This window comes from Rhinichthys klamathensis, unplaced genomic scaffold (genome assembly GCF_029890125.1).
Source record: "Rhinichthys klamathensis goyatoka isolate OS25496 unplaced genomic scaffold, OSU_Roscu_1.1 h1tg000635l_1, whole genome shotgun sequence".
NCBI lineage: Eukaryota > Metazoa > Chordata > Actinopteri > Cypriniformes > Leuciscidae > Rhinichthys > Rhinichthys klamathensis.
In genome coordinates, this window is record NW_026607081.1 from 695855 (window position 1) to 840033 (window position 144179).

General features: G+C 37.5%; 8 protein-coding genes across 18 annotated transcripts in view; 6 read left to right on the forward strand and 2 right to left on the reverse strand.

The window, feature by feature from the left end:
• Window positions 1-826: 826 nt before the first annotated feature.
• On the reverse strand, window positions 827-45153 carry map7b (microtubule-associated protein 7b). Of its 9 annotated transcripts, none has more exons than XM_056241224.1 (20): window positions 45087-45153; window positions 18444-18569; window positions 18267-18341; window positions 15311-15474; window positions 13219-13333; window positions 12643-12741; window positions 11762-11872; window positions 11518-11619; window positions 9924-10040; window positions 8202-8383; window positions 7888-8030; window positions 6990-7234; window positions 6749-6899; window positions 3700-3871; window positions 2662-2766; window positions 2537-2578; window positions 2373-2427; window positions 2135-2255; window positions 1025-1254; window positions 827-935 (listed from the first exon to the last, which is right to left on the reverse strand). In XM_056241224.1, exons 1-19 carry the CDS (start codon window positions 45130-45132, stop codon window positions 1038-1040), a joined length of 2388 nt encoding a protein of 795 aa, XP_056097199.1. In that variant the 5' UTR covers window positions 45133-45153; the 3' UTR covers window positions 827-935; window positions 1025-1037. The 9 variants fall into 9 exon arrangements, with proteins under 9 accessions (XP_056097199.1, XP_056097197.1, XP_056097198.1 ...); XM_056241222.1 differs by lacking the exon at window positions 45087-45153 and adding an exon at window positions 36044-36189; XM_056241223.1 differs by lacking the exon at window positions 45087-45153 and adding an exon at window positions 36044-36187 and having other exon boundaries at window positions 8202-8359.
• A 5954-nt stretch (window positions 45154-51107) lies between these two features.
• ppp1r14c (protein phosphatase 1, regulatory (inhibitor) subunit 14C) lies at window positions 51108-74666 on the forward strand. The gene is made up of 4 exons (XM_056241275.1): window positions 51108-51406; window positions 71936-72019; window positions 73345-73377; window positions 74399-74666. The coding sequence occupies exons 1-4, from the start codon at window positions 51170-51172 to the stop codon at window positions 74471-74473; spliced, it is 429 nt and encodes a 142-aa protein (XP_056097250.1). The 5' UTR covers window positions 51108-51169; the 3' UTR covers window positions 74474-74666.
• An 18582-nt stretch (window positions 74667-93248) lies between these two features.
• iyd (iodotyrosine deiodinase) lies at window positions 93249-96826 on the forward strand. The gene is made up of 5 exons (XM_056241232.1): window positions 93249-93488; window positions 94588-94791; window positions 95015-95174; window positions 96207-96363; window positions 96450-96826. The coding sequence occupies exons 1-5, from the start codon at window positions 93305-93307 to the stop codon at window positions 96630-96632; spliced, it is 888 nt and encodes a 295-aa protein (XP_056097207.1). The 5' UTR covers window positions 93249-93304; the 3' UTR covers window positions 96633-96826.
• A 2986-nt stretch (window positions 96827-99812) lies between these two features.
• Window positions 99813-104318, forward strand: sike1 (suppressor of IKBKE 1). 2 transcript variants are annotated; one of them, XM_056241220.1, is made up of 5 exons: window positions 99813-100088; window positions 101200-101305; window positions 101385-101527; window positions 102328-102441; window positions 103847-104318. In XM_056241220.1, exons 1-5 carry the CDS (start codon window positions 99930-99932, stop codon window positions 103955-103957), a joined length of 633 nt encoding a protein of 210 aa, XP_056097195.1. In that variant the 5' UTR covers window positions 99813-99929; the 3' UTR covers window positions 103958-104318. The 2 variants fall into 2 exon arrangements, with proteins under 2 accessions (XP_056097195.1, XP_056097196.1); XM_056241221.1 differs by having other exon boundaries at window positions 99813-100064.
• A 1501-nt stretch (window positions 104319-105819) lies between these two features.
• On the forward strand, window positions 105820-108428 carry micos10 (mitochondrial contact site and cristae organizing system subunit 10). Its single transcript, XM_056241234.1, has 4 exons — window positions 105820-105970; window positions 106480-106527; window positions 106606-106715; window positions 108386-108428. Exons 1-4 carry the CDS (start codon window positions 105907-105909, stop codon window positions 108392-108394), a joined length of 231 nt encoding a protein of 76 aa, XP_056097209.1. The 5' UTR covers window positions 105820-105906; the 3' UTR covers window positions 108395-108428.
• A 981-nt stretch (window positions 108429-109409) lies between these two features.
• On the forward strand, window positions 109410-112752 carry htr6 (5-hydroxytryptamine (serotonin) receptor 6). The gene is made up of 3 exons (XM_056241219.1): window positions 109410-111166; window positions 111750-111884; window positions 112339-112752. Exons 1-3 carry the CDS (start codon window positions 110156-110158, stop codon window positions 112696-112698), a joined length of 1506 nt encoding a protein of 501 aa, XP_056097194.1. The 5' UTR covers window positions 109410-110155; the 3' UTR covers window positions 112699-112752.
• Window positions 112753-112999: 247 nt separating this feature from the next.
• Window positions 113000-133559, reverse strand: tmco4 (transmembrane and coiled-coil domains 4). Of its 2 annotated transcripts, none has more exons than XM_056241218.1 (14): window positions 133451-133559; window positions 130493-130628; window positions 130048-130222; window positions 129919-129946; window positions 128740-128869; window positions 128143-128240; window positions 126623-126766; window positions 125050-125169; window positions 123740-123904; window positions 119958-120094; window positions 118177-118261; window positions 117808-117925; window positions 115533-115650; window positions 113000-113998 (listed from the first exon to the last, which is right to left on the reverse strand). In XM_056241218.1, the coding sequence occupies exons 3-14, from the start codon at window positions 130159-130161 to the stop codon at window positions 113438-113440; spliced, it is 1818 nt and encodes a 605-aa protein (XP_056097193.1). In that variant the 5' UTR covers window positions 130162-130222; window positions 130493-130628; window positions 133451-133559; the 3' UTR covers window positions 113000-113437. The 2 variants fall into 2 exon arrangements, with proteins under 2 accessions (XP_056097193.1, XP_056097192.1); XM_056241217.1 differs by lacking the exon at window positions 133451-133559 and adding an exon at window positions 131567-131722.
• A 9809-nt stretch (window positions 133560-143368) lies between these two features.
• The window catches only part of vwa1 (von Willebrand factor A domain containing 1), a 14005-nt gene continuing 13194 nt past the window's right edge, over window positions 143369-144179 (forward strand). Inside the window, exon 1 of the mRNA XM_056241237.1 lies at window positions 143369-143709. Within this exon, the coding sequence (XP_056097212.1) occupies window positions 143625-143709 (85 nt within the window). The 5' untranslated portion in view covers window positions 143369-143624. The remainder of the gene's footprint in view (window positions 143710-144179) is intronic.

Genomic DNA, 144179 nt, shown 5'->3' on the forward strand with positions numbered 1-144179 from the left:
CAGCTGGGTGAATCTCACAAAAACACATCCAGGTCACATTTCAACCTAAAATCTAATGGGGGGGGGGGGGGGGGGGGGGGGGAAGTAATACAATTTGTTTTATTTAAATCAGTATTGATTAAAGGCAGTAGAACAGTTACAATGGTATATAAATACTTCACAATTTACAAATGTTTTGCATTATTACTATAATGAACAAATGTGAGGACTTGCTTAACTTTAACGAAATATGAAAAAATGATTTTTTTTCCATTTAATTTTAAGTTAAATATATCGTGGATATGTTCCTGATAAGTTGGATGAGATTCAAATCACCCAACACAATTAGGAAGAATGAAAATAAAAATCAAGGATGAAAGCTTTGCTTCGCTCGGACTGCGCAGAGGGCCGTACGTTGGAGTGGAATGAGACGTAATTCAAGAGGCAAAAATCTGTTCAAGTTTTACAAAGAGGGCAGAAAATAAGTTCTCTTCATTTGAACATTAATTATAAAACTAAGCAGAGAGTTCAGCCGCTCAATTGCTGGCATAACGAGAGCAAAACTACGAGGTTTCGCCATAAATCTAGGCAAACACAAACATCATTCTCTTGTCACACATTCCTTATGGTTAGCACTTCACAGGAGCTTCCACGACAGCGGCGACACTTTTCTTCAAGTACTAAACGTGCCTTCACAGTCACCACGACTCCCCAAATGACGGAAGATGTGGTTTCTGGAGCGTACCACTTCAGTTTGGGGAGACAGGAACTGATTACAGGAAGGAGAAGCCAAGAGACCGGTCTCCGCTGCGAGGACACGTTTCGTTTTCGGAAATTCTCTTTGCCATTTTAGGTATCTAAGTGTCAGATGAAGGGAAGTACAGTGAGGGGTCTCCCTCTGACTCTATTTCCTGTGTTGCAGGTTGCACTTCCACAATCATAAAATGTTCATATATCTATAATGGGGGAAAAAAATCAAAATAAGGTAAAGGGGACATGGTATGTCACCCAAAAAAAAAAAAATCAGTGTTGTGTCCAGACTGACCTGAGAGAAGAGTTTACTGTGCCGGGTTCTCCTCCAGTCCACTCACGTTATGCATGCTGCCATTCTCTCTAAAAGCCAATATGGGAACCTTCCTCTTCTCCTCCTCTTCCTCATTTTCCACTTCCTCTCCATCTCCATCTTGACGGGACAGTTTGTTCGCCATGGGAAGCTCTATGACCTCCTCGAAGGCTTCTGTGACAGCGCCGTTTTCTCTGAGTTCGGCAGTCACACTTGCAGTGAAGAAAAGAGTCACAGATTACAAACTGTTTTTTTTTTTTATAGATCAAGTTCAAGTTTCTCTGATTAAGCATATTGTTGAATTAACCGCTTCTGCTTGTATTCTCATTTGTAAGTAGCTTTGGATAAAAGTGTTTACTTAATGAATAAATGCAAACAGTTCCCATACTGTCTGTTAATAAATTATCAAAAGCTTATAAAAAAAATAAAGTTGGACTTCCTCCTATCACCAGTAGAGGATAGGAGAGCTGCAGATCAACACTAGGGTTGCAGAGAAACATTAGTGTCAGACCATTTTTTACATTAAACATTCATTTAGAAGAAAATTGTCCAAAGTGACTTTGAAATTAGGAAAATTCAAAGCAATTTCAATAGTAAACTAGAATAGCACATACCTAATGTACAGTAAGCATCGCAAAGTGGGATTTTTCTACTGATTTCTTAATATAAAGGCAGATAGATAGATGATAGATAGATGATAGATAGATGATAGATAGATGATAGATAGATGATAGATAGATGATAGATAGATGATAGATAGATGATAGATAGATAGATGATAGATAGATAGATAGATAGATAGATAGATAGATAGATAGATAGATAGATAGATAGATAGATAGATAGATAGATAGATAGATAGATAGATAGATAGATAGATAGATAGATAGATAGATAGATAGATAGATGGATGGATGGATAGATGGATAGATGGATGATAGATGGATAGAGGGATAGATGGATACATGCATAATTTGCCATTCTGGGAAATGTATCTAAGTTGGAAACTGAATATGCGTTTCAAATCACGTTAACTACCAGGCCTCTGCTTTTCATGTTTGTTAATATGAATAATTATGAAAAAAATCTCACCTGTGACCTGATGTGGGCAGTATGGGTGTGATGAAGCTGGGGTCCGAGTGTCCGTTACTGTCACTGCGTCCGGTCTCAGGAGTCGACACACTCACTGAGGGACTGCTGGATATTGAAATCACTAACAGACAAGAGAGAGGGACATTAATAATGTCAGATTAATGACAAACTCATGAATCAGAGGAAAAGGTAAGAAAAACACTATGGTGCACATGTAAATGTAAAAATCACTATTCACCTGAATCCTGTACGCTCTGCTGGCTGACATCGCCATTTCTCTGTGGGGTGGCTTTCTTCAAAACACAATATGTGTAAAACAGAAAGTGTGTTAGAGAAAAAGCCAGCACTTCGAAAGAAAGACAACAATGCCGAAAAAACAGCAGCAGTTGCTTTACATCTTACCTGATCAGATCGGCGTGTGCGTTTCATAATTTCCTCAAGGCGCTGTGACAGACAAGAACACAATCAGCTAACTGTAAAATCCTGGAATTACCTTAAAAGTCACTCAATAAAATGAACTTGTTTACCTTCTTCCTCTCCATTCTCTCAGCCTCCTCTTTCTGGAAGTGTTTCTCTCTCTCCAGACGTAAACGCTCTGCCTCTTCTCTCTGGCGAGCCTCTTCTTCTTCTTTCTGAACATACAGAGCCACCAAAAACACACTGGCATTTGAAATTTTACGTATATGCATTATTCAGCATGCATTCACTTCAGGGCTGTCAAACTTAACATGTTTTTGAGATTAATTAAGTAAAAAATGTTGGTTAGTTCGCATATTACAAAAAAGTGGCTTTAGGAAGTGCCAATATATTGTTTGTACACATTTAATTTTACTATATTCATATGCATTCAAATAATACATATTATGCATTATATATGTATTTTATATAAAAAAATATTAAAGGCAAATTATATACACATATACACTACTTTTCAAATGTTTGTGGTCGGTAAGTTTCTTTAATGTTTTTGAAAGTCTCTTATGCTCAGAACAGCTGTATTTGTTTGATCAAAAACAACAGTAATATTATGAAATATTACATATTAAAATAACTCTTTTCTATGTGAATATATTGTAAAATGTAATTTAATCCTGTGATTAAAGTGATTCAGCATCATTACTCCAGTCTTCAGTGTCACACGATCCTTCAGAAATCATTATATGCTGATTTGCTGCTCAAGAAATCTTTCTGGCCATTATCAATATTGAAAACAGCTGTGCTGCTTAATATTTTTTTGTTGTACATTTTTATTCAAGATTCTTTGATTAACAGAAAGTTCAAAAGAAAATTTAGAGCATTAATGGGGTTTTTACATTTAAACAAAAAGAGCATTAATTTGAATGCATTTACGTACTTTTGGTCAATTTAATGCATCTTTAAAAACTTTTGAACAGTAGTGTATATAAATAAATAAATTCCGCCAAAATCAATCAATGTTGAATCATCTATTTACAGCCCTAATGTTGATATGTTATCTTAATAAAGCACATATTGAGTGTTGTGCATTTATTTATCGGTTTGGTGTGATTAATGAATGAGATTGTTGTGTGTATATGTTTGTGTACCTGTCTCTGCAGGCGTTCAGCTTCCTCTCTCTCCCTCTGTGTCCTCTCCTCCTCTAATCGCTTCTCCTCCTCCTCCTCTCGTCTCTTCTTCTCTTCTGCCTGCCGCTGCGCCTCCTCCTCTCTCTTGGCCCGCTCCTCTGCCTTCCTCCGGGCCATCTCCTCCCTGCTGCGCCTGCACAGGTACATGATCATTCAAAAGATTCTTTCAAAATAAACAAATCCATAGTACTTTGTTGTACATTTAGACAACACTGTCGATTACACAACCCTGCAACATATTTGCTTAATGAATTATTACTAAAGTTTTGCTCTAGCACATCACAGCCTCCCACAAAATATGATGTGCATTTCATAGCATTTTTGATTTCAACATCCATTTGTTAGGTGAAGTCTTGTATTATCCTTTGATCACCAGAAAAACTGCCACAGATACATGATTCCTCTCTTCCCCTGAGCCAGGTTACAACTATCTAATTTTCTCATGTATGACATTATTTTATGCCTAATCCTGACCCAGATGTTTTCTGCTACATCTGTGGGTGAATTAAAACTGATACATATGTATCATTGTGTGTGTGTGTGTGTGTGTGTGTGTGTGTGTGTGTGTGTGTGTGTGTGTGTGTGTGTGTACATGATGGTAAGTTTTTATTTTTGAACACAGCATCATAAAATTAGGTAATACTAGGGATGCACAATGATATCGGGACAACATCAGTATCGGCCGATAAAAGCTTAAAATGACCATCATCGGCAGATATGAATATAACTGCCGATGAGCCTTGCCGATAGGCTGGCGTGTTTCCTATGCGCACGTGACGACCGTGAACGAAGCATGAGCGCCAGCAACTTAAACTTCCAACTAGGGGTGTGCGATAATCACGGTTTTTGATTGTGGACGATTAAAATGTCTGCACGATCTGCTTTTGAAGAAAAATCATAGTATTGTGCATTCTATCAGTTCAATTCTGGCGCCTTCATCTCAACATACTGTACAACGCGACGTATATTCACATCACATCACATCACATGTAAACGCAGAGGTAGAGTTACGCTCACGGGACACTGCAATTCACAAAAGTTCATTATTTGCATGTGCGTCAAAGTCTTGCTAGTTAAACATGTCATTCACGTGCTGATGCGCTGTTCTAACAGCCAACGCTCACAGGAACTAAAAGCCTTTCTAATTCTGCAAACAGAGAAAATCTGCTTGTCAAATGCGTGTATATTAGACGCGTCGCATGCAGCTCTTAAAGAGACAGTATCTATAATATGCTGGCGCTTGTCCTTAAAGAGATAGTTTACCCAGAAAAAAAAAAAATTCTGTCATTATTTACTCACTCTAATGTTGTTCCAAACCTGTATTAATTTCTTTCTTGTGCTTAAATATACTATGGAAGTCACTGGAGTACAGCAACTGTTTGGTTAGCCAGATTCTTCCAAATAACTTTTATTTTCAACTAGTGCTGGGCAAGTTAACGCGTTATTATCGCGTTAACGCATTTATTAATTAATGCCGACAATTTTTTCATCGCGCGTTAACGCAGAGTTTTTTTATTTTTTATTTTGAAAGTCCGTTGCTCACTGCCTCTGAATACACATAGGCCTACAGTCAAACCATGATCACAGGAGGGGTGGGATGTTGGTCAGTCAGCAAATAACCCACCCAAACAAGCAGTGGAGAGGCTTTGGCAGGTTCTCTCAGGTGAACAGAAAGGGAGACAGCGCCCCGCGAGTGAATGACAGGCGCTCTATGGATAGTAACCATGGCACCGGCTTCTGTGCGCTACGCAGCTGTAGCCTTTTTAACTTAAATTAAAATTATACATAACTTTACCTGATAGGCCTGCGTTTAGTTTAGCGGGGATGCTCTGCCATGTGAATTCCCTCCTGTTGATGTCCTGATAACTATTTAGATTCTGGAAACTCACAAACAGCGAGCCGAGGATCAGTCTCTCTTCCAATGATTTGTGCTGCGCGTCGTGTACAAAAAAGTTAGACAATTCAACTTCGGCAACGCGCGGGCGCGTGCGTGAGGCGAGCATGACTGCAACAGTTTCACAGGAACGCACCCGCTTGTCGCTGCACCTGTGCTCGACCACTTCACCTCACTTACCTCTGTTTAATGTAATCTTACGTGGGAAACCATGGCATGCCATGACCAAACCTAAGCTGCTATCAGAGAAGTAACGTTGGTCGACTTATATCTGTAGTAGTGATCATGACCCTTTGACTACATAGACTGTTTCTGCTGCTAAAAAAAAAAAAAAAAAAAAACTGGACTCGTTTTAACAAGCTAGATAAAAGGTAATGCCCTGGCAGTGGCAAATAGCTTTGTTTAAATATTTGATTTGATTACATTAATGTTTAAGTTGAGATTTACAAGAAATATTTTATTGATACTGTGTAAAGGGAATACTGCTGGTATAAAAGCACCTTATTTGTTTAAAGTTTTTGCAAACCACATGTTATTGCACTTTTGTAGCAGTACATTTAAATCAAAACTGCGCAATACACTACTAAAATTCATTATTCAATTTTGCGCGTAACAATGCGATTAATCGCGATTAATCGCAAGAAAATCATGCGATTAATCGCGATTAAATTTTTTAATCGTTGCCCAGCACTATTTTCAACAGAAGAAAGAAATTTAGGGTTTAAAACAACTTGAGAGAGTAAATGATGACAATTTAAATTTTGGGGAGAACTATCCCTTTAATGTTAATAAAACAACAAAACACAAAGAGGAAATCAATCACTGATCTTGACTGAGAACTTTAATAGAAGCTTTTATAAGCTTTTTTTGCACTTAAAGAAAAAATAGAAATACATCGGTATCGGCATCAGGCAAAATTAGTTTGAAAATATCAGCATATCGAATATCGGCCAAAATCCAATATCGTGCATCCCTAGGTAATACGATCAGGCTTTTTTTTGTGCAAATCAGCAGAAATATTTTTCAAAATGCAGGGCTATTATTGCAACTAGTTTTAGAGTAGCTTCCCCAACAGAGGATATAATAACAGTGCTCATGAAAATCTCTCACATGCACCTTTCAGCCTCTTCCTGCTGTCTCTTCTCCTCCTCTTCTCTTTCTCTCTGTTCTCTGGCCTGCCGTCGTTTCTCAGCCAGCAGACGAGATGCCTCCTCGGGATCTGTTGTGCCTGCAGAGGGCCGTGCTGTTGGAGAACTTCCAGAACCTTCTACAAAGAGAAAGAGCCACAGGAATATAATATATGATGCTAGTTCAATCGAACTTGATGGTTCATGTATGGTTGCGCAGTATTACAGACCAGCAGAAGGCTCTGGTTTAGTTGCAGGAGCCTCTGGTTCAATTTTAGGAGGTTCGACGTCCTCCTTTTTGCCCCCCTCTCGTTCTGGGGTAACTCTCGGGCTCTCAGATGTCACTCTGTTGGGCCTGAGATTGCCAGGCAATAAGGAGGGGTTACTAGGAGACAGTGGAATTGATGCTGGGGGAGGAGGAGACCTGGACTTTTTGGGGTTAAACATCTTCTGAGAGGGTTTAGCAGTGGAGCCCCTGAGGAACAAAAAAAAAAAAAAAAAAAGATCAGGAGGGAAAAGTTTTTTTTATACCGTCCAACAAAACTCATAGCAAAGTTGTGGTCACAAATGTATTTTTATACTAATATATATATATATATATATACATACACACACTATTTCTAGATACTATTTCAAGATTTAAATTTATAATAATTAAATAAATGTAAATATTTATTTTAATAAAACTTTTAATTCAGTTTTTTATTATCACATTTTTAGTGTATTGTTATATATTTGAAAGATATTATAGTATAAGGTTTAGCAATTATACTTAAAAAATGAGTTGAGAATTATTTACTTATAAATAAAATAAGCATGATCTCTGAACCAGCAAGAGGATCTCTAACATCACAGGAAGATTGGTAAATACTGAATATATGGTAGTAATTATAGAAATCAGAGATTGGTTCTAACATAGGATGATTATGAAGTTTGTAATTATTTTAGTTTATTTAATTTACTAACCCTGGTTGACTCTTTACCCAACAAAACATCCAAAAATAAAGACAAATTTGTGAAAATATTTCCACAAATTTTCAATATAAAAACCCCTCTTGGTTGTGAAAATGAGATGCACCTTCAGACAGAATATACTTTTATTGCTCATCTTATAAATGGTGCTTATACCTGTTGGGGGATGGATTGGTGACCCTACTGCGATGACTGACAGGAGAGGGAGATCTCTTGGGTGTAAACAGGCTCAGACTGGGAGTGGGATATGACAGGTTACTCCATGACTTCCTCACATTGTCCTTATCCTTCCTGTCAATCTATACACAGAGGCATGACACACATCTTTCGAGAGTACTTCCATATAATACATTATACAAAGATCAACACGTTGCAATTGTCCTACACAGACTCTTAAGTTACTCTCTCAAGCATAGGGCACTTGCACAGACACAAAAAAATTCAAGCACATATTTACACCAATACCATACCAGGGTATTCTGGGTGGTCTTTCTGCGAGAGCTGCCGTCCGAAGGGATGAACCCTGCTCTGATTGGTCTCTCAAAATTAAGGCCTGCTTTGATTGGTCGCTCGGCGCTGCGTGACTGGATGGACTTGAAGGACATGGAGCTCATTGGGTGACAGGAGGCTGAGCGAGGACAAACGGGGGTCACTGTACCACGATCAAGTTTAACCAACCAGGGTGTATTATGAGATAATTAAATTGATCCATTATGGACAAGAGGAGCGACAGGGAGGAAGGTGCGCAAAAGAAAAAGGTTCAAAAGGGATGAATGAGTGGTGGAAAAGTGGAAAGGGAAGAAGAAGAAAGTGTGTATTAGTATCTACAAAGCTCTAGACAGAAATTAGGCAATGCTGATCATCACTGATGGAGGACAATCTGAGAGCATGTTCGTAATGGCATACTACCATAAAATTTGCATTATGTATACTGTTTAATTTGCACATTTACTGTATGCAAAGCATTGCACTTGTCTAAATGTGAACTTAAATTGGAATAAAACTGCAAAATAACATTTTTAATTCCTAAACAAAAACTGGACGTCACACAAATTATTAGGTTGACAACAACGTTGCATACTTTTTGTTTTTGCCCTGCGAATTATAAAAACAGCAGGCAGTGAAAAGTATGGCACAGCATGCAGTAGGGTAGTATTTCATTCTGAATGCAGACAATTCAATTCCTCATAGTCAAATGATGATGCAGTTGCCCATGTTAGAAGCCTTTAATTTAATCAGTTGAAAACAGAATCCCCAAACAATTAGCAAGAAAAAGACAGAACATATAGATACACACAAGAGATTAGCATCAGCTCTATTTGTACACACACACACACACACGGGCAGAGAAGTCTGTCTAAAAGAGGTGTTTTGTTTTAAGACAGGGGCCTTGCCAGAAACAGCTCACAGTTCTCCAATACTCTTTCTCTGCTCTCTTTCTTTGTAAATGCGTGTTCACACTGAACATCTTGAAGTTCAGCTATAGTATAAGTAAAAGCTACTTTGAAAATGCATCGTCAAGCTATGAGCTTCTCATACTTTCTAGCTATTCTACAAGTTACTATCAAAACGTTTAGTTAATAACACTGAAGCTATATACGTTTTTTTAGAAGCATAACAGTAACATAATATAAAAGCTATACTATTTTTTTTATAATATCATATCATATAATATCATAATATTTTTTCTCTTTTCTAGTCACACCTCATCAAAACTTGTCAGAAGATGGCTTGAAAAGCTATACTATTTTTAAAACATCCGAGTTACTGTTATGCTTCTGAAAAAACATGGTTAAATAAGAAACAATTCTACCTCAACACTGGTCAGGTCTGACTGAACGCTTCACTAGCTAGGGTGTAAAATTAACACTTGCCACCAGACAAATGCAGGCACTTTTTGTGCAGCGTCAGGTCATTTTGCTTATGTACAAACCAACGTGGCAGGAAACCGGTAAGATGTCTCTTAGCTTAACATTTAACAAGAATTTAAAGCAACACATGCACAATTCAATTTCAGGTTTGTAGCATGTCATTTTATACTTTTTAATTGAACAAAAAATTAAAAAGGTTGCTGGTTAAATTGGCCATTCACCAGCTGATAGGCAAAAAAGTTAATTTCCCACCCTATCTGTGACCAAAATGAACATTAAAAAAAGTGTATTAGATTGGTTCATGCTGTGCATGTGTTTTACCTGCTTCTCCAGACAAAGACATGGCGCTGCGACTCCTGGCCAGGTAGGAGTGTGTTGGTGTCTGTAGTCGAGTGATCATTGTATTCTCCCATGTGGTAAGAGGCATGCGACGCGTACCTGGACAGCACACACACACATGCACATTCTCAACAAAAGCTAAATAAGCAGCTTAAACATGCAAAAGTAAAGCACTTGACACACATGAATCCCATCACATGTATTCATAACTTCATATGCTAAGAATAGGTTACCCATTTGCATCATCTGCTGGTGACAGTGAATCATGCATGTTTTAAAATGTTTTGAGTTAAGTGAGACCAACCAATCAAGGAAAAACAGAGTTAGTTACCCTAAACATAACCACCAGTGGAAAGACAACATGAAGCTGCAAAAACACCCCATTTAATGTCTAAATGAAATAATATTTCAGGGTGGGACTTCATTTTATCCATCATGATTTGACTGGATTATGAAATGTCAGCTATGAAATTAATATTATTTTGACCACCGCACATGGCCAGTCGCGCAGCAAAAAACTTAAGTCAGATACTACATTAAATTCCGGAAAACAAATGGTTTCTTTAAAATAACATGCACGGATTAATTGTGCAGAATAAAATATATATATATATTTTTTTTAAATAAATCTGTTTTGTTTTCATGTTGTCTTTAAAAAAAGGTGTCCAACTGCTGTAGGAAAAAAACATGCAAGAACTAAATATCAAAAACAATATACAGTCAAATGCCAGTGAAGCCCTCAAATAAAGCATGCAGCAGTGCACACACAGTACAACTTTTCCCCCACTATTTTTATAGCTTAACTATTATTAGCTAATGTATAAACCCTACACAAACTTTAACATGCAATAATGCTGGAAGAGACTGCATGACTCAGGGCTCAAGACTAAAAACGACAAATTACAGAATGGCATTATTATAGATTTGCTATTATTTTGTTTAGAAGCACTTGGTCATGCTTACATTGTGTGGATGCAATAAAGTGCAACGTTGAGTAAAAACTGGAACATTTTCTCCATATGAAAAAAGATTTTTAACGATAACTTAAACATTTAAAGACAGACTTATTGTGAGTTCAGAGGTTATTAATCAATGGTATATGCTTGTGTTAAAAGCATACAAACATATTTTTCAGTACACTTAAATTATATTGTTTCTGTAGGTATCAACAACTTTGAATATTTTTTTATATCTCATCATTACTTTTAATTCGATTATATAATTTGCAATGCTTCATGGGATTAAAGTTCTTTCCCTCTTTACATAGCGTTATCTTTGCTGTTTTGTCCGAATATCAAATACTTTTTTGCTACAAATTAAAGTTTGTAATGTTATGATTCGCTTCATAGCGAAATGTGGGCACTATTGCACTGTATGTTAGTGCTTAGATTGAAACAGAATTAACATGTTTAATTGAAGTCACATGTCAAAAAAAGGTTCTGTAATTTGTCGCTAACTGTTCATTCATGCTTGTTACTTCATTTATGATCAGTTACTTTGCAGTCTGAAGCCCTGGGTAGCACAGGTTTGAACCCATAAAAGAGCAAAAAAAGACTTCTGGATTTCTAAAATCCACCTGCTGGTTTGTCCTGAGGGATCTTCTCTCTGGATATTTGGGATTTAGATAGCGTTTTTTTAATCAAGCAAGATGACGAGAGAGATGTCCGCTTCTGTAAGGCTTGGACGGTACAGCAAAAATCACACAAAAACACATGCACAAAAAATATCAATAATGGGTAAATTCAAAAAGGGGATCCTTGGTAAATTCTTCATCTAAAAAGGGACTTGTTTGGCTATGAGATTGTGTAAAGATTTTTTACCTCTATCTGGGGAATTCAGCAAGGTGGCTGAGGAAGATGACAGGCGTTTGGAAATTACTGGATCTGTGTGTTTGGACAGATTCATAGTGGAGACTGACCTTCTGTCAGCATCTACAAACACACAGACAAAAAAATAACCACATGAGATGCAAAACTTAAAGGCGTAATACAGAAAAATGCACTGAAGAAAGGACTAAAGAAAGATAGAAAATGGGGAAGAGGGCATAAGAGGCTTTACTGAGACCTTTTCTACTGTGTGTATGCTTGCAGCAGCTAATGGATGCTAATTTTTAAAAGCAATCTAAAGTGCTTAGCTACATGTACTAAAGACTAGTGAGGATGACAGCACTTTATCACAACCTGCCTTCCATATGTGTCCCAAAATGGACAGACACATTGACGACTTTAAAACTAACAGGACATCTGTGATCTAATATCACCTATATTGATATTACCTGATTTTAAAGGGGTCATATCATGGAAAATAGGATGTTTCTTGCTCAAAGACTTAAAAATACTTTTGATGTACTGAACTAGTCAAAAGTTTGGACACACCTGAAATGTTCCTCACAATATTTTTTTTTTTTAAAGTGATCTAAAGGCTTAAGCTTTTATACTTGAAGGTGTAAAAGCAAAAAAAAGGGTTGGTGCAAAAAAGTGGACTATAAGCAAAAAATGTGACAAAGAGATACATGTCCCCTTTAAAACAGAAACTACAAAATGGCTATGAGTCATCTAAAATACTACTGTTAAGCAGTTTGTTTATGTTTTTGGCTCCATGCTAACCACTTACGGGAAAGGAAACTAATAATTTATAGGCAATGCTACAAGTTCTAGCTAATAGTGCTAGTCGGCTGCTCTACACTGCCGGTTATATTCACATTTGGAGCGAAACTGCTGCTGACGCGTGAAGCTGAAAACACCATGATAGTGCTCCAGCCCAGCTAGATCCAATGAAAAGAGAGCAGACTCATCAAAACCTGAGAGAGAGAGAGAGAGAGAGAGAGAGAGAGAGAGAGAGAGAGAGAGAGAGAGAGAGAGAGAGAGAGAGAGAGAGAGAGAGAGAGAGAGAGAGAGAGAGAGAGAGAGAGAGAGAGAGAGGAGAGAGAGAGAGAGAGAGAGAGAGAAGCAGTGAAAGGATGAGGGAAGAAGAGAAATACAGAACCATACATTGAGAGAGTGAGAGAGATATTGATGGAGCAGAAAATAAAGGAAACAAAGGGGGGTGTGAGGTGAGCTCATGGCTCTGAGTCAGCAAATGTGAGCAGAGAATAAAATAAATGTGCTGTTCTGCATACATAAACATATTAAATTTATATTTAAACATTATAAAAAGGCACTAATATTAGAACTTCAAAACCAGGCCAAAGGGAGCTTGCATCAGGGAACCACAATTAATCGTAGTAGGTTTTCTACACATCCTTTCTACGAATCATTCTGTGCACGTGTGTGTTTACCGCTGTTGTGTGACGTGCTAGCGGAGAGTGTTCCACCCCAGCTCCAGCGGTTCGGCTTCGGCCTGGCTCTCTGACCCCTCTCCATGGTCCTCCTGATAACAGCCTCATACCGGGCCTGAAACACACAAGGACATTTACTTTCCAGAGAGCAATTTATTGGATAAACGCATGTTTATCCTGCAGTCTATATTATTGTGATCTTTTTACAAGATGTATGGTTTGCCTTTATTATTTCCTGTAGTATTACAATAATGAGGAAAGGGTATCTGTATTAGAGATGCACCGATTGATCGGCTGGTGACCGGAATCGGCCGATTTTCACGTGATCGGCCATGATCGGCGACCGGCCGGTCAGTCTGACATATTCCGATTTTATGCCGGTCAAATGCACTCGGGCGCCACATGATTAACATCGCGCAACATCAGCATCACACGTGCACACGGAACGCACATGTAGGAAACCTCGTGAATTACGGCCGTTTCACACCGCAAACGTGAGCAGCGCGGGGTTTTTTTTCGGCGTGCATGTTAATCAATGAGTGCATTCACACCGGGAGCGGGAGCAGCTCGTGAGCGTCGAGCAGGAGCGTCGCGTGAGCAGCAGTGAAGCGCGGGTTTCGGCGTGCATGTTAATCAATGAGTGCATTCACACCGGGAGCAGGAGCAGCGCGTGAGCGTCGAGCAGGAGCGTCGCGTGAGCAGCGTTTAAAGCACAATTTTGATGGACAAAATAATTATGATTTCACACCAAAAGTGCCAAAAATGCACAGAATTTGCATGTCTGGTGTGTTTTAAAAAGAACTGGAGTAGGCTATGTTAGAAAAGAAAATGAATACTCAAAAATATTTATAGAAAATGTACCCATTTAAACTTGTTTTTATTATTTCCCAAACTATTTAAAGTGGTTAGAAAAAATTAAATCGGAATCGGCTAAAATCGGTATCGGCAGGTCAAACTCAAGAAAAATCGGAAATCGGAATCGGCCTAGAAAATTGTAATCGGTGCATCTCTAATCTGTATACCTTCACAGTGATGACAATGTTATGGTTCTCAAGCACTATTAAAGGGGTCCAATTATGCCTTTTTACAAAGTCTTGATTTTGTTTTTGAAGGGTACTAGAATATGCTGTCATGCTTGATTGTTCATGCTTGCATTATTTTTCACATATTGTATATTACAGCACCTCTCTCCCCAGTCTGGCTTGAACACGCTGATTTAGATAAAGCCCGTCCTTCCAAAATACGAAATGTGCTGTGATTGGTTAGCTGGACCAGTGCGTTGTGATTGGCACAGCTTAGCGTGTGTTGAGGAAAATGTCCATAACTCAACTGTGAGTTCTGCTCTAGTGTAAATATTAAGGATAGTGGCAATTTCAATCCAATTCGAGCCTGATTCAGACCCTGACAATGTTAATGAACAAGAGGATCGTGCAGAACGGATTTCAAGCTCGGATTTCAAAGGACGTTCACAGGACAGATTAAACATTGCAATGTGCAGGAGCAGTGTTTAAAATCAGTTGTCTTCAGCCTTAGGAAGATCAAACATATGAGTTTTAGAAAAGGGGTTGAAAAAACAGCATCTCTTAGACATAGCAGCAGCTCAACCAGGCCTCGTCCCCTTTTTTGCGTATTCTGTGGGCGGGGCTTATTTAAATGAGGAACATTGTGAATTCATAAAGCCAAGGAAAAGACACGTCGTAGTTCTTGGAAAGTGGATTCTGTAAAAATACAATATCTCCCTTTGGAGTGGACTTTGAGCTTTATAACATTAACACTAACTAAAGTTGAAAAAGTGAAAAAGCATAATAAAAGATAAAAAAATTGCTATTAAAAAAAAAGTTATGTTTATTTTTATTACAACAGAAGTACAGTAGCAGAGGGGCTTAGATACTGTAAGACGGCCTTCAAATATAGTCGTGGTCAAACGGGCTTGGAGTCAAAACTGTTGAGAACCACTGATGTAATTGTGCTTTAATAATGACTGATGAGAAATATAAAGATAAATAATGAAAACTAAATCTATAGGGAGTGAATATATACAAACAGCTGAAAAAATTCCACTTCAGTGAAGGGCTTTCCCCGATGTCCTCACCTTTTCCTCCTCCAGTTTCTGCCGTCGTTTCTCCTCCACAGCAGCTCGTCTCCTCTCCTCTTTCACCCGCTGCTCCTCCATCCTTTTCCTGCGCTCTTCCAGCTGTCTCTCATGAAACTGTCGGGCTCTCTCCTCTCTCTCCAACCACTTGGACCCCCGTACAGCTGCACACACACACACAGTGAATTCCCTTAGTCAAGTCGTGGATCTTTTTGCTGGCCCTATAACATATACCCCAAATTCAGAAAGACTTATGCATAGTGATTTGTTTATAATTTCAACTCTAACACAACTTTTCCAGTGTAACTTAAGGTCTGGAAATCACAATTTTTAACATTGTCATGACTACTGGAACAATGAAGGAAGGTCTAAATAGGCCTAAATAGCCCAGCTGATATCTAGATGTGGGAATGCCCTACCAAATATGTTCTGTTCCTGGATAAGGATCCCAGAATGAAAGAGGGATCCCTGATAATGTAAGTTCATCCAGTCATATTCGAGATTTGCAAAGAGGCTGTTATTGAAGGACAGGGCATCACAACTATATTGGACCTCAAAACCTGTAAGAATTATTACTAATTTCACAGATATTAGCAGATAACAAGTCTTTAAAGGGATAGTTCACACAAAAACCCATTTATTCATTTACAAAAAGTATAGATTAATGTCCCGAGTGCCGACACTAATAAAATCTATATACTGAATTATATGTGCAAATAGTGTTTTTAGTCTTTCCATCCTGTGACAGGGCAGCCCAGACAGAAGCTACAAGAGTTTACGTTGAATTAAATAACAGATACAGTTTATTTTGTAACCAATAAAATAAGCACTCTAACAACCATCTACAACATATTTTTGTCAACAGGATTTGTTGATTACGAACTGCTCTGAAACTGCGAGTTTGTAGAATGCGCTGTATCGCGATTCCCGTTTTTCCATCCACAAATTTAAGATCTCTTAAAATGATAATTAAGACATTTGTTAAACCATTTATGAAATTTAATTTGATACAACTGATCTTTTTAAGCACCCTCTTGAACTTGATGCATATGAGCCTTTTCATATGTTAAACAAAGAAGCTTATGGTACGTCACATGGTAGAACAAACTTAATTGGTTTTCGTGCGTCACGCATGCACTTCCATGTATGTGTGTCAGTGTAAGTAAAAGCCTAAATTAACTGAATCATATGGATTCATTTTATGATCTTGCTTATGATCTTCTAAGTTTTGGTTGCCTGGACTTTCAATGGAGGGACAAAAATTTCAGTTTGCATTAAAATATCTTAATTTGTGTTTCAAAGATTAACCAAAGTCTTATGGGTTTGGAACAACAAGATGGTGAGTAAATGGTGACAGAATGTTTACTATCACTTTAAATGTAAAGTTTAATGCTAAAGCTGTAAGAGATGGTGGAATAAATAATAAGAAAGGCAGATGTTAATAGTCAACATTGTGGATTATCAATTTCATTTGCAACCAAGCACTCCAGTCATCAAAAGCGAGCGAAATTAATCTGCCAATCTCTCTCTGGCCTCTCTGTCTTGGCCTATAACCCCTTACATAAAACTGGGTGTCCTGGTAACAACAACCTTGCCAAGAGTTTACAAAACAACTGCATCTCGCCACAGCAACCTGCCCCTTCAAGTTAGTCATGCAGTTACAAACAGGGAAAACAGACAGACACAAGAAAGAGCAAAATGTGTAAAAAAAAAAAAAAAAAAAAAAAAAAAAGGCAAGCTCAGGAACAAGTGCAAGAAGGGAACCCCTGAGCTTTACATGGTGAAGAAGGTTTGATTTAACAAATTCCCATGATAGACACATTCCAACAACTCACAGAAACAACAAGAACAACACGTGAACATGTAACTGCTTTTATACTAAACTGATCATTCATTATGACTCTCGATAGGAATGAGTGAGTCTCTGATCAAAGGTCAGTTCGACAGTATCCGTGTGTTTGCATAGTAAACCACTGCAACTCTGTTGAAACTCCACCATGAAATCAAAACTGAACCCATGTACATCTTAATAACCGGCCCATTCTTAGGATGCATTCGAGTCAAGTCAGCAAATGTAATACCTGAGTTAAAGAATATGTAAAAATTGATATTATTAACTTTAAGTTTTATCAGTGATTGTGTTGTTTGTTTTTTACATTTTGTGTACTCTGTGGATGAAGCTTGCTAGAAAGCACTAATCATTTATATTATTTATGAGATGACAGTCTTGCATGACTAAACTACACTTCCCATCATTCTCCGATGCAAAACAAGAATTATAAAAACAAAGCATCTCTTACATACCAAACATGCATCCTTTATCTTTTGTATCGGTTTTGTATGCAGTACCTCAAAAAAAAAAGTGTCTTTGTTAAGAAGTTAAAAAGAGAACAATTAAGTTGTCAAAAAACTAATAACAGTAAACAAAACATAACATTCAAATGCCAATCAAATCATGATTAAAAATAATCATGATTTTAAAAAAAAAAGTCCCGTCCACCTAATTTAACATTGAATAAACTTTTTAGTCGCTCAAAAAGGCTTTCATGTTTGTTGCACCTTCTACTTGCAATGATCTACAGAAAACACTTAAACTACAGTGTCTAATTTCCTTAAATGATTTTAAAGGCTATGTTAAAACTATAGAACATGAGTCCATCCACACGTGCAAATGTTTTAATTAATGGCACTTTTATTTAAATTGAATTGTAATTGAGATGTGTATTTTTTGCCTTTTTTGTGTTTGTTTTGTGATTGTGTGATCTAAATTGTTCTGCTATCTTGGCCAGGTCTCTCTTGAAAAAGAGATTTTATATCTCAATGAGACAAACCTGGTTAAATAAAGGTTAAATAAAAAATACTGCTTCATTCTGAAATGTGTAACGTTATGCAAGTTAAATGTGTTGCAAAGGCACTCTGACATTGTCTTTAATAACAATGTGTGTGTTTGTCATACCATTCTGCTTCTCCAGCTCCTCCCTCCGTTCACGTGCGAGTCTCTGCCTTTCATCGATCTTCTGCATGAGAGGCTCTGCAAACACAAGCACACATGCTGGATGAGTTCAGGCAGTAAAGCTGGAGATGATGTTTGCATATACAGCTAACAGTGTGTGTGTGTGTGTGTGTGTGTGACCTGGTCTGGTAATGATGTGTGTCTCTGTAGGGCTGGGAATGGTGTAGGTGTACTGTCCCGAGGCAGATGAGTCCGGGCGACTCCATGATGACGACTTCTCATCTGCTCTGAGAAGGTAGTCAGAGCCTGAATGACACAGATAGAGGGAAGGGGGAAAACCCCAAACTGTTTATTCATCAGAGAATTGAAAATACAAAGTGCTTTATTTCTTTTTGAAACATCTAGGTATATCGCTGTCGACTGTAATGGTGCTCTTAAGACATCATCATAGAATTTAAAAAGGGGATATAATAGGAATATAAACCATTTATTCATATAAAATATTACTTAAATCGTATTACATAATTTATCAAATATAAATCATACAAAATAAATTAATTTTAATATGAATAATAATCTTAATGAATATTAAATTCATTTTAACTCATTTTAAAATATTAAACAAAAATATTTATATTGTTTTTAGCTTTAAAATTATTAAACAAAAAATATATTAAATTATTATTAAAATAATACAATATAATTTTGTTAAAATAATACAATATTTTATATATATCAAATATTTTAAAATACTAAATATTTATGATATATATTAGAACAGTAAATTGTATCCAAGAAATGTTTTTACAACTTTCACAAACTGTAAACATACTTTGATTTCATAAAGTTAACATGCCAACCATAGAGAGAGATCCAATATGTATATACAGGTGTAAACAAACACATACTAGTCTCATATTGTACATAAAATGTGTATATCACTGTGCAAATAAAAAATACAAGACATAGTGTTAAAGAAGTTCCAAAAAGTCAAAGTTGCTTGCTCTACATCTTGTTGATTTACTTAAAGGGGTAGTTCGGCCAAAAATGATATTTAACACATGCATTACTCACCCTCAAGCCGTTCGAGATGCATATGTCAATCTTGTTTCAGACGAACACATTTTCAGTTATTTTAGAAAATGTCTTAGACCCTTCAGTGGATATAATGTGAAGCAATGGGGTCCACCTCCTTCAAGTCCCAAAATGTGCATACATCCTTCACAAAAGTAATCCATCCGGCTCCAGGGGGATAAACGAAGGCCTTCTGAGGGTAATCCGTGCGGTTTTGTCGTAAAAATATACATATTTAAAACTTTATAAATGAAAATATCTGACTTCCGGCAACGATCGACGCGCGTTCACGGGTGAACTGAGTGTAGTTTTGTTTTGCTCTGCACTCTGGCTGCGCAGGCGCGTTCGTTCTACGTCACGACGGTTCCTACGCTACGTCCTACCTCGTACGCCGACTTCCATCACCCGTGAACGCGCGTCGATCGTTCCCGGAAGTCAGATATTTTCATTTATAAAGTTTTATATGTATATTTTTACGACAAAACCGCACGGATTACCCTCAGAAGGCCTTCGTTTATCCCCCTGGAGCCGGATGGATTACTTTTGTGAAGGATGTATGCACATTTTTGGACTTGAAGGAGGTGGACCCCATTGCTTCACATTATATCCACTGAAGGGTCTAAGACATTTTCTAAAATAACTGAAAATGTGTTCGTCTGAAACAAGATTGACATATGCATCTCGAACGGCTTGAGGGTGAGTAATGCATGTGTTAAATATCATTTTTGGCCGAACTATCCCTTTAAGGACCGGAGATCATTCCCCCTCACACACTCTTTTAGGAAGTGACTGTAAGAATAAGAAAGTTTATGACCTGACAGATCTCAGCTTGAAAATTAAACAATTCCTTGAAAAGAGATGCCAAATAGGCTTATGAATCCATGGGTAAACATAAAATATATGGCTTGAGAGATGTTTAACTGTGTTTCAGGTCTCAACATCTGCAAGCATCCTGTGATCTGTGACAGATACTGAAGCAAACAGCACATCAGAATCAGCAATCTGGTTAAACTGTTATTGATTCCTGCACTAAAACCAATCAATCTCCTGCTGTGTCATCTCACACACCAATCAATAATAGCTATGGTTTTTTGTTAAACATTATGCTTGTTTAATCCAAACTTAGGCACAATGTCCCTCAATTCCGTTCAGGTTATGCATCCGAATAATACCCCAAATTATGCTTTTGGAAATGAGGCACAACAAAGCCATTTCTGTAGCAATCGTGAGATTAAAAATTCGAACACGTCATCTGACTGCTGTAAAGGAAAAAAGAAAAGTATTGCCATCCTTTACATGACATCACCCACATAATAGCATGTATTATGGCTCCCACAAATACTGATCTTTAAAGAGTGCTACCCATAATTCCACAGTGGGGGAGGAGTGGATAAACAAGCTATGGGCAGATGGTGCGTCTAGACGAGGGGGGAATGGATAAAGGACAAACACAATCACAACAAGCAAAGACATAAGTCACTGCATTTTAGCAAAAGTCATTGACGACTCATGCAAAAACAAAAACACCCTATTCTACATAATACAGGAAATACACAGGAAAACATGAACGGAATTGCAGTTTATTGACAAAAATCGAATGTACTGTAGAATGCGGAATGAATGTCACAGAATTTGGCAAATTTTGGATGAATAAATTAAAAGTAGGGTTGAACAATCTAATCGTGATCTGTGAAATCTGTCAAATCGTGAAACCGCAAAAAGCTATTTAAAAATGAATGTTGGGTAGGGGTGCAACGATCAGGACCCACGGTTCGGCACGCATGAGATTCGCGGATTAACTGCTAAGTTTAATCATCATAGATGGTTATCCATCAACTCTATCATTTGGACGTGTTTTGTCTTGCCAATTTACACATTCAAACGATTTTGAACAGCCGCACACACAGAGATAGAGATGCGTTTCAGACAGCGCTCGAACACCGAATTGATTCCTTTTTCACGTTTATTAGCGCGTAAACGGATACATTTACACAAAATGATGTCAAAATACCCGTCTCGACATGTATTCTCTCAGTTATGTCATAAGTGAACAGTTGAGAAAGAAACCGGATGTGTCAGTATATTCGGTCCGTGCATTCTGTCTTAAAGTGACAGCAGCCTAATATTCCTGCTGTTGTCTGTGTCATTAATGTTAATAAAATAAAATAAAAGAATACAGCTTTAACAAAGATGAACCTATATTTAATTTCTACAGTAAACAAATAGTGTTATTTTACATTTAGGCCTAACTATTAATTTCTGTACCTGAATACTACTGTTAGTAACTTTGTTATATAAGCTTGTAATTTTTGTATTTAAAGTTCGTATTTTATTACTGACTGTTCACTTGTCTTTAATAATGTTTGAACTTTATTAGTTAGGCTAGTAGTCTTTGCTGTGGCATCAAAGTACTTAAAGTGAGCTTTAAGTAATACATGTAAAGGAAAGTTACATTTGCCCCCCCCTGTTTTTTTTTTTGCTGATCCGAAAAATGCTTGATCCGTAACTCAAAAACCATCAAAATGATCCGAACTGTGAGTTTTGTGATCCGTTGCACCACTAATGTTCTCTGAATCTCTCTAATGTGTCTCTGAATTCATGAACTGCCTACACAGGCAGCTTGTTATGCGTTGGAACTGAGCTATCAGGATATTATCCGATCTATTTCTGTGTGCGATCCCTGAGGAGGTGACGGCCGTCACTTGCTCTAGATTTCAGGACAATGTTGCTCCTGATTTATCCCAGGCCAAACTCCATCCGACCCAATTTACCCACTTACCAAAAATGCAGGATATCAGATACCACCTTTCTGAGACAAACAATGGGCAAGGTCTCAAATGATTACTGAGGGCAATTTCTGAAATCATTATATTCCAGAAAAAGGGACATTGATGAAATGCTTCATTGTTTCATATTTCAGTCAGTCAGAATAACCTCAGTTTCTACCAGCCCTGAACACACACAGACTTCAATACTACAGTAATACAATCTAATCTAGTCATCAGTTCTCTACTGAGACTTATTAAAACGCAGAATACAGGTTTATAAATCCCTAAGAGAATGTAAAGCCAAAACATGAGTCTCTGTGTGTGTGTGTGTGTGTGTGTGTGTGTGTGTGTGTGTGTGTGTGTGTCCAGCTGCGGCTCATTAGGCATAAAAAAAAAAAAAGTTTGGTTCCGGTTTGTTGTCAGTTGAGGTAATGGTCGGTAGGGATTTTTTTTTTTTTTTTTTTTGTGGCAGCAAGGGATAGGTAGGAAATTATTCAGGGCTCGACCTTAAGCCTTTTCATGTGCTTGCCCTCCGAACAAGTAAATCTGTCATTCACATCAAAAAAGTTGCTTGTCCGGATTTTTTTAAATTTTATTTATTTATTCTGAAGCAATATTCTCATCAGTGTTCAATCAGCTTTGATATTTAAATTGGGATATTGTAATATCTGCACCTTTGAAGGGAATCCCCTCGCCCAATCTTATTAAATGCCCTATAGTGTCGTCTTATTCTAAATAAATGAATTTATTGATCAAATTTAGGAATTTAAAATGAAAGATGAAGCATACTGTTACCCTAGGTAGGGCTGATAAAATTAAATATTTTACACTGAAAAATTACAATTGCATAAAATAATGTTATGAAATTTATTTAAATGTATAAATAAGAAACATTGGAAAGAAGTATACTAGGCTACTTATAAACATAACACTAAACTGCCAATAGGTGGCGGCAGGCGGCCGTATTAATGAGTGAGTCATTGATTCATTAATTCAAACGATTCGTTTAAACGGTTGATTCATTCAAGAATGAGACAGATGTTAATGAATGGGTCATTGAATCTTTGACTCAACCGATTCGGTCAAAATGCTGAATCATTCAATAATGAAAACAGGTCGAGTGTTCCTGTGAGATGCGCCGTGGTTCTGCTGTGATTTTTGTTTGGAACTATTTTCGCTGCAGCAACAGAACAAAAACAGCCAATATTCATCTAAAATGTAAGTGACTTAATTTTAACTGTTTATTGAACTGTTGTAGGAAATCAATGTCACATTTTCAATCGTGATATGGTATTCAGGAAAAATAATTGAGGCTGCTTAACACATGTTAAAATATAGAAACTCCACATTTAGATTTTTTATAGGCAGTATGTTGTTAACTGTGTGTGTGTGTGCGCTGCGCTCATGTGTGTCGATTTCTCCTCGAGAGGCTGCGCGAGCGTCAACAGCGCAACCTCACCGTCAGCAGGCTAATGCATTTATTATCCACAATCGATCGCAACTTACAATAAATGTAATAAAATCAGAATCATTCTCTCGGTTTAGTGATTCCCTAGTTATTTTTTTGTTTGTTATTGATGTTCTAATCAGGCTACTTGTCCGTTCGGGCAAGTAAAATTCTCTAACTTGTCCTTCAAAAATCCATTTGTCCCCCGGACAAGTTAGACGGGCTCTGGAGATACGAAGCGCGGCAGGTTAGAGTGTTTTGGATTGCATAAAATAATAAAAGAAACGAACAAATACATGGCGAAAGAAGTGGTAGACAGCAGAAGAGGGTATTGGGATTTGGGATGATTTTTAATGAAACTTGGGAGGCGGATGGAGGTTACTCTTTAACGCATCATGTGGTGTTTGTGCGTGCCTATGAATGCATGCATTTGTATGTGTGGGTATATGAATAAAAGTGTCCTAAATGACAAAAAAAAAAAAAAAAAGACTTGTATATGTATTATAGTTCAGTTTGACGAACGATGTGTGAACGACCATGTAGCTGCCTGTTTGTTTTGCTGGAGGACAACAGGCATCTTGCATCGCGTGCTATAAAAATACGGTGCTGTACAAAAACGTAAATTATAGTTCGCCTCAAAGTTTTTTATTTGCGTATTTATTAATTTTTTTATTATTTCTTCCCCAAGCTCATAAAATAAATTTGGGTCGCACATAAATTGACAGGGTCGGTCGGAAACCGGAACCAAACAAAAATTTTTTTTATGCCTTACTTGTCGGTGAGGGAGACCCAGTGGCGTTTAACCCAAAAAATACCTGACAGTGAATCATAAGCCCAAATGCCCAAGTGATATGGACCCTTCATGCTCCAGCATATTGTGCTGTGCTACTTGCAAAAGACAATCCTAAACACAAATCCTACATCGCTGCACCTTAAATGGTTTGATCTTTGTTAAATGCCTCTAACGGAAGGCAAACGTGGCTGAAATCATCCGATATGTGCACCATCTATAAACAAACCTCAGGCTATTGTGGCGGTGAAACTTTAACATGACACCTGTGGGGTGTGTTTGTGTGAACACCTGATTTTGCCTTCATTTAGCTCGCTAGTAAAGGCTTTTCACTTGACCCATAGCATTTACTCAAATGCCCAAGGGGTGCAAAAACAATCAAATCTCAGAACGAAGTCAATGTTATCTAGTCTATACATTCTTTTGAGATGACAAAAGATAGGCTACATAGTTACAATACCATCACAGATCTTTCCTCTCGAGATTAGACACTAAATGCATGAACTGAGCCCCTTCAAGCAGGTTTTGGACTTTCCTTTTTGCATTTTCTCTCCATTCCTGCACAGAACATACCAGCTCATGAAACTTTGGTCTGAGGCCCATGCCTGATTAGCTTACTAATCTGTGTCCTGAATGCTGGGCTGAACAGGCTGGTTAAGTATGTATTGACGGCAGAACAGAATAAACAGGACGACACACAGACACCATCTACAGCAGGGCCGGATTAAGAGTTCAGAGGCCCCTGGGCACAATGTCTTGTAGGCCCCCCCTTAGGCAGGCCAAATGTATATTTTGTCCAAGGACATTTTAATATGGCATTTACAGTTTTACTGACTTAAAAGGAACTTTGTTGTACTATACTGGAGTAAAGTTCAGGTCGTTCTTTCCCATAGGAATTTGTAAAACTATGTTGGGGGGAGGACCTCTGTGCCTCTAGGGGGGGGATTTTACAATCGATTCAATGAACACTTATGTCTCAAAAATCGATCAGGATTTTTCCACAAAAGTGACAGCCCTACGACCTACGCCACTGTAGCGATTCCGTGATGGGCGTCTTTTTGCTAAAAAGACAGGCACTAAGTGCAAATATACGCTCCGTTATCTAAAATATTTTTTTTCTTCCCCTCGCTTGGGCCACAAGGAAGCATGGCGAACGGAACTTGCAATGAATACATTTTATCAGACAGGCCCTCGCGGCCTCAAAACACTACCGGCCCACCGGGGAAACTCCCGACTCTCCCGATTGCCACTCCGCCCCTGGTGCCCAGGGCCCCTTAGATGTCGTGGGCCCCTGGGCAAGTGCCCAGTTGCCCTAATGGTTAATCCAGCCCTAGCAAGCAGCATTAATGAAATCATCACTTGAGGTAGTTGCACAAACTTTTGAACAATTGTTTAGACCACAAATACGCAGAGTGCTAACGATGAACAGGGCTCAAGATATGACGGCATATAGGGGTGGTATATTTACATACCGTAATATAAACAATATGCAAAATCTCAAGAGTCAATATGCACTAACAACATTTCTTGGACTTTGGGCTTTGTTAGTATATTGGCGGTTAGATAATTATATATATATATATATATATATATATATATATACACACACACACACAAAGTAACAGCCTAATTATTCACATTTATAAAAAATAAAAAATCCACAGTGTGCCGAAATGTAGACTATGTAGTAGAAGGAGGATTTAAGGAAACATTCTCCATTCGGGCTCTCTGATAATCAAATAAGAAGAAACCGATAGCTATGCAAACTAAAACACAAATACAGGAACACATCCGGTGTGACACTCTATAGCCATAGTCTTATTTTCTACTCCTGTCAGTGTTGTTCATCTTGACTCTTCTGTGAACGGTTTCCATGCCAGTGTGTGCAGTGAAGCAGAACTGCTGAAGTCAGAGTGAAGCTAGCTGAGGTCTGAAGATAAAGCATCACATAAATACTATGTAAATCAGGAGCCTGCTTTTGTTACACAAGATAATATATGAGGGGAGGAAGAGAAAGAAATACCTGCTAAAACCAAATGCTTGTTTACCAGCTTACTACACAATGTTGTGCTGCAAAATGACATGGAAAACATCTCAATTTGCACACAATCCATCCGAAATAACATCTGAGATTAGGATTAATGCATCACAAATAACAGTGTGCTGAACGTAGCATTGCAAAGGAATATGGCGTCCAGGAGCGTTTCCCAGGTGTTAGATGATATGACTTTAAGGGCAAAGGTCAGAGTTGAGATCAGTGTCGCTGAACTCGAGTTCACTTGTTTGTGAGCAGACAGACTCTGAAATCAAATGCAGCCAATAACATGTCTTCTAGTCGGCACATATTTAATCCGGGCAAATGGCAAACATCTTCATGTTTTAGCTAAATTTAAATATTTTACTTAAATATGAATAATTTTCAAATTATATCTAATTATAGGGCTGGCCGATATGGCCAAAAAATCATATCTCTGTATTTTTTGGTTGAATGGCGGTATATGGTATATATTTCTCTGTATTTTCTACATTTTTCTACTTATTTTTTTTATTTTTTATTTCACATCCTGCCCAATGTTGACCTACAAACAATGTTCATATTGAAGGCTATGAAAACAAATATAGTAAACCATGTAAGCTCTGGTATTATGTGCAAAAATCTTATTACATTATAACATTACAATCTAAAAACAAAAATTTGTAAATTCACTACATTAAAAATAAAAATAAATGCAATCAAAAGCACAGACTAATTTACCTACATTACACCATTACAATAGTCACCTTAGAGTTACTGCGATCATAAAAATACACTCACTTGTAGGTTTAAAATTCAACATATGGCACATTTATTGTCCAACAACAAATATTTTAGCAATATGTATATATTAGTCAGAATTATTTTGCTCCTAATGTTTTGCGCTCCGTCTGTTTGGCGCGCGCACATGTATCTGTCAGAGCATCTGACGGGGCAAGCCGCTTTAAACTATACGCGTTATATCTTACCAGTTATTTTAAAGCCCTTAATATAAAGCATGGCTCATGTTTAGGACAAATTGGATGATGCACTTTCCCCGCATCAGCTATTTTTTCAGATGCGCTGTGTATAGTAAGGACACAGTAGAAAACGTTTCAGCCTCGACTCTCTATCACCATTAGTATGTTAAAAGTTGTAAAGAGTACCAAATTTAACAAAACAAAATAAATGCAAAATTAGAATTCGTGAATATGTAATGGTATTCACGGTATAGCAAAATCCATATCATGGCACAAGTAGTCACAGTCATACCGATATAGCGCCCACCCCTATTTAATTGTATTAAGAGGCATCATTTCAGTAAGGGGGAAAAAAGCTTTTGGCTTGTCTCCTGAGGCCACAAAGAGGGTGCAATGAGCAAAATATGAATGCAACGCATTAAACAGTTAATTCAAAGTGGCTGCAACTAATGATTATTTTGATAATCGATCAGTTGGCCGATTAGGCCATCCTTAAAAATATTCTTGTTTGCCGTAACCCGACCGACCCTGTCAATTTAGGACCGACCCAATTTTTTATTTTTTTTCCCTTTTAGTCCGACCGACTTGCCGGTTGTAAATTTGCATTAAGACCGATCGATTTTTTTTTACTCTTCAAACAACTAATACAAATGCAATAAAATATCAATTATATTATAGTAAGCAGGCTACGTTCTTTCTTTTAAATAAAAACCCGTGGCGTCATCTATGATGATTATGTTTACACCATTGGTTTACGCATGTCACACTATGGTCTGTGCGTTCGATTCATTTCATTCACTGTCAATGGTTCGCGCTCGGTGATGATGGCTGCGGCGCGGCTGCTTGTGAAATACGTCTGTATGAGCCTACATTTAGTCGCTCATTATTCGAAATTCTTAATCGTCAAATAGGGAATAGATGTTAACGGCCTTTTCTCGGAGCGCGTCCAGCAGCTCGTCACGATATGGCCGCCGCGAACGCGCATCACACAGCAACGGCAGGCTCTGACAAACACACATAAGTATGGGAAGCCAAGCACACCCAAAGTGGGACGAAACGGCGGGGTGTTACAGAGTTCGCGCAGCGCGGACATGTAGCTAATCTGCGTGGCTCAATGGACCGAGACGCGCGAGCGCGACAGACTCGACAGCGCAGGGAGGAAGTGTTTGCTTGCGCGACCTAATCTCACCAGCCCCGCGCTGACCAATAAAACAGCACATCCCATACCGAAATGTACTAAATTACACTAAAGAAAATCGACCATTCCATAATATGCGCCTAGCCATTTGACCTCACTGATTTCCGTTAATAATAGCAGATGTTTATGGGTCCAATTTAAACGAATAGTGCCAAATGCGCTGTTTTATTGGTCGGCGCGGCGCTGGTGAGATTAGTCATTAATTTATTTGTTTCCCTCTGAAAATCCACTCTTTTTCCCCAAATGAATGCAGCTGGAATTAATGCAATAAACATGTTTTTTGACAAAGATTTCAAATTGTTTGTTGTCTATAACCTGTATCAGAATCAGATTCGCAATGGTGCGCCCAAAGGCATGGGTTGAAGACACTGTCAATGGCGTCACGATATGCAAATTTGTTTACATTCATACCGACGTAATCACCATGACCAAAATTGTCCTTTTTTTTTTTCATTGAATTTTGAAAAAAAAAAATATAGACCTACCTACCGACCCCTTTTTTTTTTTTTTTGCTGTTACTGCAAACCAAAATATTTTTAAGGATGGCCTTATTTCTAAGATTAATCGGATGGGGAAAAAAAAAAAACATTTTATTTTTTGACAAAACACACTATTCCACATCCTGCCCAATGTTGTCCTTCAAAAAACGTGCCAACTGAATGCTATAAAAACATATATAGTGAATAACATGACTGTGAAAAAAAATTGCATAACGTTTATAAATCATATATAATTTCGTAAATTGCATAAACAATTTATGAATGAAAAGCATCATGTATTTATGCATGGTTTAATACAAAGAGCCGAAGCGCCGATCACACAGAGTACTAGAGGTGGGAATCCTTTGAAATCTCACAATTCGATTAAAATCGATTCTTAGGGTCACGATTCGATTAAAAGTCAAATTTCGATTTGATATATGCATAGATTTGATTGTTTTTTTTATTTAATTTTTTTTTGTATTGTCCGTGAAGCCCCCCTCCTTATATATAAGATTTTATTCATAATAAATTACATTTCCTGCCTTTAATTTTTCTGAATGTAATACTAGTTTAATTGTTTATATTCCCCTGTTACAGTTTTGCCATGTCTGTTTATTATATTGCATTTTAAGGGGCTTGTTTTGCCTTAATGTGATATCTGGCAACTAGGGGTTTAACAATATATTACGTCACAATACATTGCGTTACAAAAATGTAACAATATGTTATATGTATGTATCGTGGATAATCACCATCTGTATTGTGTATAGTTCACCCAAAATAAAAATTACTGTGAGAGAAAAAAATGTTTGCACAAGTTTACTCAGTACTATATAATGTTGAATATAATGTATCATAATGCAATGGGGGAATATTTGTGGGTCCTGATGATGTCAAATGTCTTATGTTACCAGTAAAAAGTGGCCTACATATTATTTTAAATATATCTAGTGACAGAGCGCAAGCATATTCTTCTAAAATAATTCTGTATTTTCAGCTTCAGAATCATGAATAATTTTTTTTATTCTGGTGTCACTATTGTCCTGTGCATTGGGTTACCTGGTTTGTCCTGTGCATAAGTCCAAGCCTATTCATTTCCACCACAATGTAATACCAAATTTAGCATTTCAAATCAACAGTACATTTTTTGTTAACCTTATGTTTTGAAGGAGTTACACCGCACACACGATCACGACTGGTGTCAGACAAACAAGACTAAAGAACTCAAAAAATAAATAAACTGCCCGCACACTTAAATCCTTTAAGCAAATTTAATCACCAAGCTTTCGGTCAAAAGACCATCCTCAGGGCAACCTTATGTTAACCTTATGTTACCATATGTTTCAGAGTTTTACAATAATATATTATCGTGAGTTCACTATCGTGATATGTATTGAATTGTGACATGAGGGTATCGTGACACACCTACTGGCAACCCTTCACCTGGAGCTTTAATGAAGAGGGAAGAGTTCAGAAGAGACTAGGACAGAGCAGCAGTATCCAAACTGAACAGCTACTGTTGGTGGAGTTATTTAATAAGGTAGTTTAAATTATACACACCTTGTAACCAAGCCTTGTAAACAATCATGTCTACAATCAAATCATGTCTACAAAATCCTGACTCCAACAGGACAGAGGCACCTTCTGTTTGATTAACGTTAGCAACCAACTCAACTAAACAGTTAAACTTCAACACTTACATGTTTCATTTTTATGAGAAATTAACATACTGCTTCGTTTAGTGCTAGAAAGCTCAATCTGAATGACTTCGGTTGCCCTTCATGACCTACACAAGACCAAAGAATCAGTTTACTTCTTTAGCACAGGGGTTTTCAAAGAGGACCTCAAGGTTTAGGGGGTCCACAGAAAACTAAAATTATTTTTGAATGCACTTTATCAGCAAAAAATAACCAAAATATGCATATTCTAAATGAAAAGCATTATAAAAATGTGTTTCAGAAATTATATCGTGATTAAAAAAATATATATTTAAAAGAATAATTTTCACAGTTACAAAAAATTGCCAATTGTTGTTCATGCTTACGATTTGTCCACACACAATATAAATGGGTCTGTATGCATTAATATAGCCTAGCCTTTATATTTTAGGAAGAGTTTCATATTCGGGGGATCTTGGCATTAAAAAGCTTAAACCCCTGCTCTAGGAAACGGTGAACTGCACATCACTGACAGCTCTTACCTTGAATTTCACTCATGGTTTTGGAGAATTTTGGAAAAGCCCATGCAAAACTCGTCTACATTGCCAAGGAAGAAATCCTAATCCAATACATCAGACCCAACCTCACGCATACACAAAAGTCCAAAGGACGTGACATCCATCACAGGCTGACGAAAATGTGTGTGCTGATTCATTGACAAATAAAAGAGAGGACAATGTGATGGAGACATGGATGAGACTTTCACCACACCCCTTCAATCTGAGACCGATCAAGAGGAGACAGTAGATCCCCCGCTTTGAGCATGTAAAAGTGAGATTACAAATCACAATTGTGTGTGATTGCAGAAAAAAATATGCAAGATTAAAGAGAGAGAGAGAGAGAGAGAGAGAGAGAGAGAGAGAGAGAGAGAGAGAGAGAGAGAGAGAGAGAGAGAGAGAGAGAGAGAGAGAGAGAGAGAGAGAGAGAGAGAGAGAGAGAGAGAGAGAGAGAGAGAGAGATCAGCGATTAGTGTGCAATTCTCCACATGGCACCAGATACGTGTGTGTGTGTGTGTGTGTGTGTGTGTGTGTGTGTGTGTGTATCGGAGCGGGAAGGCTCAGAGATCTGAGCAGCTTAGCAGTGGCTAATGCTAAGCTTACAGAGAGAGGAAGAGAGCCTTACCCTAACCAACCAGTACAAGACAACTCAGAAAGAACGCAATTTAACACTATTTGTTATTCCAGAGCGTGTGTGACAACATCTGCGGGATTTTAAGCCACCAAACATTCAGGCCTCTCAGTTATTATGACTCATCAAAACAATGTGAAATGACAGTCTTTTTGAGTTGGATTTTGACATTGGGATCAATAAAGTAGACCTATTAACATTTGAATCTTATGTTGAATGCAGTTTTTCTCTCAGCAAGTGATCAATGAACACTAGACACATTTAGTGTACTGACTAGATTTACTGCCCTGCCTCCCCTGCTAAACAACGGGGTGCTAGTTTATCCAGTGAACACTTTGGGAATTGAACAAGAGAGAAACCGTAGCATACCAACACAGAATAACAGTACAGAATAAGGCTAAGTTAACATTCAGTATTTGGGGTTGAGCACTGCATACAAACAAGCGTGATTCTAGAAATGTCCTGTTCACACAACAGCCAACAGAAGTAGGTCAAATACCTGTCCTTTTTCAATTATTGAAAAACTAAAGCTGCACGATTTGGGGAAAGTTTATTAAATAGAAATAAAATCAAATATTATGAAAAAATAAACTTTTACTTACACTATTTTAAAATTTTACCTTTAAAATAAAAAAATCGAGTATTTAAGAAAAATAAAATTAAATTAAATGTAGTTTACACTGGAACAATACTAATATGTATCGCTTAATTAGGTCTAAATTTCTTCATTTTCAAACATTAAACCATCAAGCTTTTATTTTGGCAGAAAACCACTATAGCTTCTCTTTTGTTGACAACAGCTGGTTTACAAGTGATTCTCATTAGAAGATTTGGAAGATGTTTGGCACATGTTGTGTGTTCTCAAATGCACATTAAGTGACCCAAAGTCACTATGCAGATCACTTTTTAGAGGCACACAACTTTTTTTTGCATTAGATAAGTGCCTATTACCAACATAATACAATCTATATTTATTTAATACATCCGACCAGACCTAACTGTTTTATATATACAAATATATGTGTTTGTGCACATGATCAGGAAGCAACGTAAGACACACATGAAGACAGGGTGGTGACGGCAGTGCGTAAATCTAGTTGTTACCCCTCCCACTTCTTCTAGTTTTACTGAGATATGTTATCCCGTGCGAATTGGCCATTATTATTACAGACGTCCTGTGGTAAAATTACATTACGCCACCTCTCCATGTTAAACTAGTCCCGTCCGAATAGGGCTTTAGCAATGCTTTTTACCCAGGGTTATGAAACCCTACCACTTTTGAAGTGTTAACCCCCCATTTCGATGGCAGTACTCATATTTGCGTGCTTTGGACAGTCAAGGTAACACTGCATTGGTAGCCCGCATAAACAGTAAATTCAGCTTTTGAAAGGAGAAATGTCAAATGCTGACTGAAACTGAGACAATTTGAGTGAAGAAGAGACCATTACTAATACTAAGATGCGCAATGCTATAACTTATGTAAACAGGTCGCGTGCTGCATTCCTCCAATCAATGTCACTGACACCTCAAATAAGAACGTTAAACAAGGGTTTAGGGATGAACAGTGTGAATGTCAACTTATGAATACCCAGGATTGATTGTTAACCCGAGGTAAATTATGAGCATTGTGAAACATGAAACAGGATAACCCAGGATTCTGTTTACCTGGGTTTTAGAATGACCCAGGGTTAACTATTCAAGAGTGAAAAGCCCTTCTGAGACACTGGAAAAACCAGATCATGAGCTGCCTGTGCAGAAAAAACACAGTGCCACGCTTCACTTTACACACAGCGCATGCATTCATTTAATGCACATTGTATCCTTTGTGATTTGATAATCACATATCAAAATTTCAGTTTTATTTAGCCTAAGTGTAAGTGTTTGTAATGTCTAGAGCAGTGGTTCTCAACCGGGGGCCCATTAGGAGGCCTCAGAAATGGGAGCCTCAAAATGACTTAAAATACTATAACTAAAAATCAATTTCTTTTTTTTTTCACCCCCTCAACAACTGTGTTTTGTTTTTTTTCCCTTTCAAAAACAGGGTTCCCACTGTCTTGAAAAAACTTGATAAATGAGGAAGGCTAATTTTAAACATGTGATTTCCATAGACCTGGAAAAGTCAAGTAAATGAGTAAAATCTTATAACTCCATTGCTTTTTTTAAATTTCGTGAATTTACTATATATTTGACTAGTTTTACTAAGTTTTAATTAGTGCTGTCAAACGATTAAAATATTTAAATCGCGATTAATCGCATTAATGTCATAGTTAACTCGCGATTAATTGCAATTAATCGCACATTTTTATCTATTCTAAATGTCTCTTGATTTCTTTTTGTCCCATTATTTTTTTCTCATTTTAATGCTCTTATCAACATGGAAAAGTGGATCGGCTTGCTTTGTGCAAATGCTTTTTATTGAAAACAACATTGGCATATACTGTGTTCAATTTCACACTAACATTCTCACTTGGAACAAATAATCTCTCACACAATGTACCACTATCCATCAATAAAAGGGTGAAAGAAATACTGACGAGGTCCTGATATTGACGAGGGGGCGGAGAATTCGCATCAGCTGTGTGTGTGCTTGGCCATCATCAAGTGGCATTTCCGATTTTGGAGACAAAAGGGTTGAGAGTCACTCACTAGAGCAACAGAAGCATTAGCTCAAGTGAGGCAGCAGTGCTTTGAGATCTGAGGGATTTTTGACCCAGCTGAGCCACACTGCACAGTCTTGTGACCAAAATCTGAGCATGTGAAGAGTCATTCCTCATAGGTTGAAGAGCAAACAACCACATGCACTTGTGTTAGATTTACATGTTAAATGTGAGGTGGTTTAGGCTAATTGTCATTAGAAAGCTTACATAAGTGATTCTTCTATGAAAGAGATCTGTCATTTCAGACCAAGAAATGTAAATATTGAATACTGGCATTAATCTACATCCCTAATTATTACATACAGCTTTTAGTCTCAGTCTGAACGTTATCCACCTTTATGTTGAGGCTTCCAGTCAGCTAACCGAGCTGCTGTTTACATTCCTCCTACCGGTGGTCATGTGACCCACCCACAGCCTAGGACATCCAGTCCAACTTGACAGTCATCTGCCACTGTGGCGACAATGGGTGGGGCAAAACAGCCACACCTAACAAAAAAAAGAGAGCAAAAATCTTTTCCTGCTCAGTCGAAGTGGTGCTGAAACGCTAGACACTCAAGATGGGTAAATGTGTTTTTCGCCTCTTCAGTGTAATAGATATGATGTTAACGCTCACCATAGACTGACATCATTTTCTGTACTCTGTACTCACAAAACTGACAATGATATTTGTGTATGTACACAGATACTAGCAGAAATTAGCTTACAAGGATACTAAAAAAACTAATATTAACTAAGTAAAGCAAGCAAACATTTAAAAATGTAGCATTTTTGTATTTAGGTCAAACGCATGAGTGTTTAAGAGCAAAGGGTGTGTCTCAATCTCAAAGCCTTGTGAGCTGCCTAACTAGATTGCCATTTTAAGCTTCACATCTTTGATGTCTAAAACTGCTGTCTCGGCTGGTAGCTCACTTAGTTGACACACAGCCATAGAAGACTAAAGAAATTGCCAATGCAGACAGACACAAAACATTAGCAGATGAGTATTAAAGGCCACACTTTAATTACGCACATGAATCAGGGCACTAAATGAGGTTGTCCTGAATTCTCAAAAGATTTTGAATTGTATGCACTTTGGTTTTCATCAAGACTAAAATTTATAGAGATTAAATATATTATTTTAGATTATATAACTGTTCACGGTTTCAAAGTTTCACCATTTAGTTTTTTTTGTTGCATTTTTACAATAGTGACATGTTATTTTGAGAGACTACATGGAATATATCTTTTAAATTTACTTAAGCAAAAAATGTATGTACTAATTATATATCATTTATCATCATGACTTTAATTAAGCATAATAAAATATAAAAAATATTCACACATCTTTAACCCTGCACTTCTATGCCATTATCTGATCCTACCAACCAGTTCAAAGTCAAAAATACAACTTTTAACAACAACAACAAAAGCTGATATCAATACATGCAAACAAACCCTCTTAATAGGCCAATTATTAGCTAGGCACCCCTGAGAGCAAAACCCCAGAGAGTTTTTTAATCTTTCCTATCCTGACCTCCCACATACCTCCTCCTTTCCTGCGTCTCTTGCGACTGCGCTGTCCCTCCTCTTCCTCAGCGATGGTGGAGAGAGACGGGATAGCCGACCTACAAGCCCCCCTTCTCGTCCTGAGGGGGGCCGGCATTCTCCCCTCTTCTCCTCTGTGTCTCTCTCTCTCTCTCTCTCTCAGTACTCAGTGCTGCTAACAGCTAACACCCCACACATCTCCTCTGAATCTTCTCAGATAATACAGCATGCGGTGGGAAGAGTGACAGACACAGTAAAAGCTGCAAGATGCGGCAAGACAGATTGAAAGGAAAGAGAGGGATGAGCCAAAACTCTTCCAGTCCAGCCCAGCTTATACTGACGCTCCTGTAATCCACAGAAACGGCCGGCTCTCTTCCTCCTTAAGCCTGAGAGACACGACTGCTCTAGTTGCTGATGCTGATGCTGCCACTGTCTCTCTACAGGTCTGTCTTGCTCTCTCTCGCCCTCTCCCTCTCTCGCTCTCTCTCAGGCCCTTATAGAGAAAGTAACACAGACTGACAAATGCACTGAAACACTGCCTTACACACACACACACAGCTCTCTGTTTCCTACTGAAATATTCAGCATGAAGACCAGCAAGGTGATGCAGCGGATTAACGGACACCATGACAGCTACATTATGGCACACAGAATAGTAAAGGTACTCCGAGCGGGATTTTTGGGTCAAATTCAATGATTACCGATTACTGAAAGCAGTATTGGCCGATACCGATCACCATCAAAATAAATAATAGGCCAATTATTCTTAACACCAATGTATTTTAAGTAGGCTACATAAAAAATAAGAGATTATCATGAATTGGCAACTCTTTATTTATTGGTGAGCTATGTGTAATATATTCCCTTCCCTATCTTTGAGGTGATTAGGAACAGCAGAGCTTAACAAATATAGCATTCCTGTAAAATTATGAATAAAAATAATAACAGAACAGACTTTATCAACAGACAGTTATCAAATGTAAAACAACACTGCATAGTCTTCACTGTATTAAGTAAATATAGATTAACCCTACTAAATAGCAGTGAGTGATTTTTTTTTTCTATGGCTACGTTCAGACTATCAGTCAAAATCAGATTTTTGTGCATATCCGATTGAAATCCGATCAGAATGAGCTAATGTGAACAGAAAAAAAAGGAGAAAAAAATCACATGAAATGTAAAAATCCGTTTCAGGCTACATCCATATGTGGTTTGAAATCCTATTCAAATCGCAATACTGCATGGAAATTCGTTTCAGTCTGACCACGAATTTCGCGTGGTTTGTGCATAGACAGTAAAAGAAATGGACACAGCGACCCCATAGACTTCAACAGAGAAAAGTGAAGTCAATTAGAAGCACTCACTTCCTGATGGCTGAGCGACTGCGCAGGCTCAAACTAAGCTTGACGAAGTTGATGTGACGTGAGCAACCTGTCTGACAGTTGTAAGTCTTCTAGTAGCTGGGCCAAGAGGAATCTGAATCATTCCCTTCCGAATCTTGCAGAGACGGAGAGCGTCCATGAGCTCGCAGCAGGATCAACTTTATGACTCTCTATGGGCTTCTCCCTTGTCCCCCCGATTGCCCGTGAGCTTCTCCTCCAGTCTATGCGGTAATTTCTCAACTGTGCGACAGAGAGTCGCATGGTTATGACGCAATCGTTAGCCTACTTTTACAAAAGCTGCTTCTATAAGCCATAATGTAAGATACAAAGTAATGGAGCCTTTTATACATTGTCGTGTTTCTTTAGAAATAAACAATGGACAAATGGAGTCTTTAAACGCCTCAGATGTAAAGTTATTCGCTGTCAAAGTGATGCCAAAATGAATGGGAGTCAATGGAATGCTAACAGCAGGTGAAGGCTTGGTAGCCAATGGCGGCCCCCGGGGAGACTTCAGTTTCCGGCTGATGGATTACCCCCTTGGGTTTGTGTGACTTTCTCATGACACGTAAAATGTAAACGTCAGACGTTGTTATAGTAAACATGCTGAAAGTCGCTGCCGAAACAATGGTGTGTCGTTGCAAAATGCCGGATGAGCAAAAAATGACAATATCCAGACATGTTTTGAAACCGGAAAACGCACAGTCCAGTGTACGGCTACACATTATCACGTTGTAAAATTTAAATAAGACAACATCTCGATTGCAAACCCCTCCACGTTGCGGTTGTTTCTTTTGCTGTATGCCTACCAACGTAACGTCATTGCCATAGAAACCAATGCAGATATTCCGGAAAACGAAAGAGCTGCATGCACACACAAATCGGATCTGAACAGTTGTGATCAATAATATTAGATCAGATTCCAATCGGATTCACAAATAATCGGATTTGGACTGACAGTGTGAACGTAGCCTTTGTCATTTGTTGTTTGATTAACCTTAATGACACAGACGGGAGAAGGAATATTAGGCTGCTTTCACTCGAAGGCTAAATGCGCAGATCCAATCCAATCCAATCCAAAGAGAACAGTCACTACAATTAAAAACTGAACGTGTCTGCTTAATAAATCGTGAGCTGAACGAGAGCCGAAGCACAGATCAGCAGCATGAGTCAGATTTCATTTATCACGAGAGTGAGGATCTGACTGACGAGGTAATGGCAGAATATTTGGTGTCAAAGCGAAATGTAAAAGCGCCTATTTAAGCGAATTTGTCATTGTACTGTTTTGTTGTTGTGTTATTCATCAAGAATAATAGGCTAATGAACTCACCATTCAAGCAATCCGCCCCCAAATTGGCGCTAATTTGAAAGCGAAACTAATGGCGCTTTTCCACTGCTGGTACGGCTCAGTACGGTTCGGCTCGGCGCGGCACGGTTCGGCTCGCTTCGCTTTTCCACTGCTTGGTACGACTCGGCTCAGCACGGCACGGCGTGGCTCGCTTTAGCTCGGTTTGCTTTTCCACTGCAGTTAGTACCGCTTCAAAGTGGGTGGGATTATAGTCGGACCGTTATAGTTTATCCGCTCCTCGGCAACCAACGAGACGAACGTCTGCACTTCGTCCACTGACCACGATTCAGCTTTTTTCTTTTTTATGGAAGTTTTCTTTCTTTCTTTTTTCTTCAAGCAAGTCAAGCAAGTAGTTTTAAAACAGGTGCTAAAGTGGTGGCTGTTGTCTACTGGCTATTTAAATCTAGTGGGTTTAGTGTCTCGTGTCGCAAATACAATGACGCTGATAGTGACGATTCTGTCTGTCTGACCAATCAGTGATCTGTAGTGTTTTCACGTCACATTTTAGTATCGGTACGGTACGCTTGGAACCTCAACAGACCAGGTACCATTTAAAGCGAGCCGAAGCGAGCCATACCGTACCATGCAGTGGAAATGCGCCATAAGTGAGCCGTACCGAACCGAGCCGTACTGTACCATGCAGTGGAAAAGCGCCAAAGCGTGCCATACCGAACCGAACCGTACCGTTCCATGCAGTGGAAAAGCACCATAAAATGCGCACGGCCGCACATGTCCACGGGTGCGGAGCGAGCAGAACAGAGCGTTCATTACATAGGAATGAACTGAAAACGCTCGCTCTGCTCCGCACAATTATGAATGCCTGTGCGGACCTGTCCTGCGGATTTAACTTTCGCCTTTAAAGGGTAACTAAACCCCTGGTCAGAGCCTGACTCCACCCACTGGCAATATTTGAAAAATGCTGGAAAAGTGGGCGGAGCCCAGCGGAGATAGAGGGGATGAACGGATACTCTATCCTGATCGTTTTCAATACTCGCAATTCCAACTCCTGACTCGCTACAGTGGTTTTGACGAAACAAGATGGTTTTTATACTGCCATGGGCGTGGTAGCTCGTACCAAGGGCGTGTTAAGCTGAAACCTGCTTACGTCAGCTCTCACCGCTACCGTCACGAACTACCGCAAACATCCAATAGGAAAATTCAAGTGCAGTAGCCACCGTTCAACCTGAAGAGGGCAGCACTCAGAGTTTTTACACCATATATTGTAGAATTAAAACACTTTATACCCAAATGTCAAAAAAGTTACTCGAATCAATGAACAGCACTAATAAAGCCCCATGTCTTACAGATCATTAACTAAAAAAAGTAGTTTTAGTGTTTAGTTACCCTTTAAATCACTAGCGATTTAAAAGCCCCCGCCGGTGATACCGGTACCAGTGTTCTCACACGTTGATTAACAGGTGGGAAAATATCCTCACCATCACATACCTAATACTCACCAAGCTGGGCATTTTGACATATTTCTGTGTGCATGCATTTAATAGTTTAGGCGAGAACCCGAAGCTCAAAGCTCACTTTGCATGTCCGTGTTCTCGTCTCGGAGCGCACGCACAGAAAGCCGCTTGAGGAACAGTTGTTACTTTCACGGCTTAATGCAATGTCTCCGCTCTACGCAAAGATGTTGCAAATTTATTGTCATTTTCAGTAGGGATGTGCACGAATATTCGAATTTTCGAATATTCGATCTGTAATTATTATTCGAAAAATAAAATATTATTCGAATTTTATCGAATTTAAGAAGCCGTGGCCTAAATGCTTTGCTGGCCGTAAATGCAGTGAATCCCTGATAAATCCCAAGCACTAACTCGCAGTTATAATTAAATCCTCTGGGTGGCGCTGTGGCGCGTGTTTAACAAGTTGTTTGTATTTGATCACATAATGTCGTCGTCGTCTGCCTCGCGAAGTTTGGAATTAGACTACTTGTTGAAAATGATGTTACTAAATGATCTTACAGAATGGAATTACTTTTGATCAAATTAATTAATTAATCTGAGTTATAATATCATCAACACAATGAGAAATCACATGAAATCCAAACAGCAGGCGACTGAGGAAAGACAGCTGTCCATCATTACGACTGCAGGTAAGCGCAGCTGTAGCGCGAGTGATCCGAGATGATAACTTATCTCATAGCAAAATGATTTTTTTTAGACAAATACTTCCCTTAAGTTTCATTGAGGGAGACCGGTTTAAGAACAGAAAACGCAAAGTACTGTTAGAAACTTGCTGTTAGAAACACCATGACCGTTATCTTTGTGTCTTTGAATCGTCTGTCAGCGCAGCGCGTTTGGCTGCATAAATTGCTGGTGGCGCCCCTGCATGTGGATATTATTGTTTTTCTCAACATAAACGTGAAACAATATAAATACGATAATCATGCTCATTTAAGTGTACGTGTACGCTCTGTTCGATATCTGGCGCAGTCTGCTACTCTGCTTTATTAGGCGTTTTTTTCCCACTCGAGCTGCTTGAGCTTAAATCCTTTTGTTCTTTATATTTTGTTTACACATAGGCCAACTGTTTAATGTTTTCAACTAAAAGAAAACTTTAACATATATTTTAAGCTTGTTGTGTATATTGCCTAATCTTAAGCTTGTTAAGAAATGGTGACGACAACTTTAAAAAAAAAACTTAAATTACGTCTTTTTCGTTAAAGGTTATTTAAATAGGCTAAACGAATATTCGAATATTCGATTTTTATGAGCCCGAATATTCGAATGCAATATTTTTGAAAAATGCCCATCCCTGATTTTCAGACACTTCCGTAAAACTGCCAGACCACTGAATATAGTGAAGCAATTTTAGCTGTGCATAGAAAATTTGTCTCACGAGTTCTGCGTCATCTGATCTGCCTTTATAGAGACCACAGATTAAACCATATAAAGATATTATCGGCCGTTAACGGTCCGTGACCAATCAATCGGAGCGCCCTTACAGAGTAGTGGGATACAATGGACTGGAAAGAGATGAATTATAGCCCATTGAAATGATAATGACAGGATTTTGCCCACGAAAATCAAACAACGGTAAATCCGACCACACCATAAAACAGTCGTCCCACATCAGACATTTCAACACCAGCTCACATATGTTCACAAACAAATACACAGACTAGGGACAACCAAAAGAAAGCTGCTTGTTTTGAAAGTGACTTCTTTGTGAGCTGTGCTTCATACAATGGACCTTTTAGCCAGCAACAATTTGCCAATATGCCGCTAATGTGACCGCACCTTTAGCAGTGAGAAGAAGTGTTTTACATTGTACTTTAAACATTAGATGTGGCTCACATATGCCCTCAAACAAATGATGCTCAAACTAGGGATGGGTCGGGATGATCGCCTAGTCATCTAACAGTGTATGAACATCAAAAGAGCTGTGAGTTTGCTCAAATTGAATGTGATGAGTCAAAAGGATTGGTACGACAACATCCTTCCATTGTGTTGTGTTTGCTGGCTGCCTGCAAATCCAAACAGTCTGATCTGATTCACAAACAAACCAGTTAGTTTTGGCATTTATTTGATAGGGACAAAGCATGTTAATGAACATTTGTATAAAATACCAATTTTAATGAATTGGAAAAGTTATGTTTTTTGAATCAGTCTACAAAATACTGAATCCAGACGACAAGTTATTGCTTGTGTCCCACTCTTTACTGCCAGTGGATAAGGGTATGTGTGTTTATGAATGAGAAACAGCTGATAGTCAGTTTACAGCCAACAGGTGAATGACACGTAAAGATCAACCTACCACCTACTGCAAACTGAAAGCATCATATATGACTCTCACACAAACACAAAAATTGCTATGTATGCAGTAATGAAATACAGTAATCTGATAATTTTTTTCCCACACACTTAGCAGTGCACAGTCGACTACAACCACTATAATCGCTAATGTAAATCCTTTTTCTACTTTAATCCACTATACCACCAATATAAATAAGGCTATTATAAGTCAATTCTATGCACAATTATTCCCACATATTCTGTTAAGAAACTCATGTGTGATATAATATGGTATTTAACATATGTACCTGTATAGGAGACCCTTAACATGCACTGTAGTACTAATCTTCAATGCATGTTGCACGAATAAGCCAATACCTGCTGAACGTATGTGTACTGAATCCATAAAACTTGGATTTGCAAACAGATTTGTGTAATGATTGCAATCCATCTTAACTAGCAAACATTAAATACAGTATTCAAATGCTGAAAGTGAGATTAACAGCTTTTTGCAGTTATGAACTACGCAGCCATTTCAGATTAGATCTGGTAACACTGAAAATGCATTTACCGGTACTCATGTGTCATTTATTCACATTGCTTACTGTCCTGAGCAAATAAATGGAAAAATTTGCATTAAGCACTCATAAATGGAAAGGTCTGATTCATTTAGATGCTAACTCATTCAAATATTCAGAGAGGGGGGATACAATTAGCATAGCTACAATGAAGCCTTCATCAGAGCTTCTCATAGAAAAGGATGCCGCATCATCTACACCTCATGTTTCAGTCATATTACAAAAACAATTGATTCCTTTATGCCCTAATATACAATATTTACTAGAAATTGACTTAAAAACATCTGAAACTATGTATACACAAGGGATAGTTAAAGTGTTAGTTCACCTCAAAATGAAAATTATCATAATTTACTCACCCTCAAACCTTCCTAGGAGTATATTACTTTCACCAAACACAATCTGAGTTATATTAAGTAATATACTGGCTCTTTCCGGCTTTAAAAGGAGTGAATGGTAAAAAAAAAAAAAAAAAAAAGCGCATCCATCATAAAAGTAATCCATACGGTGCACAGGTTAATAAAAGCCTTCTGAAGTGAAGCAATACATTTTTGTAAAAAAAAAAAAATCCTTATTTATAACTCTAGAAACTATAATCACTGGCTTGTGGCTTCCGGTATTGGCCGTACACGAATCTAGTTCAGGCGGAAGAGTGACCTCTGACACGACGTATCATTTACTCCCATTATAAAGCTTGGAAGAGTCAGGATATTTTTAATGTAACTTTGATTGTGTTTGGCTGAAAGAAGAATGTCATATACACATAGGATGGCTTGAGGGTGAGTAAATTATGGGATAATTTTCATTTATGGGTGAACTAGCTAAACCCTTATATTGATCAGCAAAGTAAGTAAGGTTATGAGCTGATGTTGATCATCTGGAAATAATCAAATATCTTTAGATTTAGCACATTGATCTATACATCTATAAAACACTATCATGCAACTACTCTATCACTCGATTTCCGTGTCTTATTTTTCTCAATTCATAACAGAGAAGGAGGCACAGGAATCTGATCTTTGCCCCTCCAGCCCCAGTAACAGACGGTAACCTTACACTTTAACTAGTAACACTGTTGTTGTTGTCCGTGCCTACAATCAACTAAAAAAAAAAAACTTAGAGTTTGGAGCCACAAAGGGAAAGTAAAATCTCTGTTAATCGACAGAATTGGGTAAGGTTCATCAAGGAATGGACAAATATCTAGGCTACCTGACCAAAATGTATAACTTTATTCATCACAATCTAATATGGTTTACTGACTTCATGCAAATCCGAAATAAAGCATGTCTACAAGCCGTAAAAAAAAAAAAAAATTACTTTCCTTTTCTAGCAAGTTTTTAATTCTCAAATTGCCTTAGGTCATTTATAATTTCAATAGTTTTTCAAAGTGATATGGGTTCCATCAGACATTTTAGTCACCAGGATTAAGACAATTTTAGATAATAAGAAGTGAATGAAGATGACGTAGGCGGGGTAATCTCCATTTACAGACGTGATTCACTCAACTGAATACTTATCCAACAAACAAAACCCATTAAGATAGTATGATTACATCTGACTATTTAGAGCTGGTTTCGCGATATTTATTTTACTGTACAAATAACACAACAACACAGAGTAACAGAGATAAAACATCAGATGTGATCGCGAGCGCGCACGTAACAGGTGTTCCGCTCAAAACTGCTTCAACAGCGTTTAAACGCGTTTGAACTAATTATACAGAGCCAGTGTCACATAAAATCATAAACCAATGTTGTTTTCTGCGTGAAAACTGATGTAAACACCCGCTGGCAGTGCTTTGGCTCAGCGTTTAGGCTGATTTACTGATTTAATCCCTTTCCTCTGACCGGCTCGCGCTGCTACGGAGGTTAAAAAAAGTATTATTTCGTGACAAGTTTAACCAACCAGTTTTAAACATAAAGGAGAGTTTGGTACACATGTTTGGAAGCGGGATAGTACTTTAGGACAAACTTTACACTATATAAATAAACTCACCTTGGCTGGAACTCTGACAGACGTCGCTTCCATCCCGATCCGCCATTTCACCGACGTCACATGAGAGGATTAGATTAGAGAGCGCGCTTAGTACAAAAGCCTCTAGCGGACAGGTGCAGAATATAACAAATAACTAGACAGACAGACAGAACATTTTTCTATCAATCTTGTCCGTCTGCAAGAGCTTTTTGCTTATGTTCAGTTTCATTCATTATTTCTATTAGTTTTAATAAATTGTAGGCTATTAAATAGTCAACAATTAAATGTTTTTTGGTTATTTGTTAAATGAATTTAATTTTAAATTATTTTATTTTGTATTGTATAAAATGTGTTTAATGCTTTAATTATAATATTAAATATTTTCTCATTACATCGTTTATATTTATTATAGCCTATTATAATTGTTATTTATTTATTTATTTATTATAATACGTATTATGACTAAGGCTATTTTAATAAAACATTTGAATATCTACAAATATATTAAATATTTTTAATTAACACACTTAGCATGCACTTACGTGAATGCGTTGCCATCTAGATATTAGCCTACCTTTATGTTATTTGTTAAATCCATTTCTGCTTTCCTTAGACAGCAAAGGGTGATCTTTTGAGAAATGTGAGATATAAAAGTCTTGTTGCGCTCTTTTAATTTGTAAATACTGCTTAACCCCATGGTGGGACATGGCCACATTTTTTTTTAGGATTTTATTCTGGCATTCATTGCTCAATTCATTGTGCTTAATCGTAAAACTGGCCTTTTGAGTATAGTCTAGCCTTGAATGACCTACATTTTTAATGTTACAAGTGTGTATGTGTTTTCCATGTAATATTATGATATATCCAGAAGGTGGCACCAATTTACAGTAGATTTTCACAACTTCTGTAAAGGGTAGGCCTATATGTCCCATCTGGGCCTCCATGATCTTATCATGACTGTTTGAATAACGGCTTCTGTGAGAATTAGTTTTAGGATTATTACAGTTTTTCCTCAGTCGCTTTGGTGCATTTATCAAATCATCCTTAATATTTGCAAAGAAGTATGTGCATTCTCAAAACAATTCGTACAAACAGAACCACACATTGGATTTCCTGCAAAAGTCTGTAACTTTACTCAAAATCTTTAGTTCAAAAGTAAGTATTTATGTCAATGGACATATCAGTGCCATCAGAATGAAAAGTCCTTGTGTCATTGTTCGCAAACAAAATAAGATATAAAAATGCTTAGTCATGTTGTCAATAAAACACTGCACTCTGTTAGTATTACCTGGTGTAAACTATGGCAACAGTTTGGATGACAAAGCTGCGCTTCTTCTGTATGCCATATATCCATTTCAAAAGTACAAATTTACACACTACTGTACGTGAGTTATTGATTGAAAGAGACTGGATAGGATTCACAGTTACACTTTTACTAGTGGTCTGACAAAAAAACAACAACATTACACTAGTGTGAAAAGAAAAAGAAATAGGGACACAAAGGTGAAAATACAACATTAGAAAGGCAAACACGGACAGACCCCTCAGGCAGAACATTGCTTTTGCATGCAGCACTGTGTATGCTTTCCAATTGAAGGTTCATGAGATGCAACTTTGAGTTATTTCAGAGAACTGGTTTCTCATTGTTTGATACATTCTATTCATTAGTGAAAGTCAAGATTCACCTAATTCATCAATTCATGGCACATTTACAAAAAGTCTAATAGAAATGTGCAGAAAATATGCTTGACATTTTATGACAACTATACCGTTTTGCATTTAATGACTTATACGATCATGGATGTAGTGGAGGCTAAACGCACGTAAACGCCGTTTACGCACCTCCCAATATTCGGAAATAGCGTTTACCCACCTCCAAAGTGCGTTTATCCACCTCTAAATTGCGTTTATCCAACTCTAAATAGCTATAAATTAAGCTTATGTCGTTTTAGTTTCATATTGTTAATTATTAGTTAGTTTCTTAGGTTGTTAAACCTAAGACGAACTCTTTCATATTGCGCTGCATTACTGTCAGTGTTGTTGACTTTTACTGACGGTAAGGTTGCGCTGTTGACGCTCGCGCAGCCTCTCGAGGAGAAATCTACACAAATGAGCGCACACACACACTCAGTTAACAACATACTGCCTATAAAAAATCTTAATGTGGAGTTTTTATATTTTTAACATATGTTAAGCAACCTCAATTATTTTTCCTGAACACCATCACGATTGAAAATGTGACATTGATTTCCTACAACAGTTCAATAAACAGTTAAAATTAAGTCACTTACATTTTAGATGCAATATTGGCTGTTTTTGTTCTGTTTCAGCAGCGAAAATAGTTCCAAACAAAAATCACAGCAGAACCACGGCGCATCTCACAGGAACACTCAACCTGTTTTCATTACTGAATGATTCAGCATTTTGAACGAATCGATTGAGTCAAAGATTCAATGACCCATTCATAAACATCTGTCTCAATCTTGAATGAATCAGCCGTTTGAACAAATCGTTTGAATCATGAATGAATCAATGACTCACTCATTAAGACGGTCGCCTGCCGCCACCTACTGGCGGTTTCGTGTTATGTTTAAAAGTAGATCATTCTTTCCAACGTTTCTTATTTGTAAATTTAAATCAATTTCATAACATTATTTTATGCAATTGTAATTTTTCAGTGTAAATGGTTTAATTTGATCAGCCCTATAGTGTCTTATTATTCGAAATAATTGAATTTATTGATCAAATTTAGGAATTTAAAATGAAAGATGAAGCATACATTTAATAATATTGGGGAGGGGATGCCCTTTAAAGGTGCAAATATTACAATATGCCGATTTAAATATCAAAGCTAATTGAACACTGATGAGAATATTGTTTCAGAATAAAAAAAAGAAAAAGAAAAAATAAAAAAAACCTGACGAGAAACTTTTTTACTCGGACCAGTGAATGACAGATTTACTTGTCCTAAGGTCAGGACAAGCGTATGAAAAGGCTTAATGTCGAGCCCTGCCTAATAGCAATGTCATCAGGACATCAGGATACACATACGCAGTGGCCCACCTTACCGGGTGACCACGTCGTGGTCCACCAGAAGTTATAGTTTACCCACCTCTTTTTTTACCACTACACCTCTGTATACGATGAACCAATCACTAGATGTTTTGAGGGGTAAGACTATTGCACAGAGAACTATACATTTTGAGCAACATGGCATTAGCAACTGATAATGTAGGAAACCACAGACAATTGTACATAATCAATTGCAGGAATGTACCAAACCAATCCCAACTTGTTCAAAAGAATGAGAAACGGCTTTGTTGATGTGCACAAGTGACTAAATGATGTGGAGGTTGAACAAGTAGTTTTGAGAATTTCATTTCTGATCTGAGAAATGCATCAAAGAGACAGAGAAAATTTGTAATATCTCAGTATAATAAGAATATAAGTCAATGACTGCAAAGTGCACCAATGGGGTGTGTGTGTGTGTGTGTGTGTGTGTCTGTGTGTGTGTGTGTGTGTGTGTGTGTGTGTGTGTGTGTGTGTGTGTGTGTGTGTGTGTGTGTGTGTGTGTGTGTGTGTGTGTGTGTGTGTGTGTGTGTGTGTGTGTGTGTGTGTGTGAATTTTGCTAGCCAGTTGTTATTTTTGGGCATGACATAATTTGACATCACTCTCTGTTACACACAAACAAATGCATAAAATATCAGGAAAAAAATACTTCTAAGAATTGTTCTTATCAGCTTAATGCAGAACGTACAAAAACAGAACAATAAGCCGTGTATTTTTGGATTGGATGATTTAATATTGAATATCCCCAGTTCCCCACATAACCTCTAATCCACATACACACACACACAATGCGTTTTGTCTAGCAATCCATCATCCTGGCTGCTCACACACATCATGCATCCCACTTGGTTATTAGGAAGCATTATAAAGTATATAAATGAGAACATGGTGGTACTAAATCTCTCCCTCAGTCTCTCTTGTTCTCTTTCTAGAGCAGCACTGCTGTTTTGGGATTGGGCCATCTCATTAGTGAGAGTTTCATTACGTTACGTAAACCCTGATCACTTTCTCTCCTCACTGCGCTCTCTATCCCACCTCAGCTCCCATCTAACATACAAGTAACATCTGGATCAACATAAAACACAGATAACACAGACAACTCTTTCTCTGAGTTAGGTGACAATATGCATTTGATTTATGTCAACCAGGACCAGTTTAGCAAGAATCCTGTGACATGTTTGACATGTTTTCCTTTGTTTTACTTATACTCCACCTGTGTATTGTATTCTGCAGTATCATTTTAGTGTTGCATATATTGTGTTAAAATACAATGGCCTCCATATATGTATCATTAATTATGAAGCAAAATATCAAACCAGTATCAAACTTTTTTAAAGAATGAGTGTATATGCAATCCAAAAATATCCTGTGTACTGCACATTACATTTTATATTACGCTATTTATTTACTGTATTGTATTCTGTATTGCTTTATTATGTATTGCATTATATTGTTGAGGACAGATGTATAGATAGATAGATACACAGACAGACAGACAGACAGATAGATAGATAGATAGATAGATAGATAGATAGATAGATAGATAGATAGATAGATAGATAGATAGATAGATAGATAGATAGATAGATACACAGACAGACAGATAGATAGATAGATAGATAGATAGATAGATAGATAGATAGATAGATACACAGACAGACAGACAGATAGATAGATAGATAGATAGATAGATAGATAGATAGATAGATAGATAGATAGATAGATAGATAGATAGATAGATAGATAGATAGATAGATACACAGACAGACAGACAGATAGATAGATAGATACACAGACAGACAGACAGACAGACAGACAGACAGATAGATAGATAGATAGATAGATAGATAGATAGATAGATAGATAGATAGATAGATAGATACACAGACAGACAGACAGACAGATAGATAGATAGATAGATAGATAGATAGATAGATAGATAGATAGATAGATAGATAGATAGATAGATAGATACACAGACAGACAGACAGACAGATAGATAGATAGATAGATAGATAGATAGATAGATAGATAGATAGATAGATAGATAGATAGATAGATAGATAGATAGATAGATAGATACACAGACAGACAGATAGATAGATAGATAGATAGATAGATAGATAGATAGATAGATAGATAGATAGATAGATAGATAGATAGATAGATAGATAGATAGATAGATAGATAGATAGATAGATACACAGACAGACAGACAGATAGATAGATAGATACACAGACAGACAGACAGACAGACAGATAGATAGATAGATAGATAGATAGATAGATAGATAGATAGATAGATAGATAGATAGACACAGACAGATAGATAGATAGATAGATAGATAGATAGATAGATAGATAGATAGATACACAGACAGACAGACAGATAGATAGATAGATAGATAGATAGATAGATAGATAGATAGATAGATAGATACACAGACAGACAGACAGACAGACAGATAGATAGATAGATACACAGACAGACAGACAGACAGACAGATAGATAGATAAATACACAGACAGACAGACAGACAGACAGATAGATAGATAGATAGATAGATAGATAGATAGATAGATAGATAGATAGATACACAGACAGACAGACAGATAGATAGATAAATACACAGACAGACAGACAGACAGATAGATAGATAGATAGATAGATAGATAGATAGATAGATAGATAGATAGATAGATAGATAGATAGATGCATACATACATATACATTACATACATGGTAGCCTCTATGAATATGATAACAATTTAAAACCATGGTAGCTGTCAAACTATCCATCTGATACTGTCCAACCAGCGCAGAGGGATTCCCGTTTCACCAATACTGTGCGCGCTCTGGCACTGACAGCGTTAACGCGAACGCGCACATTGGCTTGCCATTCCCCTCCCACGCGCCGGGCGTCCTTTAAATGCTCGCGCTGCGCTTTAAATAGCAGGTGTGAGAAACTGTGTCCTGCAACATACACCCCTCAGACACCACCATCATCATCCTCATCGCCACCATCACCGACGCAATGTCCACCGCCAGCGCTGAGACGAGCGCACAGCTTCCCCCGGCCGCGGCCAGGGTGTTCTTCCAGCCCGGCGTGGCTGGCGTCGGTTGCGCCGGTTCCGGACCGATGCAACGCGATGACCCGGTGCAGAAAAAGCAGGGCAAAGTGACGGTGAAGTACGACAGAAAGGAGCTGAGGAAGAGACTCATCCTGGAGGAATGGATCATTGAACAGCTGAGCGAACTTTACGACTGTGAGGTGAGACTGCACCAGAACCGGAACTTCATAAAAAGAGCTCGACTTTAATTTAGATAGCCTAATTATTGATAATTAGAATTTTATTTAATGATATTTTAGTTTAGTTTATTGTAAATATAGTTTACTTTTGATGATTAGAATAATTTTTTTGTGAATAGGTCATTTTTTTATTTTTAGTATTTATTTTTATTGATTCTAAAAAAATGATATGTTGTAATTCAGATTGTAATAGTAAATTAAACAGTAAATTAAATAAATGTAGCCTAAATAGTAACAAATTAATTTGAATATATATTGAATAATAATTTTATTGATTTGGATTAGCATTTATGCAAAGCATCTTACAGTAGGCCTACAGTCAAGTACTTTTACATTTTTACTGTTTACAGTTCCATTTTTACTGTATTTTATAACAATTTATATTTTGGCTCTTTTGTGTGAATGCTATCTTTTAGAAACACAACAGCAGTATAGATATTTATACCAACATAATATCACTTATCGGCAAAATGATTGGTTATTTTCAGCTTTTGTTTTACAGTACTGGTTCAGTCTTCTTGGAGTAAATTGAGGTTAAATGTCTTGATCAAGTGGCGATGATATGTGAATCTGCTCTTGTGGGGTTCTGACCTGAAAGGTCACAAAGCAAGATTTTTAATCTCAAAGCTCCAGTTCACCACCCCCTTGGGTTTATAGGTTGATAAATTGTGTTTGTCTTTGTGTGACCTACATTTGTCTTCTTTAAAGCAGCAATGTAATGCATGGCACTATACAGTAGGAATCTTTAAAGCGTGGCATCCTTTAGCATCGGTCCTCATTTCAAGATGACAAAATGTCATTCTGCTGACCTCTGTGAGGTGTCTTATTGCTCTTATCCTCTTTTGTTCTCTCTATCTTTCTGTTCTGCGGAAGCTGGCTTTTTTTCTGCTGATGCTGTGTTGGCCTTAGAGAGACAAGAAAGAGAGAAACAGTTTGACTTGTGAGGCAGGATAATGATTAATCACATCTAACATAAAAGTTTATATATATACACTCACCGGCCACTTTATTAGGTACACCTGTCCAACTGCTCGTTAACACTTAATTTCTAAGCAGCCAATCACATGGCGGCAACTCAGTGCATTTAGGCATGTAGACATGGTCAAGACAATCTCCTGCAGTTCAAACCGAGCATCAGTATGGGGAAGAAAGTTGATTTGAGTGACTTTGAACGTGGCATGATTGTTGGTGCCAGAAGGGCTGGTCTGAGTATTTCAGAAACTGCTAATCTACTGGGATTTTCACGCACAACCATCTCTAGGGTTTACAGAGAATGGTCCGAAAAAGAAAAAACATCCAGTGAGCGGCAGTTCTGTGGGCGGAAATGCCTTGTTGATGCCAGAGGTCAGAGGAGAATGGCCAGACTGGTTCGAGCTGATAGAAGGGCAACAGTGACTGAAATAACCACTCGTTACAACCGAGGTATGCAGCAAAGCATTTGTGAAGCCACAACACGCACAACCTTGAGGCGGATGGGCTACAACAGCAGAAGACTCCCCCGGGTACCACTCATCTCCACTACAAATAGGAAAAAGAGGCTACAATTTGCAAGAGCTCACCAAAATTGAACAGTTGAAGACTGGAAAAATGTTGCCTGGTCTGATGAGTCTCGATTTCTGTTGAGACATTCAGATGTTAGAGTCAGAATTTGGCGTAAGGTGGTGGTGGTGTAATGGTGTGGGGGATGTTTTCCTGGCACACTTTAGGCCCCTTAGTGCCAATTGGGCATCGTTTAAATGCCACGGCCTACCTGAGCATTGTTTCTGACCATGTCCATCCCTTTATGGCCACCATGTACCCATCCTCTGATGGCTACTTCCACCATGTCACAAAGCTCTAATCATTTCAAATTGGTTTCTTGAACATGACAATGAGTTCACTGTACTAAAATGGCCTCCACAGTCACCAGATCTCAACCCAATAGAGCATCTTTGGGATGTGGTGGAACGGGAGATTCGCATCATGGATGTGCAGCCGACAAATCTGCGGCAACTGTGTGATGCCATCATGTCAATATGGACCAAACTCCCTGAGGAATGCTTCCAGCACCTTGTTGAATCTATGCCACGAAGAATTGAGGCAGTTCTGAAGGCAAAAGGGGGTCCAACCCGTTACTAGCATGGGGTACCTAATAAAGTGGCCGGTGAGTGTATATATATATATATATATATATATATATATATATATATATATATATATATTAGGGCTGTCAAACGATTAATCGCATCCAAAATAAAAGTTTGTGTTTACATAATATATGTGTGTACTGTGTATAATTATTTTTAATACATAAATACCCACACATGCATGTGTATTTAAGAAATATTTGCATGTATATACTGTATATAGACTGAATGTAGCCTATATATAATGTATATTTTATATAAATATAAACATTTTATATATAAATAACATATTTTTCTTAAATATATACATGTGTGCATTTATATACAAAATAATTATACACAGTACACACACATATATTATGTAAACACAAACTTTTATTTTGGATGCGATTTATCGTTTGACAGCCCTAATATATATATATATATATGTATGTGTGTGTGTATACAGTATGTGGGTGTATGTGTATATATATATATATAATGTATGTATGTTCTTTTTATTACTGTATTTTATATTAATTTACCTTTTGGATATATATGTATGCATACTACTTATATTTGAATGGAAATGTTTTAGTTTAAAAACAGTTACATTTCTGTATTTATTGGGTTTAGTGTCTATTTTAATATATAAAACGTATTGAGGTATTGGGTCTGGGGAAGTTGGTTTAAGGGTTTATAGGGTTAATGTAATGCTGTGTTGTTGTTTTTTTGCATGTATCTTCTTCAAAGTAATCAGATATGCGCATATGGTAAATGAACCTTAAACATGGTCTCTCTAGACTTCACACACAATCCCAGCAGCATCTTGTGGGTCTTTAGAGTCGAACATCTTATGGCAGCAGTGAGTTCCCATTTGTGCCAAAAGAAGCATTTTATTTGTGGTGTTAATTATAACATCAAATAGGATGCTGTTTACAATATAAGGCATCTAATTAGGTTAAGCATGTGAGCTAATAAAGATGTGTTTACTCAGGTGTACTTTAATGACCTGTCACATTTACACTATAAACAAGAGAAGGAAGTCACACATAGCCAATAACCGTTCACCGCTCAATGTCTGGCCACCCATCAATAGCAGCAGGTTGCAATGAAAGGCAAAAGATTTCATGTAAACGAAAGCGTTCTGAATTAGACTATAGCGCATGCCAGCTGCACTAATAAACACTGTGAGAAATAATCTTCAGCAGTGTATTTAGAGCTTTATTAAAAGAGTAAGAGGGAGATTGTTGCATTTGTAATATGGTAGTGTTTGGGTTAAAGTCATTATGAAATCAAAATTGACCATTTTTTTATTTATTTTTTTAATGAAATATTGCAGTATTTATTATAAATGATTTATCAGTGCGCATCTTTTTTTTTTAATGCCCTTGTAATCTTTAATCAAAATAAACAGCGACATTTTCTTGTTTGAGAAGGCATTTCACTCGGATATCCGTCACAACTTCCACCAACTCGTGTTTGTTAGCGCTTAGCTCTCATTATCATCTTTTCGGGCACTCTTTTAATTGGCTGAGCAAAGATGACCAAAGCAATTTGGATATTCGCTAGCAGCAAGCTTGCTTGCTTGTTTGATATATAAATATATGTCTTTCTCACACAGCTAAATGAGTTAAGGGAAAGTGTTTAGCAGGTTTAGCTGATTGGATTTGCGTGCAACTCACTAACAACAACATCTCCATTGTGCAATATGGCCGTTAGGGTTAGTGTAAGGTGATGACACCTCATAGACCTACTTAAGGAAGAGTAGGTCAGCATGGGATTACTTGTGGACAGTGAAGGTTTTCTGTATCTAGAGAAGATTGATAGAATTCAGCCAAAACCCTGAGGCCTAAAACTGATCCTCAAGTACATGAATGCACATGCTGTTTCAATGCTTGATTGCATGCTTTGTTGCATTCCCAAATATGCCAAAATACAATTAATGATGCAATGCAGTCATGCATTGAATTTTCATCATTTATCCTTTCGGATGCTATACGAACTAGTGTAAACTACTTTCTAGAGTTGTTGTTCTACTTTAATAGCAGACAGCTTGCTCAGCATGTTAATGTATAAACTTAGTTTATAGCTACCTGAACAATAACATTTGGTTTAATAGTGCAATCATTTGAAGGATGCTCTCTTCCCATTGAGTACAAGAATGCTTTAAGCATTTACAGTGCTTGCAATGCATAGATCAAATATTTGAGCCTGGCGCAGCGTCAGATCTCACGCTTTATAGCATCACTTGACTGTGACATCACAGAGCTGAACTCCGACCCCAACCGATCAGAATGAGTGACAGCACAGCGTGGATTAGATGAGATGAACTTGGTGGTCATAAAGTGAGCGAATGTATCCAACAGAGCGAAAGCGAGAAAAAGGATGAGCAAGAAAAAAAAAATGGTGGAACGTTATCAGGATTTTTGGAGGTTAATTTCTGTGACTTCTGGGAGAAGAGGATTGGGTAAAAGGAATTAGAGCAGAAAATAGAACGGAAGATGAGAGGAAAGTAATGGAAAAGCAGTAAGGAAGAACATAATAGAATTAGAATTGGATACGTTTAGTGGACGGTAAAACAAAGGAAAATAAGGCAATTTTGGACTTGGAATTGAATCAATTTCATGCCTCGAGTAAAACAGCATGTCATCTCATGCACACACTAACAACCCTCTGAGAAACACTAAAAGTGTGTGTTCATTTCTACAGCATGATCTCTGCATCCTCAGCACCTCACATGTGCTTACAAGGCTTGCAAAGAACATATGTAGGACGTTTCTCGTTGCAATTTGCATGTACATGTGTATCAGAGCTCTTTGACGGGCTTTGCCTTGGTAAAATGGGGTCCATCTGGAGTTCATTAGCGTATTGAACACAGAGATGAGGTGGTATACGTGCGAGCTAATGATGGAGTCCTCTGTCTAACTGAGTCCTCAAATCAATGACGGTCACAAACTGCTGCCCAAGCTGTTTTCTGCAGAGGATTCTGTCTATTTCAGGCACAGCGCAGCAGTTTGCAAGCATGCAGATTCTCTCTGTGTGAGAATCAAGGATGAATAGTGCTGGGATAGGATGTAAAAGCTAATTCAGTAACACTGCTGTACTAAACACTAATCCAAAATATTAAGATTAGCGCTCAATGAACATGCGGTTTCAGTTTTTATGGCTGATTTTTAAACTTGAGGCCCATTCACACTAAGGACAATAACTATAAAGATGTCGCTTTAAAAAAAAATCTAAATGTAAAAAAATAGCAGAGTCCATACCACAAATATAATGATGACGGGCCGGCACTATAAATTATACTGTTGGAATCACTTTCACAATGAAACACGTTATAATGGGGGGGGAAATTGGTAGCCCATAACATTTTATTGTTCAATTTTTGTGCAGACCCTGTTACATTCTGTAACAAAATGCATACAGTTAAAGCTTACATTTAAATCATGATAAAAGCTCAATTTAAGCAGAATTAGATCTTTTTTTCTTATATAATGGGACATAAAAAAATGTATTTGAAAATTATTTTGCATTATAAATAGGGCAATCTATCAAATATTGTGACTAAATTCAGTCTCCTGTTAATTATATCAGTACTGAGTCAGAGACGTTTTTTGAGAATGGCTGCACTCCCCACTCTCTGTACTGACACACAACACAGCATAAGAAGCAGCGAGATATGTCCTCTACATTCAGCCCAGTGGGGTTCTGCTAATATGCCCCTGTCTGCAAAAGATACCCACAACCCCCCTCTCCGCTGTCTTTCTCTTCAGCGAGGGGGAAGGGGTTCGTCTTTGATGCTCAACGCTTCAGGGCTCTGGCTGTCTGTCTGATATCATGGCCACTGCATTTCATTTCACTTCGACTGTTTGTATTGATTCAGCGTGTTTGTGTTTTGTATTAGAGACGTTCCTGTCTGCATTTGTTTGTTTGTATTGTATTTTAATCTCCATCTGACCTTGTAGCAGAAGCATCGTACCTTTTTGAAACCAAATTGGTTTAAATGCAAATTCCAAAATATTTTTTGTAATGTTGATCATTAAAGCTGCAGTCCGTAGCATTTTTGGGGTTAAATTTATCCAAAATACATTTTGGAAAAAATACATAAACCAGCCAGTGTTCAACACTCTCTGCTTGGCGTAGCTCGATTCTAAACGGTAAGGTTGTAATAATGTGTTTAACTCCAGTGGTACTGGTGGATTTCCGCGGGAGATTCGAGCATGTGTTTGCGTCATTACGTCACATCTGTACACATAAAGACGAGTCTCGGCTAGTAGGCTATATTGAGTCATTACGTCACATCTGTACACATAAAGAAGAGTCTCGGCTAGTCGGCTATATTGAGTCATTACGTCACATCTGTACACATAAAGAAGAGTCTCGGCTAGTAGGCTATATTGAGTCATTACGTCACATCTGTACACATAAAGAAGAGTCTCGGCTAGTAGGCTATATTGAGTCATTACGTCACATCTGTACACATAAAGAAGAGTCTCGGCTAGTAGGCTATATTGAGTCATAACGTCACATCTGTACACATAAAGAAGAGTCTCGGCTAGTAGGCTATATTGAGTCATTACGTCACATCTGTACACATAAAGAAGAGTCTCGGCTAGTAGGCTATATTGAGTCATTACGTCACATCTGTACACATAAAGAAGAGTCGCGGCTAGTAGGCTATATTGAGTCGTTACGTCACATCTGTACACATAAAGAAGAGTCTCGGCTAGTCGGCTATATTGAGTCATTACGTCACATCTGTACACATAAAGAAGAGTCTCGGCTAGTAGGCTATATTGAGTCATTACGTCACATCTGTACACATAAAGAAGAGTCTCGGCTAGTAGGCTATATTGAGTCGTTACGTCACATCTGTACACATAAAGAAAAGTCTCGGCTAGTAGGCTATATTGAGTCATTACGTCACATCTGTACACATAAAGACGAGTCTCGGCTAGTAGGCTATATTGAGTCGTTACGTCACATCTGTACACATAAAGAAGAGTCTCGGCTAGTCGGCTATATTGAGTCGTTACGTCACATCTGTACACATAAAGAAGAGTCTCGGCTAGTAGGCTATATTGAGTCATTACGTCACATCTGTACACATAAAGAAGAGTCTCGGCTAGTCAGCTATATTGAGTCATTACGTCACATCTGTACACATAAAGAAGAGTCTCGGCTAGTAGGCTATATTGAGTCATTACGTCACATCTGTACACTTAAAGAAGAGTCTCGGCTAGTAGACAATATTGAGTCATTACGTCACATCTGTACACATAAAGAAGAGTCTCGGCTAGTCGGCTATATTGAGTCATTACGTCACATCTGTACACATAAAGAAGAGTCTCGGCTAGTAGGCTATATTGAGTCATTACGTCACATCTGTACACATAAAGAAGAGTCTCGGCTAGTCGGCTATATTGAGTCATTACGTCACATCTGGACACATAAAGAAGAGTCTCGGCTAGTAGGCTATATTGAGTCATTACGTCACATCTGTACACATAAAGAAGAGTCTCGGCTAGTGGGCTATATTGAGTCATTACGTCACATCTGTACACATAAAGAAGAGTCTCGGCTAGTAGGCTATATTGAGTCATTACGCCACATCTGTACACATAAAGAAGAGTCTCGGCTAGTCGGCTATATTGAGTCATTACATTACATCTGTACACATAAAGAAGAGTCTCGGCTAGTAGGCTATATTGAGTCATTACGTCACATCTGTACACATAAAGAAGAGTCTCGGCTAGTCGGCTATATTGAGTCATTACGTCACATCTGTACACATAAAGAAGAGTCTCGGCTAGTCGGCTATATTGAGTCATTACATTACATCTGTACACATAAAGAAGAGTCTCGGCTAGTCGGCTATATTGAGTCATAACGTCACATCTGTACACATAAAGAAGAGTCTCGGCTAGTAGACTATATTGAGTCATTACGTCACATCTATTCTGTACACATAAAGAAGAGTCTCGGCTACTAGGCTATATTGAGTCATTACGTCACATCTGTACACATAAAGAAGAGTCTCGGCTAGTCGGCTATATTGAGTCATTACATTACATCTGTACACATAAAGAAGAGTCTCGGCTAGTCGGCTATATTGAGTCATAACGTCACATCTGTACACATAAAGAAGAGTCTCGGCTAGTAGACTATATTGAGTCATTACGTCACATCTATTCTGTACACATAAAGAAGAGTCTCGGCTACTAGGCTATATTGAGTCATTACGTCACATCTGTACACATAAAGAAGAGTCTCGGCTAGTAGGCTATATTGAGTCATTACGTCACATCTATTCTGTACACATAAAGAAGAGTCTCGGCTAGTAGGTTATATTGCGTGTGAGGATGTTGGAGGTGGAGATTTATAGCCTTTTCTCACAGAACTTGATATAATTAAACTTATCAATTTGACGGCGGATCCAGAAAGGTTCAAACGACAATCACCAGTGACAACAGATTCACTCGTTGTAAAATGCAAAAGACTTCGTTCGGACTTCGGAGTGAAAAAAGAGACTGCAACCGGACCCATGCGAAAACAAGGATAATATCGGAAGGACATTACATAGTCACGCAATGCCGACGTTGTTAACATTAACAATTTGAGAACAAAGTATAATTTGCACGGTTTTACGTGATATGTTAAGCGATTGTTAGATTTAATCAGCGCGATTTACTGCAATGTCAGAACCAGAACAAAAGTGTATGATTCTTACTTGTTCAGATGACATTTTCCAGTGAAAATTCTTATGTTGGTCATACTTCCAAAAAGAATAATCTGTGATTCTGAATGCCAGTATCCACACCGGCGTGGTGACTGACAGCTGCACACTCTCCTCAAACAATGTATTCATCCATTGCCGTGCCGAGGCACAACTCACGTAAAGTTGATAATTCCACGAATAACTGCAATTGCAGATTTCGAACAGAGATGGCGACAAAGAGGAAAAACTGCGGACTGCAGCTTTAAAGGTGCCATGTGGAATGTCTGCCAAAAAATAAATTCATCCTCCACAAGGGGCTTTGCTAGACCCATTTTACTGGGGCACGTGCCCCAGTATAAATCTGCTGTGCCCCAGTAAATCTGAAGTTTGAGTTTAACAATTTATTTTATTTGTCGATGTATTTAATAGAAATTATATTATAGGGTAATATAAATGATCTATTTGCAACGCAGTAATAAACCAATCAATGCTTGTAAAAGCAACGCAGTTTAACCGAAACAGAAGCTGACCCACGCGACAGAAATCCGCGCGTGTCTGTGTTTCCTAGCAACAGCAGCGCGCACACATCTGAGCACAACGAAGTCCGGTGTTGGCACGCGAGGTAGGCTATGAAAACATGACCAAACAAAAGTTTCTAAATAATACAAATAATCTTAAAAGTAAAATTGAGTCAGAGTCAAGTGATTGACCGTTTTGCCAAAATGAACCATAGGCGGTAGCCGTAGCCTACAGTTTAATGCTCAACAAATAAGTCAACTTAGTTTGGACTTGGCTGGGGAACTTTGTTTTCTTTTAGAATATACATGCTCTTTATTTTATATAGTATATATTAACTCTTTATTGATTTATTGAAATGTTAATTGTAAATTCTTAAAAAATATAAAGGCTAATTATTCATTATTAACATTGTATAATGTAGAAGAATGCAAATGTGCAAGAAAGTTTTCTCTCCGTTTTCAATTTTCTAAAGTTTTCTATTTTCATACAGTGTTGCCTTTTATGGCACAAAGAAAAAAGAAATTCGTGTAACATGATTTTAAAGCTATTGTTATCCAATTTGTTGGCATTCAAACACCTTAAAAAGCACATATGTAGGTCCGAGAAATCCAAATTTTCTCGGGGGAGCTCCCCCGAACCCCCCTAAGTTACTCTACTCAACATGGTGTTTTTCAAACAAACAAATTTACCTATCGGTAAGCCCCGCCCTACTTAGTTACGCATGCTATCTCAGACAACCAATGGGGGACCTGTGCCCCAGTAGAGCTTAATGTCTAGCAACGCCCCTGTACTCCACACATTCCATACCAGATGGGGGCAGTATACCTCCAGAAAGTTGGCCTACTCTAGTCTGTTTTTTAGTTCCGGGTTGTTAATCTTCTAAAACCGTCAAATCGTCCGCTTTGTCCCGCCAAAGCCTATTTTGATCGGTGAGTGATGTAGAATATAATGACTGCTGCGCTTGACAGGGCTTATAACGAGCAGAGAGAGAGAGCGCCCCGGCCGCGCGCGCGCACTCTCACGTCTTCAAACAACACGAGCGCAGTCCTCCTGCTCTCTCTCTCCCTCGCGCATATTAATCAAATCAATTGACACGATAGGAAGACCGCAGTTCATTTGCAGATTAGAGACTCAATGAACAACATCTCAACACTAAATTGCGATTGACATCAGGTTCAAGTACGCCCACAAACAAGCCGTGCGAGTTATTCGTGTACTGCAGTTTGGCTGGTGGTTATGTATGTTGCCCGCATACCGCCTCCCATGGCCGAAACTGGTATTACGACACCAGTCGGGCCGGCGCTAGTAATTTAGCATGCTAATTTAGGTTTATATCTCGGCAGCACTATAACTTGTCAATTTTTTAATGACATCATTGCACTTATTTCTTCTCATTCTTTTGATGCGTGAGCTCATTTTTTGGATAATTTTACCTCAATTTTTACGTAGGGCACCTTTAAGAAGCATAACTATTGTATGTAAAAAAAAAAAAAGTTTGTCTTTATATATTATATTATATACTCTGCCCGTGCCCTGCCAAAAAAGTTGCTGTTTGGATTTAAATAGGCAAATGCTTAAGAGTGATTCTATTTATATCATTACTTCAATCTTTATTGTCATATGATCCTTCAGAAATCATTCTAATATGCTGAAGGATCATGTGACACTGAAGACTGGAGTAACGATGCTGAAAAATTAGCTTTGATCACAGGAAAAAGTTACATTTTAAAATACATTCAAAATAGAAAAAGTGAATAATATTCCACAATATTACTGTTTTTACAGCATTTGCGGTCAAATAAATGCAGCATTAAAAAAATCATTATTCCAAGATTTTGGCTTTTTGATGAAAATGCATGATGCAAGTTTAGTTACAATTTTGCTAAGTTTATTAAAAAACTACATGTTAGGTCAAAGTTTGAACTCGGGTTCCTTTACTAATCACCTGTATGACTAGAAAAACATATTTTATTTGAATATAATAATGGGTTTTTTTTTGTCTTCAGTCATGTTTTTTCTTACCAGTGACACTAATAAAACCACAAATGCAGCTGATGCTCCCTCAAAAAATGGGTTCATGTCACTCCTGCCTTGTAGAGAGCAATTATGTCATCTTTATTCTGCCAACTGAAGGACCCCGGTCGTAAATCATCGGTGACACACAGAATATGCATGCGCAATTGCGCATGGTATTTTATGAGCACATATGTGTGCAGTGCAGTACAATCTGCTTGTTTATGTTGGTATGCAAATGGTGTTATGTGTGTGGGAGTTTGTGTGTGATTTCTGAGCATTGCTGCCGGCGTTTCGGTGTACATTTCGCACTTTCCTGCAAGCCCTCTCTCACACTAACGCCTGTTTGAAATCCTCAGTGGTCTGACCTGTCTGCTCTGAGAGGGAGAGAGATTGCGTCCCTCTGCTTTGTGTTTGCAGATGAGACGCCAGTCGACCGCGCTTTCAGGCACCGTGCAAAAATAGGTCAAGTGAAGGTGTCTGTGCTGGTTCTGCAGCTCATTCTGCTCTCTGGCCTGACCGCACACACTCTCAGTACCCAGAGTCCACCTGCAGGGCTTTTCATTCACAATACACATACATTATATGCAAGCACATTTGCACAGCATGGAATGAAAAATGCTTTATACTGTAGTGGCCATTAATGATGGCTCACACAATTAAAAAATGACAAGAAGTCTTTATAAAACAACTGCAATATGATGGATGGATGGATGGGTAGGTAGATTCAATAGGTAATAAATAATAATTTTCAATAAATAATTCAATGTTCAATGAATTACAGGTCAATATTATGGATATACATTTAATAATATATAATAATATTTAATTAATTATATATAATTTCATATATATATTTATTTGGTTGGTTGGTAGAAAATGTGGTTTTGGCATGTTGCTAGGGTGGTTTCTGGTGAATCGGTGTGAAATATAGCTATGTAATGATTGTTTGAGGTGGCTGATGGCATCTGTGTCAGGTTATCTTGATTGATGTCGGATCAGTCTGTGATTGATTGGCCATGTCTTGGCGGCTAGCTTGACTGATCAGCTGATGGTTTAGCTTTATCTGATTTAGTCTTTGTGGCTGGCATTATCTCTTTTTTTTTTTTTGCCATTTTCCCGACTAGGACACTCGGGAATGAACACGCACACAATGAACACACACACACACACACACACAAGGTCTAATATAATAGTCCTTATAATGGTGAATGTGTAAATGCATGTAAACTAAGATAATTTGATAATATTGAGATTACTTTAGAAACTCTAGAGGGGGAAACATTTTTTAATATTATCTCACTTGTAATGAAATCTCACTTTTAAATGTACAAACAATTCTAAATGCTTAATTGTCAGATTGTTTTCCTCACAGTATGAAAATGAGGAGAAAGGCCGCACTATGCATATGTTCTTTTTCTTTTTCTTGTTATTTGCACAGACGTGTTTCGGCGCGTGAACCTCACAGTATGATACCATAAGTACCATAGAGTGAATTTTCCTTACACACACACACACACACACACACACACACACACACACACACACGTTGTGTTTTCATGTTTTATGGGGACTTTCCATAGACATAATGATTTTTATACTGTACAGACTGTATATTCTATTCCCTTACACTGCCCCTATCCCTAAACCTACCCATCACAGGAAACATTCTGCATTTTTACATTTTCAAACAACATCACTTAGTATGATTTATAAGCTGATTTCCTCATGGGGACCAAAAAATGTCCCCACACGAACAAGGATTTCGGATATTGCCATCCTTGTGGGGACATTTTGTCCCCATAACGTAGGGTTTACCAGGCCACACACACACACACACACACACACACACACACACAGAGAGAGAGAGAGAGTCATCCTTATTAACTCTGCAGCACTAATCATTTTGACCTGCTTCTCGCTAAATCAGTTTCTCTTTCACTCTCCTATTCAATCACCGGCCACTTTATTAGGTACATCTTGCTAGCATCGGATTGCCTTCAGAACTGCCTTAATTCTTCTTGGCACAGATTCAACAAGGTGCTGGAAACATTCCTCAGTGATTTTGGTCCATATTGTCATGAGAGCATCAGTTGTTGCAGATTTATCAGCTGCACATCTATAATGCGAATCTCCCGTTCCTCCACATCCCAAATCTGCTCTATTGGATTGAGATCTGGAGACTGTGGAGGTTTGAGTTCAGTCAACTCACTGCCATGTTCAAGAGATGATTTGAGCTTTATGATATGGTGTGTTATCCCGCTGGGAGTATCCATCAGAAGATGATACACTGTGATCATAAAGGGATGGAAATGATCAGCAACAATACTCAGGCTGTGGAGTTTAATCGATGATCAATTGGTACTAAGAGACCCAAAGTGTGCAAGAAAATATCCCACCATCATTACACCACCAGCAGCCTGAAGCGCTGATACAAGGCAGGATGTATTCATGCTTTCATGTTGTTTACACCAAATTCTGACTCGACCATCTGAACGCTGAAGCAGAAGTTGAGACTCATCAGACCAGGCAACGTTCTTCCAGTCTTCTATTGTCCAGTTTTGTTAAGCCGTGTGAATTGTAGCTTCAGTTATTGTTCTCATCTGACAGGAGTTTCACCAGTGTGTTTCTTCTGATGCTGGAGCTCGTCGTCTTCAAGGTTTGGTGTGTTGTGTGTTCAGAGATGCTCTTCTGCACCTCAGTTGTAATGAACCTTATTTGAGTTACTGTTGCCTTTCTGTCAGCTGAACCAGTATGATCATTCTCCTCTGACCTCTGAAATACTCAGACCAGCCCGTCTGGCAACAACAACCACGCCACATTCAAATTCACTTAAACAACTTTCTTACTCTGTCACATATACGCTCACACCAGGTATATGTTCTATTATGATTTATTGAGAGCAACAGCTCACTCAACACCATGTGCAATTCTCGCAGTATTCATCTGACCACTCCCTCACCACTTGCGTCGCACACATTACGTCATACACTCCCCAAAGCCTTATGGGTAATGTAGTATTAACATCCCAACACATCTCCCCTTTTAAACAACATAACACCCATTACAACAGAGAAGTAACACTTATTAAGACAATCAAATTAGAATAACATTCCAGTCAGTTTACCTTCAAAATATTTGAGACACATTAACGAGAACTACTGTTACTAATTACTAATGAGAAATACTGTTTCCTGAACAATAATATACTCCGTATTATACCATAAACAACTCTCTAAACAAATAGGGGATATGATCCACTACTAGTCTCTGTACCGAACTGGCAGTTTAATTACCCTGCCACTAGAGGTTTTTTTCAGACCAGGAATAGAGTCCGGTGGAGCTTGCTCCGCATTCATGACAGGTGTGGAATGCTCATGCTCTGCATTAGTGGCGATTGTGAAAAACTGTCCATGTCAGTCTTTGCAGAATCAGTTCTTGTGGGCCCCACTCTCTGTAAGTGACGCCTGTTCCGTCTGAGAACAGTTCCACTTTGTGTCTGTACCCAAATAGGAACGTGGCTCCTTTGTGTGCTTCACCACCATACCTGATGTGGACCATGCTTTCTCCCCGTCCAACTTCAAGAGAACTTGATCTCCGGGGTTTAGGTGGGAAAGCATCCGGACTGAATGTCATTTGTCAAAGAAGCGTTTGTAAGCTGCCTTAGCTTGTTTGTCCTTCTCAGCCACTTTTTCAAGACTGATAAGACACGGTCGAAAATTTTTCTCAAGGACAGGCAATGTAGTGCGAATTTGGTGTCCCAACATTAGCTGAGCAGGGCTTGCACCGGTAGCTGCAATTGGAGTAGCCCTGTAGCTCAAGAGGGCCAAGTGAGGGTCGGGTTGGCGCAGGATATGCTTTGCTGTTTTAACAGCCCGCTCAACAGCCCCATTGGACTGTGGGTAATGGGGACTGCTAGTAGTGTGCAGGATGCCCCAGCCCTTACAAAAGTCCGCAAAGTCTATGCTGCTGAACTGAGTACCGTTATCAGAGCGTAGTTCGTTTGGAATTCCCCATCTTGCGAACATCCCCTTTAGGGAGGTGATCACACTGCGGCTGCTAGTGGAGTGTAAATGGGCAATTTCAATGTCTCTAGAATACAAATCCACCACCACCAAATTATTTTTACCTCCACTTTCACACAGATCCGCTCCAATCGTGTGCCAGGCGCTGGGAGGAAGTGGAGTGGTGACCAAGGGCTCCTTTCTCTGGGTAGGTCTGTGCTCGTGACAGAAGGCACATTGAGATATCTTTGCATAAAGATCCGCCCCGATGCCAGGCCACCAAACTGACATTTTTGCTCGTTCTCTACATTTGTTTAGCCCTTGGTGACCTTCATGCAATCGGTTAAGGATATCTCGTCGTTGTGCGGTGGGAACTGCGATCCTGTCGCCATGTAAGAGTAGTCCCTCAGCCCTGGACAATGATGCTCGTTCCGCATGGTAAGCTATGAGCTCCGACGGCACGTGGTGTGGCCAACCTTCTTTGATGAAGCGCATTACCTTCCTCATAATCGGGTCGTTGGAAGTGGACTCACGAATTGCATTCAACTTGGGCTCTGACACTGGCCGGGTCTGAATCACGGCCTCCACATAAGCTCGCACATCCTCTTCGGTGTCTGAAACCTCTGACTCTGTTATGGGGTTGCGTGACAGGGTATCAGCCACAACTAATGACTTGCCTGGGACATGGATGGCTTTCACGTTGAAACGCATCAGGCGCATTAGCAGACGTTGACAGCACAAGGGTGTTTTGTCCAGATCATAAGTGTTAATCAGGGGAACCAGGGGCTTATGGTCCGTTTGCAGTGTAAACTCACCCAGACCCAGTAGATAACAGGAAAGCCGCTCACATGCCCAAACTGCAGCCAGACATTCTTTCTCTATTTGAGAGTATTTCAATTCAGCACAGGATAAGGTTCTGGAGCAGAAAGCTATAGGAAGTGTCTTGATGCCATGGGTTTGCAACAGAGTGGCACCCAGTCCGAAACTGCTGGCATCCGCGGACACAATGGTAGGTTTTGTGACGTCATAGAAAGCTAATATTGGAGCAGAGGAAAGCATTGCCTTTATTTTGCTAAAGGCCTGCTGCTGTTGCGTGTCCCACAGCCATGCAGACTCTTTCTTGAGCAGTTCGTTGAGTGGGTGCAACACCGTGGACAAATCAGGTAGAAACTTTCCGAGGTAATTTACCATACCTAGCACTTGTCGGAGTTGGGTGATGTCTTTGGGGCATGGCAGGTCTGTAATCGCTTTGACTTTATCTGGATCGGGTTTTACGCCATCACTGCCCAAAGAAACGGAGTTCTGTCTTACTGAAATGGCATTTGTCTTTATTGAGCTTCAGTCCTGACTCCAGGATTGTCTGCAAAACCGCCTCCAGATTCTTTTCATGTGTCTCTTGATCTCTGCCATACACCAGCACATCGTCCATGACCACTAAACAGCCCTCATGTCCCTCCAGCAGCTTGGTCATCTCCCTCTGGAAGATCTCAGGAGCTGATGTGATCCCAAAAGGAAGTCTCTGAAAACAAAATCTGCCTCTTGGAGTGATAAACGTCGTAAGCATTGAACTATTGCAGTCCAATGGGATTTGCCAGAATCCAGATGATGCGTCAAGCGTTGAGAACAATTTAGCCCCTGACAGCTTAACAGCAACGTCCTCCAGGGTAGGTAGCATGAATTTTTCTCTTTTCACTGCTTTGTTGAGGCGCTTTAAGTCTACACGTATCCTGACTTTGCCATTTTTCTTGGCTACTGGGACCATTGGAGCGCACCAGTCAGTGGGCTGTGTAACTTCGCGTATTATCTGCATGGACTGCATTCGCTGTAGCTCCTCATCAACCTTCTGGATCAATGGAAAAGGCACCCTGCGTGGTGTTGCTAAACTGTAGGGTTGTACATCTGACTTCAATTAAATTTTTATCGGCTTGCAGTTCAGACAGCCAATTTCCCGGAATACTTCTGCACGAATGTGGTCTGCTCTGGCTACCAGTCTCATAGCACAGGCCGCACTTCTGCTGAGAAGGTTATTTGAATAATGTCCATCGACTACATAAATCCAAAATTGGTGACGAGCTGCATTTCTTTCAGTCGCAGCAAAAAAAATTCCTATTGCTTTCACATTGCCACCGGGACTGTTAAGCTGTATTGCAGTTTTGTTCAACGGAGGGCGCTGTGGCAGACTTTGGTAAGTGTCATTGGACATAATCGTGATGTCAGCCCCCGTGTCAATTTTAAAGGTTACTGTTACGTCTCCCCATTACTAGGTCTAGAACTAATAGGGAAAGTAACATAGAAGTATTAAATTTAGTTAAATAAATAACAAAAAAAAGAAAATAGGTTCAGCTACTGATAACAACTTGTGTTGAGATGAATCAGACAGAGACAGATTTCGTTGAGTGCTTTTTAGTAGGTCGCAATAGTAACCCAATAGTTTTACAGTTTGAAAGTGAAGAAATAAATATTTACAGAATATACACAAATGAAGAGACAAAACATAGAACACAGGAGAAAGGGACAATGAGCGGTGCTAAAGCAAAGAAATAAACATAACAAAACCCTCTAATCTTAACCCCTTTGATATTCCTAAACTATCAAAGAAATACACGAAAATAAACAATTTTCCGGCAACGAATCACCGACTAAACTACACTAAATAACAAACATAAATACATGAGGTAGCATCCGCTCCTTACCTGATGTATATAAACAAACTCAAACTCTAACGTGTTGCATTATGTAGATCACGTGACCGACTAACTATCCCTTCTCATTGTGTCTGGGAAGATCGATGTCGTACGACAAAGTCACGCACCAAAATAAATCAAATAATACAAACTTAGAGAAATAAAAGAAAAAACAATCGAGGAGGCTAACAGCGAACAACAACACAGTGACACGAGAAAAAACACGCCTCCCCCTCTCTCTGCTCGTCACTTCCAGGTCTTTATATGGAGAGGGTGAGTTCGGATTGGTTCTTTAGGGGGATGACGTCACGTTGGTTAATCATGATAAATACGAACCCACCAATCATGCGACCTAAGAATAAGGACAGCAGAGAACAAAAGAAAAGGGGAGGGGGGGAAAGAAAACACAACCAAAATACGACACAGACGTAACAGTTACTGTTTTACCACACACAGGAAGACTCACCAGCCAGTCAGACTCTGAATCACTTTTCTCAATACTGCCCAGAAAGTATGCTTCACAGTCATCATTATCGCTGTATCGCACTTGTACAGCTCTCACAGCCTTGCTTTGGCAGACAGCAGCAAAGTGCCCGAGTTTACTGCATTTACGGCATTGCTTATTATATGCGGGGCAGTCACGTGGCCCATGACATCTATTGCAACGTGAACACAGTTTATCTTCTATTTGTTTATCCCCGTGCTGTCCCTTCTTGTTTATTCTCTTACCAGTATCGCGGTGTTTACCTCTATGCCGCTGCTGCAACGCTGCCACTTCAACGGACATCGCCACTGCCGAATTTTGCGTTTTTACGAGCTCTTGCCTGTCGTGCCATCTGCACTGCTCTCTCAAGTGTCAAATCACTTTCCATCTGAAGTCTTTGTGGCACACCACGGTCGGCTATTCCAATAACCAGTCTGTCACGAATGTGTTCGTCTCTCTGTGTTCCAAATTCACAACGCTCCCCCAGCTCATACAGTCCTCTAACAAAAGCTTCGACTGATTCATCGGTCTTTTGCGACCGTTGGTGAAAGACTGCACGTTCATGTATTATATTTCTGCGCGGTATGAAGTGTTCATTAAACTTGTCCACTACCTGCTGATAATCGCTGGAATGGGCGGCCTCCGCGAACCGAAACGAGGCGAATATTGTCTCTGCCTCCATCCCCATAGCGTATAGCAGTGAGTTTACTTGAACGCCACCGTCCTCTTTATCCAACTTTGTAGCAATCCGAAATCGCGCGAAGCGTTGGATCCACAGAGGCCATGTGGAGGGCTGGCTAAAATCGAACGATTCTGGAGCTTGAAACAACGACATCCCTTTTAGTTTGGTTAGCGGGTACGACGAACTTCTGACACCATGTCACATATACGCTCACACCAGGTATATGTTCTATTATGATTTATTGAGAGCAACAGCTCATTCAACACCATGTGCAATTCTCGCAGTATTCATCTGACCACTCCCTCACCACTTGCGTCGCACACATTACGTCATACACTCCCCAAAGCCTTATGGGTAATGTAGTATTAACATCCCAACACATACTCGTTCTGATGCTCAGCTTGAACTTCAGCAGATCGTCTTGATCATGTCTACATGGCTGAATTCATTGAGATGCTGCCATGTGATTGGTTGTTTAGATATTTGTGCTAACGTGCAATTGAACTGTTGCACCTAAATTTATCATTTTTAAAAATACTGTAAAATAATGCATTGGTGTAATGCTTTTTGTGTGAATTTTTTTTTAATTGAAAATAAATCAATGCCATTGTACTAACGTATATGAAAAAACTTTGAACAAAATCCTACATCATGCGAAAAACCATTCATGCACATTTGATGAAGTAGAGTAAATCTGGGCAGTAAATCCTGGATTTGTCCTTGGATCTGTCAAGCAAACGCAGAATTGGCTGTAACACTGACAAACTGGCACTCACAGACAGAAATGACAAATGTGCTTTCATATTGATGGTGTATTATTCTGTCTCTCTCATTTGCCAAACGAGCCAAAGCGATTACCCCATGGAAAATAATCCCCTCTCTTGCTCTCACCTTTAAACAGGGGAGTGTATTTATAGATCTCATCTCATCGTGTCTGTGTGCCTCTGTCTGTCATCACAGTGGCACAGCCTTCAGATTAACCTCAGCTTGTGACTGGAGTGTTTCCTGATGTTCTCGCTTCCCAAATAGCCCTGATGAACATCACAATTCCTTGGCTGCTGATGTGATCTAGACCACATCTATCCAATCTATAAGAATTTCTGCAACAATGAAGGAAAAATAATTACTCGGAGGTCTCTTGGTGGTTTCATTTAAGTATCAGATGTTTGCAGATGTTTCTTTAAAACTCAAAAGAGATCTCATTTGTGAATAAATGTTTTTTTGTAGTTTTTTCATGTGCTTCCACTCACCTACTACGTGTGATCTCTGTTTGTACAGGAAGAGGAAATGCCAGAGGTGGAGATTGACATTGACGATCTCCTGGAGGTGAACAGTGAAGATGAGAGAGCTGTAAAACTACAGGTAAACTCCTGTGTGAGCGTGTGTTTAGAAAAGAATGCATTTTCCTATTAGGGTGCGTTTACATGACAATGATGTACTACAAATGGAAACTTTTGTTCCTTTTGCGTTTTTCATGTTCAGACGACAACATTGTCAAAATGATCCCTGTTCACACGAATCTGCGAAAACGCCTAAAAACGCTGTATTACGATGTCGCTTTTTTAGTAGTTTACATGGAGACGATAACGGTATTGTTTTCAAACAAGTGCGCTTTGAAACTAGTTTTCAAAAGTTAGCGTTTTCAGGCCCCAAACGGTGTTGTTGTGTTACTGAACGGTCAAAATGCATAACTTTTCCGATTTTGGTTGTAAAAGGTGTCGTGTAAACAGCCCCTTAAACACTGAATTAAGAGTTTAATGCCAAAACATTGTACATGAATGCAAACACTTTTAGCTATGCTTGGTTTCATAATGTTCTGAAATTTATCAGAATGCAATTCATAATGCTTTGTTCATTTCGCATTCTCAGCACTGCTGAAACCGGCGTTAAGAGAATCCTTCTGAGTAATTAGTTCAAATTAGTTCTCGAGGCCGTATTTTGCCCTTTTACAAAGTCTTGATTTTGTTTTTGGGCTCTACTAGCATAGGTTTCAAAAATGTGTTATAATATAAAAAAAAAAAAAAACAATTTCACGTATTTTGCACTGTTGCAGCACCTCTCTTCCAGTCTGTCAGTAACGGTCTGGGGTGCGTTTCCCAAAAGCATCGTTGACAAACTATGATCGCAAGTTCTGTTGAATTGTATTGGTAATTTGCGACTATAGTTGGCTTCTGGAAACACACCCCTGTTTAGTTCCTGTTGCTATGAAGCCCCTCTTTCCGAAAAGCGCAATGTGCTCTGATTGGTCAGCTGGAACGGTGTGTTATGATTGGTCAAGTGTGTTTTGGAAATGTCCAGACCCTTACCATAACCACGAGTTTCAACGAACTACTGACTTACTCAACCAGGCCTTGCCCTTTATTTTACTTGTGCCTTGGGCGGGAATTATTTAAATGAGGAATATTGTGACGTGTTCATTCCCGGAAGAAAACTAAAGACTCGAGTCATTTCAGGGAGTTTAGAAACAGTTACTGATATAGAGAATAACTCCTTTGGAGTGACTTTGTGCTTTGTAACTTTGAAGACCTTTTTCATGCTTCAGGTTTTTACTGCCACAGTAACACAAAAACGCTATATCCCCAAGCCAAAAATTCACGTTGTGTACGTAATTGTCTGTAGATGTTTAGGTTTCTGAAGTTTTGTGTGCGTCTCAGTCGGATGACATCTTCCTTTTTTTGGTCCCTCAGGAATCACTGACAGACTGCTTCAAGCCCACTGATGTAAGTCATAAAATATAGGCCACCAACCTACGGCTCTGTTCCAAAACATAGTGAGCTGCCTACGTAGACAGCATTTTAAGGAGTATTTGTACTTACTTACTTACTTTTTTTTATATATATATAATCATCTGAAAAGTATACATGGAATGCTGCCTTTTTTGGACAAAAAAAAATTAAGTCAGTAACTTCTAAGGCGGCATCTTAATCAAAATGCTACCTTAAAAGGCTGCTGCCTATGTATGTAGTCAATAAGTGTTTGAAACGGAGCCACAAATTCCACACAAACTGAGACTTGCTAACATCTGTATGTTGTCTTTTAATTCATGCTGTACCAGTCACTCTACACACACACACTGCTTTAGGATATGCTAGTGGATTTCATATAAGTGTGCACTGACCTAAAAACATGTGTGTGTGTGTGCTCAAAGAATCCATCCAACATTATGAAAATCACAATCCATAGGACAGCAGACACAATAACCCACTGACCCACACACACAGATGCTTTTAATCCAAATATCCAACACCCATGTTTACATGGTGTGTACTATGTGTACTATATAAAATAAAAGTTATATAAATGTAAAATTACAAAAAGTGTCCTCATCATGCCATGGGTGTTTATATTAGATTAAAAGCATCTGTACACACACTCTTACAATCCTCTCGTATCTAATCACAGATGCTTAAACTGTCATGCGTGCTTGTTTGAGTGTGTGTATTGTGCATCAAAACCAAGCACATGGTTTGTGAATCAAAGACCTTGCAGCATTGTTGCTGACCTACAGCCACAAGCTTTACACGGCGAATGAATGATGCGGAAACATGAGTAGACGAGACTTGAAGAATTTTACTACATACTCTCTCTCTCTCTCTCTCTCTCTCTCTCTCTCTCTCTCTCTCTCTCTCTCTCTCTCTCTCTCTCTCTCTCTCTCTCTCTCTCTCTCTCTCTCTCTCTCTCTCTCTCTCTCTCTCTCTCTCTCTCTCTCTCTCTCTCTCTCTGTCTTTCTCTCTACACAAGGTCTTCGTGCGTGAGCTCCTCGGCAGGATAAGAGGAATGAGAAAACTCAGCGCTCCGCAGAAGAAAAGCTTTTAAGCGCTCAAATGCCAACGACAATCCAGCTACCTGGACTACAGGTCCCACAATCCATCACTCAGTCTAGAGTCAACATAAAGCCCTCAAGGACTCCATATCCCATGATTCCTTTCTGGCCCAGAATCAATATACCAGAGTTCATTTTCCAAGGACCCATATCCCAAAAAAGCAACTTTGTTCAGACCACATAGATCACACAATCAATCCAAGAGTGCAAAGTTCCTCCGGGACGCAATCTCAGCAGCCGATCGGGACAGCCTGATGTTCCTGCCCTCAATCTCTCAATCGGTCTCACAGGCCCAATACATTATTACACTGTTTGGTGCAGTATTACAGCTATGTGTGTGAAACCACAACTGACTAAGCTATTTCATATAACCTATTAATTATATTTTATATTGGTTTTCTTTTAAGCAAAGTTGTTTAAGTCACAACCATTTTTTTTTCTTTTCTTAATTAACAGAGTTTTTAACACCTGTTGGCCTTTCCTGCTGATCTCAGAATAGTTTTTTTGGTTTTGTCCAATCACTATATATCCAATATCTGGTCAGTTAAATTGACTTTCATAATTTTGCAAACAGTCTAAACATTCTTAAGATCATTTACTTGAGAAGCAAAATGACTTGATTTAAGATATTAAGTCTTGTATTCTGATCAAAATTAAGTGAATTTATGCTTAAAACAAGAACAAATCATCTTTAATTCAAAGGGAAAACAAGATTTTTTTGTGTGACCTCATTGGAAGATTTTTTTTTTTTTTTAAGCATCGCATTGCTTCTCAAGAAAATGTATCTTGATTTAAGAATGTTTAGATATTGTACTGGAAAACAAAGCTAAAATCTTTTTTTTTTTTCAGTGAGCAAAAGTGGTCATGAACTTATTGTGTAATGTTCAGTTTTCAAGTGGCCAGAATACATATAACTCTGTTATATTACCATCATTATTGTATTTTGATAATTCTAATCTTTCAAGAATGTTGGCAGGTCTCTAAAATATTATGTGTTGTTTCAACCCAAATTTGTGTCAAATATGGACAAATCCAGCCGTTGGGTTACATTTTTAAATTACACTTTTTAACCCAACATTTGGGTTTGTCCATATTTGACCCAAAATAACAACATGGGTAAAATGACTACTTTCATAGAGTGGATATGATTGTAGAATGTGAAAAGTTTAAAGATTTTGGGTGGGATGTGCTGCCAGAAAGTAAAGAAATAAGACTATATTCGGAATTAAATACTAGTGAACTATTTATTATGAAGTATTCTAGTATGCTATTGCGAACATAGCCTGAGATTTGAACGCTTCTAAAAGACAACAAGGGCTGCATGTGATGATGGTTAAGTGTTCATCTAATGATGAAGTCTAATGATAGCTGGATGGGGAAGTCTAGTTTGACTCAAGCCATTATCGAAATCACATAAATCTAGGCTTTTATCTCCTTATCCTTGTACGGTTTCACACGGAGGCTGCCAAAGAATATACTGTTAAGTGGCTGAATATTAGCATATATAAAGTGCTATGAGTGTAAATTGATATTATGTTTGGCTATAACGAACATTTAATCTTCATGTCGGTTGGTGTCATACTCATGGGTCAAAATTTGTGTTTGATGGTGTAAGTTGTATAACAAGGAATCCAGGGGGAAAACTATGGTGCTGTTTAAACTTTTAACCCTCTACAGCGTGGATGGATGATGCATTTTGCAGGCCGAGAGAGAAAGTGCAAAAATATAAAGAGATTCGCTGTTCTAGAAGACTCTTCTATTTTTATGATATCGCAGTTTCTGTCGGCCTGCATCTAGTATCATTGTGGATTTTAAAGAGTTTGACCCTTCTCTCTGAGAAGAACATTCAGGGTTTAGGCTGATCTCTTTATTTTGGTTTACTAAGTTCGTTCTAAAATGTATTTGAGTGTGCGAAAGCTTTATTTATGCATGTTTTATTGGCATGATAGGAACATTTTTGGATTGCTTACTAAAGCGATGATTTGTCTTTTTATACATTATTACAAGTATTACTCTTATAAATATTAAATTCACTTTTTATTCATTTTTAAGGACTGTATATCTGCGTTCTGGGTGTTTTTGATTGTTTTTCGTTTTTTAAATATATGTAAAGTGTGGTATTTTTTTGTGCTGTTCTACTTACAATAAAGGCAAAATGTCTGAACTGTTATAATACACATTCATCAGTGTTGCTTAATTTTATTCACACAAATGCACAATCAAACACCATCACACTAAGCAGGTCTATTTGTGAAAAACACGCTCGCTTTGGGCTGTTATAGTCACAAATTTGCATCTAATTACGTGTCGAATTAATCCTTAAAATGTATTAATTCGCTTCAAGGCCGCTCATCTTATGGTCCATATCTGGATCTGGATTCTGTTATCTGTATAATTCTAATGCATTTTCATGCTCTTCTCCAACATATATTCCTTCTGTTTTCTAGAACGTGTATGACACCAGCGATGCAGTTATTATGCAATTAAAATGATTCATGTTATATATGATTATCTGCTGATCCTGGAGCCAGTGAGATTGCTTGCGCAACATTTAAATAGTCTGGAATTTTTTTGAGGTGTCATGATTGAAATCATATATATATATATATTGGTTTAATAAAGGGAATAAAAACAAAGTGATGCCATTTATGTCAATATGCCTCTGTTAAAGGGATAAAAAAAATCTGTCATTTTCTCACCCTCAAGTTGTTTTAAACCTTTCTGGGTTTATTTCTTCTGTTGAACACAAAATAAGATATTTCGAAGAATGTTAGTAACGGTTTCTGGTCCCCAAAGCCTTCCATATGGAAGTCAATGGGGATCAGCAATATCTTCTTTTGCATTGAACAGGACAAAGAAACTCAATACTGGTTTAAAACAACATGAGGGTGAGTAAATATGAGATTTTGGATTTTTGAGGGATCTATCTCTTTAAAGAGCACCGATACATTACAAACACATGATGAACTGTGAAATCGCTTCATAGCAACGCTTCCCCTTTAAATTTCCTGACCCACTTTTTGCAGGCGCGTTCACGAGGGAGACTGGGAGGTGCATGTGAGGAGAATGTCTAATGACAGGCGCGTGCTCTGGCTCTGCGCCCTCCAGATGTGCAACACAATCCATTCAAATGCCATTTAGCTCAATCAACAATCTAGACTGAAAGGGTATCAGGGTTTCTCTGCAAGTAAACGATCCAATCAGGTCTAATTTGATTGTCATCAGTGCTGTTGTCGACCATTATAGCATCATGTTAAGATTGTGATGTGGGCTGACTGAAGTAGCCCAGTTTAACTCTCCTCAGCTAATGTATTCTGTAAAAGCACTGGTCAGCATGCTCATCTTCCCCCAACATTTTCCTTCAGACATCTCTGTTGCTCTTGTCTCTCTGTAAGCATGTCTTTTTCTTCCATCTTTGAATGCCAGCCTTCGTCTCATTCATTTGTTTCTTTAACTCTCTCATATCTAGCATGCCAATGTTGGTGTGCCTGTGCCAGAGGACAGGAGAAGACAGCACCGAAGCATCTGCTACCCAGCAATGCAATCAGAGATTCGCCATGCGAGGAAGATTAAAAAGCCACACGAAGCAGAATTTAAAACACACATTCCTCTCTGCATTTCCCAGACCCATCATAAAGACAAAATATTCATTCATGCACTTGTGCATTTCCGAAAACCCTCTGTCACAAAGAAAAAAAATCATTCATGATCAAAACATGCGTTACATTCATCATTAAAAGTCAATCTATTTATAATGAATGCGCTTTTTTCTTTGGCATTACGCTGCAGTCAGCCATAAAGAGAGGCAAACACCGCAGGGGAGAACACAGAAAAGGACAGAAAGAGGAAGAGAGGAAACAGAGACACATGGAAAACTGGAAAATTTTAACATTTTATTGCAAAATTTCCAAGAAATTAGGCTATATTTTCCCACCTCAGCCTCAAGTGCCAGAGATGTCACCACAACACACACTGGATACTGTTGGTTTAGTGCTAAGCAAATAGGATTATGATTATTATAATATATGATGGTATATATGATTATAAGTTAATTACATATGAGCCATATCACAGGAGCAAGAGTGCTGTTGGTAATCCAGTGCAGGTAATCACAGCTCATTATCGTAAACACAACACTTTTGCGAGTGTGATATTGCTTTAATACAACAGACAGTTCAATAAAGAAAAAGCTAATATGAGTAAGTTCAATTTTAGACGAAATATTATACCGCCGACAAAAATAAAATAGTTCCTAACGAAGCAACCGCTACGCGTCTCCAAACAACATGCAGTAATGGCGTTATTGGATGAGATTTGAACAAATTAGTTGAGTGAAGGATTCAGTGACTCGCTAATAAGAGTCCGAAATTGCCCCATATACCATTAAATAGGGGACAAAAAAAAAAAAAAAATCACTTAGTCCTGGTCCGATAGCGTTCAGATTAGCATTTTTATCACCGAACCTAAAGGCAGAGGGATATGTTCACAACCTGATTGGTCAGCGTTTATGACGCATTGCCTATTTTTAGATGGAACTTACCAAACATCCAAAACAATGCTGTGCGTTGGGATAAATGCTTGTTGTATGTACATAGTCTGATGGTATTTTGACCAGCTGAGAACTCGTGAAGAGCTTATGAAATGTGTAAAGATTAAAAACCGAGGCAGGAATCCCTCCGTCACACACACAAACGATCTGCTGCATGGAGACGCAGTTCTGTCTATCCCACAATGCACCGCAATATTGAGTGTACAACTGATGTATGCTCAGCTCAACAGCTAGAGAATACCCATAATGCATTGTGAGGGTCGTGCCGAAATAATTTGTCACGTCTGACCAGAAGTGGACTAATCATCCATCCATTCATTTTCCAAACCAATGGTCTAATGGTCTAACATAATTTCATACAGGTATTCCCTTATATTAATTATTCAATTGTTTAATTAAGGTTTATACAAGCTAGTTTCCATGACAGGTTTCAAGATAAAAAAAAAAAAATCTAAAAGGAGCTGCCAGTTTGCCAAGCGTCAAATGATTTTTAAAATCCCTTAAAACTCATCTTTGATCACCAAAATGACATATTTCAAAAAAAATATTCCTTGGGAAAAAAATTCTTCATGCCTTAAAATAGCTTGAATGTAACTCTACAACCTTGCCTCATTTAGTAATACGCGGTTCTATGAATATGCAAATGAGCCCCGCCTCCACTCACTCACAGCAGCTCAGAGATCCACTCGTTGATGATCACACGTTAAACTGATTGGTTAAGGTAGTTTGTGACGTCAGAAACACTAGCGATTTTAAACGAGAGACCGTTTTTGAGACCGTCTTTGGTTCACTGCAGTTTTAAGGAGAAAATACTCAGCAATGGTGTTGACTTATGAATTTACACATGGTTTGTCTAAACCATATTAAAAACACTACATAGACATAGACATGTGCCGGTATTCGGTAATGCGATAAATCGCGGTAGTGAATATGCACGATATTGTTATCGCGGGCACTTCACAATACCGTGAAAAATAATATATTCGAATTTAGACTTTTAGAACGTGCATTAGCTTTTTTTCCATCAACCGCTTAAACACTGCGTATATGCTGCGCAAAACACGTGCGCACTCTGATGTAAACAATCCCCACATGTATAAGTACTGTGTGCATGCGGCGCAGTGTGCATAGTCTAATGTAAACAATCCTCACATGGAGAAGAAGCACGGCGGAAGGAGGAACGCTGCTGACGATTTATCCCCCGCACGGCTGCCAACTCTCACGCATTCAGCTTGAGAAGCGCCTTTCAGACAGGACGTGGAATACGCGCGAGACGCGGGGGGACGTTTTGTTTCTGCGTCGACCAAACCAGCGCCACGCATTCCGCGACCTGTTTGAAAGGCGCTTTACGCAATTGACACTTTTCACACGCTCTCACGCAGAGAAAAATCGCGGAGCAAAGAGGACACTGACACCGACAGACTAGAAAGAGCAGGTTACTTTTGATATGAAAAAAATAAATAAATCAGCTCTTAGATTCTGTCCATTGTGACAGATCGCTGCGCCTCAGTTCAAGTAAACCGATCATCTGTTACTTTTTATTTAAAGATACAGTACAACTTACTGAAAGGTAAATGCCTCATACATAATATCGATCAATCAGTGTTTTTCAAGCACGGAATGAGGTCAATAAAACTGCAGGAAAACAGTTATGTCACAGAACGTTACATTTACCTCAGGAAAGCCATTTAATGACCAGCACATTAGTTGACTAGAAAAAATAGCGAGGAGTATTTTGCTAAATATGTGCACTATATTACATATTTGTTATATGTTTACTTGTCATTGCATAATTGTTATTATAATGAAAAACGCATTATATTTAATTTCTCTCTGTATGTTTACAGCATTATGTGAGATACTGTATATTTTTTTCTTGAGAAAAATTAACATGCAGACTGTAGCCTACCTAATATTTATCCAAATGAGTCAATATTGAATTAAGATTGAAATCAAATCCAAGAATTTAATTGAATAATACAAACAGTAGCCTACCAGTCATTGTAGCATGTAAACATTGTAACATGTTGTCACTAAACTTAATAAAATTCTGTTTAGTTACCATGTTTTGAAAATCACAATTACACATTGTGATGCAAGTTGTCACCCACAATCCATCCGTTTCTCTTGAGCAATTAAAATATCGTGATAATACCGTATACCGTGATAAAAGCTCAATCAATTAACCGCAGCATGAAAATTTGATACCGGCACATGCCTACATAGACATAAACAACATTAAAAGCTGGATTTTCACCACAGGGGGACTTTACAAGGACAAACTATGCAAAAGTGGCAGACCTTCCGTCGAACTCAGTGTCTGAATTCACTCACTCGTTTTCATGCACTTCAAAGTAAACTTATAGGCTAGGTGGACTAATGTAGGGAATAGTGAATGAGGGAATAAGGGGCGATTTCAAAAGTGTGTTCGTCTTGAAGCAGCGTTGTGCAGATCAATCGGTGCATGACATGAAAGTACCGCGAGAGCGATTAGAGAGCAGACTTTCAAATCGGTCTTCACACACTCAAACACGGTAAAACACACTTGCTGCGTCCCAATTCGCCTACTTATACTACGCCCTAAAAGTATGTACTCTTTTTGTGACGAAAAAGTACATACTTTTGAGTGTGTAGCAAAAGAGTAGGCAAGCTGGACATACTACTTCGTCATCTTTAACGGACAGATCTGTCGCGTGCACGTAAACTGCCCTGTCAATCATCTCGTCACAGTTAGAATCCTCCATTCAGTCTAATATAACTTCTTACCATTTCGGAGAGAATTGTTGTTGCACGTTCATCTGCCAGTCGTGGGTCTTTCATGCCGAGACTCTCCTCGTGTGTTTGGAATTTGAATATAATAATGCATTTAAAAGTGAATGGCTAAACGTATCTTTGCAAAAGTTCACAATGCTGAAGATGCAATATAATGTGGACAACATTGAATAAATACATTTTCGTCAGGTTAGATACTGACAATTAATCACTCAAACCCCTTTATCTAAACCTCTCTACACAACCGCCAGACTCGCGTGTCCTCCATGTCTGTAGTTTTTGAACACTTTTCACTTGTGTTTGTAGTTCTAACTGAATCCTCGTCCAACGCGCGATGGGTTGTGGGCAATATCAGCCGTTAGAGTGTGCATCGATCTGCACTTCGGATTCTGACAGGATATACGGTAGTAGACCATCCCGGGTCTCTTTGGGACACTCATTTCAACATACTACGATTTGGGACGTACTAATTCTATTTTCGAATACTATTTAGGACGAATATTTTCGAATACTATTTAGGACGGATAGTACCGGTATGCGAATTGGGACGCAGCAACTCACTTGCTTGGCTCTTGTAATAATCAAAGTTTTGAACAAATACTTTTTAATGAATGAACCAATGACTCACTCATACAGTTGTCGCCGTCTACTGGCAAACGTACATTTAACCCGCAGAAAGAGTCACTGAATAAACAGGGTTTCATGAGGAGGACCCAAACTCAAACTTCTTGTTCTGGTAAGAAGATTCTTCCATTTGAGAAACTGGTGCATTCTGGGATAATCAAGATAACAGTAGCCCCATAAATCTTCACCCACCATCTTATCTAAAGATACACAGAAAGCATGAAAACAAGAACAAGAATCACAGTGTTTCGGGATCTGATCTCATTTACAATGAATTTACTGTTACAAAAAATAAATAATTAGATAACATGTGACTGCTAACCACAAACTCATGTTTTATTTTTTTTTAAGAAAATCTTACTCGCAGTAGATTTTAAGCAGCGAAGGGCAGATTTGTGTTTTTATTAGTTAATGTTTGACTTGCCCAGCATTGACCCAGATCTGTGGAGAAACCCCGGGTCTGAAGCTCTTCAGGAACGCACATACAATCACACTGCTGTCACGTGACCACGACGGTCTGCGTGTGTATGGTGCGAGTGTACTGTAATTGGTTTATTTCACTCCAGTAAACACAGTCTGTCTCTAGAGACATGTAAGTACTGGAATACCTCTAGTGCTATCAGAGCCACTGCTGCAGACTCCGTTCACAGCCATTACAGCAGCCTTCACTTCACTTACTACTGCTACTATTATTAGACTTAACGCCATGCTCAAATTCTTCTGCTCCACTACTATTCCAGCTAAAAGGGAAAGTTCTCAGGCTAACGTTTTGGCAAGGTTCTCTCAAAGTTATGAACATGATATGTTCTTTCAATCACGTGAAAAGAATGTTGTTTCAAAGTTATCTTGTTCTCAAAACGTTCATTCAAAAGAACATTTTCTTTCTGGAACGTTTTAGTTGGATGTTCATCATAATACGTTTGAATGATAATTGTTTCAGAATGTTCATAGAACCTTCAAAAGTAACATTGCCATAATGTTTGCAAAATGGTCAAATGGAATGTTCCCTTGTAATCAATCGTTTTATGCCTTAAAACTCATCTTTGATCACCAAAATGACATATTTAAATATTTTTTTCTTGAAAAATAATTTGTCATGCCTTAAAATAGCTTGAATGTAACTCTACACCCTTGCCTCATTTAGTAGATACGCGGTTCTATGAATATGCAAATGAGCCCCGCCTCCACTCACTCACAGCAACTCAGAGATCCACTCGTAGACGATGTTGATCTGGGGTGCGTTTCCCGAAAGCATCGTTAGCCAAATATGGGCGCAAGTTCCGTCGTCACCAATAGAGTTCAATGGGAATTCCGATCATAGTTGGATAACGATGCTTTCGGGAAACGCACTCCTGATTGGTTAAAAGGTAGTTTGTGACGTCAGTAACACCAGCGATTTCAAACGTGTTTTTGAGACTGTCTTTGGTTCACTGAAAATACTCAGCAATGGTGTTGACTTCTGAATTTGTACATGGTTTATCATAAAGTATATATATATATATATATATACATATATAAATGAATATATAAACACATTTAAAGCTTGATTTTCAGCACAGGGGGACTTTAACGTTCACATAACCAAGATTTTCATTAAAACTAGATTTCATGTTTTTTTTTTTTTTTTGTTATATGAAGGTCACACTACAGCTATCATTATTTTTGCTATGTTTCAAATGCCTTTTTATCTAGGCTGTAAATTTGATCATTTCACCCTTGTCCCAAACTACGATAATATATTATCTATTATCTTCTGTGAAAAAGATCTACCTCAATTTTAACAGTTTCACAGATTAATATATATAGTTGTGCTGTCACTTTTTTATTTGGTCTCAACCAAAAATGTTGCCCCTAAAATAAAGTGTTTTTAAAAGTGAAGAAGAATAGGCTATGCTTGAAATTAAATATGACAAAAACAAAGAAAATTCAAGGTAAATATCACTTGTGAGCAAAATATTTGTATTGTATGCATGCACTGCAAAAAATCCTTTTCTTACTTAGTATTTTTTGTCTTGTTTCCAGTCCAAATATATAAAAAATCTGAAATCAAGATGCATTTACTGAGACAAGTAAAATAGCATATTATGTAAAAAAGAAAAATAATGGAGTAAGGAAAATAATCGTAATTCTAACGGAAACAATATTATTTTTCTTACCCCACTGGCAGATAATTTTGCTTGTTTAAACTCACTTTATTTATTGTTTACACAATATCTTATTTACTTGTCTAGTAAATGCATCTTGATTTAAGAATGTTTATTTTATTTTTTTGCCTTTTTACTAGTCTATCAAATGCATCTTGAATTTGTAGATGTTTGGACTGTAAACAAGACAACAATCCTAAGTAAGAAAAGTGTTTTTTTTTTTTTTTTTTTTTTTTTTTTGCAGTGTGCAATTTCAAACCAAGCTGTATTTTTGTTGAAGTATGCAAAAAAAAAAAAAAAGTGAAAATATGATTTAAGTGTGTATTCAGGGCTCAGCAAGACAAAGGAGTCTGACATTTTATTTTTTTAAAATATAATTTTCACCATAGAACCCTATAAAATACAACACATGGTGGAAATGACTTTCAGAAAATAATAACTTTTCAGAAAGAAAAAAAACTCCTGTGATCATGTATGTCCACTGTTGGAAATTGTAAATAGATAAATTATGTGAAAGGAGTATTTTGTATGCATTTCATATTCTAAAAGTCCAGACGGTCAAAAGTGAACATACTGTAGCCTATGTAATGAAGACACTTCAAACTGAACCCATGGTCTCGGCAAAGTATCAGCGGCACAATAACATGACTCTAAAGAGGCAATGAAAGGATATTGTATCAACTTTAGGGGATATAAAATAGACATATTGTATTTAGCCATAACCAAGTCATTTAGTCATATTATAGATCAATTAGCAAAGCCACACTGAACAGCTGCAATTCAACTCTGACATTTAGCTTGCATTTCACCGATCATTTAATATAATGTACGCTAATATTTAATATATTTTGAGACCTTCATAATATGAAAATATGTTCTCCTCCACCTCTCTTTCTTATTGGGCTGTCAGGTTGCATATTTCCCTTCTGGAATGATACTGAGATGGAAAAGCATGAAATGGTTGTGATATGGACGTGTGATGCTGAAATTTGACTGGGCAGAAATTCGTCGCCCCTTTCAAACAGGACTGAGAGCTTGTTATCCTCACACTGAAATATAATTATCACAAATGGGTTTCTGAGATCTTCTAAACATCGCAGCATAACTGTGTTGAATCAGTAAACGGTGTAACTAACAACGTTACACATCTCATTGTGCTTTAAATAATGTCAGAGATTGATTGCGTTTCTACGGAAGTGTATTGCATTCACTTGAGGAACAAAATCTACTCAGAATTACGAGATAATTTTTCATGGAAAAAAGTTTTTGCTCTGTTTTTCTGAATTAACGAGTTAATTATCTCAGAATTACGAGATCATTTTTCATGGAAAAAAAGTTTTTGCTCTGTTTTTCTGAATTAACAAGTTAATTATCTCAGAATTACGAGATAATTTTTCATGGAAAAAAAGTTTTTGCTCTGTTTTTTTCTGAATTAACGAGTTAATAATCTCAGAATTACGAGATAATTTTTCATGGGAAAAAAGTTTTTGCTCTGTTTTTTCTGAATTAACGAGTTAATGATCTCAGAATTACGAGATATTTTTTCATGGAAAAAAAGTTTTTGCTCTGTTTTTCTGAATTAACAAGTTAATTATCTCAGAATTACGAGATCATTTTTCATGGAAAAAATTTTTTGCTCTGTTTTTCTGAATTAACGAGTTAATTATCTCAGAATTACGAGATAATTTTTCATGGAAAAAATTTTTTTGCTCTGTTTTTCTGAATTAACAAGTTAATTATCTCAGAATTCCGAGATAATTTTTCATGGGAAAAAAGTTTTTGCTCTGTTTTTTTTCTGAATTAACGAGTTAATAATCTCAGAATTACGAGATAATTTTTCATGGGAAAAAAGTTTTTGCTCTGTTTTTTTTGAATTAACGAGTTAATGATCTCAGAATTACGAGATATTTTTTCATGGGAAAAAAGTTTTTGCTCTGTTTTTCTGAATTAACGAGTTAATTATCTCAGAATTACGAGATCATTTTTCATGGAAAAAAGTTTTTGCTGTTTTTCTGAATTAACGAGTTAATTATCTCAGAATTACGAGATAATTTTTCATGGAAAAAAGTTTTTGCTGTTTTTTTCTGAATTAACGAGTTAATGATCTCAGAATTACGAGATAATCTTTCATGGAAAAAAGTTTTTGCTCTGTTTTTCTGAATTAACGAATGAATTATCTCAGAATTACGAGATAATTTTTCATGGAAAAAAAGTTTTTGCACTGTTTTTTCTGAATTAACGAGTTAATGATCTCAGAATTACGAGATATTTTTTCATGGAAAAAAAGTTTTTGCTCTGTTTTTCTGAATTAACGAGTTAATTATCTCAGAATTACGAGATCATTTTTCATGGAAAAAAGTTTTTGCTCTGTTTTTCTGAATTAACGAGTTAATGATCTCAGAATTACGAGATATTTTTTCATGGGAAAAAAGTTTTTGCTCTGTTTTTCTGAATTAACGAGTTAATTATCTCAGAATTACGAGATCATTTTTCATGGAAAAAAGTTTTTGCAGTTTTTCTGAATTAACGAGTTAATTATCTCAGAATTACGAGATAATTTTTCATGGAAAAAAGTTTTTGCTGTTTTTTTCTGAATTAACGAGTTAATGATCTCAGAATTACGAGATAATCTTTCATGGAAAAAAGTTTTTGCTCTGTTTTTCTGAATTAACGAATTAATTATCTCAGAATTACGAGATAATTTTTCATGGAAAAAAAGTTTTTGCTCTGTTTTTTCTGAATTAACGAGTTAATGATCTCAGAATTACGAGATATTTTTTCATGGAAAAAAAGTTTTTGCTCTGTTTTTCTGAATTAACGAGTTAATAATCTCAGAATTACGAGATAATTTTTCATGGGAAAAAAGTTTTTGCTCTGTTTTTTCTGAATTAACGAGTTAATGATCTCAGAATTACGAGATATTTTTTCATGGAAAAAAAGTTTTTGCTCTGTTTTTCTGAATTAACAAGTTAATTATCTCAGAATTACGAGATCATTTTTCATGGAAAAAAGTTTTTGCTCTGTTTTTCTGAATTAACGAGTTAATTATCTCAGAATTACGAGATAATTTTTCATGGAAAAAATTTTTTTGCTCTGTTTTTCTGAATTAACGAGTTAATTATCTCAGAATTACGAGATCATTTTTCATGGGAAAAAGTTTTTGCAGTTTTTCTGAATTAACGAGTTAATTATCTCAGAATTACGAGATAATTTTTCATGGAAAAAAGTTTTTGCTGTTTTTTTCTGAATTAACGAGTTAATGATCTCAGAATTACGAGATAATCTTTCATGGAAAAAAGTTTTTGCTCTGTTTTTCTGAATTAACGAATTAATTATCTCAGAATTACGAGATAATTTTTCATGGAAAAAAAGTTTTTGCTCTGTTTTTTCTGAATTAACGAGTTAATGATCTCAGAATTACGAGATATTTTTTCATGGAAAAAAAGTTTTTGCTCTGTTTTTCTGAATTAACGAGTTAATTATCTCAGAATTACGAGATAATTTTTCATGGAAAAAAGTTTTTGCTGTTTTTCTGAATTAACGAGTTAATTATCTCAGAATTACGAGATAATTTTTCATGGAAAAAAGTTTTTGCTGTTTTTTTCTGAATTAACGAGTTAATGATCTCAGAATTACGAGATAATCTTTCATGGAAAAAAGTTTTTGCTCTGTTTTTCTGAATTAACGAATTAATTATCTCAGAATTACGAGATCATTTTTCATGGAAAAAAGTTTTTGCAGTTTTTCTGAATTAACGAGTTAATTATCTCAGAATTACGAGATAATTTTTCATGGAAAAAAGTTTTTGCTGTTTTTTTCTGAATTAACGAGTTAATGATCTCAGAATTACGAGATAATCTTTCATGGAAAAAAGTTTTTGCTCTGTTTTTCTGAATTAACGAATTAATTATCTCAGAATTACGAGATAATTTTTCATGGAAAAAAAGTTTTTGCTCTGTTTTTTCTGAATTAACGAGTTAATGATCTCAGAATTACGAGATATTTTTTCATGGAAAAAAAGTTTTTGCTCTGTTTTTCTGAATTAACGAGTTAATTATCTCAGAATTACGAGATCATTTTTCATGGAAAAAAGTTTTTGCTGTTTTTCTGAATTAACGAGTTAATTATCTCAGAATTACGAGATAATTTTTCATGGAAAAAAGTTTTTGCTGTTTTTTTCTGAATTAACAAGTTAATGATCTCAGAATTACGAGATAATCTTTCATGGAAAAAAGTTTTTGCTCTGTTTTTCTGAATTAACGAATTAATTATCTCAGAATTACGAGATAATTTTTCATGGAAAAAAAGTTTTTGCTCTGTTTTTTCTGAATTAACGAGTTAATGATCTCAGAATTACGAGATATTTTTTCATGGAAAAAAAGTTTTTGCTCTGTTTTTCTGAATTAACGAGTTAATTATCTCAGAATTACGAGATAATTTTTCATGGAAAAAAGTTTTTGCTCTGTTTTTCTGAATTAACGAGTTAATAATCTCAGAATTACGAGATAATTTTTCATGGGGAAAAGTTTTTGCTCTGTTTTTTTCTGAATTAATGACTTAATTATCTCAAAATTATGAGTAACTCTTTAATTCATAAAAACACAGTGAAAAAAATGTTTTTCAAGAAAAATGTATCTCATAATTTTGAGATATTAACTCGTTAATTCAGAAAAATCAGAGCAAAAACTTTTTTTCCATGAAATATTATCTTGTAATTCTGATAATTAACTCGTTAATTCAGAAAAACAGAGTAGATTTTTTTTCCTCAAGTGAATGCAATACGCTTCTGTAAGTCCGTCTAATTTGATCCAATGGCGGCATTCAAATTAGCGGTGAAGGTCTCAACGCGCGTTCCGTCTCTTCCAATGGCAAAGGGATTTTTAATTAAATACAATACATTTTATCTTATGTATTAACTCGTTTCATCTGACTCCATAAAATGAAAGTGTTTTAATGATATCTGTGCATCATTAAATATACGTTAATGTTTGACTATTCCTTTTAACTCCAATGGAAATGAAGTCAAAGTCTGTTAGAATAATCAAATATAACAATTTATTATGTCAGGTAAAAGTATTATGCCAATTTCATAATCAGTTCAAAGATCATCAATACAAAACATCAAATGCTTTAGGATAAGAGAAATAGATGCAAACCCAACATTTAAGAACTACATGAGCTAATCCTCACGGGCTATCTGAAATACAGAAAGGGCCACGATCCCTTGCTGCATTCCATTAAATAGCCAGAACTTCTTTTCAATGGTAATTTGCATTCAGGTTACACCTTATTTTGGGGGTAGGGGAGAAAGGCCATTTGCCTAAAGTCCACCTTCCTTTGTGTGTCATCTCTAAACTTCTAAAAAACCTTATTACCTTTTGTTTTACCTTTTGGAATGAGACATCTGAACCACTCACTCTGGAACATTTAAAATGATACTAAACACAATAATCATTCACATGAAACCATATATATATTCTTATGTGAGTGTGGGTGATCTCTGCAAGAGTGGGGGATGCGGGAGTGTGTGTGTGAGAGGTGTTCAGATGTTAATTTGCAAGCAAGGTCCTTTGTCTTACAGATCTGTGGTGAGGTGGATTCCTTCAACCAGTTTTACAGTCTTACACTTCCGTACGTTTCTAATGTTGTATATTAAAATTTCTCTCGTATTCAGACTAAACAGACGCCAATTTATCAAATAATCTTAATTATATCACTAGTAAGTCATGGAGACACAAATAGCACTGTTTCCTCAGAATAACACACGTTATTATATCTAATCTGATTGTGGTTTAATGGGCAGAACTCCATGTGTGTTTAATGACATACACTGATCTGATTGGTTTATATAGGTTGTCTAGCTGTTCAGGGTCAGTGTACTCACACATGCTACTGTAAAGATTAACAGCTCTTAAAAGCACACACGTAAACAAGTGCCTTTGTGTGTGTGTGTGTGTGTGTGCGTCCGTAGAGGAAGAATACTATTCCAGACAAAGTCAAGACAGGGCATATTGCCATCTGATTTGATTATTTCATGTCTGTGAGGAAAACAGTGACACAAATGAGGTGATTTCCTTAATAAAAACAACAACAGAACAACATCTACTACAAAATGACCTTTGTATGACCTTTAAATTACCAAAAATAAATTCCTAAGTAAGCCTTCATATCATTAATTGCTAAATCAAAACAGAAGTTTTTCTTTTGTTTCCAAAGGGAAACTGTGGTCACTATGGCAACAGTGCAGTAATGACATCATTTTCATTTTGTGGTATGAAGAGAACCTTTGACTTGTGTTATTTATTTTTAATCTGATATTATGATTGATATCATTAAATTAACTCCGAGCTCATCATTCAAATGTGAACGCATTATAATATCATGGCGAGAGAGAAAGATTTCCAATTAAATTAATAAATCTCATGTCAGCAGTGCTGTGGCTGGGATATTTTGTTTGTTTGTTACTGCTGAAAATAAATCTGCTGCGTAGCATGTAAAGATGTATGTTGAAATATGCACTGAAACGTCTAATAATTCTGTCCGTGTGTAATTCGCTTTGCAGCGTGTTGTTTAGGCCCACTGGGTGTTCATGACTTTTCTGGGAAAGATGCATTCATAAGAAAAATATATTTGTTTGTTAACGTTGATGCCGAGAATGTTTTAAGAGGATTTAAATGAGACAGCAGAGCCTCCAATAAGCCTTTTCTCTCTCTCTCTCTCTCTCTCTCTCTCTCTCTCTCTCTCTCTCTCTCTCTCTCTCTCTCTCTCTCTCTCTCTCTCTCTCTCTCTCTCTCTCTCCTCCAAATTGCAGTAACAGCCCAGATTTTCTTTTTCACACAGACACACTCATATAAACATAAATAGAGATAATAATAACATCAGCAACAACAAAACAAAATAGTCTAATAATAATAACTATATATAAGCAGTATCACACGAGCAAGCATGCCGATCCATTGCTTTTATACAACAGCTCAATAAATACATATATTAAGGGTGCGTCTTGCGGAAGAACATTGTAGCCGGAACTACTTCTCTCCCTCATCCTTCCCTCAGGTCATTTTGACCCGACATTTTTTTTTTTAAATGTTAAAAATGTAGTGTTCATTAGAGGTGTACTTTTGTCACTTAAACCACGAATACACACTAAAAAAAAATGGATTCGAGGAGTTTTGTGGTTGAAATTTAAAAAAGTAACAAATCCTTCACTCGAGGGTCAATTTGACCCACATATAGGAATGAATGCGAGGAATGCTTCAGTACACAGAAAAACCTAAAAATGCTCAATTCAAACTAAAAATACTAAAACTTTACCAAATAATTATTTTATAATGTCTACTCTACATGTATCTGAATGCATACTGAAGAAAAAAATGACGTTAGGACCCAATGAAAAAGCTTGTTTGCTCCAAATAGAGCTATAGGGTCATATAGTGTATACCATAGGTGTATCCTGGTTGACACCAGACCCTTCTCAGTTGTAACTTGCAGAGCAAATCTCAAATTTGCAGGAAGTTCGTCTGGGTTTTCCCAGGCAACATCTAGTGGCTAGACTAGAGTCATGAAATATCATGTTATGTTATTTTGTTCCACAAGAGGTCGGCAAAGACACCCAATGTAAGATATTTTGAGCTGAATTAAAAGGTGTACAGTTACAGTATGCATGAAATTCTGAGTCATTTTGAATTTAAGTTGAAAGAATGTGCTTAAATTACAAATTTACTATGTATTTATTATTTATTGATTAAATCTAGTAATTTAAAGGTAAATAAAATAAGAAAATCTCCCAAAAAGGGCATTAAAAAAATAGAAAAAAATTAAATAGAATAAGCTTTCTGAACAAAAAAATTAAATTAAGTATATTTTTGGGGCTTCGGGTCATTTTGGGAAGGATTTGTTACAGGACGCGAGGGAAAGATGAGACCAGTCACCCAGATAATGTTACTGGGCTACTCCGCAGCGGTTGTCGACCCGCTCGGTCTTAAATAGTCCGAATATAAACACTTATTATAGGCGTACGTAGTGATTCAGGATAAGACAAAATCACGGCTTGGAATATGAATTCATGATATAGCCTACATTTTGTAAATTTGTAACAAAAAGAGTTACATAGTGTAGGCTACCTTTAAAAAGGCCAAACTTACTTCGTCCGTTTTGTTCCCCCAACGAAAATATTTCCAAACGAAGTCAGAATCGAAATGCATCACTTAAAGACAGGGTGTGTGACTGTGGTGATTCATTCCTGGTTTAATCAACGTGTTTGAAGGTTTGAACGAATTGTTTTTGAGTGAATGATTCAACGACTCATTCATAAAGACGTCATTGTTCGTTCCTGACTGAATTCGCGGTTTTGAACAAATCGTTTAAATAAATGATTCCATGATTCATATTTCGCCACCTACTGACGAATCGATGTAACGGGCAGTCACTTAATTGCATTTATTGTTTATTGAATAATAATATCAACAACAATAATGCATTGCTTATTATTCTTATTAACCTATTCATATTAAATTAAATAATTGATTATTGTAATCTAAGTTTATAATTATTATTATTATAACAGCTAGTGTTAAAACGAGACTTGCACACTGATAGTAGAGACAACTGTGCGGTTTTATGTTTCCTTTGAGCTGTTTGAATATTAACAGAAGAAAGAAAGTGAGATAAAGTGAGTCCCTCCCTTTTCACTGAACTTCTGTGAAACTCCTTCAGACTGAGTTGACTCGTCCATCATGGCGGTGTTTTCGTCTCTTACTCCGGTGTTCGTGGCGGTTTTGTGCGTTGTTATAGGGTTTCTCTTCAAAAACTCCCAGAGGAGAGAGAACAGATCCAAGCAGAAGAGTTCAGGAGACACAGCCAGACCATGGGTGGATGAGGATCTGCAGGACGACACAGAAATCAGCAGGAAACACAGCGGTACTGTAGGCTACACTATATTTCTGTAACAAAATAAAGTAGTAAGTGACAGGAACTTGACTTTTTATTTTAGTTTAACACCCATTGTCCAGTCTACAAAAGCAAAAATACTTACAATAATACTATGTAAACATTTAAATAAATAAAGCAGCATTAGTATATGCATTATAGATTTTTACATTAGTATATAGAGTATCAGAATCATGATACATGCTATGTATAGGCTATTATACATATTTTCTAATTATAATTCAAATCAATGTATTGATATACTATAGTAATATTGTTATATTATGTCATATAATAATTTATGCATACCAGCCATGCCCCCAAACATGCAAAACCAATCATGGATATAAATATATAGACTATTATTTTTTTTTTTAAGTAGACCCGTATTTCAACAATAAAGCATATGATTACTGCAATGAGCAAAAAATTAATGACTGGCCCCCAGGAGGTTAAATGAGAATATGTTGAAAATCATCGGTGTCATCTTGAGCACTTGAAACTGTCTGGATGGTTAGAGTACAAGAGTGGACAGCAAACATAAACTCGACACCAAGCCTTTGAAGAGGGAAGTCGAGCGCAAAGATGCAGAACTTTTGAAGAGATCTCATCGTCTGACATCTCAAAACTTTATGGGGCAGAGTTTTGAACCCAATGCAAAGGTTCAAGTCCAAAAAAGTCTTGCTGAAGATGTTGCAATACGGAACACATATTCTGTATTAACAATGACTTTAGCCTCATTAAATTTTGCTTATTAATAGTTATTTGTTAAGTTTAGTATTGGATAGAATTAAGGGATGTAGAATATGATCATGCAGAATAAGGCATTAATATGTGCTTTATAAGTAATAAGCCAATACCCTTGTTATGCATGCTAATAAGCAAAGTGTGAATTTGAGAATATAATAGTGAGAATTAGACCCTAAACTAAAGTGTTACCCAATATATTATTTTTCATAATTGCATATAAGTAATCATATTTTGCATATATGGCAGTTTCTGATGACCAATAAAAACAAAAGACAGATGAGACTGCCATGATGTGACTTTGTGTTTCTTTTTATTGGCTAAATCTGTTGTATGTGCACAGAGGATGATGATGATGATTGGCTAGACACAACAGAGGAAGAAGGCTTAGTCCATATCCCGTACACTCCTGCTCAGTACTCCTCTGCCGAGATGCTGGAGCGCTCGGAGAAGTTTTACTCGCTCATGAATCTGAGACGGTCTGTCCGCTTCATCAGTCCAGAACCGGTTCCAAAAGAAGTGATTGACAATGTCATCCGCACTGCAGGTAATGCAGCCAATCGCCATGATGGAAACAAGTCAAAGACAGCTCTTCGTTTCATTCACTCTCTCTCTCTCTCTCTCTCTCTCTCTCTCTCTCTCTCTCTCTCTCTCTCTCTCTCTCTCTCTCTCTCTCTCTGTGTGTGTGTGTGTGTGTGTGTGTGTGTGTGTGTGTGTGTGTGTGTGTGTGTGTGTGTGTGTGTGTGTGTGTGTGTGTGTGTGTGTGAAAGGCACTGCCCCCAGTGGAGCTCACACTGAACCCTGGACATTTGTGGTGGTGTCTGATGCCGATGTGAAACACAAGATCAGAGAGATCGTCGAGGAAGAGGAGGAGATCAACTACAAGCAACGGATGGGAGACAAGTGGGTCCACGACCTGAAGAGACTTCGGTGTGTTTCAAATAGACAAGAGGCTTCAAAAATATATATTTTTACATATAGTTTTATGGTAAATGTTTATTAGTTTTTATTTTTACTGTACTATACCATTATGTATTATAATTTAATATAACAATTACAGACACATAACAAATAATAGCAATATGAGTTGATAAACTCAATTAGCTATGATATTAGTGCCCCCTTGTGGTTACTTTTTTCTATCTCTTTTTTTTTTACCATGGTTAACAATGTTTCAGTTAAGTTAAGAGGTCACATAAAACAACAATAAAAAATAAAAACATGAAATTATTATTATTATAATACAATATACAGTCATTTATTAATATTATTTATAAGAAACAATAATATTTATAATACTATAATATTATAAAATAAAAAAATATATATTTATAATGTGATCCATTATAATATATTAATAATTAAATGTTTTATTATTATTATTGTTGTAATACTTTACACAGATTTTGTATAAGAATTATTGTTAATATTTTTGTTGTTGTTGTAATACTGTTCACAGTAATATAATAACAATATTTATTAGAAATAATAATGTTTATAAGACTATAATAATTAAGATTTAAATAATATTTTTATAATACTATACACTAATATAATAATAATAATTATTATTATTATTGATTTTGTTGTTGTAATGGTATACACAGTGATATAATAATAATATATAAGAAATAATATTTATAATGCTATAATATTTATACAATTATACAATTATACAATATATTTATAATATGATACACTATAATATAATAATAATAATTAAATCCGTTATTATTATTGTAATTTTTGTAATACTTTACACTACACAGTAATTTAATACAATATTTATTAGGAATAATAAAGTTGATAATACTATAATACTATACACTGTAATATGATAATAATAATTATTATTGTTTTTGTTGTTGTTGTAATGCTATACAGAGTAATATAATAATAATAATAATAACACGTGATCATATTTATAATACTCCACACTGTAATACACTGTGTCTTTCACAGAACAAACTGGGTGAAGGAGTATCTGGATGTGGCTCCGTATCTGATCCTAGTGTTTAAGCAGACACATGGACTTCTGCCCAGCGGCAAGAAAAAGACTCACTATTACAATGAAATCAGTGTGTCGATTTCCTGTGGGATTCTGCTGGCCGCCCTGCAGGTGAGACTCAGAAACGCGCGTACACATCAAACATTTGTGGATCTTTGAATTTGAATTTCATGTGATATTCCATTTGATGGTGTTAGAATGTTGGGCTGGTTACCGTGACGACCACTCCTTTGAACTGTGGTCCACAGTTGAGGTCCCTCCTCCAGCGACCAGCCAATGAGAAGCTTCTAATTCTGCTTCCTGTTGGCTATCCTGCGTCTGACGCCAAAGTGCCTGACCTCAAACGCAAGGACCTCAGTGACATAATGGTGACTGTGTGACAAGCACCAGCTGCTGGAAGCCATAATAACACCAAATCTTTAGATCTCTTTTGAATGTATGATTGTGTTCTTTGTCTAAAATGAGTTTTGGCAAATTAAACCGATGTTCTCATCTCACTGCTTTGTTTTTATGATACCTTACCATAATAAAGGGATGTTCCAGTGATGGTTCACATTTGAATACAGTTCCATGGTTCTTTTAGCCTGGTTAAAACCAGACCATTCTCAGTTGTAACTTTCAGAGCAAATCTAAATTTGCCGGAAGTTGTCTGGGTTTTCCCAGGCTATGGTTCTTTCAATGTATGCCTCATATTGTGAATCTGCTGTGATCTATGCAAAACATTAAAAGACATGTTTGTATCTATGGTTTCTGCACTCTCACTCCTGCACTGACATATATGAAAGGGGCTTCATGTTTATTTTACACTGGTTATAAAAGATAATTTTGCAATAATCATCTCTAAATTACAGTTCACAGTATGTTTAAAGGTGAAGGTGAAGTGTGTATTGTTTATTATATTAACATACTGTTGTGCTTTTTAATATTCATCTTTTGAGACTGAAAACTCCTTCTAGAGCTTTCAAGCATGTTTAAGCACATTGTATGTTTATAACATGATTTAGCATGTTGCTAGCTTGACAAAGCCTAGCAATTACCTTTGTGCTAAAACAATCAAGCAACATGCTAACAGCATGTTAAAATACGTTAGCAACATGTTGTTAATTAATGTTAGCAACATGTTGTTAATTCATGTTAGCAACATGTTAATTCATGTTAGCAACATGTTAATTCATGTTAGCAACATGTTGTTAATTCATGTTAGCAACATGATAATTCTAATTCATGTTAGCAACATGTTGTTAATTCATGTTAGCAACATGTTAATTCATGTTAGCAACATGTTGTTAATTCATGTTAGCAACATGATAATTCTAATTCATGTTAGCAACATGTTGTTAATTCATGTTAGCAACATGTTGTTAATTCATGTTAGCAACACATTAATTCATGTTAGCAACATGTTAATTCATGTTAGCAACATGTTAAAACATGATAGCAACATGTTAAAACATGATAACAACATGTTAATCGTGCTAACAATGTGTTAAAACATGCTAGCAATGTTAAAGCCATAGACTGGTTAAAGCAGTGGTTCTCAAACTGCGGGAGATCAGCAGAAAAAGAAGAAAAAACAGCCATTGCAACGGCATTCAAGTGCGTGAATAGCGTTCTGCCTTTATAAAGCGCCATCGGACATCAATTACACTGAATCGTTTTTCTTCAGACCGTTGATTTGTCACCATTAGAACAAGCCCAACATAGAAGTTGCTCGCCATAAAAGCACCTCTCCAGCGGACCGAATTTTTAAAAAAGTTTAAAGGGGGGCGCAACCAAAAAAAAGTTTGAGAACCACTGGGTTAAAGCATGCTAAAAAATATGCTAAAACATGTTAACAATGTGTTAAAACATGCTAGTAATGCATTAATTCATGTTAACAACATGCTAAAACATGCTAGCAATGTGTTAATTCGTGTTATAAATGGTTAATACCGGTATTGTGTTAAATCATATTAGCAAAATGCTTAAAACATGAAAGCAATGTGCTAAATCATGCTAAAACATGCTGGCAATGTAAAACATGTTTACACAACATGCTAAAACACCTTATCTATCTATCTATCTATCTATCTATCTATCTATCTATCTATCTATCTATCTATCTATCTATCTATCTATCTATCTATCTATCTATCTATCTATCTAAGTAGTAATAGACATTTTAGGATGTTATTAATAAAAACAAAACATGTTAATTAATTTGACTACTTTTATTTTCACCCAAACAGGCTTTTTATTTTTTGAAGAATAAACCTCAGGTTAATATTACAATTATGCCTGATAACTGATAATAATTTTTGTGTCATGATTGATATGACTGATATGATGGTTGATATAATAGACCTATACTGTTGTAATGTACATTAAAGCTGTAGTCTTCTGGAATAAAAACATGATAATATATAATCTTGACCTTTGAATTTTGCGGCGAATAAATACGTCCTATTAATACATTGACATTTTGCATCGTTTTTTTTTTTATTTAACCAGGAGGTCCCATTGAGATTCAGAATCTCTTTTACAAGAGAGACCTGGCCAAGGTAGCAGCCAAACCACAACAAATGCATACATTACAAACACTAAATTACATTTTCATGATAAAAGTAGTACAAAAAGAACACAATGAGACTCTTAAGAAAAACAAGAACATGTCTCCATCACAACACTCTTTACAGTAGTTTTAAATTCATTTATGGACATAAGGGTTTCTAACCTTAGCTCTTTTTGTAGATTATTCCACCCCCAAGGTGCTAAATAAGAGAAAGCAGTTCTTCCCAATTCAGTTGTAACTCGTGGCACGTTAAAAAGCAACCACTTTGAGGAGCGTAGCTGATAGGTACCAGAGCAGACAGAGAGGAGGTTACAGAGGTACAGTAGAAGTTTGCCAAGTATTAGCTTTATAAATAAAGATATACCAGTGCTGCTGTCTACGAATTGTAAGTGATGTCCAACCAACTAAATCATAAAGAATGCAGTGATGGGTAAGTGACTTTGTATTTGTTATGAATCGTAGTGATGCATGGTAAACTGAATCAACATGACGCAAGGTGGAGGATGCAGCATGCATGTACATATATCTCCATAATCAATTACAGACAGAAAAGTAGCTTCCACAAGTTTCTTCTTAGCACTAAAAGTAAAACAAGATTTGTTTCTGAAATAGAAGCCGAGCTTGACTTTAAGTTTCTTGACTAAAGCAGTAATATGTTCATTGAAGGTGAGCTTATCATCTATCCATATGCCCAAGTACTTGTATGAAGACACTCTCTCAATTGATTTCCCATCTAAGGACAAGAGGGACTTTTGGGACTGAATTTATGCTGATCTTAGTATAAAAAAATATGCTCACAATTTAGAATACTGAAAATGTTATCAAGTTAAAAAAATAATTTGAGTACTTTTTTTTTTTCTTTTTCTTTTTTTTACCAAACAGACTTTTATTTTGAAAACAAATTGTTCAAAATACGTTGACGTATTTGACGTTGACTAGTACAGGAAGTTCCTTTTAGTTAGTTAGTTAGTTGACAGATCTCCTTAATCGATTATCTTATTAGACTTGCATTTTGTGATCGATATAAGGAAGTAAATATGTAATATATCTCAACATTTTTGTAGTTGTACTGTTAATGCGTCGCGCTCGATAAGCACAGCGGTGTAGTTTGAGTGTGTCGCCGAGGATGTCGTGCTCGCTGGAGAAGGTGCTCGGCGACGCGAGGACTCTCCTGGAGCGGCTGAAGGAACACGATAACGCCGCGGAGGGTCTCATCGACCAGTCCAGCGTCCTCAGCCAGAAGATACACAGCATGAAGGAGGTCGGAAACACTCTCCCTGACAAGGCATGATATAAAATCTCTCACTGACCACCCTACAGAGCACCTGTAGTATGACAAAAAGCATGCACTGCACGAATTACAGTTGTTTGCATGTACATTGCACAATATGATTTATTGCTGTAAAGCATTTGGCTTATTGTGTAAGATCTGGGCTGGTGGTAAACACTGCAAAAAATGGTTTTATTACTCAGTGTGGTTTTTTTTTTAACTTGAGAAGCAAAATGACTTCAGAAAGTGAGTCTTGTCAAAAACAAATAAGTTTGTGCTTAAAATAAGAAACAAAAAAAATGTCAGTGGGTTATGAAAAAATAAACTTAATTCAAAGGCTTATATTTTAAAGGCAGATGTTTTTCTTTTTTTAAGAATAAACTAATACATTTTTCAGACAACAAGACTTATCTTAAGTCATTTTTGTCCATGAGGTTGTTTGTTTGTTTGTATGATGATTTAATAATTTTTTAGATATTTGTAATTTAAAACAAGACAAAACCATAGAGTAAGAACATCATTTTTATCTGTTGCCTCCGGTTACTCCAGGAAAATCTGTGGATAAAATCTTGATTGCAATGCAATATAAAAGTTTTGACTGATAACTGATCGTTATTTTTGTGTTATGGCTGATAATTGATATGATGTCTGATTTTATAAATACTGTTGACATGCACATTAGTCTTTCATTTTGTGCAAAGTAAAATCAGGAATAAACTTGATAATATACAATTTTGATGGTTGATTTTTTACAAAGTATATTGTTAATGTTCTAGTACTAATCTATTCTTTTATCTTTATCTTTTTTTTGCATTTGGGACTAAATTTAATTTATGCTGATTTCAAGCCTGCAACTAATGATCATTGTGAGATATTATTCTGTTGTTTATTTACTTGATTAATTGGATAAAGTCAAATATTCTTCTCTCTCTCGAAAACAATATATATATATATATACTGTATGTATACGTATGTTTATATATATATATATATATATATATATATACACATAAAATTAGTTTTATTGTATAGCCCCAGAACCCTGTATATGTTGCATCTCTATTGACACCAAATGAAGAATAATCAATAACTACCCAATATGAAGCTCTATTTTCCCTGTCTTTAGTACACCGAGGAAGGCACAGAGTATCAGGAGCTGTCCAGATACAAACCTCACGTCCTGCTGACCCAGGAGAACACCCAAATCAAAGATCTCCAGCAGGAGAACAGAGGCAAGACAGCTAGAGTTTCTTCATAGAGTCTCACATTTTGAAAGTGAAACCTTGATTCGACTCGTTGTGCTGTTCACAGATCTCTGGCTGTCTCTGGAGGAGCACCAGTACGCTTTAGAGCTGATCATGGGCCGGTACCGAAAGCAGATGCTTCAGCTGATGATGGAAAAGAAAGAGCTGGATACTAAACCTGTGCTCAACCTTCACCAGGATCATGCCATGGTGCCAAACCTTTGATTTCTCAGTAGTTGATGTCTTTCCTTTAAAGTGCCCCTGTTATGCTTTTTCAAATATTACACTTCATGTAGTGTGTAACACAGCTGTTTGTGAATGTAAAAGGTCTGCAAAGTTTCAAAGAGTGTCTCAGTCTCAATTCCTGCACGAAGCTACGTAGGTTTTATAACAAAATTGGACAATGCAACAAAACCATGTGTCTACGTCTGCTTTGACCCTCAAACACTGCATTTGTAGCTGAAACTGGACGAGTTTGGTTCATGTGTCGACATGCCGAGAAGACGCTGTTTTCAGTGCTGAGAAAGCAAATCCACTTTGCTGCACATCCAAAGCATGAGGACTCGTGTTTAAATGAATACAGTAAAAACCAACGCCATCGTTACTGTTCGTATCACTATGTATCAAGTGCTGAGGAGGATCCACAGCTGAAATTCAGATATGGTAATGAGTGTTTGGTTTCGGGACATATGTTGTAAGCGATCGACCAATCACAACAGACTGAGCCATCTGACCAATCAGAGCAGAGTAGCTCTCGGAAAGGAGGGGTTTAGAGAGACTGAATCTTTTACTGAACCGATTCGAACACTGCAATGGATATTATGAGAAAATGTAAGTGTTTTTTTTACCCTGGATGCATATAAACCTTTTGTAGGAGACTCCAAAAAAAGATTGCTAAACAAAATTAGCAATCTTTAAAATAGCATAATAGAGGCACTTTAAAATAAGTCTGATTCAGTGTTCAAAAATATGTCAGAACGAAACCTAAAATAAGCTTTTATTTTTCCCAGGAGGTTCAAAACCAGTTGGAGCGGATCTGTGAAATGGGTCAAGTTATGCGTCAAGCTGTACAGATGGACGACCGACACTACTGCTCGGTGAAAGAGCGACTGGCACAGCTCGAGGTACTGGCTTTATTTGATTTTGCCCGATTAGACACTTATGCTTTTGTATCTCACCTTTATTTTCAAGTCACCTTTATTTAGAGCGCTTTATACAATAGAAATTGTTTTGAAAGCAGCTTCACATAACAGGAAAGTATCAGACTGAATGATGAAAACATCAAATATGAGACTAATTCAAATTGTGCTGTAAAGCAGCTCTAAAAAGACGATAGTGTCATCATTCAGCTCAAGTCAGTGTTGATTCAGTTCAGTTCAATAACTGCAAAGTTCATTATGAAACGTGTTTAAGTGCTGCACAATTAATCATATCGCAATCGTAATCGCGATGTCAAGCCTATGCGATTATATGACGCAAAATCCTGCGATTTTATATGAAATAAACAAATTAGGGCTGTTAACGCAGCATCTGTTATTTTTTGTCATCCTTTGGCTAGTGTTACACGATCCTGCTCTTATTCATGCGAATGCTTTAAACCATTCAGCGAGACAAGTCAAAAGAGAGCGCGCTCCCTGTGTATGTTCTGACTGAAAGAGCGCGCCAGTATCATTCATGCGCATGCACAGACCGCACGCCAGAATACAGTTCTCTTTCCGCTTGAAGTGAACGAACAATAACACACACAATTATGCCAAAATATCATTTGTCGAGTGTCTTCATAACATAAGAGCAGTCTTACGATGGTCGGAAAGAGTTGTGAGAGAATAAGGCGCGTGTGAGATCTGCGTCTCTGTCAGCAACTCTTAAAGGGCCAGCATCCAATAATGCTTTCGGTCAGTAAAGTTAATCAAAGAACAAAGGAAACAGAGAAAAACACTCACTGCTCTTGACCAAATAACTTGTGTAGCTTTAAATAGGATTTTAGTCCATATAATTTATAATTTATGCAGCGCAGACTGTTTGATAACTTTATTCAATTTCTGTATATATATGTCCTACCTGTTAGACAGGAAGAGCACAGGTAAATATGACATTTATTATGGGTTTATGTGAGGATTGTTTGAAGTTCACTTAAATTAAAATATTTTTTTATCCAGACATCAATGGCTTATTGATCATTATAGGTGTTATCAATCATTTAGTTGTTGTTGCTAGTTTGAGTTGAGAAATACACATTTCAGAATTATCACTAATCTGTGTGTGCATTTTGATTTAGAACCAAGCAAGTTGACACATGAAACCATTTGTTTATTATATCGCAATCGCATATTGCAATATTGACCTCAATAATCGCAATATGACATTTTCCCCAAATCGTGCAGCCCTAGTGTTTAATTCTGCTGTAAGGCAGCTCTACAGAAGACTTGTGTTGTTATTTCGCTTCATCCAATAGTGTCAGTGCAGCCAAACCAATAATATTGCTGCATATTCAGTGTATGTTGATAAAACACCTTTTTGTTGATGCAGATTGAAAACAAAGAGCTGAGGGATCTTCTGTCCATCAGCAGCAGCGCCGTGAGGCCGAATAGAGAGGACACGAGCCCACCAGAGACGGATGACAAACAGGACTCTGAATAGAGGAAATGTTACTTTACATGGCAGTTTGTATGTCGGATGCCCTGGCGTCCACTGATGTTAAAATCTGTATTGGGTTTTCTAGCGTGGTTTAGCTTCCTGCTGCCCGATGATGCACTTTCTGATGTTTATTGTTGTTATTGATGCTGTTCTGAAAAATTCAGTTTTAATAACAGACACTTAAGCAAATGTGCATTATAGATCAAATCTGCCTCTATTTCTATTTACATTTTCAACCAAACAAAACAAAAATTTAAAAATGAGATTTGTTGGCTTAAATTGAGTTGTAGCTTTACCTTTAGCGGGTTTATAGGTGGTCTTAGGTCACATGAATGAATTGACAGTGCATTCTGTATACGTGAAAACAGATTATTAACTAATCTCAGCGTAAGATAGTTGTATCGTTAAGAAAGTTGTATGTATCCGCAGTATTGCATCTGTAAACAGTTTGATGTGATGATCTTGTACGCCGTGTCACATGTTCAGCACACTTCCACAGTGACCAGAATCTTCTTAAAATCGTATTTTTATTGTATTCATCTCAGGAAAGCAATCATGTGTACCACAGTTGTTATTTTGTATAACTCAGTCAGTATGTAAAAAATAAAATAGAAATTTTCAAGTTTAAACATGAGTTTATATTACATTTTAAGGTTGATGTTTATGTGATGAAGTTTTTTACAACTTAAAAAGCATCATACGTTGTGACAGTTAATTTTACTAAATATTGATAAAAAACAAACTTAATCTACAGAAATCAAGCGTTTGGTTACATTTAATAATTTGCATACAGATTGATTTTGCTTTTGTAAAACAGCCGGTTTGGAGGACTGGATCTATTTAATAATAAATCTCATTTTATTTAGTTTGCTTGCTTAAAATGCATTATTATTTTTGAATATAAATTAAAATAGCTGATTATCAAGCTATAATTATGATTTCATTGTTTTATTGATTAACCCTTTGGTATTGTTTTGAGTCACACTTGTGTTGTCCGCAGTGAAGTCACCGAACACCTGAAATTTTACTTTTTCCCCCCAGTAAAACCATGTAATATATTTTTGTTCAATGATATTTTTTTTCTATTTTGCACTCCTTATATTTCAGAGTGTTACCCCTTCATTGCTGTGCACTTTTTCTGCATCATGGCTGATTTGTAGAATGCAAAGAATCTGTATTTTTGCCTATTTCCCAATAATTTCTTATGGCGGTCATGTTTGACCGTGGACATAAGTGCAAATTTTTTTTTACAAACATTTAGCTTTTTCTAAATGTCAGAGTTTCGTACCATTCCAATGAAGCAGCAATTTATTTTTTTTGTCTAATATGACCAGACAACACCAGAGGCTTAATACAAAATTTCGATAAATTTTTACATTTTCCTCATAATATCATTTTGTACTATTATATTAAAGGGATAGCTCACCCAAAAATTCAAAGGTTGTCATTACTTACTCACCCTAAAGTTGTTCCAAACCTGTATGAGTTTATTTCTTCTGTTGAACACAACAGAAGAAATAGAAGATATTTTATAATAGAAGAAGAAATAGAAGATATTTTATAATAGAAGAAGAAATAGAAGATATTTTAAAATATGTTTGTAATCACACAGTTGACGGTAGCCATTTACTTCCATAGTAGGAAAAAAAATACTATGGAAGTCAATGGGTGCCATCAACTGTCTTGTTATCCACATTCTTCAAATATCTTCTTTTGTGTTCAACAGAAGAAAGAAACTCATACAGGTTTGGAACAACTTGAGGATGAGTAAATGATGATGGAATTAAAAAAAATTTGGTGAACTATCCCTTTAATTAAACTTGCATTATCCCCCGCCTGTCCAGCTGGTGGCGCCATCATGTAGCGCGAATATACTTGCACTGTCGGAGAAGGAAAGTATGACAGCGTTCTAGTGCAGCCTTCAAGCTAAAGTCATCCAGTCTGCTGTCATCATGTCTGAGAAAGAGATCGGCCAAAAGTGGGATCGCTGCCTCGCAGACTGCGCTATTAAAGTCGGTAAGGATTGGTTTCATTTAATAATCTGCTTAATTCACGGCAGGGGGTCAAGTCCGTGTAGGGCACTCAGGTCATTGATAAGATAAGACGCTCACTCGCACATCGGATTTGACTCACGTTGTGAACTTAATAACTAGACGGCGGTTCACCCATAAATCCTGTCTAAGTTTGTAACTCGTTATGTTTTGAGAGTGTGTTAGCCTTTGAGAACTAATGTTTTTGTGATGTATTAAAAGAATGACTAACGTTACTAGGACCGCCTTCTACTAATCTCGTCATTGTTTAGATACTATGGCAGTGACATACTACTAGTACTATGGATAGTTACCGTAGTATTTTGGACATGATACAATGGTATATCCATGGTTTGAAGCGTTTTGGACTGTTTTTCTATATTATCATAGTGTTTTCTTAAAATACAATGCAAAGTACCATGGTATTGCAATCTTAACACCATCACAGTGCCACAGGCAAGAGTAATTTTGTATTATATTGGTTTTCTCTTGTAGGTACCGGGCTGGGTCTAGGAATTGTGTTCTCTGTTGTATTCTTCAAGCGTAAGTATTTTATACTATACCTTGTGTAAACCTTGTGTAAATCTTCATCCATCGTAATATATCAAGATGTTTTTGCAGGCCGGACGTCACCCATTGCCTTGGGTACGGGACTGGGTCTTGGCATGGCGTATTCCAACTGCCAGAATGACTTCAGGTCACATTATGTACTGCACAGTAAAGTTGCTAAGGTTTGTGTTTTTGATTTCTAGAAACCATCAAATCTCACCATTACCTTTGCAGTTCATGTCCATGCGGCAAAAACACAGTTTGCATTGGAGACCTTGGGCTCATTTGTCAAAACACGCATAGAACTAGAGATCACAGAGTTGGTCAGATTACTATTCAGGACCACCTCTATAAGTGTGCCAAATTTGATCATTTTCCTATAAGTATTATCCATGGCAGATGAATTATTAATATGGAGTGCAAATAGCCCACCTTGTTGGCTGAGGCTGTTTACATTAATGCCAGACAAAACTACGGAAGACACTGGATTGTCCACAGTAACAATAGTGTAGGGTTAAGGACGGTGCATGGCAGAAAGTTTCGACCCAAATCAACCCGAGTTAGAATCCTTCTTTTGCCGAACTCGCTCTACTCCATTTTCCCATCACATATCAGATCGGAAAGGCTTTTATTTTCACGAAAAATGAAGAAAACATTTGAAAAGTGGAAATAAAGTGTCTAACGTGTTTAATTATAAAGTATTTATTGGTTGGTTATTGTCCCAATAAGGCGATATTCATTTCTTAATTTTAATAAATATAATCATTTACACTCTGTTATTATTGTATACCGTTTAATCTACAACAACACTGAGGTGCAAATACTATCTGCCAATATTCATATATATAACTATTTAACTAACTGGCAAAGAAAATACTGATATTTTACATAGTGTAAATAGAATCTTTTGCTATTTAAACTTGGTGTATATTACATTATAATGTATTGTTGTTATAAGAAGAATAAAACTAACACACACTTTCAGTGCTTGGTCCCTAATTATCCTAAATTTCGATGTCCTGTTTTGTTAATATTTTGAATTGGATTTTATTTGTCTGTTTTCATTGTAATTTGTTAAAGTTTTAGTCACTTTGTTGTATGTTTTTGTCATTTTTCTTTATAATTGTCTGTTTGTAGTTTTTAATTCAGTTTTTTATTTTAGTACTTCAACTTAAACTAAATGAAAATGGGAAATGTTTCCTTGGCAAACAGCTAGCTTCATGTTTTTTATTTGTTTAGGTTAATAATAATTATAACACTGACAAAAAAGGTACTTTTGCCCATCTAATTATTTGTTCAATTATGTTCAGTTGGTACAATGTGTTTTTAAAATGAAATCATTAAAGAAATTCACTGGATATGAACACGGCATGTTATGTGACAGTGTAATTAATACACAATACAAATTTTATTTCTATTGCACATTTACAACAACTGCCGTTTACCAAAGTGCTTTCCTGCATAATTAATACAACAAAAGCAATTACATAGTCACACACACACTAAATGAAACCCTGTTCACCCTAATCAGTTCTGAAAACCATACCAAAAATCTACAACTAACAGCAAACTAGACTTTTGAGTTATGAATATTTGTATACACGCAGATGATCACGGTACACACTTGCTTTGTTTAAAATCACCTGAGAATCAAGTCATCTAATGTACCAATGCATAAAGTTTGTATGTATGCTTTTCTTTGGTGGACTGTATGTGCTCTCGTTCACATCAGTTTCTACACGCTGATTTGTTTGTCACCTTTAACATAAGATCATATGCATTGAATCTCAAGACATTTGAATATCAGTTGAAGTGTTTAAAATCCTGACAGCTGTTTTCTCTTCTCTTTCAGGAGCAGTAGAGTTGCATCAGTTATGGATTCTGTCATCTGCCTTTTCTTATTTGAAGCCTGACTGCTTTGTCACTCTGGTTGTCTTTCTCTCTCCATAATATATATGTTCTTGTACAGGACAGTCTGTGGTTATTTAATAAAATGATAAAGGAGATTTGAAGTTTGCAAAGGATGACATGAATGTGATTTTCTTTTTCTCTTTAATTTAGATATTTTAAAAAAATGACCCTACAGTATCATTTTAAAAATCAGTGATAGCAACCCACATTGTCATCTGGCTTTTGACCCAGGCCAAGATGATTTTTGGCAACCACGCAGAAATAGTGCACTTATGCTTAAAGCAAAAAACATGCTTTGTGTCCAGAACAGGGTTGGCATGGTGACAGTTCTCCAGTTGTGAAGTACAAGCATACATTTTTTTTTAAATTCTGCTGTGCTATTAATAATTGCATAATTGTTTCCTTTTATCCAAAGGTAGAACTACATATCGAAATAAGTTCCCATGCATTGTTCAGAATTAAGTCTTTAGAGAATGGTTGCAAGGCATGTTTATGCTCATAAAATTACCCATATTAAATTAAATGTATCGTCTCTTGCATTTATCAAAGGTATTCACAACTGTACAACAGTTTAGGTAGACCGTCTTTTCAGCTTCTCTTTTGGAATAAACTTTAATTTCAAAAACCCTTTGATTCTTTCTCAGTTCTAATTCTCAGATCATCAACAACATTACAAATGTCCATTCAAACATACAAATTAAGCACTATAGCATGCAGTTGATTACTACAGAACACAATCAGTTTGTAAAAAGAAAAACATTATGCATTTAGAAGTGTATGACCAATGAATGACTCGTGTACAATCTCACAGTTTGCAAAAAAAAAAAAATTATAGATTTATAAGATACAGGAAAGAAAAAACATTCTTGTAAAATAACATTTGAATTATCAACAATCACAATTTTTTTTTGCACACATTTACATAAGCCTTTTGTAAGATGTTAAATGCATGCTTCAATTAACCCTTGGCTGTGAATGTGCATGAAGTCACATTAAGAGCACAATACTTAGACACGCTTTATGCCCAGCGGCAGAGTGCGGATCCTGCAGGCACCCTGAAGTGGACGATACAGGGATTAGGAGGGCAAAAGGAACAGCAAAGACGCCAACACAGTTAACTCTAGTGCACTCGTCGGCACCCTTTTACTCAATTACAGCCACACAATTACTGAATAAAGAACGTTGATCTCATAAAAATGCATAGAAAGCTAAAAGAAATCCACCTCGACGGGAAGAACCGGACCGAGAGATAAGTTTGTTTTTTAATTCACTCATCTAAAAATATCTAAATGGTAGTCTTGCTCTTGTAACACTCCCTCTCTTTCTCACACACTCTTGTACTGAAACCCACCTCTCAGTTGCCCTCCCCCAAAGAGTGTCATCATGACACGTAGCTTTGAAATACTCTGACAGGCACAGAATTGCTCATACCGGTGCTAAGCATTGAAGAAGCCAGACTATGGACAAGGAAATGTGTCATTTTATTGCTTTGCTCATCTCATGTTAACAAATGGAGTGATGGCAGCTGAATATCCTCGCACTGATGTGACTGAGGCGCACAGAGGGAGTGAAATCACCAACCTTGCCAAAGGGAAAGATGGAAAGGATTACTATAAACGGGACATCTTGATCTTTTTCACCACCTGAGGTGGTCTGCATTGGATTCAGTGACCCGCAGATCAACTGTTTCACATTCAGCAACACTCTCTCAATGCACTTGAAAAACCCTGGATGTGTGTTCGCTTCATCGAGACCTGAGGAAGCGCACACAGTCCTATTCAACTCTTCGATGATGAGTGGCTCACCTATCCCTCGAGTAGAGGCAGCATCAGGTGCAGATCCCTGGACCGCTCACAGGAGCTTCAATGACAGCGGTACTATCGGTGATGGTTGGAGCATTAGTGGCAGCGGTCCCTGGCTTCTCGCAGTCATGCTTTCCCTCATAATTCTGGTGACAGCTTGTGGGAACATTTTGTTGATTGCCTTGGTGTTCGCACATCGGTCGCTGCGCTGCACCTCCAATTGCTTCCTGGTGTCCCTCTTTCTGTCAGACTTGATGGTGGCTCTGGTCGTGATGCCTCCTGCTATGCTCAACGTGCTGTGTGGGACCTGGGTGCTGGCGCCTGGGTTCTGCCCCGTCTGGCTTTGCTTCGACGTGATGTGCTGTAGTGCTTCCATTCTCAACTTGTGTGTCATCAGTCTGGACCGCTACCTCCTCATTATCTCTCCATTGCGATACAAACAGCACATGACCCCGCCCCGTGCCTTGCTGCTGGTGGGCGGGGCTTGGGGGTTGGCAGCGCTTACGTCTTTCCTGCCAATCAAGATGGACTGGCACAGCCTGGGTCGCGTGCAAGACCTTTCCGAGCACTATCCCGCCAACGCCACAGTCTCGCCGTTGAGTTCCTTCTATCCGTCTTCATACTTCCAGCTTTCCACGTCAGGGACGCCGTCCACACAGTGCCGCCTGCGGGTGACTCTCCCCTTCGCCCTCGTGGCGACCTTTCTCACCTTCTTCTTGCCCTCTACGGCCATCTGTTTCACCTACTGCCGGATCCTGTTGGCGGCCAGAAGACAGGCACGACAGGTGGAGGCACTTACTCATCCTCCTTACCCACATCACTCACATGGTGAACCATCTCATCCTCCGTCTCCCGGTCACGCTGTGCATGATGGAGACGACTACAGCCATCAGGAGCCACCCGTGCTGCGGCATGGTCCGGTGAGAAGTCCTGAGTCAGAGAAAAAAATGCAACAGGAATTCAATTTGTGAAGTAGCAAGTACCTAAAAAAAAAAAAAGTTATTAGATGTTATTATTGTTTTGTGTATGTGTGTAAATTCTTGCTGTGAACTCTCGACAAACTAAGCGACTTGGAGTGTATGCAATCTCAAGCTGTTTCGGCCTATTGTTCATTCACAAACCCAACACTTAGGCAAGTGAAGGCTGTGCCATTGCTGGCAATGCATTGTGTAGAGAGGGTGTATTGAAATACTTGTACCTTAAACACAAAAAGAAAGGTGAAAGATGTAGCAGAAAAGGACATTTTGATTTTAAGGACTAGAACAGAAAGTAAAGAGAGACGTTCAAAGATGAGGAAGTGCGAAAAGGGAGGGTAGAACTTTAAGACAATAGCAAAGACCTTGTGAAGCACTCTCACTTTTTAAAATCTTTCAACTGAGAGAGGGAAATAAATAAATAATTACCCCAGGCCAAGGTAACATTATTTCCCATCTCTTGGCAGGCGAATCACTGTGAAATCTCTATGAATATATTCTTCTCTCTCTCCCCATCTCTTGTTCTCAGTTGTCGGTGAACAGCGAGCGCAGACTGGCACACAGGCAAAGGAAGAGAGCTCTGAAAGCCAGCCTAACCCTAGGAGTGCTCCTGGGTCTCTTCTTCAGTGCCTGGCTTCCCTTTTTTATCACCAACATGGCACAGGTCAGTCCACAAATCACACTTAAAGAAACATCTCATTCACGTTGAGAGTGAACCCTACCTTGACCTTAACAACCACGCAACAAAAAACGGAATGGGTGGCAAATTAATTGCAATATGACAAATTGACAAAGAGAAATGTTCCTATTTAGTTGAGCAATTATTCCCGAGCTTGCTCTCAAGTTGTCAACGATCCTGTCCCCCCATCTGTGTCCCTCACTTTGCTCAGATTTTGAGCTTCTGGGCAAGCCTGTCTCTAGCCCTCCTTCACACACAATATGGTGTGTGAATAGCACTCCATCTTTGTCTCTTACTCTCACTTTCTTCATTCGTGGCATCCCGACATCCTCTTCCGATGAACTAGACATCTTTGACCTTTTCCACCACTTTGGTATTGAGTCTCAACCACATTCTGTATTCACGTTGTGATCTAAGACCTTTTATTCTGTACATACAGGCAGTGTGTGAGTGCATACCACCTTCCTTCTTCGACGCCATCACCTGGTTGGGCTACTGTAACAGCACCATGAACCCAATTATATATCCAATGTTCATGAGGGATTTCAAGAGGGCTTTGGCACGGCTTCTACCCTGCTGTTCTTCATCTCAAGCCCCTCGTAGGCCATCACTGCCACTTTCCCTTTCTCTGCGCAACTCAGGAGAACCGCAACTGCCCACCGAACCCCCCTCCCTCGTGTCTGACCCGCCTCAACTCCCGGCGACGGCCACGGACGCCGTTAACCTTCTCGACGCTGAACACGCCGGGATCGACCTGCCTCTGCTGCTGCCCAACCAGGTCGATGCGCTGGACGATTGATACACCGACTGAGACAACAAAAAATGCAATATATACTGTGGACTGCAAGATGTGTGACTTATAGGTTTGTGAGAAAATGTGTTAAAACATACCGTGCTAAAAAAATCAATGGGATATGTGTTAATGGGTTAGTCGTGCATAAACTGGGAGGCTGCATCGTTCCTTAAGGCAGATCACAGAGATTGTACATTTAGTACGGTCTCAACACGCATCCCGCTTCATTCATTACCATAACAACCAAAACAACAGATGGATAAAGCAGACGAGAGCGAAAGAAATCTCACTAATACCTCACACAATGTCAAGTGGGTTGTCTGTGGAGCTGTAATTCACATCTTAATTAAACAACAAACCCCTTTTAATGAAGGGGGCAAATGGTATACACAGAATACTGACAGTTTTCACATAGTAGTTTATCACAAATCACATTCAGCAGTGTTGATATTAATTACAGATGATATCCAGTAATAACTTAATGAGATTATTAGGCGATTCCAGACTTGCAAAAAGCCAAGGTTCCAGTTGGTTCTAGCTTATATTGCTATTTTATATTCTGGGTGGTGTCTAGATGGTAACCCTTCTTCTGCTAAAAGTCTCACATGCGACCTTCAAACACTGTGTTAATTCGAGTCCCCAACCCTCATCTTGGTAGCAGCAAATGTGACTCCATGGAGAGTTTCTCGGAGCGAGGTTTACCATCTAGACCTGACCCACATTCTGTGAGTGAACCTTGAAAATGTCATCTAGGCTCAGAACAATCAGGTTTGCCATTGGTTAACTGGTTCTGTGCTCCAGTGTGCGATTGGTTGGTTGTGTTTGTGTGTTCAGCAGTCCAGTTCGTGTCGTCCCAGTCCCATGACGTGTGCTCAAAGTCTGTGTTACTTTCATTGTCTCTGTCTATTTTGCATTGGTCCTGAGATGGTTCAACATGGTTCTCGCCTCCAAGAGCACACTGTGAATGAGCATTACCATGACAGGATTCAAGGATGCCATCACATTCACTGATGGAATCCAGTAAATCGGATATATCAGGGATATCCCAGCCATTCTCAGAGTCCTTCCTCTCGTATTGATCTACATTTGATGATGGGACATCTAAAATATCTTTGTTTGAAATGTCCATGGATGGTTCCCCTTTGACTCTGCTCTGACCAGCTGATTCTGGAGTGCCTGGTTTTTCCTCAGATAAATGAACAAGCTGTAATTTGCTACTCATGTCTCCAGCCTCTTCCCTAGTAGGAACCCCCACTGCTACTAGGATGGTGTCCATCTGACGCATGTAGTCCAGGTGTCCTTTTACCTAAAAGTTACATAGTCCAGAACATAGTCAGTATTTAAAAAGCAAGCCAAAAATTAATTTTTACAGTGCTTGCAATCCATTACTATATCAATTTTCAGAATAAAATCCCGCTTTGGCGCATAACTCAGGTGTGCATGATACCTCGCATCACACAATGTATGCTATTACTGTTCCAAGCGGTCAAATTTGAGTTTTATTTTATGCCAGGTGAAATAAACTCCCTCAGACTTGAAAAAAAAAAGCCAGAACCAACATATAGAGACTCAGGGGTGGAATCTTTTGATTTAGACCAGTAAGTAAAAGCCGTATTTGATTTTTCACAAGTAAAAAGGGGAATACAATGAACAGTCTATTCAGTGGGTAGTCATGTTTTTAACTTTAGCTGATTGACATGGGAAAATAGCTCAAATTTAACACAACATCTAAAAAACACTAATAATTTAATTCTTAGGTGTCCCATCAATTTTTTTCTTATGAACGTTATACTTTTATGAAAATTAAGACTTTATTTTGATAATCTCCCATTGACTAATTTCCACCATTTGGTGTCACTGCAATTTTTGCATACTGAACTGGTCTATTTAATTGATTTATTTAACTATAGCTGCCTTGACATTATGTAACATCTGCTGAGTTTTTATATAAAGATTAAAGCGGTTCTGATAAACCTAAATTAGTCCTGAAAACTGTAACACTATTCTAGCGCTGCCTTACAAGCACTGGTATTTATTTCAGGAAACTAAGCTAATTTAATTGCTTATAAACAGTTCTTAACATGCCGAATGAAGGTGCAATTCTTCACATGCCTCACCAATACCTTGCCATATCTTCTGCCAATTTATCTAAGCTGTATATTTTTTTATTTTTTTTTTCATGAATAACTTCTTTCACAAAGATACCACAAGCATGTCTTTTTATGTCCTGGCTTAAGGCCGATGTGACGCAACCTGTATTCTGTGTCTGTGAGATAAGGAATATCTCATATTCAGTCCTTTGTCTACAATACATCACACGGATGGCGGGCCTGACGACCTCTGTCGAGATGTACAGACATTCTGTTGCTCTGTCTAACTTAGAAGGGATTGTTATGAATGGATCATTTTAGGTTGAAGTGTCTTTATCTTTTTACATTTGTGCATTGCATAAAATGACACATTTTTGAGTCTTTTTTTATGAGGTAACAGCGCTGAATATCAACGAGGAACTTCCTGCCACAGTAATTACAGTAATTGTAGTCTTTTGCGGCTGACAATTTAACAATGCCCTTTCTATTAATATAAGGGGGTATTTAATGCAAAAAGCATTAAATCACTTTTGTCTATAAAAAAGTACCTTTCAGTTGGTTAAGGTTTGAAGCCATCTGAAGGAAATTAAACTTTGACTCTACGCTAATGTAATGACTTGAAGTTGTGTTGAATAGTTACTCTCACAGCCAGTAAATTGAATGAGAATCTTAATGCATCTCACAGACACCAAGAACATTTAAAACGAACATCAGGGATGCAATACTCAATGCACACACGCATTTGCTTACCACTGATGACAGATCCACATTGATTATTTTGCGGTCTTGCGAATTGATTGGCTGGAGCCCAGCAACAGACAGCTGGACAGATGAACTCCTATACAGGAATCCAAGAAGCCAATCCCCTCTAAACCAATAATGACAAAAATAAAGAAATGTGGTTAAAACAATAAAATCGCAATCTTTAAATTTGTTTGGAGTTAACATTGAGACATTGTTACTTTTTATTAAATAAATAAAGTGTCAATTCTAAATATTCATGCATGGCCTAAAATGACTGCAATTTGTTAAATACTAATTTCAATTTGATATGTAAATTAATTACCCATTACCACATCTAATTTATAATTAAACATATGTAATAATCTAAAAAGTTACCTTCAGCCCTTTTCTGGTTGCCTAGTATGATTTCAGCATTTAGAGGCACTAGTTGGCAAATTGGTTTTCTTGCATTGATGAAGACTATGTGGTAATTTTATTCCCATCTGAACTGATGTCATAAGCAGAAAATCTGGCATAATGAGCTTACTGAATGATATTGCACAAACACTACTGTTCACAGGTCAGTAAGATTTTTTTAAAATAAATTTATACTTCAATTTAATGCATCCTTGCTGAATTAATCAAACGTGACAGTAAATACATTTATAATGTTACAAAATATTTCTATTTTAAATAAATGCTGTTCATCAAAAAATCCTGAAAAAAATGTATCACTGTTTCCACAAAAATATGAAGCAAACAGCAAAACTGTTTTCAATATTGATAATATTAAAGAAATGCAGCAAATCAACATAGAACGATTTCTGAAGGATCATGTGACACTGAAGACTGGAGTAATGATGACTTTGCTTCACAGGAATAAATGACATTTTAAAATATGTTCAAACAGAGAACAGTTCTTTTAAATTGTAATATTATTTTAAAAACATTTTGTATGAGAGAAAAAGAGAGTTCATTTTGGTAAACTGTTAAAATTATAATCATAACGGCAAATGTTAATACCTTAGAAGTAGGGATGTCCGGATCAGGTTTTTTGTGCCCCTGATCCGAGTCAATGAATGTTGAGTATCTGCCGATCCGATACAAGTATATATATTGAGTATTGACTTTGGTAGATGTACAATGGTACGTTACAATGGTAGACATTGTAAACAGACTGCATGGTCACAATTATGAGTTTGGAACTACTGATATAAACTTCTTGTATTTTATTTGTACAATAAGTAGAATAATTTGAACAAAGGGGGGAAACAAGTTGATTTAAGGTTAGAAAGCATGACGCTCGCGGTGTCAGAATGCCATCTGTTAGTCAAGTCCGAAGCAAGATGCCACGCAGTCTCATATAGTCTGACGGAAGATTAAAAAAATTGTAAATAAATGACTTTGAGTGATTCCTTACTAAAGTGAGCATCAAATGCTAAACATGGAGCCTTGAACTTGGGAGTGAGGCGCTAGAACAGACCACGTTGGTTCACACACACACACACACATTTGAGCTTTTTCTTTTCCTTTTAATGGAGGTCGCCAGTTGGCAGAACCGGCATGACAGCTGATGTACCGTAAAACTTCAAATAGTAGCCAGGGCTTTTATTTTCCCAAATCGTCGAACTGCACCGGCTTGTATTTGAGACAGGCGTCTATATGAGACAGGCCTTTATAATTTAGTGTTGAGATGTTGTTCATTGAGTGTATAGGCCTGTCTCTAATCTCTAAAAATCTCCAAATGCTCCACGTGAAACTGCGGTCTTCCGACCTTTAACTATCGCGTCAATTGATTTTGATTAATATGCGCGAGGGAGAGAGAGCAAGACAGCGCTCGTGTTGTTTGAAGACGTGAGAGTGCGCGCGCGCGGCCGGGGCGCTCCCTCTCTCTCTCACTGCTCGTAAACGCGCTCTGTCAGGCGCAGCAGTTATTCTATTCTACATCACTCATCGATCAAAAAAGGCTTTGGAGGGACAAAAAATTTGCTTTGGCAGCCGCCAAATAGCGGACGATCTGACGGGTTTTAGAAGATTAAATACAACCCGAAACTAAAAAACAGACCCGGCCTCTATTTGAGACCGGCCTTTATTTACCCAAACCTGCAGCCACACCAGGCGTGTAAAAGAGAAAGGCGTCTATTTGGGACTCGGCTATTATTTGAAGTTTTACGGTAAATGGATCGGGCTTAGGATAGCCGATACCGATCAGTAAAAAAGAAAATGCTTCATCGGCCCCGATCCCGATTCTTAAATTCAATCAGGACATCCCTACTTATAAGTAACACTAATAGTGTCTTACCTGCAATATCCATTAACAATCTTCCCCGCCACTACCCTGGAGAGTCTCTTCCATGCTTTCTCGGAGCCGTCCACAGGGGCCCCCAGGAGCACCACATCTTCCACCACACCTTCACTACCTGCCCGATAATAAGAGAAAGAATGTCTTTCAACCGACTCCATGCGAACAGATTCTCATTTACAGCCTCACACCTCTCCGATTTCATCTTTCATTAGGCTGATAAAGAGAAAATGATTCAGTCTGGCTTGCAGGAAATTTGTCCACGTCCAGCTCTCTCAAGTCGACACTTCTTCAGAAGCAAGGTCTTAAAAAGACAAAAGGATGTTCCCTCATCTCTCACCCACTCCGTACAAAGAATAGAAAGCCTACCTTGATCATTAGCGAGCTCTTCTAGGCAGAAGTATATGACACGAGCTCCAAGGCTAAAGCCAATTAGATTGACAGGGCGCTTTCCCTGCACAAAGATGAAAAAAGAAAGATAATTAAAATTAATATGCCAGGTTTATCCTATTAATTTAATTAGTTTTAACATTTCTAGCAGTATATATCTATCATATTTGATACGTACATTTCTAAGGCCTCTTAATAATCATCAACATGATCAAAACTTTGCTGAAAAACCTGTTGCACTACATTACATGCATTCTGTAATCTGATTGACAGTTTATACTTTTTTAGCATGTAGAAGGCCTAAAAAAGCCAACCTTTAGGTCGTGATACACAAGTGTTTTTGCAAAGTAAACATAAAAATAACTTAAATCGTTCCAATAATAAAGTGATTATCCATACATCATTTTTTAAGAAAAATCATGTTATAATGCGAGTATCAAATATGATCCATCAGGCTTTTGAGAAATGTTGATTTGTTCATTATTGTATTACATTGCATTATATGTTTCGCCTCCACAATAAAAACTACAGAGCTTTGATCATAAAAATAATCATTTAAATACTAAAACGTATTATTGGGAGATATAGTGATTGATATTTATATGCAAGTATTCTGCTACAGTATACTGTTATAAAGATTAACATTAAAAGCTATCAGAATTTCAATGTACTTTTCTGCCCAATAAATATCAGCAACTGCACCAAATTGCATATTTTTGCTCAGTTTTGATCTCTGAATAAAATTGAGGTGTTTTTCTTCCTTGCTTATTAGATCCATATTCTCCTATATCATACTATATGAATCATAAAGGCCAATCAAATATGATATTCAACAAAAAAAAACATGCAAATGGTTTTTTGATTTTTTTGTCTAAGGGTTTAATTTTTATTTCAAACTCAGGATTTGCAGGGTTAATTAGTATGCTGAAAGCATGCTGTTACCTTCGAGGTTAAAGTCCCCCTGTGGTGAAAATCAAGCTTTGAATGTTGTTTATATGTGGTGTTTTTAATATGCTTTCAGTTTCATATTAAGTCAACACCATTGCTGAGTATTTTCTTCTTAAAACTGCAGTAAACCAAACACAGTCTTAAATTTTTTGACGTCACAAACTACCAATCAGATCAACGTGTGATCGTCAACGAGTGGATCTCTGAGCTGGTGTGAGTGAGTGGAGGCGGGGCTCATTTGCATATTCATTGAACCACGTATTCTATATGAGGCAAGGGTGTCGAGTTACATTCAAGCTATTTTAAGGCATGAATCATTTTTCTTTTCAAGGACAAAACTTTTAAATATGTCATTTTGGTGATCAAAGATGAGTTTTAAGGGAGACAATTATTGACTACAGGGGGACTTTAAATAATAAATGAAAACTGATCCCCTTTAAAGCATCAATTCTTCAGCTACATACATACACACAAACGTCTTTGGATGTTGCACCATATGTCACACTGTTTTTGAGCATCCTGACCATGAGCATTGCATTTTTATGGTTTTACACATCTTACTAAAACTTGGCATGTCATGCAGTTACAATAGAAGTCAATAGGGCAAGCGTTCAATGTACTGTAAGCGCATTTCTGCTCACACATTTTGTTTCTAAGAGACGAGTCTAAACGGCTGTCTATCATAGTTGACTAATTGACATAATTGAATGTGACCTGTAACATTCCTTGAATTAGTCATTACAAGTTGTGCTGAACTGAAAAGATCAAATACTAATGCAGAATCTAGAAGGACTCATTGTCTGGACTCTGACCTGCTGTCGGCTCCGGAGCACCTGTGCGAGGTGTTTCCCCACCTCCGCTGAGCGACTCAGACACACTCCCCAGGGGTTGTCGATCACACTGGCCACAGCCAGCAGAGAGGCAGGCCATGTCAGAGCGGTTACTATGCCTGAGCATGAACAAGACAATCAGCAATGAGGTTATTCTGGACACCGTACAGCAATGTGTGACAAATCATTATTTCATTATGCTACAATTAAATGGAGGAATTTGGAGGTATTCTCAATAAACAGGGTATAACATTTACTTTGTTGACTGTCAACCTCAGGAGGACAAACAAAATATTATACAAGCTGGTTTATTTCATATTCTTTTTTTTTTTTTGGAAGCATGATAGGTCCTTTACATGCAATCTGCAAGCAATCATATCACTACCACATGGCACAAGCTGATTGGCCTCTGCTGATCCTGCAGTGCTCAACATTTAAATAGTCTGGTTCATTGTTGGCTGTAAGCTTGTCCTGAAGAGTTCCTCTGAACCCCTCCACCTCCCCCAGCTCCACCTGTCTAGATCTGCTACAGGATTTATGTATGTCTATTTATGCAGCAGCAGCATTTATCACATCCTCAGGGGATATATATCAGGGGTGTGCGGTCCATATAAGCTGTGAATGCTCTGCATATCACAGGAATACATTTAATTTTGAAATGTATTAAAATAGAAAACAGTTATTTTAAATTGTAAATAATATTTCACAATATTACTGTTTTTTTTGTTTGTATTTTAATCAAATAAATGCAGCTTTGGTGAGTATAAGAAACTTCTTTTAAAAACATTTTAAAAATCGTACCGATCCCAAACTTTTGAACGGCAATATATATATATATATATACACACTCACCTAAAGGATTATTAGGAACACCTGTTCAATTTCTCATTAATGCAATTATCTAATCAACCAATCATATGGCAGTTGCTTCAATGCATTTAGGGGTGTGGTCCTGGTCAAGACAATCTCCTGAACTCCAAACTGAATGTCAGAATGGGAAAGAAAGGTGATTTAAGCAATTTTGCTTAAATCGGTCTGAGTATTTCACAATCTGCTCAGTTACTGGGATTTTCACGCACAACCATTTCTAGGGTTTACAGAGAATGGTGTGAAAAGGGAAAAACATCCAGTATGCGGCAGTCCTGTGGGCGAAAATGCCTTGTTGATGCTAGAGGTCAGAGGAGAATGGGCCGACTGATTCAAGCTGATAGAAGAGCAACTTTGACTGAAATAACCACTCATTACAACCAAGGTATGCAGCAAAGCATTTGTGAAGCCACAACGCGCACAACCTTGAGGCGGATGGGCTACAACAGCAGAAGACCCCACCGGGTACCACTCATCTCCACTACAAATAGGAAAAAGAGGCTACAATTTGCAAGAGCTCACCAAAATTGGACAATTGAAGACTGGAAAAATGTTGCCTGGTCTAATGAGTCTCGATTTCTGTTTAGACATTCAGATGGTAGAGTCAGAATTTGGTGTAAACAGAATGAGAACATGGATCCATCATGCCTTGTTACCACTGTGCAGGCTGCTGGTGGTGGTGTAATGGTGTGGGGGATGTTTTCTTGGCACACTTTAGGCCCCTTAGTGCCAATTGGGCATCGTTTAAATGCCACGGCCTACCTGAGCATTGTTTCTGACCATGTCCATCCCTTTATGGCCACCATGTACCCATCCTCTGATGGCTACTTCCAGCAGGATAATGCACCATGTCACAAAGCTCGAATCATTTCAAATTGGCTTCTTGAACATGACAATGAGTTCACTGTACTAAAATGGCCCCCACAGTCACCAGATCTCAACCCAATAGAGCATCTTTGGGATGTAAACGGGAGCTTCGTGCCCTGGATGTGCATCCCACAAATCTCCATCAACTGCAAGATGCTATCCTATCAATATGGGCCAACATTTCTAAAGAATGCTTTCAGCACCTTGTTGAATCAATGCCACGTAGAATTAAGGCAGTTCTGAAGGCGAAAGGGGGTCAAACACAGTATTAGTATGGTGTTCCTAATAATCCTTTAGGTCAGTGTATATATACTGTATATATACACTCACCGGCCACTTTATTAGGTACACCTGTCCAACTGCTCGTTAACACTTAATTTCTAAGCAGCCAATCACATGGCGGCAATTCAGTGCATTTAGGCATGTAGACATGGTCAAGACAATCTCCTGCAGTTCAAACCGAGCATCAGTATGGGGAAGAAAGTTGATTTAAGTGACTTTGAACGTGGCATGATTGTTGGTGCCAGAAGGGCTGGTCTGAGTATTTCAGAAACTGCTAATCTACTGGGATTTTCACGCACAACCATCTCTAGGGTTTACAGAGAATGGTCCGAAAAAGAAAAAACATCCAGTGAGCGGCAGTTCTGTGGGCGGAAATGCCTTGTTGATGCCAGAGGTCAGAGGAGAATGGCCAGACTGGTTCGAGCTGATAGAAGGGCAACAGTGACTGAAATAACCACTTGTTACAACCGAGGTACGCAGCAAAGCATTTGTGAAGCCACAACACGCACAACCTTGAGGCGGATGGGCTACAACAGCAGAAGACTCCACCGGGTACCACTCATCTCCACTACAAATAGGAAAAAGAGGCTACAATTTGCAAGAGCTCACCAAAATTGAACAGTTGAAGACTGGAAAAATGTTGCCTGGTCTGATGAGTCTCGATTTCTGTTGAGACATTCAGATGTTAGAGTCAGAATTTGGCGTAAACAGAATGAGAACATGGAACCATCATGCCTTGTTACCACTGTGCAGGGTGGTGGTGGTGGTGTAATGGTGTGGGGGATGTTTTCCTGGCACACTTTAGGCCCCTTAGTGCCAATTGGGCATCGTTTAAATGCCACGGCCTACCTGAGCATTGTTTCTGACCATGTCCATCCCTTTATGGCCACCATGTACCCATCCTCTGATGGCGACTTCCACCATGTCACAAAGCTCTAATCATTTCAAATTGGTTTCTTGAACATGACAATGAGTTCACTGTACTAAAATGGCCTCCACAGTCACCAGATCTCAACCCAATAGAGCATCTTTGGGATGTGGTGGAACTGGAGATTCGCATCATGGATGTGCAGCCGACAAATCTGCGGCAACTGTGTGATGCCATCATGTCAATATGGACCAAACTCCCTGAGGAATGCTTCCAGCACCTTGTTGAATCTATGCCACGAAGAATTGAGGCAGTTCTGAAGGCAAAAGGGGGTCCAACCCGTTACTAGCATGGGGTACCTAATAAAGTGGCCGGTGAGTGTGTATATATATATATATATATAAAGCAGAATGGATAACATTTTCACATTGAGTATGAGAGGTTCTGGGTTCTAAGCATTTGAATAATAATAAAAAAAAAAATCATTTTATGATTCTACTAGAATGCACAGCAAAAAGACTGAAGAGTGAGTCTGAAAGTATATGTGAGAAATGCAATGGCCACTCAACCAAACAATATAAATTCCGGCATTGGATTGTCATTCATGATAACACACACATGAAAGAAACAGAAATTCCAACTTGACTATTAAGGCGATGATAGACAGGGCAACTTTTTGAGCAATGTTGCTGGGCAATCTTCCTCTGTATTAGACACATTCCTGCCAGGACGACTGCGAAAGATGGTCCAATTCAGATTAAACTTAAGTGAATTAATATGACTGCACAGTCACTCACATAAATAAGGTGAGATAAAGTACAGGTGACTTTCTTTTTTCCTCAAACCATGAAGTACTACCTTTTTAGTAAAGCAGACATACCTGAGAGCACTGTGTATTTGAGGGCCTCCTGAGCAAAGACACTAACAAGCCCGTCCCATAATGAGTCCAGAATAGAGCCCAGGTCCAATAAATAACGCGACTCCCATTTCAGACAGTACTGCTCGCCACATGCTCCTAGACTGGACCAGGGAGCCTGGAACGAACCTATGATGGCCAGTCGAAACTAAACCTTAGTGTGAACAATATTTCATGGCTATTTCTGGCTTTTTATATTAAAGGGGTCATATGATGCTTTTAAATGTTTGCCTTATTCTATATAACAGAGAGCTAGCTAAAGTCAGCGAATAAAACACTGACACAACGATGAACAAGTAACAACAATATTCGCAATAACATTTCGTTTTACTGAATAATTAAGTAAACATAATTTCTTACTTCTATCTTTGTAAAGAAACCTCATTGCTTAACTGGCTACTCTCTGCTGTCTCAGACGACGACATCGTTTCCTGTCGGCCACCGTAACTTCTGTTGGTTGCAATTCGCAACCTCACCACTAGAAATCACACACTGCACCTTTAAGGGGCGTTACATTTCTGACACGCCTGAGGTGTTTGGCCAATCACAACGCACTGGTTCAGCTGGCCAATCAGAGCACTTTTCCGGAAGGAAGGGTTTTGTAGAAATCAGTGCGTTTCAGACAGACTGGGAATAGAAGAGCTTCAATAATGTACAGTATGTGAAAAATAATGTTTTTTGAAGCATGTTAACCTATTCTATTACACCCAATAAACAAAATAGCGAACTTTTAAAATAGCATCATACGACCCCTTTAATAAATAATAAACGCCACATATTCAGTGCATGTTAAAGGGTTAGTTCACCCAAAAATGATTCACGGACACACCAGATACACGTCATCAGCTTCACTGAATTCGGCTTGACAACAGAACTGGAAAAGAATACAATGCTGAATAAAGTCGTAGTTTTTGTTATTTTTGGACCAAAATGTATTTTGGATGCTTCAAAACATTCTAACTAACCCACTGATGTCACATGGACTACTTTGATGATGTCTTTATTTCCTTTCTGGACAAGGACAGTATACCGTACATACATTTTCAATGGAGGGACAGAAAGCTCTCGGACTAAATCTAAAATATCTTAAACTGTGTTCCGAAGATGAACGGAAGTCTTACGGGCTTGGAACGACATGAGGGTCATTAATGACATAATTTTCATTTTTGGTTGAACTAACCCTTTAAAGTACTAACACAAGAGACTTTAAAACATAATAGTAACTGAGAAAATGCTATTTTGATGGTGATATGATGGTTAATTTGAGCACTCACTGTATTTGCCGCTGCATAACCAGCCTGTCACGGCTATAGTCAGATGCAGATGCTTTCCAGAACTCATCGGAAGAAACTCAAACTCCTGTATAGCGCCGACACGCTTGTTCATTTTATAGCCTGATGAGTAATGCAAAAATGAGTAAATATACCTTGTGGTATCTTCATGTTATAATACATATAAGAGATAAGAGATTTAAACTAAAATATAGAAAACTTAATCTGCAAATAGAGATAATGTGGAGGCACACACACACACACAAACTGCATTTAAAGAAATACCAAGCAACAACAACCTTGAGCTCAGCTCATTTTAAATGGCAGCTGACAATGTGCTCGGCTTAAAAGCAAGATTATATAAAACTCTATTCGAACCAGAAAACGGGCTGTAACTTTATCACTGTCAGTATGCCACTTGATCTGCTCACATACCAATTCTCTAACAAAGGTAATTGAAGTGCCCCTATTATGCTTTTTCGAATATTCACTTTCAAGCAGTGTGTAATACAGCCGTTTGTAAACGATGTAAACAAAGTTGTAAAGCCGAAAGTGCACGATAAATAAAGTTATTGTCGTTCAAAAGAAAGAATCACCTCTGAACCACCTAAACGAGTCGTCAGGCATTCGAATCCCACTTTGTTTCGACTACACGTCACTGGATAACACTTTTGCATATTGCCCGCCTATGATCTTCATTGGCTGCCCGCAAACAACGTCTACTATGACACTCCCTCAAATGCTGTAGCTGTATTGTATACATGTCGGGTGTTCAAAATCCAGTTTTTTGTTTTATATTGACCTCCGGCTAACCGGCTGACTGACGGTCTTACTGAAATACTTCTGCTAATCATCCGTGGGCCACTATTACCTAAAACTGTCTATTAATGCAGATTGTCTGACGTTCTTACTACTTTGAGTAATGATAAAGGATAGAGCAAGGTTTGTTTTACAAATTGCTGCTTAATTATTATTAATTACTATATTATTATTGTTATTATGAGCATTGTAGAGGCCAAGCCCAAACTTTAAAGCCCCTGAGGTGCTGTCCCAGGGTTGAGTAATTGACGCACTTTTACCTTGTTTGATTCATGAAAGTCCAAGTCTTTTTTGTAGTTAAAACCATGGGTTCAGTTTAATTCTATCATACTCCATTGTTCTCTAGGCAAACTTCATTGCACATGTGACTTTGTACTGGTATTGTATGGTGTGTGCGTATGTGTATGTGGTCAAAAACAGTCTGTGCTTCCGGGTAACATCTAAGGAACCAAAGATTGGTTCCTATTTATACTAAGAGCGCTAATTGGCTCTTACAAGCATAATTCCCAATTCATTATAATAGTAATATATATTGAAAGTAATATAATTAGCCTGTATGGTTGCCAAGCATCACTGCAACTGAGCACAATATACATTTACATATACACTAAAACGATGATCACATATTAGATAAACTGTATACTGTATACAGTACATCTGATATGTGGGTCATAGTTTTAGTGCATATATCAGCTATTTTAGAGTCAGAAAAATAACACATTTTCTACTACAGTTTCTATTATATTCTGTAAATCACCTGTTAACCCGGCCCCCGCGGCTCCAAACAACGAGGCTATGATGGCGATGCCCGTGGCAGATCCCAGAACAGCGGCTCCACCCGCTCCCAGCACAGCTCCTGCCCCGGCAGCCACCAGAGGAGCCGCCAACCCTCCTGTGACACCTGATCAACACACACACACACACACATGATCATTCACACCAGACCAGGGAAACACATCTCATATTAGTGGGTGAATCTCATGAAATCAGTCCTGGACTTTCACCCATCAATTAAGAGACAGAACTAAGAGATAAATAATGATAATTCTTTAATTTAATAATTAAATAATATTTGTATTTTAAAAATAATATTATATATAGAATATATTATATTATATATATATATATATATAAATATTATATATTTCACACTGGTGCTGGTTGAGGAGAGAACCCCTGATATGGTTGTAAAGCGCTTTGGGTGTACAGTAGTACATATGAAAGCGCTATATAAATGCCTCATTCATAAATGCCTCATTCATATACATTTTCCAATTATGACATTATTTTTTTCATGAAAATGAAGCACATTTCCTCTCAAATTATCATAACATAATATATATTTTTAAATGTATTATTTAAATTGTGAAGTATATATCATAAATCATTTATAATATTGAATTTAATTATTATTATTATTTTAAATAAATAATTAAAGAAATTAAATAAAAACTCACAAATAAAACCTCCGGATAAATTACAGTAAAGAAAGTTTGTGAATATAAATTAAATACACAAAGTCCAGTTTTCAGTGTCCCATGATCCTTCAGAAATCCTTCTAATATGATGATTTGATGCTCAATTATTATTGGTGCTCAGTTATTAATAATGGTTCTTATTTTTATCAACGTTGAAAAACATTTTTGCTGCTTAATATGTTTGTAGAAACCATGATGCATTTTTTCTGGATTCTTTGATGAATAGAAATTTCAAAAGAACAGCATTTATTTGAAACAGAAATCTTTGGTTACATTGTAAATGTCTTTATTGTCACTCTTGATAAATTTATTGTGATTTTTAATCAGAAATGTTTCTTGAGCATCAAATCATCACATTAGAGTGATTTCTGAAGGATCATGTGACACTGAAGACTGGAGTAATGATGCTGAAAATTCAGCTTTGATCACAGGAATAAATTACATTTTGCATTATATTAAAACAGAAAACAAGTTATTTTAAGTTGTAATAATATTTCACAATATTACTGTTTTTACTGGATTTTCTGATCAAATAAATGCAGGCTTGGTGAGCATAAGAGACTTCTTTTAAAAAACGTTAAAAATCTTAATGTTTCCAAACTTTTGACATGACTGTATGATATAATTATATAATTAAAACAGCGGGGAAAGCCTGACTTCAATTTCTTATTAAAATATATAATAAATAAATCACATAAAAATAGGCTTTATTTTCTTTATTCGTGTTTTCATGGACTTTCCAGTGACATTAATAGTGACCTAATCACCTCGGCGAGACCTGTGTGGCGTTTAGACTCACCGATTACTGTCCCTCCACCCACAGTGGCAAGTCCGATGAGCAGATACCGGCGCAATTTACGACCTCTCTCTTTCTTCTGCCGTCTTGAAGACTCTTCTCTGTCGAGAGAATGTCAATTTGATTGATAATACGCTCACTGGAGTCGCTGAAAACTCAGAGGTCTAGTTCATTGTGAGCAAAATTCTATTAAAAACCAAATGACTAAAATGTAGCTTTCAGACTAAAATGAAAGCGCCGTACTGAAAGGAAAAACCTTGACTGGAAAAACATAAAATACTCCCGGCTGTGTGTGGCACACGTCACGTGTCTTGCAGCAGAGAACACATTAAAAGAGAAATCTGCAAATACATTCAAAGCTCGTTCCCCACGTCAAAAGTATTCCATTTAACAATAATATTGATTGTGCCACAGTGTTTCTGTATGATTTGCATTGACTTTGCATCTGCAGATGGCCCAGGTGGGGTTTGTAGAAAATAATCTCTTGTAAATAATCCATCCAACAGTGAAACCAGTGTGTGTTTCTCAGAGACATGAGGATAAGCTCGCAAAAAGCCCATAAAGAGGCAGCAGCTGATGATCGGAGGACGTTTCACTCACTCGCTCTCCTCTCCAGCCTCTCTCAATTTCTCTCCGAGGGTCTCTTCAAAATCCTCCAGCTGCTGTTGGGTCACACGCAGGAGACAGCTGACATGTCGGATCAGAACACGAGCCCTGGCATCATAATGTCCTACATCAGAAGAAATTAAGAAATGCTCATTACACACAAAACGAGAGTAACAGATCAGGTTGTTGTTATTAGAACTGAGACTAAAACTAAAAACATTAAAGAACCATTTTCTTTATTCTGAATAAAATAAACGTTAGCTGAAATCAAATAAAAAAAGGCTATTTCCCATTTTCATTTAGGTAATAAACAATAAAAATGTATAAAAACTATATAAACAATGAAAAAAAAAGACAAAAACAACAAAATTACGGTAACACTTTACAATAAGGTTCTATTAGTTAATGGTAAATGATGCATTAACTAAAATGAACTAACAATGAGAAATACATATGTATATGTTATTTTTTAATCTTTGTTAATGTTAGTTAATACAAAAAAAAACTGTTCATGTCAGCTCACGTCTATTATATAGCATTAACAGATGCAACTTTAGATTTTAATATGTATAAGTAAATGTTGAAATTAACATTAACTGAGATTAATAAATGCTTTAGAAGTATTTTTCATTGTTAGTTAATGTTAACTAATGTAAACAAATGAAATGTAAAGTGTTGCCAAAATTACTAAAACACAAAATCTAACTCAAAATATTCATAAAAACTATAATAATATATCAATGATATTAAAATAACACGGAGATGAATCTCAAAGATAATGTCAAAGAAGACTTTTTGGATCATTAACATGTTTTGTATCGTGACGTACACGTGAAAATGTAATTCAAGTTTTTGTTTACATTCACGTCAGCATAAAGTATTGTAGCAGAATAAATAATATTGTGATGTATATTTTTTTTTTTACAATTTAAATAATAATTTAAAATAAAAAGCATTGGGATGTGAATGTGCTTAATTGTGCTAGAAATTAAAATAAAAATCCAAAATATATGAATGCTAATGAAACAGGATTCATTTTCTTTATGCAAAATATAATTTCACATTTTTCTGGACATTAAATTGATTTATTATTCATCATTTTAAATATATTTTTTTTATGCATGCCAATGCAAAACAAACAAACAGCTAACTAAATAAGAACCGACAGCTCACCATCTTTGACAGAGAAAGACACGAGATCCTGAAAAACAGTGTTACAAAAGAGACCGTCACAAACAGTGAGTTGCACGAGCATCCATATGTCAATGCAATCATCCAGCTATGTTCATGTCACATGCGTACATGAGTGATGGGTAAAGCTCCGGCTCGAAGCAGTGGCTCTGCGTGCAAAATGGACAGGAAGGTGTCAGTGCCTTCGAACCCGAGTCCTGTCAGGAAAGCTTGCATAACCGGCATGACCGACTCATCGAGATTCAGCCACTGAACCAGACCCTCCAGATATGCCTCACGAAAACGTCTGCATTGGGAAAACATCACAGTGAAGTGTCACAACCCCAAACCTCAATATGCTGGAAGTACATTACCGTTCAAAGGTTTGGGGGCCGTAAGAAAAAGGTTAGCCGTGAAGTGCAAGTTACTATCGCAGTGAATGTAGCTAAAAGCCGAGCCACTTTCATGGTGCCCAAAACCCAGTGAACTAAACTAAACTGAAACATAACAGCATAAAAGAATTTCAAAACATAAAAGCTTTTTTCACGGTACATTAAAGTGTTGTTAAATGTTTTACTTTTGCTCGTGTCCATGAAAGAGCTGTCCCAGTGACACACCACATAACCCAGCGTACGCAAACCTCCCTGGTTCACTCAGCTGTCGGCCAAACACGTTCTCTACTGGTGACTGCTTTTCTTTCTGTCCTCCTGGGTCTGTCACAATAAAAAATAAAAAACACAAAAAATGCCTGTGAAGAATGTGTGTGTGCGCATAGATACAGATTGTGAAGTTGTGTCAGAACAGATATAGTTCTCCATATTTTCATTACATGCTTATGAGAGGTCCAAGCAAGTTTGTTCTTTTTTAAAACATTACACATTTTGTGATCACTTTTTTTGTTTGTTTTTTGCTTAACTTAATCATAATTATGGTATGCATTAATGTTGTGATTGCATAGCAACCAGTACATCATTTTAAAATATAAACACTTAGCCCTGTTGACCGGACCCACAATCTTGAAATATTACACACGTTTCTCTTCTCATGAAGAACTGTGCATTTGATAGTCTGGAAGTGCTTTTGATGACGTGCAATGTTAATATTTGTGGTTAAAAGGCTGTAGCTTCTAGAAAAAACTTAATTTGCATGTTTTCTGACACTGGAGACCACACAAAACTCTTATATTTAAAAACATTCTTACTTTGCATAGAGAATTTGCACAAACATGAGGTAATCTATGACACTATAAATGTATGTAATATGTCATTTAACTAGCTTTCTTCAGTTAAAAGCCCCGGGAAATGCATCAGATATGCGTGTGTTATTAATACGTAGCTTAAAATTCCCCTTGTTTAACCAAAACATATTTAACGTTAGGCCTTGATCTTATCCTGCAGCTGAACTGAACACTAAAGCAGCTGTTAGACACGCATGTAAATACGATCATTAGAAAACAACATCAAAAAAATACATAAAAGCCTAGTTATAAAATTAAATATAATACAACATAACGAACAATAACTAATAAGAGTTAAGAATAAGAAAACTAAAGACTCTTATTTTGTTGTAAGTTACGCTGTTGGGCAAAGCTCAAATCTTTTCAGAGTCCTTAAAAAAACAAAACTGCCCGCTTAGTGAAGTTTATGAGTACCTGGAGTTAATATCGGGTCCTCGTTGTTGTTATTTGTTGGTTCCATTGGTTTATCCTTACAGTAAATTACAGCAGATTTGTTCACTCCATGTTGGAAAGTTGTTAGTTTTGTTGTCGTGACAGATGAAAGTTCAGCACAAAGTTGTCTTGTATGCAGCAACGCCCCCTATTGGACAACTCAATTCACAAATCAAGTGAGGGACTCGCTTATGAATATTCATTACGTAAAGTTACGTTCGTCCAGCTGGCCTAACCGATTGGCTGAACGGCAAGAGTTGGTGAGGTTTCCGCTATTCAGCTGGCAAATAAGCGACTCCTAAAAGCGAGGGATTGGCTTATAAATATTAATAAGAAACGGTGCACGTTGGCAGAATATTTCAACTGAGTAGTTAGTCATTTTGGCGTTGCCAACTGGCAAATGAGTAAGATTGGCTTATGAATATGAATGAGGAAACGTGACTGGATTATCGGAATTTTAGCAGAAGGACTGGATTAAAACCAATGATGATCTATAAATCATATACAATTATTTATATAGATCACTGATAAAAAAACTCAAAATTGCCTCATGACGATTGTAGATTTATTTGAAACTTTCTGAGGATGTCAATTAATAATTAATGTCGACGTTTTGCCTGACAAATATAAGCTCTTTGTGTATTAGCTTACTTGAGATTGAATGAAAAATTGAAATATCGTCGAATATTAATATTAATTGGTTTCCGTGACGCCGCTCTAGGGAGGTTAGAAAGTAAAGGCTGCATAACCTTAATAATGAACTAAATATTCATAAGCTGAGTCGTCTTTTTAGAATTTAAACTTGATTTTATGTTTTGAGAAAGATTTATGTTTTTAATTGTTGATGTTGTGCCACATAAATGTAAGCAGCCCGAATGCATAGTAAATACATATGCCCTTCAGAAATATTGTTGAAATGCCATTTGCGGCCAGCAGAGAGCACTAGAGGTCCATATAAAACTGCAGCTATAGCCTATAATACAGTTATGTATATCCTACAGTTTAAACAACCTCACAGACACACAAAACTTTACTGTATGTATTTGTAAGCTTGTTTATTGTAATGTAAAAAAACAACAATTGATTCTTTTTCCTTGATCGTATCTGGAACTGAACACTAAGCAGCTGTATATTTGTTATATATATATATATGTATAAAATGACATAATCATCCCTGAATATATAATTTTATCACTAATTGCCCATCTTTGATGGATTATAGCAATTTGTCTGAGTTACATAATTCGCATTGCAAGCAATAACTCACTTTTTGACACCTACTGGTATTTTAGATTCATTATGATCTTGATGGCTGCTGTTGTTATATAATGTCTATGAGCTGCTGTGTCTTGTTGCTATTTCCACTAAAAGCCCATATTCGGGATGATCCAGGAGAACAGTTTGTGAAATGCATGATTACATGATTTTCCAAAAACCAAAAGAGCATATCTAGTATGCGATTAACAATCTCCATAGGAGCAATGGCTATATATGAACATGTCTTTACAGCTTCACACGCCTGTACACAGACTCATGGACATGTCTATTCATATTCTTTTCACAACATGTAACTGACATTCGTAACAAGAGAATGTGTGTGCATTTGTGCACATCTATGTCATGTCTCTGTCTCTCTCTCTCTCTCTCTCTCTCTCTCTCTCTCTCTCTCTCTCTCTCTCTCTCTCTCTCTCTCTCTCTCTCTCTCTCTCTCTCTCTCTCTCCTCTCTCTCTCTCTCTCTCTCTCTGCCTGGTACCATCTCTTTACAGAGGTTATGAGGTCAAGACTCGAAGAGAGAGGAAGAACTAGCTGTCAGCGTTACAGTAATACAAACCCTGCTCCTTCATTCATGCAGTGAAGAATCTTACCTTTGTGTTTGAGGTCAAAACATCCTGTTTATACATCAGTGTGGGTTACAGACGTCTTTATTTGTTCTTCTTTCTCCATTTCAACTTGAGAAGTTTGTATGCAACCTGCTTGAGAGAGATACAGAGCACAACATGTCATTTCTTCCATTTCACTTTAATGTAAAAGCATTTACAGTTCCAGCATTCACAACCCACAGAAACAGAAGATCCACAGAGAGAGATTCACAAAGCTCTTTTAATTAAAAACATTAGCCAGGGACAAAATATAGATGTCAATTTGAATATATTACATAATAATAGTAATAATAACAATAATACTTATTATTGTTGTAATTATATATTTCATATCACAATACATTATTATTATCATCTATTAAATATATTATATTACTTTTAAATAATAATACTATTAATACAATAATTACTCATTTTATTATTACACTTAATATTATACAAAATTATTATTAATAATAATTTATTATAACAATACACAATTACATTATTTATATTATTTTTATTATACCACAATTAAATAATAATAATAATACATTATTATTATGATAAATATTATTACCATCTATTAAATATATTACATTTTATTACATTTGAATGATAATTATTATATATTTAATAATACAATTATAATGACACATTTAATTTTACAATGCAATATTTTTAATTATTATCTATTAAATATATTTAAAAACAATAATACTTATTATTATTATACTTTATATTAAAATAAATTATTATTACTATAATATTATTATTTTACCACTATTATATAATAATAATACATTATTATTATTAAATATATTATAAAATTGTAAATATTGTAAAAAACATTATATTACTTTTAAATAATAATAATTATTATTATTGTATTCTATCTATAGATACTTTATTTTTTATTTAAGATAAAATATTTATATTGTTTTATTAGGTTAAACTGAACTAGGCCTATATAAATAAATACAAGCGTATTGTTTTATGACGTTAAATAAATAAATAAATAAATAGTAAAATAGTAATAGTAAATAATAATGAAACCCTTTCTGGTTTCATTTGTTATGCATCTCTATTATCTGTAGCATCTTATCTTCTTAGCATTGTTTGTTTATATTAGCTTATAGTGTTAAGTTGCGCTTATGTTATTGACTGAGATTCTTTTCTTTTCTCAGATATTTAAATATAACAGTTTATAGACAGACTGTGGTTTAGTGATTTACAGCTCCTCATCTCCTCCATCTCATTCCCATCAGCCCGACGAGAGACTCGTTTCTAGAGCTCAAACGCAGAGACAAGCAGAAGAAAGGTGCTAAAGCTGTTTGTTCAAAGCGGCTTTACTGTCATCAAGAGCTCCCCACATCTATTGAGAGATAACAGAGCAGAGACACGCACACACACTTATAAAGATCTGTCTTAGCAAGCATTGTTCTACATTAAGTGTGTGTTCAGTACATCCGCAGCCGAATCTGTCGAGACAGGCCTCACAGAACAGGGGGATTCTTGGGGAATTTGGCGCCCAATCAAAGGCAATATAAACTGAATACACCCTCTTGACATCCGCTCAGTCAGATAAGGTAAACAAACTCAAAAAGATCATTCACAGCACACAAACATGCTCTCGATACAACCACCGGCCTTGTACAACGCCAAAGCAAAGCCACAAGACCTGTCTGGCCTTATACGCACGTGTAAAGACTTTTGTGTGTGATTGTGTGTATACGTGTGTTTCTATGGAAAGAAGGGCAGCTGGACAGTCTTTTGGGAATGGTGGGAGTGGAAGAGTAGGTCGGGATATGTCTAAAGAGAGATATAAAAGAAAACCGCAGCTGTATAAGACTCCGGCCAACACGGGGAAATGCTTAAACGCATTGCAACGCATGAGAACATGTGAGGAACTAACGATGACTTTGGGGAATGGGAGGAATGCAAAGCAGTGCAGAAACAGGTCTCTGTAATATTTCTCCTAGATATGTGGAGACTTTTGGTTCTTTGGGTAAAACGACTCTATTGTTTGTCTCATCTTTCTCTCAAACTGTGCTCGAATGTGCAAATATATCAGTCTGTGATAAAACATCTCAATACGACTTCTCATCGAATTCTTCCGAGACCAAATTAGTTGAGCTGCTATCCATAGCTATGCGTCAATAGCCCCTTTCACACAGCGCTTTGAACCCGGCAAATTGCCCGAGTACCTTCTGCGTGAACGCAAACACGACCCGGGAATGGGATTGATGCCGGGATTGATGCCGGGATCGATGCCGGCATTGGGGAGCTAACATTGCCGTGTTCAGACCCGGAACGTGCGCTGTGTGAACAAAAGCCAGAACCAATGCCGTATAAGGGGTGTGTCGTAGTGATGATTTACGAGGCTTTGCAATGACGTAGTTATCGTGCGACTCAGTTACTCTAGAAGAAAGTTTGTGTTCGTCATCGATACAAGAAAGAACCCAAGGGGGTAATCCATCGACCGGAAGTTGAAGCCGGCCGGGTGCCGCCATGTTGTAGCAGAACTTCACTTGCGTTAGCATTTCCATTGACTCCCATTCATTTTGCCGTCACTTTGACAGCGAATAACTTTACATCTGAGGCGTTTAAAGACTCCATTTGTCCATTATTTATTTCTAAAGAAACACGACAATGTATAAAGGGCTCCATTACCTTCTATGTTACAGTATGGCCCCGTAGAAACAGATTTAGTAAAAATAGGCTAACGATTGCGTCATAACCACTCGACTCTCTGTCGCGCTGTACAGAAATTACCGTACAGACAGGAGGAGAAGCTCGCAGGCAATCGGGGGGACGTCCCGTCAAGGGAGAAGCCCATAGATAATGAGTCCATAAAAGCAACGGAATACTTACTCCTGCTCACTCACGCCAAAGAACTCTTTGCTCAAGTTCCCCGTCTCTGCAAGATTAACGTTGGCAATTTTCACGCACAGCTACTAGAAGATTAACGTCTGTCAGACAGGTTGCTCACGTCATCAAGCTTAGTTTGAGTCGGTTTGAGTCTGCGCGTCAGGAATGGAAGTGCTCAAAAATCGCTAAAAATGGGCTTCAACTGTCTCAACTGAGTTCCAATGAGATGGCTCTGTCCACTTCTTATACTGTCTATGGAAAGAACGAACAATTGTCTGCAAACTGGACTGAAGTAGATACCCGTCACATCCAACGTCACGCGTCTTTCCGGAACATACACGGGTTGTGTGTGAACGCGCTCTCTGATTCCGGCAAATCACTGGCAGTGTGAATGAAGCAAAATCAAACGAACCCGGGTCAAATCCCGGGTCACTTTATCCGTGTATTTTCCGGAATCTCTGTGTGAAAGGGGCTAATAACTCACGATTTTTCCATTTATGTCTAAAATGTTATCAGAGAAAAGGAATATTCAAAGCTCTCAGAGTTACACTGCAAAATTTTATTTTCTTCCTGTCTGATTTTGCCCTGTTTTTCAGTACAAATATAAACATTCTCAAATCAAGCAAAATGACTTATGTATGCTGAAAAATATCTATTTTAAGTGAGTATATGCTGAAAACAAGAACAAATATCTGCCATTGAGGGTTTTTTTCTGACTGCTTTGGCAGAAATTTGTTTTTGTTTTAAGCATAATCTCACTTAATTTTGATAAAAAATTTCAGCATACAAACATTAATATTTTAAGTCATTTTGCTCCTCCAGTGAATGTGTCTTGATTTAAGAATGTTTATATTTGAGACAAAAATACTGAGGAAGATATTTTTGCAGATTCGCTGAATCAGCAGCACGTGTGGCATAATGTTGATTACTACATGTTCAAATACTCATTTATTAAAAAGTAGAGCCACAAGCCATGAACAATATGAGTGTTAGCATGCTTTTAGTGTAAAGAAACTGCTACTAACCTTTGCTTTGTAAAGTTATATCAAATTTTACAACTTTAAACTAAGCTAATAAAATAAAATAAATAATAAACTAAAGTAATAAAATAAAAAATACTAAATAAAATAAAATAATAAAGTAACTAAACTAAATAAAATAACTAAACTAAACTAACAAAATAAACCATAAAAAGTCAAGTCAAATAAAACACTAAACAAACAAAAAAGTGTGAAGGTATAATTTTAGAAAAAAATATTTTAAATGATTATTATTTGTTTTTATTGTTTTCATTATTATTATTATTTGTTATTTCAATGTTGTTTTTTTAGATTTGTGTGTGCTAACCAACATTATGCCTCAAATGCTGTCGACAAAGCTTAAATGATGAACCAAGAATAGTATTTTAAATGAAATACAGTAATCCCTCTGCATGTGCGTGCATTTACAAACATCCCTCTGGATCGAGACTCTCCTTTGACTTCAATGCATGGAATCTCTGCTGCTTCTCATGGAAAAATAAGCTGTCACCCATTGACATTAAGACTCAGCGAGTCCGCCCATGCGGTGCCCTTTAAACACACTTACTCACACGACGGATGACTAAATCTGAGCTGAATGAAAAAGATCATGTGTGCTTTACTAGCTTTAACCCCAGACATTATGCGGTTTCCATTCAAAACGATCAGTTCTAGCACAAACACGCTCAAATAAAGGATCCTTTCGCGGACACCAGATGAGGACACAAGGGCCTCATTGTATCTGTCATGGATACAATAGCTGTTGTTTGTTGGAAATTCCTCTTCCACTGAGGAATTCTTTCCGAGCTTTTAGGAATGCTGTAAATACATGAGGGACTCTCGTTCCCGGTTAGTAGATAGTATCCCGATTGTTGCGATGGATTGATTTCTTAAGATGCAGCACTATAGCTGGCAGGGAGATGCGGTGTGGGAGCGCTGCATGGAAAAGTTGTAAAGTGGGTGTTGGCGCTATAAAATTGGGAAACTCTGAGTGCTGAAATTGTGATGAAGCCGCAGCTTTTTTCCTGAAACTTATAGGGATGGAAAAACAGCATTACCTCTATAACGCCCATGATTGCCTACTGATTACTATAGATACAAAACATGCAATGACATGTACATGGTGATAAACAAACACAGATCACCAGGCTATACAGGCGGAGACACATACCTACATATGGGGCCCATATGGGAAGCCATAAAAATGTGTAGTGCACAAACAAACCCACGTGACAAACCTTGAGCATGGGAAGGAATGGAAGTCAGGTCATTCGGACCACAAAGAGGGAAGTTAAAGTGACGCAGGTACTGAAGACTCACACTTAAGAGTCAGGAAGGCAGCTCTTTACAAATACGGGATGCATGGGAAACCCCTCTGCGTTTCCACAGTATTTATAGTGTTTGCGTGGAAGGTGATCATTTATGTCTTCTGTCTGGTCCTCATTAGTGAACGCGGGCGGGCCTCACGGGCTCCTTGTACCGAGTGCTTCTGATTATCGGATCTCTTGCCTGCATTTCTGGGCAGATAACAGAAATCAGATACCAGCTTTGTTTATTCTCATGCCTGCGATAACAGTGCTGCTTTCAACTTGAAGACTTTGGGCCCTATCATACACACCAGGCGCGACGCAAGTGTTTTTTAGCAAGTTTCAGCCTGACGCAGTTATCATTTTTTACGTCCTGCGCCATGTTGTTTAAATAGCAAATGCATTTGCGCCCATTTGTTCACCCATGGGCTGCTGGTCTGAAACGAGGTGTGTTTGGTCGCATTGTTGGCGCGTTTCTATTTTGAGGCAACAGAAATAGACTGCGCCATTGACCAACTGAAACCTGGTCTAAAGTCAATGGCGCGGTATTTTTTTTTGTTATTTAAAGAGTGCATTAGCAATATGCGCCTATAGGCGGGTCCACATCACGCGTACACTTCGCTAGAGGATCAGTATTTCTGCTTGCAAATTCCGTCATGTAAATAGCGAATCCGCCATGGCGCTAGTGCAACTGGCTTTTAAAGGGAATTGGAGATGAGACTCTGATTGGTTTAACGCACGTACACTACCGTTCAAAAGTTTGGGGTCAGTGAGAATTTTATTTTTATTTTTTGGAGGAAAGAAATCAATACTTTTATCAAGGAATAATTAATTTGATCGAAAGTGACAGTAAAGACATTTATAATGTTACAAAAGATTCTTGCCCTAACCCTATTCATCAAAGAATCCTAAAAAAAAAAAAAAAAACTGTACAACTGACAGACCAACAACTGTTTCAACATTGATAATAATAAATGTTTCTTGAGCATCAAATCCTCATATTATACTGATTTGTGAAGGATCATTTGACACTGAAGACACTGACACTGGTAACGCTGAAAATTCAGCTTTGATCACAGGAATAAATTACACTTTACTATATATTCACACAGAAAACAGCTGATTTACACTGGAATAATATTTAATACTATAACTGATTTTTGTTGTATTTTTAATCAAATAAGCGCAGCCATGGTTAGCAGAAGAGAATTCTTTTAAAAGTATTTAAAATCGTACCGACCCCAAACTTTTGAACGGTAGTGTAAATCCCAAAACACACCCATTACTCATTGAGAGAATAGGGACAACACTTTTAGACCATACGCCGGGTGCGCCGACCATTTCTGCCGTCGTTAAACTAGCAAAAGTCTGACAGAGGGGGTAATCCATCGACCGGAAGTTGAAGCCGGCCTGGTGCCGCCATCTTGTAGCAGAACTTCACTTGCGTTAGCATTTCCATTGACTCCCATTCATTTTGGCGTCACTTTGACAGCGAATAACTTTACATCTGAGGCGTTTAAAGACTCCATTTGTCCATTATTTATTTCTAAAGAAACACGACAATGTATAAAGGGCTCCATTACCTGGTATAAAGGGCTCCATTCTATGTTGCATTATGGCCCCGTAGAAACAGTTTTTGTAAAAATAGGCTAACGATTGCGTCATAACCACTCGACTCTCTGTCGCGCTGTACAGAAATTACCGTACAGACAGGAGGAGAAGCTCGCAGGCAATCGGGGGGACGTCCCGTCAAGAGAGACGCCCCATAGATAATGAGTCCATAAAAGCAACGGAATACTTACTCCTGCTCACTCACGCCAAAGAACTCTTTGCTCAAGTTCCCCGTCTCTGCAAGATTAACGTTGGCAATTTTCACGCACAGCTACTAGAAGAGTAACGTCTGTCAGACAGGTTGCTCACGTCATCAAGCTTAGTTTGAGTCGGTTTGAGTCTGCGCGTCAGGAATGGAAGTGCTCAAAAATCGCTAAAAATTGGCTTCAACTGTCTCAACTGAGTTCCAATGAGATGGCTCTGTCCACTTCTTATACTGTCTATGAGTCTGACAGCTGAGAGCGTGTATTGTGCACAGAACTGAAATGGCCGTTTTTGATTCCCCAAAAAACTAGTATTATCCACAATTACATACTGAGCACTCTCTCCGAGGGTGTTTGAGAGCGGTTTACGGTTACAGTACACTTCACCGCTGAAGAGGCCGGCTTAAACCAGAGTGAATTCGATTGTGCCTGATTTATGCAAGTCAATAACAAGGCCGTCAGACCCAGATCCAGAACCAGCTTTTCATTTTAAATAAAGAAAATAAGAAAATGGTAAGTTTATTGAAGCGTTCCGGTCTTAAAGTCATCATGAAATCAAAATGGATAATTCTTTTTTTTTTTATGGAATATTGCAGTATTTATTATAAATGGTCTATCCATGCACATCATGATTATTTATTTTAAATTCATGTGCCTCGTAATCTTTAATCTATAACTTCCCCTCCTTCTTGCAGCGACATCTCTGCAAGACTTCAACTCTTCCAGCTGGTGACGCCATGCTGTAACTAACAGTATCTACTCAACCAAGCTTGGTCTTTTTAATCATTAAATTCTTGTTAGTAAAGCCTGGTAGAGACACCAACCATTCAAAGCAACATATATTGGTCCACATTAAGAAAACTGAGCCGTCTCTGAGGAGCTCTTGAGTGCCATGCCTGTACCCTTCCCTCATACCCACTCACATCCAATGACTCAATCCAGTTAATATAAGCCCTATATTGAGATCATGTGACCATGCAGTTCCCAGGACAATGCTCACTTGAACAGCTATTAGCCATTTTGGCTGAGAACTCAGACACCTATTTGTGTTTTCATGAAGCGCTCTTGAAATTCAACACACCTCAAGTAAAGTCCATGCATGCTTTTTGACTTGGTCCTTGATTAAAATCTGCTCTGCAGTGCTATTTGATATTCAAATCACTCTCCTCCCACTTTATTTCCACTCTCAACACTCTCTGGAATGATATTACCTCATCTTCGATGAGAATAACAGAGTATCGCTGGACAACTTGCTTTGCAAGTCAATAAAAGCTGCACACATTCCAGAGCAACATTTTTCCAGGTGCACAGATGCATCTGATTTATTGGATGAACGATTCAAAGACTGGACAGTGTACAAATGATGACAGTCTTATGAGGGTGCGTGTCTAGACTGGTTGGGTGCAGCAATGCACAACACTGTCCCGACTCCCGACACTGTGTTGCACGATCACGTTTATGAATTGCAATATCCAGTCATTCATTTGACAATCTCTGCAGAGGTTTTGAACTCTCCACAGAATTTGCCCAGGGATAGTTCAAAGGAAGAATTGCGGTTAAGTTACTGAATGTAAATTCAGCGCCGCAAACGTCATATCATATCTGTTTGCTTAGTAGGTGTGTAATGGTGAACACGGCTTTAGGGATCTTTTTACAATGTATACGAAATTTGCTGCATGTGGTCCAATACAATGTTTGGTCGAAAGTTGTCTTTACTACTTCCTTATATACTTACTCTATATAAGACTTTATCTCATCTCCTCACGTGATTGAAGTGACTCACGTGTGTGTCTGTTATTAGGTGCGTCTGGAAGTGTATACCTCTAAGGCAAACACAATAAAATAAAACCATGTTCACAAGTACATTATTACCAAGATAACAAACACTTCACCATCTGCATATCTTCCTGAAAGAAACTGAAAATATCAGTTGAAGCATGCATTGTTAAATATATGTTTAGTTATTTAAAAGTACTATCCTCAAGAAGGCTGAATTTCTTTGAAAAATACTGTAAAACAATATTATGTAAAATATTATTACAATTTAAAATAGACTAAGTGTTTTCTATAAAATATAACTTATTCCTCTGATGCAAAGATGAATTTTCAGCAATTTTTTTCCTTCAATATTTTTATTTGACAAAGATGCATTAATTAATGTGGCAGTAAAGACTTAAAATGTTACAAAAGATTTATATTTCAAATAATTGCGGCTCTTATGAACTTTCTATTTATCAAAAATGTAAGTTTTCAACATTGATAATAATCAAAAAAATTCTTGAGCAGCATATCATCATATTGAAATGATTTCTGAAGCATCATGTGACACTGAAGACTGGAGTAATGATGCTGAAAATGCAGCTTTGATCGCAGGAATAAATTAAATTTTTACACTATTAAAATAGATTTTTTTTTAATTGTAATAATATTTCATAATATTAATGTTGTTGCTGTATTTCTTTAATCCAATCAACATGTATTTATTGCAAATGTTATTATATTATGATGCATTATAATTAGGCCTATATTTAATTATATAAGTATACTTTTGAAGTATGCATGACCAAAACACATTTAGTATCATCACTAGGCTATATGTGTAAAGCAAAAATAGTGTCACAGGACCATGTGCATTAGTGTCAACTAAAAGGCTCTACTGAACTAATGAACAACTGACCTCTCAAGTGGCCAGTTCTAGTTACCCATAATGATACATATTATATGACCATTCCCTAGCTAGAAAATAACTGTAACATAAAGATCAGAAGGACCAGAAACCGGGCACAGGTTCAAGATGGTGACGCTGGTACCCGTCTAAAGTACTAGAGGAGGAGTGCGCAGTTCACCGAGGGCGGGAGGAACCTGCTGCATTCAGTAGCCCTGAGAGAGAGACGGTTTTAATCCGAAACTGCTTTTGATCCAAACAGAGCAGTGTATGGCAAAAAGTGTCGTGTTTATATCTCGATCTCGACGCGTAGAATGTAGAATAGTCGCGCAGGTGCTTCAGCTGCACATTTTATTGCAGTTCTGGTGACTGCCTGCATTGAATGAGACTTTTAAAGTGAACTGTGCGGATTTTAGAAATATACATCGAATAGAAATTGTGGTGGGCAATGTAGACGCGTTAAAACGTGCAGAATTGACTATAATTTTGACATAAAAGTCAACCATGGAGGTCAGAAAAGCGCTCACGTGTGTTTTGATCAGCGTGTTTCTGTGGGCTGGTGACGCTCAGGACTCGGTACCTGATTCAGGTGAGTCGTTTCAGTCATGTTTTAATTCGGAGCTCAAGTATGAGAGTTCGTATTCTTTAATCCACAGGACGCGGTACACAATTTATTCGAGTCATATGTGCTAATTCTAAACTCGGTGCCTGATTCAGCCGATTCATTTGAGTCAAGCATTTCATTCGGATCAAAACCAGAACGATAAACTATAGCTATTCCGTACGACTCAGTAAGTATGTTAGTGGATTATATTGGTTAAATCAGCTTTCAGTACTTGATTAACGTCTAGTTCAAGACTCTGTAGGTAAATTATTACTGTTCTCAATACGATGAAGCACATTGGTCAATTCAGGAGTCAGTATTTGATTGAAGTGAGTCATGTTTTAGGACAGGTGATTCATCTGATTCAGGAGTCAGGACAGGTGAGTCATGTGGGTTAGTACCTGATCAAGGTGAGACATCACTCAGTATCTGATTCAGAAGAGAATAATCTTTTA

What these genes read in the sequence shown, in the direction of transcription:
- map7b (XM_056241222.1), bottom strand. Translation starts at nt 36,161, where the DNA reads ATGCCGGCCCCCCTCAGGACGAGAAGGGGGGCTTGTAGGTCGGCTATC. An exon ending in GAGACGCAGGAAAGGAGGAG is followed by an intron (nt 18,570 to 36,043) that starts GTATGTGGGAGG and finishes TGTGTCATTCAG; the next exon opens with GCTCTGACTACCTTCTCAGA. An exon ending in GCACACGCCGATCTGATCAG is followed by an intron (nt 2,428 to 2,536) that starts GTAAGATGTAAA and finishes TGTGTTTTGAAG; the next exon opens with AAAGCCACCCCACAGAGAAA.
- ppp1r14c (XM_056241275.1), top strand. Translation starts at nt 51,170, where the DNA reads ATGTCCACCGCCAGCGCTGAGACGAGCGCACAGCTTCCCCCGGCCGCG. An exon ending in GCGAACTTTACGACTGTGAG is followed by an intron (nt 51,407 to 71,935) that starts GTGAGACTGCAC and finishes CTGTTTGTACAG; the next exon opens with GAAGAGGAAATGCCAGAGGT. An exon ending in ACTGCTTCAAGCCCACTGAT is followed by an intron (nt 73,378 to 74,398) that starts GTAAGTCATAAA and finishes TCTCTACACAAG; the next exon opens with GTCTTCGTGCGTGAGCTCCT.
- iyd (XM_056241232.1), top strand. Translation starts at nt 93,305, where the DNA reads ATGGCGGTGTTTTCGTCTCTTACTCCGGTGTTCGTGGCGGTTTTGTGC. An exon ending in CAATGTCATCCGCACTGCAG is followed by an intron (nt 94,792 to 95,014) that starts GTAATGCAGCCA and finishes TGTGTGTGAAAG; the next exon opens with GCACTGCCCCCAGTGGAGCT. An exon ending in TTCTGCTGGCCGCCCTGCAG is followed by an intron (nt 96,364 to 96,449) that starts GTGAGACTCAGA and finishes TGATGGTGTTAG; the next exon opens with AATGTTGGGCTGGTTACCGT.
- sike1 (XM_056241220.1), top strand. Translation starts at nt 99,930, where the DNA reads ATGTCGTGCTCGCTGGAGAAGGTGCTCGGCGACGCGAGGACTCTCCTG. An exon ending in GAAACACTCTCCCTGACAAG is followed by an intron (nt 100,089 to 101,199) that starts GCATGATATAAA and finishes CCCTGTCTTTAG; the next exon opens with TACACCGAGGAAGGCACAGA. An exon ending in TCTCCAGCAGGAGAACAGAG is followed by an intron (nt 101,306 to 101,384) that starts GCAAGACAGCTA and finishes TGCTGTTCACAG; the next exon opens with ATCTCTGGCTGTCTCTGGAG.
- micos10 (XM_056241234.1), top strand. Translation starts at nt 105,907, where the DNA reads ATGTCTGAGAAAGAGATCGGCCAAAAGTGGGATCGCTGCCTCGCAGAC. An exon ending in AGACTGCGCTATTAAAGTCG is followed by an intron (nt 105,971 to 106,479) that starts GTAAGGATTGGT and finishes TTTCTCTTGTAG; the next exon opens with GTACCGGGCTGGGTCTAGGA. An exon ending in CTCTGTTGTATTCTTCAAGC is followed by an intron (nt 106,528 to 106,605) that starts GTAAGTATTTTA and finishes ATGTTTTTGCAG; the next exon opens with GCCGGACGTCACCCATTGCC.
- htr6 (XM_056241219.1), top strand. Translation starts at nt 110,156, where the DNA reads ATGCACTTGAAAAACCCTGGATGTGTGTTCGCTTCATCGAGACCTGAG. An exon ending in CCGTGCTGCGGCATGGTCCG is followed by an intron (nt 111,167 to 111,749) that starts GTGAGAAGTCCT and finishes TCTTGTTCTCAG; the next exon opens with TTGTCGGTGAACAGCGAGCG. An exon ending in TTATCACCAACATGGCACAG is followed by an intron (nt 111,885 to 112,338) that starts GTCAGTCCACAA and finishes CTGTACATACAG; the next exon opens with GCAGTGTGTGAGTGCATACC.
- tmco4 (XM_056241217.1), bottom strand. Translation starts at nt 131,612, where the DNA reads ATGGAACCAACAAATAACAACAACGAGGACCCGATATTAACTCCAG. An exon ending in GAGCTTTACCCATCACTCAT is followed by an intron (nt 129,947 to 130,047) that starts GTACGCATGTGA and finishes ACTGTTTTTCAG; the next exon opens with GATCTCGTGTCTTTCTCTGT. An exon ending in CGCGGGGGCCGGGTTAACAG is followed by an intron (nt 125,170 to 126,622) that starts GTGATTTACAGA and finishes ATTACTCATCAG; the next exon opens with GCTATAAAATGAACAAGCGT.